At 47.2% G+C, this 123,991-nt stretch overlaps 1 protein-coding gene across 1 annotated transcript; it reads right to left on the bottom strand.

Annotated features, from left to right (window-relative positions):
• Positions 1-1,454: 1,454 nt before the first annotated feature.
• LOC139269232 (solute carrier family 2, facilitated glucose transporter member 11-like) lies at positions 1,455-96,417 on the bottom strand. The gene is made up of 13 exons (XM_070888322.1): positions 96,224-96,417; positions 93,645-93,720; positions 85,811-85,909; positions 79,717-79,877; positions 76,591-76,715; positions 55,893-56,022; positions 43,938-44,086; positions 39,476-39,663; positions 36,485-36,595; positions 34,797-34,898; positions 26,417-26,492; positions 19,967-20,094; positions 1,455-1,854 (listed from the first exon to the last, which is right to left on the bottom strand). Exons 1-13 carry the CDS (start codon positions 96,415-96,417, stop codon positions 1,636-1,638), a joined length of 1,758 nt encoding a protein of 585 aa, XP_070744423.1. The 3' UTR covers positions 1,455-1,635.
• Positions 96,418-123,991: the final 27,574 nt, after the last annotated feature.

The raw sequence follows: 123,991 nt of genomic DNA on the forward strand, positions 1-123,991 counted from the left end.
TCCCGATCACTGCCCCTCCCTCTCCCGATCACTGCCCCCTCTCTCTCTCGATCACTGCCCCCTCCCTCTCACGATCACTGCCCCTCCCTCTCCCGATCACTGCCCCCTCCCTCTCCCGAACTCTGCCAGCTCCCTCTCCCGATCACTGCCCCCTCCCTCTCCCGATCACTGCCCCCTCCCTCTCACGATCACTGCCCCTTCCCTCTCCCGATCACTGCCCCCTCTCTCTCCCGATCACTGCCCCCTCCCTCTCACGATCACTGCCCCCTCCCTCTCACGATCACTGCCCCTCCCTCTCCCGATCACTGCCCCCTCTCTCTCCCGATCACTGCCCCCTGCCTCTCCCGATTACTGCAATTCTCCGTCCCGATCACTGCCCACTCTCTCTCCCGATCACTGCCCCCTCCCTCTCCCGATCACTGCCCCCTCCCTCTCCCGATCACTGCCCCCTCCCTCTCCCGATCACTGCCCCCTCCCTCTCCCGATCACTGCCCCTCCCTCTCCCGATCACTGCCCCCTCCCTCTCCCGATCACTGCCCCCTCCCTCTCCCGATCACTGCCCCCTCCCTCTCCCGATCACTGCCCCCTCCCTCTCCCGATCACTGCCCCCTCCCTCTCCCGATCACTGCCCCTCCCTCTCCCGATCACTGCCCCCTCCCTCTCCCGATCACTGCCCCCTCCCTCTCCCGATCACTGCCCCCTCCCTCTCCCGATCACTGCCCCCTCCCTCTCACGATCACTGCCCCCTCCCTCTCCCGATCACTGCCCCTCCCTCTCCCGATCACTGCCCCCTCCCTCTCACGATCACTGCCCCTCCCTCGATTGACCCACCCTTCACCCAGTTGCTCCTACCTTCTTGATCGCTGTCTCCTTTTCTGGATGCCACCTGTTTGCTCACCCTCGCCCTCCCTGAGGAATTAAATCCTCTGACTGTGAGCTGCCTGGGGACACCCAGCAGGGGGCTGAAGCTTCCTGGTCTCAGGCATCATCCCCTGCCCCTAGTTTGCACTGGCAGGCCAATTTCTAGGCCATTGAGTATGGCAGTGTGGAGGTGCTGTATTAACAACAGCAGAGATCTGAATTGTGGGACATCAGCTCCCTCTGTCCTCTCTCCAAACACAACTCACTATCCTATTAATCCCATTGGCAGGAATTATGTCAAATTCATGCATCCTGTCTTCAGTCCTGTGAATTTATCCTCTTTTATCGGTGATTCAAGATGCAGAGAAACATGCTTTGCTACAGGATTCCATCAAGAGACAAGCTAACATTTTAATTGTTGGCTCAATTCCCTCCAGTCAGGTCTTGTCAATATGGTGAGTCAGGGAGGGAACAGGTCCTCTAGTCGCAATGTCATCATGTTATGTCATAAATGTGGGTCACACTGGATTGGAGAGTTTTTATATTTAATGTTTTTGATGAAGACAGTTGTGAAAGTGTTTTATTTATGCTGACATTTCATTTGTAATATTTAACAGGACAGGGGGTAGCCTCTGACAGGAAACATAAAACATGTTGTAAAAGGTTTAGGTTTTCTGGTGAGTAGTGTGTGGATTACCCTGTGTGACAGCAGAGTATCAGGAAATTGTAGAGACAGCCCTGGCTGGCATTGTTCAGAAGTCACCTCTTGTTTGGTCACAGTCTGGTGGATAGAACCACCGTCTGATTTGGGACAACGAGCCTCTTCCTGAAGATGGAGCACATTCCCCTTTTCGCGTTGCGCAGATTGTTAAAGTCTTCATTGATTTGAAGTAGTGTTTTCCCCTTTGTTTCTGGGAGGACGTAAAACATGAACAACGCAGCAAAACAGCAGCTTCCGAAAAACAGAAAGAAGGAGAATGGACCCAATACATCCTGTAATGGATAAAGTGAGTTAGCGAGAAGTTAGTGCACGTTTCAAATACATTCCTGTTGCTGACTCCCATCCTTGTGCATTAGAGTGAGATTAAAGAGACACTGTTGAAAAGAAGTGCCTGTATTTAAGAAACAGCTGGTTGTTGTGATGGGGCTGGGACTGCAGGCTCCCTCTGGGTGCGGTGAATGGCCTTTACCATTCTTAAGAAGAAGCAGATACCAGCAACTTAATCACCATGAAATGCACCTACTCAGGGATTATCCATTAGTCCACATATTTCTGCAAATTTCACAAATTTAATGTAATAAATCAAAGCTGAGCACGTTCACAAATGCACACCACAGTAGGCTGAACTGACTGCACCTTCTCCCCCTCCCTGTCACATTTGAGCTGGAGAAAATATCTTGCAGGTTGGAGTGGCCGGTCCCTATTTTCCAGTTCTGGACACAGTGCAATATAAATATTGTGCCTTCTTATTGTCCACATTCTTGGGACAGCCTGCTGAGATTGGCAACTCATCACATGCAAATCCTGGACTTGAATCTGAGTCCCAGCACTGTATGGCACAGAATATTGGTGTAACATAAACTATAATACCCGTCCACCCAACAAGTCATAATCTTATTTGGCGTTCCTTTCACTGAGTAACATTAACCAATACTACAATTGAATTTTACAAATAGTTTGTGCACAGAGAATTCTCCTCCTGGAGCCAATTTACCAGAGAATATGATTAATATTCTGGTAACAAGAAGGACACATTTATAGTTCATCCACAAATGATGGGTGCCGACAGCTGGAGCCTGCGAGAATGAACCCTGGTACCATGTTAAACTGCACTGTTCACCTGTGTCATGGAAAAGGCAGGCAGTGTATCCATATTATGAAGGGAATGGTTTGACCCCCCAGACCTAACGTTCTAGTTGTAGCCGATGCTTAGATGGGGAGTGGGAGAAGGTAAAGTGATAATGGGACACAGGTAGCTGAACAGTTCTGGTTACATTCACCCCCAAGCTTCTTCAATAAAAATGAAAGATGGTAAGATAATTAATTAGCTGGGTTTAAGCTGGCAGACAGGGTTTGTGTATGGATAGCAGAAATGTCAAGTATAAGGCTAATTAGAAGAACAAGGATTTATTACCAGCCTGGCCGGTAAGGGGATGAGAAACTATTCGGAATAAGTCCACCAATGTGGTCATGTCCCTTGTTCGCCATTAATATTTGTGGCTGGTTTTGAAGGGGCGCTGGATGGTCGAGGTTGGTCGAGGTGAAGCATTGGAGTGTGTTAGTCCTCGATTAGCAAATCCACTTGCAGGCGTAAATGTGAAGAGGTTTGTCAGATGGAGTCACTGAGCTTATCTCGCCACCACCCGACCTCCCCCACACACCACACCCACCTCCCCCACACACCACCTCCCCCCACCCACCACACCCACCTCCCCCACACACCACCTCCCCCCCCCACCACCACCCCCCCCCCACACACCACCACCCACCCCTAACCCCCAACACCCCCTTCCCCCACCCTTCACACCACCACTCCCCCCCCCACACACCACCATTCCCCCCCCACCCATCACCACCCACCCTAACCCCCAACCCCCCCTTCCCCCACCACTCCCACCCCACCCATCACCACCCACCCCTAACCCCCCCCCCTATACACCACCATTTCCCCCCCACCCATCACCACCCACCCCTAACCCCCAATCCTAATGGACTCCCGGTGTCAATGGAGCTGGCCACGGGCATGAGCCAGTCCATCATGGGCAAAAAGATTTTCGAAAGTTTGTGGTGCAACAAGACCTCAAGGTCAGTCTTAACTCCAGTTCGCACGAAACTAAGAACTTACACGAAATAACTGATTCCTGTAATCGGCAGTGCTACCGTAAAGGTCTCCTACAATGGAGTGGTGCACAAGCTACCACTCTGGATGGTACCAGGTGATGGTCCCATGCTGCTCGGCAGGAGCTAGCTGAGAAAGATACGCTGGAACTGGGATGACATCCGAGCATTATTGCCCGCTGACGACACTTCGTGTGCCCAGGTCTTAAACAAATTTCCTTCGCTGTTCGAACCAGGCATTGGGAAATTCCAAGGAACAGAAGTGCAGATCCACCTAATTCCAGGGGCGCGACCCATCCATCACAAGGCGAGAGCAGTACCGTACATGATAAGAGAAAGGGTAGAGATCGAGCTAGACCGGCTGCAAAGAGAGGGCACCATTTCACTGATAGAGTTCAGCGAGTGGGCCAGTCCTATTGTCCCAGTCCTCAGGGGAGATGTCACCGTCAGAATCTGTGGCTATCACAAAGTAACTATCAATTGCTTCTCCCTGCAGGACCAATATACACTACCAAAAGCTGGCGACCTCTTTGCAACACTGGCGAGAGGAAAGACGTTCACGAAGCTGGATCTGACTTCAGCCTACATGACGCAGGAACTGGAGGAATCATCAAAGACCCTCACCTGCATCAACACGCACAAGGGTCTTTTTGTTTATAACAAATGCCCGTTTGGAATCCAATCGGTGGCGGCGATATTCCAGAGAAACATGGAAAGTTTACTGAAGTCGGTCCCGCACACCGTGGTCTTCCAGGACAACATTTTGGTCACAGGTTGGAACACAGTCGAGCACCTGCAGAACCTGGAGGAGGTTCTTAGTCGACTCAATTGCGTGGGGCTCAGGTTAAAATGCTCGAAGTGCATTTTCCTGGCGCCTGAAGTGGAATTCTTGGGAAGGAGGATTGCAGCGGACGGCATCAGGCCCACCAACGCGAAGACAGAGGCAATCGAGAACGCACCGAGGCCACAGAACGTGACGGAACTGCGGTCATTCCTGGGACTCTTGAACTACTTTGGTAACTTCTTACTGGGTCTCCGCACCCTGCTAGAACCACTACATATCTTACTATGGAAAGGGGGTGAATGGGTTTGGGGCAAAAGCCAAGAAAATGCCTTTGTAAAAGCGAGAAAATTGTTATGCTCAAACAAATTGCTTGTGTTGTATGATCCATGTAAGCGTTTGGTACTAGCATGTGATGCGTCGTCACATGGTTTCGGGTGTGTATTGCAACAAGCTAATGATTTCGGAAAACTGCAACTGGTTGCTTATGCATCTAGGAGTCTGACTAAGGCTGAGAGAGCTTACAGCATGATTGAAAAAGAAGCATTAGCGTGTGTCTATGGGGTAAAGAAATGCATCAATACCTGTTTGGGCTAAAATTCGAATTGCAAAACTGACCATAAGCCACTCATATCCCTGTTTTCCGAGAGTATAGGGATAAATACCAACGAATCGGCCCGCATCCAGAGATGGGCGCTCACGTTGTCCGCATACAACTATGCCATCCGCCACAGGCCAGGCACAGAAAACTGCACCGATGCCCTCGGTAGGCTGCCATTGCCCAGCACGGGGGGTGGAAATGGCGCAGCCTGCAGATCTAGCCATGGTTATGGAAGCATTTGAGAGGGAGCAATCACCCGTCACTACCCGGCAGATCAAAACTTGGACAAACCAGGACCCCTTATTATCTCTAGTCAAAAGCTGTGTGCTTCACAGGAGCTGGTCCAATGTCCCAGTGGAAATGCAGGAAGAGATAAAGCCGTTCCAGCGGCGCAAAGATGAAATATCTATACAGGTAGACTGCCTTCTGTGGGGCAATCGAGTAGTGGTCCCCAAGAAGGGCAGAGACACCTTCATCAATGACCTCCACAGTACCCACCCAGGCATCGTAATGATGAAAGCGATAGCCAGATCCCACGTGTGGTGGCCCGGTATCGATGCGGACTTAGAGTCTTGCGTTCACAGATGTAATACATGCTCGCAGTTAAGCAATGTAACATAGAAATATAGAAAATAGTTGCAGGAGTAGGCCATTCGGCCCTTCGAGCCTGCACCGCCATTCAATAAGATCATGGCTGATCATTCCCTCCATACCCCTTTCCTTCTTTCTCTCCATACCCCTTGATCCCCTTAGCCATAAGGGCCATATCTAACTCCCTCCTGAATATATCCAATGATACCCAGGGAGGCGTCGCTAAGTTTATGGTCTTGGCCCTCCAAACCGTAGTCAAGGGTACACGTTGACTATGCAGGCCCGTTCTTGGGTAAAATGATCCTCGTGGTTGTAGACGCGTACTCCAAGTGGATTGAATGTGAGATAATGTCGGCTAGCACGGCCGTTGCCACCACTGAAAGCCTGCGGGCCATGTTTGCCACACACGACTTACCCGATGTCCTGGTGAGTGACAACGGGCCATGTTTTACCAGTGCTGAGTTCAAAGAATTCATGACCCGTAACAGGATCAAACATGTCACATCTGCCCCGTTTAAACCAGCGTCCAATGGTCAGGCAGAGAGAGCAGTGCAAACCATCAAGCAAGGCTTGAAGAGGGTAACTGAAGGCTCACTGCAGACTCGCCGATCCCGAGTCCTGCTTAGCTACCGCACGAGACCCCACTCACTCACTGGGATCCCACCTGCTGAACTGCTCATGAAAAGAGCACTTAAGACAAGGCTCTCGTTAGTTCACCCTGATCTACATGAACAGGTAGAGGGTAGGCGGCTTCAACAAAGTGCATACCATGATAGTGCAAATGTGTCACGCGAGATTGTAATCAATGATTCTATATTTGTATTAAATTATGGACAAGGTCCCAAGTGGCTTTCTGGCACTGTCGTGGCCAAAGAGGGAAGCAGGGTATTTTGGGTCAAACTCTCAAATGGACTCATTCACCGGAAACACTTGGACCAAATCAAACTCAGAGTCACAGACTATCCTGAGCAACCCACCTTGGACCCTACCTTTTTTGATCCCCCAACATACACACCAGTGGCAACCGGCACCATGGTTGACCACGAAGCAGAACCCATTATCCACAGCAGCCCTGCAGTGCACAACACACCAGGCAGCCCAGCAAGGCCAGCTGCACAGCAGCCCAGCGAAGGCCCAACAAATGATTCAACAATGCCAGCTTTCACACCGAAACGATCAACCAGGCCCAGGGCAAGAGGGCCCCAGATCGACTCACATAGTAAATAGTTGCACTATTGACTTTGGGGGGAGTGGGGGGGAGTGCTGTCATATCCATGCACCCTCCGGTGTGTCAGACTACAAACACTCTTGCACTGTCACTGGTGATCGCATCTGCTGTGTTTGGTGCTGTCACGGATAATAGAAAGTTCTGGTGTAAGAATACACTATTTTAAAATGGCCAAACTTTAAAATTGACCAAATACTGTAACCAGCAGACCTTGCGAAGCCAAGAAGCTATTGTGGGAACTGTTAGTTAGGCAAAAGCTGTACTTTCTCACAGATAGTAGGAGTATCCGACCTTGGACAGACAGTGGAGATATCCCAAGGTATTGATAAGACCATCTGTGGACAATGATGTCTTGAAGGAACACTTTTAATGAACGGATTATTGATTAGTGTTATGTATGTAAACTTTGTAACTGTATAAGACTTGCCACCAGAGGGCACAACTGTTGGGAGGCCCAAGGGTCACCTGCACACCTCGTGCAAAGGAGTATAAAAGGTTGTCTGCCATGCTGCTTTGGTACTCTGGAGCTGTATTAAAGAGACTAAGGTCACATCAGTTTTAGCTCACAGCACTCAGTCTTGTGGAGTTTTTCCATACTTAACAATTGGCGACGAGTAACAGATTACGAACTTTCATGCGGTCGTTGGTATTTTATAGAGACTTGTAGAGGGTGATGATTGGGAAGCCTTCGTTGAGCGTCTCGACCAATACTTCTTGGCCAATGAGCTGGATGGGGACGATAAAGCAATCAAGCGCAGGGCGATTCTCCTCACCATGTGTGGGTCCACAATATACGGCCTCATCAAGAATCTGCTAGCACCGGAGAAACCAGTGGAGAAGACATATACAGAGTTGTGTGCGCTGGTTCGGAACCACCTCAAGCCGAAAGAGAGTGTCTTAATGGCGAGGTATCGCTTCTACACACACCACTGCTCCGAGGGCCAGGACATGGCGAGTTATGTCGTCGACCTGAGACGCCTTGCGGGAACTTGCGAATTTGTTGGATTTTTGGGGGAAATGCTGCAGGACTTTTTTGTGCTTGGCATTGGTCATTCTTCGCAAGCTGCTGTCCGCTGAATCCCCAGACCTGAGCAAGGCCATCATGATAGCCCAGGCATTCATATTTACGAGCGATAATACCAGACAGATATCTTCCCAGCATCGAAGCTCACCGGCAAGTACTGTGCATAAAATAACATTGTTAACAGGCAGAACTGCATATGGCAGGGCCTACACGTCTAAAACTGCAAGACCTAGGATGACTCAGAGTCCGCCATTGAGCATGAATGCAAATCTATTAGCATCATGTTGGCGCTGCGGGGGTAATCATCGAGCCCATCAATGTCGATTCAAGCACTACGTGTGCAAAGGCTGAGAAATAATGGGGCACCTCCAGTGAATGTGCAAGAGTGCTGTGACTCACCACGTGGCAGAGTCAGCAGAGGATGATCGATCCGGCGCGGATCATGCAGAACAAACAAGAGAGGCAACTCAACCCAAGGAAGAAGTGTATGGGGTACACACCTTTACCACCAGGAGCCCTCCTATCATGCTGAAAGTCAAATTGAAAGGCATTCCGGTATCAATGGAGTTGGACACAGGGGCGAGTCAGTCAATTATGAGCCAGAAGGCTTTTGAGAAACTGTGGGGCAACAAGGCACGAAGGCCCAAACTGAGACCGATTCAGACAAAGCTGCGCACCTACACCAAAGAGCTCATACCAGTCATTGGCAGTGTGGCAGTTAAGTTATCATACGATGGAGCTGTGCGTGATTTATCACTGTGGATCGTACCAGGCGATGGCCCAACGCTATTCGGCAGAAGCTGGCTGGGAAAGATTTGATGGAACTGGGACGATATCAAAGCACTATCTTCAGTGGATGATGCCTCGTGCGTCCAAGTGCTGAGCAAGTTTCCGTCGCTTTTTGAACCAGGCATCGGCAACTTCACAGGTGCCAAGGTGCAGATCCATCTAGTCCCCGATACAAGGCCCATTCATCACAAGGCTTGAGCGGTTCCATATATGATGACGGAGAAAGTCGAGATCGAACTGGACAGACTTCAATGAGGGAATCATATTGCCAGTCGAGTTCAACGAGTGGGCCAGTCCAATTGTCCGGTGTTGAAAGCAATGGCACGGTCAGAATCTGCGGAGACTACAAAGTCATCATCATCATCATAGGCAGTCCCTCAGAATCGAGGAAGACTTGCTTCCACTCCTAAAGTGAGTTCTTTTGTGGCTGAACAGTCCAATATGAGAGCCCCACAGACTCTGTCACAGGTGGGACAGATAGTCATTGAGGGAAGGGGAGGGTGGGACTGGTTTGCCGCACGCTCTTTCCGCTGTCTGCGCTTGATTTCTGTATGTTCTCGGTGTTGAGACTTGAGGTGCTTAGCGTCCTCTCGGATGCACTTCCTCCACATAGGGCGGTCTTGGGCCAGGGACTCCCAGGTGTCAGTGGGGATGTTGCACTTTATCAGTTAGGCTTTGAGGGTGTCCTTGCAGCATTTCCGCTGCCCACCTTTGGCTCGTTTGCCGTGAAGGAGCTCCGAATAGAGCACTTGCTTTGGGAGTCTCGTATCTGGCATGCGAACTATGTGGCCTGCCCAGCGGAGCTGATCAAGTGTGGTCAGTGCTTCAATGCTGGGGATGTTGGCCTGAATGAGGACGCTGATGTTGGTGCACCTGTCTTCCATGGGGATTTGTAGGATCTTGCGGAGACATCTTTGGTGATATTTCTCAGCAATTTGAAGTGTCTACTGTACATGGTCCATGCCTCTGAGCCATACAGGAAGGCAGGTCTTACTACAGCCCTGTAGACCATGAGCTTGGTGGCAGTTTGAAGGCCTGGTCTTCAAACACTCTTTTCCTCAGGCGGCTGAAGGCTGCACTGGCGCACTGGAGGCAGTGTTGGATCTCGTCATCGATGCCTGCTATTGTTGATGGGAGGCTCCCGAGATATGGGAAGTGGTCCACAGTGTCCAGGGCCGCGCCGTGGATCTTGATGACTGGGGGCCAGTGCTGTGCGGTGTATTGCTGTGCGATGCCTTGTATTGTGCTGTATGCTATCACAGCTATGGTTGCCGGGATGATAGGTCCCTAGGGAGCTCCCTGCTCCAAACAACTCCCACCAGCTCTCGGCAACTTTCCACCCCCAAACCTCCCCTCTCCCGCTGTCTAAACCTCTCTAACTAAATAGACCCTAATAGGAGGTCTAAGCACATAAACCGAAACCCTTACCCCTTACCCTAGTCCCAACCCTGCGAGCCCCATGAGTTTGGGACATTCAGGCCTACCTCAGACTTCCCACCACATCACTCATCGGCGACCTCCGACGACCTCCGGTGACCACCGACTACCTCCGGCGAGCCCCACGAGTTCAGGCCATCTGGGCCTACCGCAGGCTTCCCACCACATCAGCCATTGGCGACTTCCAACGTACATCAATGACCCCCGGCGACCTCCGGCAACCTCCAGCGACCTGCGACGTCCCCGACGACCTCCGGAGGCAGCGCCCTTAACCTGGACCTGGCTATCGGGCCTCCACCCCCACTCCAGTGACGATCGGAACACCTCCAATGGCAGCGGATGGGCCTCTCCGCCACGACAGAGTCGAGGCCTGCTTGACGACGGCTGGACTCCCGTGGTGAGAGATGATCTCCTCCTCAACGACGATCGGATCCCCCTCTCCCACGTCGGCGACTGGCCTCCCCATCTCTTTCAGCGACGACTGGAGCTCTCCTTCCCCACCAGTGGCCTGGCCTCTTGCCATCCCACCCTGAATCCCGGTGGGCCACTGACCCTCCCAATGCCTGCCCCCAACCAAGCCTTGGATCACCTACCACCAAGGGCGCTACCCAGCGGCCAACATTTTGCCGTAGGCAACTAGGCCCATATAGCAGTGCCTAGTCTCCACTACAAGGTAACGATCAACCGAGTCTCTTTACAAGACCAGTACCCGCTACCCAAGGTGGATGACCTGTTCGCAACGTTGGGGGGTGTGGGGGAAGTCGTTCACCAAGTTGGAACTAACCTCCGCCACATGACACAGGAGCTGGCTGAATCTTCGAAAAGATTGCTAGCATCAACACGCACAAAGGACTGTTTATATGCCACAGGTGCCCTTTTGGGATACACTCAGCTGCTACCATCTTCCAGTGGAACATGAAGAGTCTGCTGAAATCGGTTCCATGCATTGTTGTGTTTCAACACGACATCCTGATCACCGATCATGACACCACCGAACACCTGCACAACCTGGAAGAGGTTCTAAGTCGACTAGACAGAGTGGAACTCAGGCTGAAATGCTCCAAGTGTGCTTTCCTGGCGCCAGAGGTTGAATTTTTGGGGAGAAAGATTGCGGTAGACGACATCAGATCCACGGACTCAAAGAAAGAGGCCATCAAGAATGCACCCAGACCACAGAATGTGATGGAGCTGCGTTCATTCCTGGAACTCAACTATTTTGGTAACTTTCTACCCGGGTTAAGCACTTTGCTGGAACCGTTGCACATGTTGCTACGTAAGGGTGATGACTGGGTTTGGGGTAAATCTCAAGAGACAGCCTTTGAGAAGGCCAGAAACCTACTTTGTTCTAATAGGTTACTTGTACTGTATGACCCGTGTAAACCATTAGTGCTAGCTTGTGATGCATCTTCGTACGGGGTCGGCTATGTGTTATAGCAAACCAATGAATCGGGCAAACTTCAACCGGTTGCATATGCGTCTAGAAGTCTGTCGAAGGTTGAAAGAGCCTGCTATATGGTCGAGAACGAGGCGTTAGCATGTGTATATAGGATTAAGAAAACGCACCAATACCTAATTGGACTTCAGTTTGAGCTTGAAACCGACCACAAACCACTCATTTTGCTGTTTTCTGAAAGCAAAGGTATAAACACCAAAACTTCGTCCCACATCCAAAAGATGGGCACTAACATTGATGTCATGTATTCAACCAGCATTGTAACCCATGTATAATCTGACCTAAGTTGTACACTGTGAGAACACTGACCACTAGGTGGTGAACTTGTGGGAGACACTCCTAACCTAGACCTTCAGATATAAAAGGGGAAGCTCCACCCATTTCCATCACTTGTGTGCTATGAAATAAAGGACAGGTCATAGACTGACCTTCTCTCAAGCATGGGCCTCGTGTGCATTTATACTGTCTAGTAAGGACGTATCAATGGCGACGAGGATGGGATTTAAGCCACGCGAGCATGGCCACTAGCAGAACAGACGAGAGGTACTGTGTTAAGGAATGGTTGGGACAGAGATTCAACATTGTTAAAGCAGCACACAGTTTTCCAGGCAGACAAGGGCAGTCGGGCATGCCCCAACATGCAGTCGAACCCAGAGGGGGAGTTCGACAGAGACAATGGCAAGCTGAACGGCGATTCACATCATTGCAAGGGACAATGCGGCCAGTAATGGGGCCATCAACACCTGTTAATGGCGCACTCAAGGGCAATAACAGGGGCAGTCAGGGAAGGGCTTTTAATAGAGCACACAATTTGTTATGTTCCAACAATCTGTTAACGCTATATGACCCATGTAAGAAACTTGTGTTAACGTGCGATGCATCGTCCTATGGTGTCGGGTGTGAGTTGCAGCATGTCAATGCCAAGGGTCAGTTACAGCCAGTAGCTTATGCCTCCAGAAGTCTGTCCCAGGCAGAAAGGGGCTATGGGATGGTAGAAAAGGAGGCGCTCGCATGTGTATATGCGGTAAAGAAAATGCACCAGTACCTGTTTGGCAGGAAATTTGAGCTGGAGACAGATCACAAACTCTTAACGTCCCTTTTGGCTGACAACAAGGCCATAAATGCAAACGCATCAGCCCGCATACAGAGGTGGGCACTCACGTTAGCCGCCTATGACTACACAATTCGGCACAGACCGGGCATCGAAAACTGCGCCGATGCACTCAGCAGGCTCCCACTAGCCACCACTGAGGGGGCTACCGAGATGGTCATGGCTGTTGAAGCTTTCGGAAGTGAAGGCTCACCCGTGACAGCCCGTCAGATTAAAGTCTGGACAAATAGAGACCCGCTATTGTCTCTCGTCAAGAAATGTGTCCTGAATGGGGACTGAGCAGCCACGTACAGGGCATACCCTGAGAAATTTAAACCATTTCACAGGCGCAAGGATGAACTCTCGATTCAGGCCGATGCCTACTGTGGGGAAACCGCGTAGTCATGCCCCAGATGGGCAGAGAGGTATTCATCAGAGAACTCCACAATGAGCACCCGGGCATTGTCACGATGAAGGCAATTGCCAGGTCACACGTTTGGTGGCCAGGGATAGACGCAGATCTGGAACTTTGTGTTCGCAGGTGCAACACGTGTGCCCAGCTGGGCCATGCGCCCAGGGAAGCCTCCCTTAGCCCCTGGCCATGGCCCGCCAAGCCTTGGTCACGCATCCATGTGGACTACGCAGGTCCTTTCATGAGAAAAATGTTTTTGGTTGTAGTAGATGCCTACTCCAAATGGATCGAGTGTGACATTTTAAATTCAAGCACATCCTCTGCCACGGTAGAAAGTCTACGGGCAATGTTCGCCGCCCACGGTCTACCGGATATCTTGGTCAGCAACAATGGCCTGTGCTTCACAAGCACTGAATTCCAGGACTTCATGGCAGGCAATGGAATTAACCATGTCAGAATGGCACCGTTCAAGCCGGCCTCAAACGGCCAGGCAGAACGAGCAGTGCAGATAATCAAACAGGGGATGCTCAGAATCCAAGGGGGTTCCCTACAATACCGCTTATCATGCCTCCTGTTGGCCTACAGATCCCGACCACACTCGCTCATAGGAGTTCCACCCGCAGAGCTGCTAATGAAAAGGACGCTCAAAACCCGGTTATCCCTTATACACCCCACCATGAAAGAAATTGTCGAGAGCAGGCGCCAGTCATAATATGACTATCATGACAGGAATGCGAGGGCGCGATGTACTGATGTAAATGACCCTGTTTTTGTCCTCAATTACGCAGCTGGGCCCAAATGGTTCGCAGGCATTGTGGTTGCCAAAGAGGGAACTAGGATTCTGGTAGTTAAACTTACCAATGGACAAATCTGCCGCAAACATGTGTATCAAACAAAAAGGAGGTTCAGCAACCCCATAGAAGAAGCAGAGGAAGAACACGATGTAGAGTTCACTCCACCACAGGTGACCGAACACAGGAACCAAAGGGAGGAGAGCCCAGTCACTGTGCGCAGTCCGGACAGGCCTGAGGCACCGCAAGCAGCAGACACTCAGGCCAGCGCCCAACAACCGGAGCCCCAACTCAGGCGCTCTACAAGGGAGCGTAAACCACCAGAGAGACTCAACCTGTGATCCCAATAAGACTTTGGGGAGGGAGGTGATGTCATGTATTCAACCAGCATTGTAACTCATGTATAATCTGACCTAAGTTGTACACTGTGAGAACACTGACCACTAGGTGGTGAACTTGTGGGAGACACTCCTAACCTAGACCTTCAGATATAAAAGGGCAAGCTTCTCCCACTTCCATCACTTGAGTGCTGTGAAATAAAGGACAGGTCACAGACTGACCTTTTCCCAAGCATGGGCCTCGTGTGCATTTATACTGTATAGTAAGGACTTATCAGTTAAGAAAATGCATCAATACCTAATTGGACTTCAGTTTGAGCTTGAAACTGACCACAAACCGCTCATTTCGCTGTTTTCAGAAAGCAAAGGTATAAACACCAAAATTTTGTCCCACATCCAAAGATGGGCACTAACATTGTCCGCCTATGACTATGTTATCTGCCACAGACCAGGCACGGAGAACTGTGCCGATGCCATCAGTCGGCTACCATTGCCCACTACCGGGGTGGAAATGGCGCAGCCCGCAGACTTGCTTCTGGTCATGAATGCTTTTGAGAGCGAGAGGTCACCCGTCACTGCTTGCCAGATCAGGACCTGGACCAGCCGGGATCCTGTGCTATCACTTGTAAAAAGTTGCATCCTCAATGGGAGCTGGTCGGCCATTCCCGGGGAAATGCAAGATGAAATTAACCCGTTTCACCGACGCAAAGCTGAAATGTCCATCCAGTCGGATTGTCTCTTATGGGGTAATCGCGTGGTTTTGCCAAAAAAAGGCAGGGAAGTGTTTATATGTGACCTACACAATACCCACCCAGGCATAGTCATGATGAAGGCGATAGCCAGATCACATGTTTGGTGGCCCGGCATTGACTCAGACTTAGAGTCATGCGTACACCAATGCAACACGTGCTCACAATAGAGCAATGCACCAAGGGAGGCTCCATTGAGTCTGTGGTCATGGCCCTCCAAACCATGGTCCAGGATCCACTTGGATTTTGCTGGCCCCTTTCTCGGAAAGATGTTTTTAGTTGTGGTCGACACTTACTCTAAATGAATTGAATGCATATCCACTGCCATCATTGAAAGCCTCCGGGCTATGTTCGCCACCCATAGTTTGCCCAACATTCTTGTCAGTGACAATGGACCGCGTTTCACCAGCTCGGAATTCAACGAGTTTATGACCCGCAATGGCATCAAGCATATCAGGTCTGCCCTGTTTAAGCCCGCATCCAACGGTCAAGTGGAACGGGCAGTCCAAACTATCAAGGCAGAGCTTGAAACGCGTGACGGAAGGCTCTTTGCAGACCCGCTTATCTCGGGTTCTGCTCAGCTACCGGACGCAACCCCACTTACTCACTGGGGATCCCCCTGCAGAATTGTTAATGAAGAGAGCACTCAAAACCAGGATCTCCCTAGTCCACCCGGATCTAAATGATTATGTGGAAACCCGGCGTCACCGGCAAAACATGTACCACGATCGCGCAGCTGTATCGCATGGCATAGATGTTAACGATCCTGTTTTAATTACGGTCATGGTCCTAAATGGGTCGCTGGCACTGTCTTGGCCAAGGAGGGGAATAGAGTGTTTATAGTCAAACTATTGAATGGACAAACATGCAGAAAGCATTTGGATCAGACCAAATAGCGGTTCACCAACAACCAGGAACAACCTGAAGAGGATATCATCATCATCGATCCACCAACACGCACCCGACCAGCAATCGACCCCACTGTCAATCACGAGGATGAACTCACCATTCCCAACAGTCCTGTCAGACCAGCCGCGCCGCAGTGCAGCAATGGTCCAACCAGCTCACCCATGCCAGAGTTTGAACTCAGACAATCAGCCAGGGAGCGTAGGGCCCCGGATCGTCTCAATTTGTAAATAGTTTGTATCAAAGACTTTGGGGGGGGGGGGGAAGTGATGTTATGTATGTAAGCATTGTAACTGTGTAAGACTTGCCACCAGAGGGCGCAACTGTTAGAGGCCCAAGGGTCACCTGCACACCTCGTGCAAGGGAGTATAAAAGGTTGTCTGCCATTTTGCTTAGGCACTCTAGAGTTGTATTAAAGAGACTAAGGTCACATCAGTTTTAGCTCACAGTACTCAGTCTTGTGGAGTTCTTCCATACTCAACAATAAAGACATTGAAAAAAACATCACACATTTAATTAACTGTCTGCTGAAGAGGAAAAAGCAACTCTGGCCTTACAGAGTGGGGAAGTTGCCAACTTTTTAGGTATAAACAGTGCTGAGAGAGGACACTGTAGACTGCAGTCAAGAGATTGGTAACCTGGTCAATTACAAAAGGAATCAGGGAGTTAATTTCCGATCATTGACCATGGCTGGAATTAACCCTGTGTGAATGGCTTGCTTTGTATTAATCACTTCGGTAATAGGCAATTTTAACTGATATGAGGTACCTTAATGGGAAAGGTTGGTGCAGGCTGATAATTAGAAATTATTATGAATTTGATGCTTTCGTAAATTGCAGAGGAAATGTTTGAAGGACACCCTCAAAGCCTCCATGATAAAGTGCAACATCTCCACCGACTCCTGGGAATCCCTGGCCCATGACCAGCCAAAATGGAGGAAGAGCATCCGGGAGGGTGCTAAGCACCTAGAGTCTCATTGCCGAGAACAAGCAGAAACCAAGCGTAGACAGCAGAAGGAGCGTGCGTCAACCCAGACTCCTCACCCACCCTTTCCTTCAACCACTGCCTGCCACACCTGTGACAGAGATTGTAGATCCCGCATTGGACTCCTCAGTCACCTGAGAACTCACTTTTAGAGTGGAAGCAAGTCATCCTCGACTCCGAGGGACTGCCTATGATGATGATGAAATTGCTTGTATTTCTTTTGATTATTCTAAGTAAATATAACCCCTGGATAGGGGTGAGTGAAGAGACATCCTGTGTCTGTATTGTTCATGGGAGTTGTGTACAGACCTCCAAACAGTAGTAGTGATGTTGGGGAGGGCATCAAACAGGAAATTAGGGGTGCATGCAATAAAGGTGCAGCAGTTATAATGGGTGACTTTAATATGCACATAGATTGGGTTAGCCAAACTGGAAGCAATACGGTGGAGCAGGATTTCCTGGAGTGCATAAGGGATGGTTTTCTAGACCAATATGTCGAGGAAACAACTAGGGGGGAGGCCATCTTAGACTGGGTGTTGTGTAATGAGAGAGGATTAATCAACAATCTCATTGTGCGAGGCCCCTTGGGGAAGAGTGACCATAATATGGTGGAATTCTGCATTAGGATGGAGAATGAAACAGTTAATTCAGAGACCATGGTCCAGAACTTAAAAAAGGGTAACTTTGAAGGTATGAGGCGTGAATTGGCTAAGATAGATTGGCGAATGATACTTAAGGGGTTGACTGTGGATGGGCAATGGCAGACATTTAGAGACCGCATGGATGAATTACAACAATTGTACATTCCTGTCTGGCGTAAAAATAAAAAAGGGAAGGTGGCTCAACCGTGGCTATCTAGGGAAATCAGGGATAGTATTAAAGCCAAGGAAGTGGCATACAAATTGGCCAGAAATAGCAGCGAACCTGGGGACTGGGAGAAATTTAGAACTCAGCAGAGGAGGACAAAGGGTTTGATTAGGGCAGGGAAAATAGAGTACGAGAAGAAGCTTGCAGGGAACATTAAGGCGGATTGCAAAAGTTTCTATAGGTATGTAAAGAGAAAAAGGTTAGTAAAGACAAACGTAGGTCCCCTGCAGTCAGAATCAGGGGAAGTCATAACGGGGAACAAAGAAATGGCAGACCAATTGAACAAGTACTTTGGTTCAGTATTCACTAAGGAGGACACAAACAACCTTCCGGATATAAAAGGGGTCAGAGGGTCTAGTAAGGAGGAGGAACTGAGGGAAATCTTTATTAGTCGGGAAATTGTGTTGGGGAAATTGATGGGATTGAAGGCCGATAAATCCCCAGGGCCTGATGGACTGCATCCCAGAGTACTTAAGGAGGTGGCCTTGGAAATAGCGGATGCATTGACAGTCATTTTCCAACATTTCATTGACTCTGGATCAGTTCCTATCGAGTGGAGGGTAGCCAATGTAACCCCACTTTTTAAAAAAGGAGGGAGAGAGAAAGCAGGGAATTATAGACTGGTCAGCCTGACCTCAGTAGTGGGTAAAATGATGGAATCAATTATTAAGGATATCATAGCAGCGCATTTGGAAAATGGTGACATGATAGGTCCAAGTCAGCATGGATTTGTGAAAGGGAGATCATGCTTGACAAATCTTCTGGAATTTTTTGAGGATGTTTCCAGTAAAGTGGACAAAGGAGAACCAGTTGATGTGGTATATTTGGACTTTCAGAAGGCTTTCGACAAGGTCCCACACAGGAGATTAATGTGCAAAGTTAAAGCACATGGGATTGGGGGTAGTGTGCTGACGTGGATTGAGAACTGGTTGTCAGACAGGAAGCAAAGAGTAGGAGTAAATGGGTACTTTTCAGAATGGCAGGCAGTGACTAGTGGGGTTCCGCAAGGTTCTGTGCTGGGGCCCCAGCTGTTTACATTGTACATTAATGATTTAGACGAGGGGATTAAATGTAGTATCTCCAAATTTGCGGATGACACTAAGTTGGGTGGCAGTGTGAGCTGCGAGGAGGATGCTATGAGGCTGCAGAGTGACTTGGATAGGTTAGGTGAGTGGGCAAATGCGTGGCAGATGAAGTATAATGTGGATAAATGTGAGGTTATCCACTTTGGTCGTAAAAACAGAGAGACAGACTATTATCTGAATGGTGACAGATTAGGAAGGGGGAAGGTGCAGCGAGACCTGGGTGTCATGGTACATCAGTCATTGAAGGTTGGCATGCAGGTACAGCAGGCGGTTAAGAAAGCAAATGGCATGTTGGCCTTCATAGCGAGGGGATTTGAGTACAGGGGCAGGGAAGTGTTGCTACAGTTGTATAGGGCATTGGTGAGGCCACACCTGGAGTATTGTGTACAGTTTTGGTCTCCTAACTTGAGGAAGGACGTTCTTGCTATTGAGGGAGTGCAGCGAAGATTCACCAGACTGATTCCCGGGATGGTGGGACTGACCTATCAAGAAAGACTGGATCAACTGGGCTTGTATTCACTGGAGTTCAGAAGAATGAGAGGGGACCTCATAGAAACGTTTAAAATTCTGACGGGTTTGGACAGGTTGGATGCAGGAAGAATGTTCCCAATGTTGGGGAAGTCCAGAACCAGGGGTCACAGTCTAAGGATAAGGGGTAAGCCATTTAGGACCAAGATGAGGAGAAACTGCTTCACCCAGAGAGTGGTGAACCTGTGGAATTCTCTACCACAGAAAGTAGTTGAGGCCAATTCACTAAATATATTCAAAAGGGAGTTAGATGAAGTCCTTACTACTCGGGGGATCAAGGGGTATGGCGAGAAAGCAGGAAGGGGGTACTGAAGTTTCATGTTCAGCCATGAACTCATTGAATGGCGGTGCAGGCTAGAAGGGCTGAATGGCCTGCTCCTGCACCTATTTTCTATGTTTCTATGTTTCTATGTTTCATCTCACAAGTCCGAACTCTGTAAAGTGTAGAGTCAAGACAAGATCTGACAGGCTAAAACCTGTTCTTATAAAAGATAAGTCTTACACTAGCCTACAACTTTCTCCAGTACAGTCAGACTTTCACACTCACACACAGTCGTTACCCTCCTGCCGGATAATTACGTGGTTGTTTTAAAAAATTCAAACTGTACTTACAACAACAAAGGGGAAAACCAATCCCAGGACAAAGAGAGACATCCACTGCAGGGTGTTCGCCGTCACTAAAGCAATAGGTCGATTAGACTGAGTGAATATTTCCAAAGGCAAGACTCCACTGACACTACCTGCATGAGGAACAAAGGACCATTAATCATCTCTTTGTGTAACTCAGGACAGACGGCCAACCATGGGAAAAGCTAACAGAAGCCAGCACCATTAAATTAGGTGCTACTACTGTCCCGAAGGCTCTGAAGAAAGGTCATGGACCTGAAAGGTTAACTGTGTTCCTCTCTCCACACATGCTGTCTGACCTGGAGAGTTTTCCAGCATTTTCTGTTTGTGTTTCAGATTTTCAGCATCTGCAGTAGTTTGCTTACATCTCCAGAGGTACTTGGTACTTACCTGGAGAGGTGGCTTTATTTTGCCAGCACCCATTGTCAAATATAAACACTGCCCCCACAGCAAGAGACTTCCTTTGATCCCAAAGGAGTCTGAGAGGCTCACTGACAGTGGGAAAAGTCTGGCGGTCATAAATAAAGCTGCGAATTGCAACCTCCAAGTAAATGCGGACACACAAGTTCCCCCAAATAGACTTATTAAACAGTAAGTGGATAGGTGAATAGTAGCAATGGCACACTGTAGATTTTGCTGTCATGCGAGGTTTAACTATTTTGCTTCCAATTGGTAGCAACTAACAAGCAGCCATATTTGCTGCCCTAAGCTATAAGGTAGATATGAATCTTACGTGACAGTTCTTTATGCTGAGCATCGACAGAATCTCTCTGGCTTATCCATCTCTCTTTCTGATGACTACAGTCAGACTATTCAATTTTATAAGACAGTGTTTGAACTCAGTGGCTTGGCTCCTCCCTCAGGTCCCAGAAACAGACCATAACATCTGGTTCTCTTTCAAAATAAGATGGACCATTTTCATTGAACGATCATTGTTTTTATCCCTATCATAGACAAAAAAAATGCTTAATTATTTGTCAGAGGTTTTACAGTGAAAGTTTTCATGGACTAGGGAATGGTTTTATTCAGTATTAATACAGCACGTGGGAATGGAACGGTGGATGAGCTGGGTGATTCAGATGCTTTACATATCAAATAACGAACACTCAGGTCTCCGCTGTCTCAGTTACCAGGTGCAGTGCAGTGAGTTGGCCAACACTACTTTCTGATTAGCTTCAGCCACTGTACCCTCGCGTGGGAGAATTAGAATTTTATGACGAGAGCAAAATGAAGCGCTGAAATAAAATCATCATTACAAACAGGACAGAAACGTGAAGCGGCAATTGTGCCTTGCAGTTGAATCATGGACGGCCACCAGCGGAGAACCCAACTGGATGCTCAGAGTTTGGCCTGAGCGGGACTGAGGGATAGATTGTGAAAGCAAGAGGCAGACAAGTTCCAAGAGGCCAGAAAACACCAAAGGTAGTGAGTGAATAGTGTGAAGGCATGCGCACTAAATTATAATTTTTGACTAGTTAACTGTTAACTGGGTGGTTTTTTTGCAAGTAATGTCTGAGCTGTGGTGACTGACAAGGAAGTTATTAATTTTGAATCTTTGACTGTTTTAAACAACAGCAAAGAATGACTAAAAAAGCAATAAAGAAAGGAAAGATAGATTACGAAAGTAAACTTGCGCAAAACATAAAAACAGATAGTAAAAGCTTTTACAGATATATAAAATGGAAAAGAGTGACTAAAGTCAATGTTGGTCCCTTCAAAGATGAGAAGGAGGATTTAATAATGGGAAATGTGGAAATGGCTGAGACCTTAAACAATTATTTTGCTTCGGTCTTCACAGCGGAAGACACAAAAACCATGCCAAAAATTGCTGGTCACGGGAATGTGGGAAGGGAGGACCTTGAGACAATCACTATCACTAGGGGGGTAGTGCTGGACAGGCTAATGGGACTCAAGGTAGACAAGTCCCCTGGTCCTGATGAAATGCATCCCAGGGTATTAAAAGAGATGGCGGAAGTTATAACAGATGTAATCTACCAAAATTCTCTGAACTCTGGGGAGGTACCAGCGGATTGGAAAGCAGCTAATGTAACGCCTCTGTTTAAAAAAGGGGGCAGACAAAAGGCCGGTTAGTTTAACATCTGTGTGGGGAAAATGCTTCAAACTATCATTAAGGAAGAAATAGCGGGACATCTAGATAGGAATAGTACAATCAAGCAGGCGCAGCATGGATTCATGAAGGGGAAATCATGTTTGACTAATTTACTGGAATTCTTTGAGGATATAACGAGCATGGTGGATAGAGGTGTACCGATGGATGTGGTGTATTTAGATTTCCAAAAGGCATTCGATAAGGTGCCACACAAAAGGTTACTGCAGAAGATAAAGGTACACGGAGTCAGAGGAAATGTATTAGCATGGATAGAGAATTGGCTGGCGAACAGAAAGCAGAGAGTCGGGATAAATGGGTCCTTTTCGGGTTGGAAATCGTTGGTTAGTGGTGTGCCACAGGGATCGGTGCTGGGACCACAACTGTTTACAATATACATAGATGACCTGGAAGAGGGGACAGAGTGTAGTGTAACAAAATTTGCAGACGACACAAAGATTAGTGGGAAAGCGGGTTGTGTAGAGGACACAGAGAGGCTGCAAAGAGATTTGGATAGGTTGGGCCAATGGGCTAAGGTTTGGCAGATGGAATACAATGTCGGAAAGTGTGAGGTCATCCACCTTGGGAAAAAAACAGTAAAAGGGAATATTATTTGAATGGGGAGAAATTACAACATGCTGAGGTGCAGAGGGACCTGGGGGTCCTTGTGCATGAAACTCTTTTGGAGTTTACCTGTAAAACATAAACATTAATCGATGCCACCCGATCTGGATGACACACCAGATATTTACAAGGCCCATTTCCTTGTGCATGAATCCCAAAAAGTTAGTTTGCAGGTGCAACAGGTAATCAGGAAGGCGAATGGAATGTTGGCCTTCATTGCGAGAGGGATGGAGTAAAAAAGCAGGGAGGTCCTGCTGCAACTATATAGGGTATTGGTGAGGCCACACCTGGAGTACTGCGTGCAGTTTTGGTCGCCTTACTAAAGGAAGGATATACTGGCTTTGGAGGGGGTACAGAGACGATTCACTAGGCTGATTCCGGAGATGAGGGGGTTACCTTATGATGATAGATTGAGTAGACTGGGTCTTTACTCATTGGAGTTCAGAAGGATGAGAGGTGATCTTATAGAAACATTTAAAATAATGAAAGGGATAGACAAGATAGAGGCAGAGAGGTTGTTTCCACTGGTCGGGGAGACTTGAACTAGGGGGCACAGCCTCAAAATACGGGGGAGCCAATTTAAAACCGAGTTGAGAAGGAATTTCTTCTCCCAGAGGGTTGTGAATCTGTGGAATTCTCTGCCCAAGGAAGCAGTTGAGGCTAGCTCATTGAATGTATTCAAGTCACAGATAGATAGATTTTTAACCAATAAGGGAATTAAGGGTTACGCGGAGCTGGCGGGTAAGTGGAGCTGAGTCCACGGCCAGATCAGCCGTGATCTTGTTGAATGGCGGAGCAGGCTCAAGGGGCTAGATGGCCTACTCCTGTTCCTAATTCTTATGTTCTGATATGTTCCACCTTTTTATTTAAATGTGGAATTTGCGGAGAAGGAGGAGCTTTATTTGCTTATTTTAAATAAATCAAATGAGGCTGACATGATTGCCCCAGCGTCGTTATCGGGAAAACAAATGTACAAGTGCCCATGTGTGAGGAGGCACAAGTAGTAAAACAATTTAAACATAAAGATTATTTTTTTTAAATCGAAAAAAAACCTTATATTCTAAATCATATTATTACATGTATCTATCAGACACTGGAATCGGGGTGTCGTTGGCCTGTAACTATTTTCCGTTATCTGAGTTTCCAACTCCATTTAGCACGTTAGGACACTGGAAATCAATTACTAAGGATGTCATAGCAGTGCATTTGGAAAGAGGTGACATGATAGGTCCAAGTCAGCATGGATTTGTGAAAGGGAAATAATGCTTGACAAATCTTCTAGAATTTTTTGAGGATGTTTCCAGTAGAGTGGACAAGGGAGAACCAGTTGATGTGGTATATTTGGACTTTCAGAAGGCTTTCGACAAGGTCCCACACAAAAGATTAATGTGCAAAGTTAAAGCACATGGGATTGGGGGTATTGTGCTGACGTGGATTGAGAACTGGTTGTCAGACAGTAAGCAAAGAGTAGGAGTAAATGGGGACTTTTCAGAATGGCAGGCGGTGACTAGTGGGGTTCTGCAAGGTTCTGTGCTGGGGCCCCAGCTGTTTACACTGTACATTAATGATTTAGACGAGGGGATTAAATGTAGTATCTCCAAATTTGCGGATGACACGAAGTTAGGTGGCAGTGTGAGCTGTGAGGAGGATGCTATGAGGCTGCAGAGTGACTTGGATAGGTTAGGTGAGTGGGCAAATGCATGGCAGATGAAGTATAATGTGGATAAATGTGAGGTTATCCACTTTGGTGGTAAAAACAGAGAGACAGACTATTATCTGAATGGTGACAGATTAGGAAAAGGGGAGGTGCAACGAGACCTGGGTGTCATGGTACATCAGTCATTGAAGGTTGGCATGCAGGTGCAGCAGGCGGTTAAGAAAGCAAATGGCATGTTGGCCTTCGTAGCGAGGGGATTTGAATACAGGGGCAGGGAGGTATTGCTACAGTTGTACAGGGCATTGGTGAGGCCACACCTGGAGTATTGTGTACAGTTTTGGTCTCCTAACCTGAGGAAGGACATTCTTGCTATTGAGGGAGTGCAGTGAAGGTTCACCAGACTGATTCCCGGGATGGAGGGACTGACCTATCAAGAAAGACTGGATCAACTGGGCTTGTATTCACTGGAGTTCAGAAGAATGAGAGGGGACCTCATAGAAATGTTTAAAATTCTGATGGGTTTAGACAGGTGAGATGCAGGAAGAATGTTCCCAATGTTGGGGAAGTCCAGAACCAGGGGTCACAGTCAAAGGATAAGGGGTAAGCCATTTAGGACCGAGATGAGGAGGAACTTCTTCACCCAGAGAGTGGTGAACCTGTGGAATTCTCTACCACAGAAAGTTGTTGAGGCCAATTCACTAAATATATTCAAAAAGGAGTTAGATGAAGTCCTTACTACTAGGGGGATCAAGGGGTATGGTGAGAAAGCAGGAATGGGGTACTGAAGTTGCATGTTCAGCCATGAACTCATTGAATGGCGGTGCAGGCTAGAAGGGCCGAATGGCCTACTCCTGCACCTATTTTCTATGTTTCTATGAAATCAGTGTGGTGTGAGAGTTTCTGGAAAGCATGAGTATCCAGGACAACCACACAGGTCTCCAGGTGGATTTGCTCAAACTCAAAATTACTGTGGTTTGAGAAACAGTTGGAGAAACCTCAGATTATACAGGAGGCCGAAGGGTTCCACAAACACCCGTTGTAAGGCGGTAGGACACTGGGAAGTGTAGAGGAACAAAGGGAGCTTGGAGTGCATGTCCACAGATCCCTGAAGGTAGGAGGCCAGGTAGATAAGGTGGTTAAGAAGACACACGGAATACTTGCCTTTATTAGCTGAGGCATAGAATATAAGAGCAGGGAGGTTATGCTTGAACTGTATAAAACACTAGTTAGGTCACAGCTGGAGTAAATCTCCAACACTAATTCACTTCTGAAGGAATGAAACGCCACACTTGTAAAGTTAAATTTTTAGGGCCAGAGAGGGTGTTTGGCAATAATATCAATTATCCCGCCATTAACTTACTGCTGAATGTACCAACCTCAACTTTTTATGGCGTATTTAGTGGAGAACTAGTGAGCATGTACCCCAAGTACACGTCATTGCATGTCTTTCAATGCAGAGTCCATCGTTGAGGGCTGCTTCAGCACACCCTGTGGAGGAGTAGGACATCTCCGACAGCAACCTCCGGATACCTGTGATTAAATGTACATGTGCGGATGCTAGAAGTTGCTGTCCAATTTATTTCATAATAATGGTGAGCGCTGTTAGCCTCACTGTTAGTATTAACATAAAATCCTGGCTTGTGTTTCCACTCTGTGCACTGACACTTTATCATTTGTGAGTTAACAACACTCGCAGAGACGGTGGGGCAGATTGTCCTGGATGCATTGGATTACCTGGGCCCAGCGCACAGAGGAAAATGAGGTGGGCAATTACCAATGCGCAAGCCTCCCTGCCTGATTTTCCTCTATCTCCTGTGCCCAGGTGATCCAATAAACCCAGGTACAATGTCAGGAAACTCTGCTCCAGTATATCATGGGGAAAATTTACCTTGCGGTTCTCAGTGTGAGTGAAAATGTTAGTGCAAGTACAAAATGGGTTTCACATCTCACCACCCCATATCTCAACGATGGATAGGATATTTACTGCCGAAGTCAAACCTCAGCAAGGTGCAACAGTTTAAAAGTGATCGGCAGAGCTTGTACCCACCTGGGCCCATTCCAAAAGTGAAAATGTAAGCAAAGATGAAGGCCAGGCTACAATATGGAATCCAGAAATAACGTTCCTGCAAGGAATGACACATCAGAGGCGTGAACATTGTGAGATTATCAGTCAGGTACCACAAGTCTGAGGCATTGACTTGAGCCAAATACAATGTGACGGGTACAACAAGTTGCACCCATCACATGAGAGATGGCCTGTCCAGGTTTTATTGAGGTTATTTTCCTGTTGCTGCTGATGCTGTGGCCATCAGAGTCACTGATTTGCTTTTGTTACTTTTAAAGCGACCAAAACTCATTTCCTGGCAAGAAGCACTTTCAACCAATCAGAAATCTGTGGTTTTAGTCAATGGCTTTTCACTGGTGGTGTGATATCCTCCAGGGCTCTGGGCAACGGGCAGAGGAGTGGGACTAACTGGATAGCATTTTAAAAGAGTTGGCACAGGCTCAATGGACTGAATGGTGTCCCTCTGTGCTGTATGATTCTATGAGAGAAAGCAAGATGAACAAGCACTGACTGAGTCTTGTGTGAAACCTGAATCTTGGTTCTAGTGGGGCTACAGGATAAGACTATTTGGGGACAAAATTGCCCTCCACCCGAAACGAAGCACACCTAATGTTCACCCCAATGCATGAGGCGAACAATCCAGAGAAATTCAGCTCTTTGGGGATTTTTCAGAGTGGGGCGGATGTGATATCATCAGCGGGGCGGAAGTGCAGGCGGGTCAGAGCTTATGTCGATCCGAGTCATCAGCGCCATGCTGATGCGTCACAACATCCCTCCCCTTCAGTTAAAGGGGAGGGCCGCTGCGAACTCTGCAGCCACTTTAGTGGCAAACACTGGGCCACCAGGGTGGGTTTCGGCCGGGCCAATGTCCCAGTACCCAAGAACAGAGGCCAGGCTGCCGAACCCGTGGTCGCCATTGTCAAGCCGACCTGGTAGTCGGCCGTGGCAGTGCGTCCTCCCCTTTAAGGGCAGACGCGCCACCCAGCCACAAGAAGATTCCCGCCGGGAAAAGCTGTCAGTGGCACCGACCGGTGGTCGATCTGCTCTCGCGGAACGGAAAGGTCGTTACTGGTCAGTAAGGCGTTGATGGGGCGGCAACTCTGCCAGGAAAATCCACAAGGACAATTTTCAAAATGGCAGCCTTTCCGCGCCAACCAAGCGGTGAGCGCTTACTGACCTGTGGCCGCCGTTTGTTGAAAGGGACAATCTCGGCCTCGCTGTGTTTTTGGATGATGTCGCCAAGGGGCAACATGTAGATGAGAAATAGGAGGGGGCCAAGGATAGATCCTTGGGGGAGACCAGAGGTAACGATGCGGGGGCGGGAAGAGAAGCCGTTGCAGGTGATTCTCTGACTACAATTAGATAAGAATGGAACCAGGCGAGTGCAGTCCCACCCAGCTGGACGACAGTGGAGAGGCGTTGGAGAAGGATAGAGTGGTCAACCATGTCAAAGGCTGCAGATAAGTCAAGAAGGACGAGGAGTTTACCTTTGTCACAGTCACAAAGGATATAATTTGGGACTTTGATGAGAGCCGTTTTAGTGCTGTTGCAGTGGCGGAAAACTGATTGGAGGGTCTCAAACATGGAATTGCGGGAAAGATGGTCATGGGTTTGGGAGGCGATAACACGTTCAAGGACTTTGGAGAGGAAAGGGAGGTTGGAGATGGGGTGGTAGTTTGCAAGGACGGAGGGATCGAGGGTTGTTTTTTGAGGAGAGGTGTGATTACAGCAGATTTGAGGGAGAGGGGGACAGGCGAGAGAACCGTTCACAATGTCAGCTACATAGCATATACATAGAAATTACAATACAGAAACAGGCCATTCAGCCCAACCAGTCCATGTCAGCATTGTCCCTCCACATGAGCAAATGGTCCTAACCCATTTATACATCCTGTTTCTATATCACTTCAACCCCTTTCCTTCATTCACCTAGCCAATCACATCTTGAAATTTGACATAGTTCCCAGCCTCAAGCACTAACCCTGGAGGTGAATTTCACAGCCTCTCAACTCTCCTCCTGCCCTCTGTTCAAAATCTGACATTTAATCTGGTATCTATGCCCCCTTGTTCTAGACCCCTCAACTACTGGAAACAGCTTGTTGCTATCTAATCTTTTAAACACTACTATTATATCGCCCTGTAATCTGCATTGTTTTATTGAAAGAAGACCCGATTTTCCAAGTCTTTGTGTTTGTATTTTTTCATACCAGGCAGCATCCTAGTGAGTTTGAAGCCTCACTATTCTTACTATAATGGAGAGCCCAATACTGCACACAGTACCCTAAATGAGGTCTTATTAAGGTGTCCTAACTGAGGCCTTTAAAAGCAGGTAGCTGGAATCTCTGCAGAACTTCTCCCGATCTCCTGCTGTAGCTTTGGCAAAAAGTCAGCAGAACTCCTGTAGAACTGGCTGTTTACACCGAGGTTCCCACTGATCTCCTGGAGTTGCAACGGGAGATCGGGAGAACCCAGCACAAATCCCCACCCCCCAGAGTATTGGAGAAATATGAGATGGAGTGTGACAGTGACTTGAAGAATTGTGTTTTTGAGCAACATTGTGGCCGAATGGAGCAAGGAGGAAGAGAGAATGACGAGAGGCAGGTATATCACACGAATAGTCGGGATAGGCAGCCTTTTACACAGTTGTGACTGGGAGTCCAAAATGGTACAATGCCAACCCTAGTGTTGGGGTGAAGGACATCTCAGAACAAGTGGAAAGACTTCTGAGAAGGGAGAAAGAGCAGCCAAAATTCATGGTCCATAGCGGAACCAATGATGTTGATGGAAGTACAGTTGAGGGGTTGCAGAGAGAATTTGAGGAGTTAGGCAGTAGATTGAAAAACAAGACTTTTAGGGAAATGATCTCCAGATCGTTTCCTGTGCTGCGTGCTAGACAGCTTAAGGAGAGGAAGGTTAGCAAGGTCAAAGTGTGGCTGCAGCTGATGCAGGAGGAAACAGCCATAGGCCATTCAGCCCCTCGAGCTTGTTCCACCATTCAGTTAGATCATGGCTGATTTGTATCTTAACTCCATTTACCCACCTTGTTCCGTAACCCTTTGTTATGTATGTAATAACTCGATAGACTGAATACTGTAAACTCACTCAGGTGCAATCCTGGCTCAACTTTATTCGGGCCCAAATTGCCCACATTACATGATGGCTTGCTTTATAAACCAGGCCCGTACACACGTGCATACAGGCCAATGACCTCCGACAGTGGCGCTCCCTGGTGGCTAGTAACCCCAAGCATACATACATGACAACATCCCCCTTCAAGATCTTTTTACAAGTTAAGACGGTCTGGAGCTTTCTGCTCACGAATTGATCGTTTCAGTTCAACTCCAGTTTTGGGCAAGCATTCTGAGTCAGTTATGACTGGAGGCTGGGTATCTGATCTGATGGGAGTGGCAAAGACCATGTCAGAGATTGAAAGTCCAGATTCATTGATGACAGCGGAGTCCTCTGATGAATGAATATATGTTGGTTGGTCAATGATCGTATCTTCCTCAACATGTTCCAGTTCATCTGTGTGCCACAGCTTTATCTGATCAACATGTTTCCTGCATGTTTGCCTATTCTTGAGCATGACAATAAGCACACTGTTACTTTCCTTGGCGGTAACAGTACTGGGACCTTGACCATAATTTAGCACGTACACAGGATCGTTAACAGAGATGTCGCGTGACACAGCAGCATGATCATGATACCACTGCTGATTTTGACGTCTGTTTTCAACATGATCGTTCAAGTCAGGGTGGATGAGAGAGAGCTTGGTTTTGAGACCTCTCTTCATCAATAGTTCAGCAGGAGGGACCTCGGTAAATGTGTGGGATCTTGTCCTGTAACTAAGCAATATGCATGACAAGCGAGTCTGCAGTGAACCCTGTGTTACACATTTTATACTCTGCTTGATTGTTTGGACAGCACGCTCTGCTTGACCATTAGAAGCAGGTTTGAATGGTGCTGACCTCACATGTTTAATACCATTGAGTTTCATGAACTCTTGAAACTCCAGACTTGTGAAGCAAGATCCATTGTCGCTCACAACGATGTCAGGCAGACCATGAGTAGCAAACATGACACGAAGGCTCTCAATGGTAGCTGTGGATGTACTGGATGACATGATTATACACTCTATCCACTTGGAATATGCATCCACAATAACAAAAAACATCTTTCCCAGGAAAGGATCCGCAAAGCCGATGTGGATCCTCAACCATGGTTTGGACGGCCACGACCACAGACTCAGTAGAGACTCCACTGGTACTTTGCTTAGCTGCATGCAAGTGTTGCACTGATGCACACGATTCCAGATCAGAGTCAATTCCAGGCCACCATACGTGAGATCTGGAGATGGCTTTCATCATGACAATACCGGGATGAGTGCTGTATAGATCACGTACAAATATCTCTCTGCCTTTCTTAGGTATAACAACACGATTACCCCACAGTAAACAATCTGACTGAATGGATAGTTCGTCTTTGAGACGGTTGTAAGGTTTGGTCTCATCACACATTTCCATAGATATAGCAGATCAATCACCACTAAGGACACAATGTTTTACAACCGATAAAATCAGGTCCTGTCTGATCCAGGTCCTAACTTGTTGAGCAGTGACAGGGGTTCCTTCACTCTCAAAAGCATCCATAACTAACAGTAGGTCTGCAGGTTGTGGTGTCTCCACCTCCGGTGTGGGTAACGGCAGACGGCTCAGTGCATCGGCACAATTCTCGGTGCCAGGTCTATGGCGAATGACATAATCATAGGCAGATAATGTCGATGCCCACCTCTGGATGCGGGACGATACATTGGTATTTATACCTTTGTTTTCCGAAAACAATGAAATGAGTGACCTGTGATCCGTTTTGAGTTCAAAACGAAGACCAAACAGGTACTGATGCATCTTTTTAACCCCATACATGCAGGCTAAAGCTTCTTTTTCTACCATGCTGCAGGCTCTTTCCACCTTTGACAAACTTTTCGAAGCAAACGCAACAGGTTGTAGTTTACCCGACTCATTAGTTTGTTGGAGCATGCAGCTAACTCCATATGATGAAGCATCACTGGCCAATACTAGGCGCTTACATGGATCATAATGTAGCAGCAACTTGTTGGAGCAAAGCAGATTTGTAGCTTTCTCGAAAGCGCTATCTTGAAACACCCCCCAAACCTAGTTGTCGCCTTTTCTGAGCAGCATGTGCAGTGGCTCTAATAAAGTGCTCAATCTAGGTAAGAAATTACCAAAGTAGTTGAGTAGACCAAGGAATGAACGCAGCTCCATCACATTCTGAGGCTTGGGTGCAATTTTGATGGCTTTGGTTTTCGAGTCCGTAGGCCTGATGCCATCAGCAGCAATCTTCCTCCCCCGAAATTCGACTTCCGGTGCCATGAAAATGCACTTCGAACGTTTCAGCCTGAGTACCACATGTCCAGATGATGTAGAACCTCTTCAAGATTGTTCAGGTGTTCGGCAGTGTCACGACCTGTGACCAGAATGTCATCTTGGAACACAACAGTTCTCGGGACAGACTTCAGTAGACTCTCCATGTTCCTCTGAAATATGGCTGCAGCCGAGCGAATTCCAAAAGGACACCTGTTGTGGATAAACAGTCCTTTATGAGTGTTGATGTACGTAAGTTTCTTCTATGTGTCAATGTGCTCCTGTGTTATATAGGCCGACGTCAGATCCAATTTAGTGAATGACTTCCCACCGGCTAACGTTGCAAACAGGTTATCAGTCTTCGGGTACTGATCCTGTTTCGAAATCGGTTGATCGTAACCTTGTAGTAGCCACAAATCCTGACGGTGCCATCACTCTTCAACACAGGAACAATGGGATTGGCCCATTCGTTAAATTCGACTGGAGTCTGTCCAGCTCAATTTCTACCTTCTCCCTCATCACGTTCGGAACAGCCCAAGCTTTGTGATGGACGGGTCTTGCACCCGAGTCCAGGTGAATCTGCACCTTGGCTCCCGTGAAATTGCCGATGCTCGGTTCAAACAGCGAGGAAAACTTGCTCAGCACTTGAGCACACGAAATATTATCCACCGATGACAAAGCTTTGATATCGTTCCAATTTCATTTGATTTTTTCGAGCCATTTCCTGCCGAGCAGCGTTGGACCATTTTCTGAAACGATCCATAACGGTAGATCATGAACCACACCATCATACGACACCTTGACTACTGCACTGCCAATCACTGATATAAGTTCTTTGGTGTAAGTACGCAACTTGGCATTGACTGGACTCAACTTAGGCTTCACAGCCTTAGTGTCCCACAGCTTGTCGAATGTCCTTTGGCTCATTATCGACTGACTCGCACCCTTGTCCAATTCTATCGATACCAGCACACCATTTAGTTTCACACTAACCATTATCGGTTGGCTCTTTGTCAGGAATGAATACAGTCCATAGACTTCCTCCTCGGGTATCTCGGGTTGCATATTCAGGTCCGTGCTGGACTGGTCGTCATCATCCATGTGGCGAGTTGCAGCACGCTTGCTCTGTTGTGAACACATTCGCTGAAGATGCCCCACTTTCGAACAGCCTTTACAGATGTACTGTTTAAAATGACAATGATGATGCCGGTGATTGCCCCCACAACGCCAACAGGGTGAAATCGGATTCATACCTGTTGGCGGACTTTGAGCAGCTACAGGTTTCACATACGCAGTCGAGTAGGCCCTGCCATAAGCAGCTCTGCCATATGACGATACAATCTTGTTTACAATACTTGCTTTGGAGCTCCAAATCTTTGATGATATCTGCCATAAATTATCATCCATCGTCATGCATGCCTGGGCAATCGCAATGGCCTTGCTTAAATCCAGCGTCTCCACAGCCAATAACTTTCGGAGGATCACCTCGTGGTTGATTCCTATTATGAAGAAATCTCGCAGCATGTCTCCCAACACGTCTTCGAACTTACGTGGCCCAGCAAGACGTCTTAGGTCGGTGATGAATTCCGACACATTCTGGTCCTCAGAACGAACATATGTGTGGAATTGATAGCATGAGATGATGATGCCTTCTTTTGGTTTCAGATAGTCACGTACCAGAGCACATAATTTCTCATAGTCCTTGTCCGTTGGACGTGCAGGCGAGAGGAGATTCTTTATGAGGCCATAGATTTTTGGACCGCAAACATTGAGGAAAACCGCCCTGCGCCTAACTGCGTCAGTAGCTTCCTCCATTTTGTTGGCCACGAAGTACTGGTCCAGGCGATCGATAAAATCCAACCAGTCCTCTCCCTCCACGAATCTCTCCAGAATTCCAATGGTGCTCATTTTGCATGCAAAGGTTCTTGAGTTACCTCATCACCAAATGTTATATATGTAATAACTCGATAGATTGAATACTGTAAACTAACACAGGTACAAACCTGGCTCAACTTTATTCAGGCCCAAAGTGCCCACATTACATGGTGGCTTGCTTTATATACCTGGCCCGCACACACGTGTGTACAGCCCAATGACATCCGACAGTGGCACCCCCTGGTAGCTAGTAACCCCAAGCATACATACATGACACCCTTAATATCTTTACCTAACAAAAAGCTATAAATCTTAGTTTTGACATTTTTAATTGACCCAGCCATTCTTAGAGCGCTGGTGTGGATTCTGGAACAAGGGGCTGCTATATACAAGGGACAACCTTCACCTGAACCAAAATGGCACCAATGTCCTTGCAAAGAATAGAATATAGAATCATAGAAGTTTACAGCACAGAAAGAGTGTCTGTGCCGGCCGAAAAAGCTATCCAGCCTGATTCCACTTTCCAGCTCTTGGTCCGTAGCCTTGTAGGTTACAACACTCTAAGTGCATATCGAAGTACTTTTTAAATGCAGAAAAGGTAAATCTGTGTCCTCTGGTTACCAATGCTGTTGCCAGTGGAAACACTTTCTCCCTATCCATATCAAAGCCCCCCATCATTTTAAACACCTCTATTAAATCTCCCCTTATCTTTCTCTGCTCTAATGAGAACAATCCTAGCTTCTTTAGTCTCTCCAGATAACTCAAACTCTTCATCCCTGGTACCATTCTAATAAATCTCCTCTGGATCCTGTCCAAGGCCTTGACATCCTTTCTAAAGTGTGGTGTCCAGAATTGGATGCAATACTCTAACTGAGGTCTATTTATAAAGGTTTAGAATAACCTTGTAAGAATTACCGCACTTGAGAGCTAAAGATTCAACTACAACTCCCACTAGGCTGGGAGCACGGACCCGAATATTGGCCACCCACAGCCCAAGGTTTTGCACCTATTATTTCCTGATATGGGCTCCTGACACCCACCAGGAATAGAACAGTGGAATTTTGTGATCATATTTACAGATGTTGTACCCACACTCTATAACTTACCTTGAGAGAGAGTGTAATGATCAGTAGTAGTATCCACAATGCCATGAAGCAGTATCCTCTCCACAGCAGAACCTTCCTTCCAGCTCGTTCAATAACAAATCCCTGTTCAACAGAATTTTTTAAGATATTAAGCTTCAATCCAAGATCCACTAAACCAGAGCAATTGATTTCAGAATCTCATCAAAACGTGCACAAAGGTCTATTAACCTCTTCCGGTGCATGAATTCTAAGCAATTCATGAGCTGCTCATTATAGAATCATAGAATCTCACAGCACGGAAGGAGGCCATTCGACCCACCATGCCAGTGCTGGCTCTTTTAAAGAGCTATCCAAGTTTGTCCCACATCCCAGATTTTTTCCCAGAACCTTGCAAATTATTTCTCTTTACATACAATCTGATTCCTCCAGCCTATTCTCTTCACATAACTGGTATCATCCTGGTGTTAGCCTGGTAAACCTCCTCTGCACCCTCTCCAAAACCTTGACACCCTTCCTAAAGTGTGGTGCCTAGAATTGCATACAATACTCCAGCTGGGACCTAACCACTGATTTGTAAAGGTGACTTCCTTGTTTTTGTATTCAATGCCTCTATTTACAAAGCCAAGTATCCATACACATTCTTAACTGATTTATCAACTTCCCCTGCCACCTTCAAGGATTTGTGATTATGCATCCCCAGGTCTATCTGCTCTTGCATCTCCCTCAAAATAGCCCTTCATTAAAACACCTGTGAACTCATCTCTTTTTGGCGTGGAAGCAAGTCATCCTCGATACAAGGGACTGCCTATGATGATGATGATAATGAACAGTCCTATTAGGCAGCAGTGGTATTGCTAATACTGATGAAACCTGTTTGATATGCTTTTGTTGATGAAACATATTATTCGTCATTTTATAATGTATTAACATCTACTCCCATGCACATTATTGTAGTTTTAACCAGACACTAAGATTCTATTTTTGCATATTTGGTCCGATAATCCAAATTGCCTATCGCACAAGGTCAAAACAGACAAAAGTCAGCCCCAGATACGCTGCCCCATGCCCCTCTCCATTGCTCTTATCTGAGGGGTGGAGTCACAAAGTTCGGCCTTAAACAGGCAAAAGCATTCAGATTCCATGCTAATAAGGTGGGCGTGATGTCGATATACTTCCCACCTCATTTGCTGTGACTCCGCTTGGCTATGGTCCAGACTCAACAGTTTGTGCATGTGAGCTTTTATGGTTACACAAGCCTCTCAGATTGAAGAATCCAGCAACCAGCTCTTGTCTCTATAAAGGTAAATTATATGTTTTTCCCCTAGGTCCAGCCAGGGGGATTCATTGGGCTTTGAGCCATTTTGGCTGCTGTATTCAGACTGTAGCCAGAGGGCTCCAAGCCCTGCTGCCACAACCCCTGCTGCAGGTCTGGTCTCCCTTTCGTGCTACTGGGTGCATTGCTGCATCAGCAAAACTAGAGGTAATGACCTCAACCCACAAATGCGATGTGTACAGGTCCCTTTGGGTGGAGCCCACTTTGGGTGCTCGATGCCCAACTTGTGCTCAAGCGGAGGAGATGGAAAGAAATCTTCCCTCATAGAAAACATTGTATTTGGAATTCCCTCTTATTGTGGAGTCCAGGGATATAAAAGGTATCTCTTTGGCCTTCATTCCTCAGTGAGCTGTGATCTGTTCCAAGCTGTACTTACGCACATCACTGAAGTTAACATTTCAATTCCACTTGCTCCTATTCCCACATATGGAATCATATCCTTGGCGATTCCCAACTGCTGATATACATCAGAAGCATAAAAATAGATCTGGAAAACAGCAAGATCAATGAGCAAATTTTGTACAGAAACCTTGGGGGCGAAATTGCCCTGCGCCCCGATTGTAGGGCGGTAACCTTCCGGGGCCGGGACATTTAGCCCCCGCCGCAGAATGTCCTGCCACTGCCGCTGAATTGTGCTTACTGCCCCTCAAAGGACGTGGACGCAATCTCCAGCGCTCTGCTTCCTTTGGCGACAGCAACCGGGGCGCTACCGGGACATGGAGTCTAACGCTATGCGGTTCAGTGCCCCTCTCCTTCGCTTAAAGGGGAGGGCCTCTGCGCACACTGTACGACCTCTGATGGCCTCCATTGGGCCATCAGGTCAGCGTGCGATCAGGCCAACAGCCCGGCACCCTAGTAGGAGTGCCGGGCTGCATGATGATGGCCCAGACCATGCTACAACCAGAGAGTCAGCTGACCAAAAAAGATGGCGGCTCAGGGCTCTGGTGCCCTCCCATTTAAGTACTACCCTAAGAGCGGATGTCGGCCAGCTTTGTGACTCATGGACAAAAACTGTCTTGCTGCCCAGAGGCGCTAATGGGGCTATAAAAAGGGGCAATTTCACCCCCCTTACCGTTTAAATAACATTTAGCTTTAGTGGTTCTTTATAATCCTCTCTTTAAACAAAAAATATACATGTTGGTTAGTTTTTCAACTTGCTGCCTGGGTGTAAAACTGCCGATGCGATCGACCGCCTGCTACTGAAACTAATCAATTTTCACCTCCATTGAAATCCACATCTCCAATTTTAGCCCAGGCGAAAAGTTGAAAATCTACCCCATTATCTCTAAAGGTCCTGTGGGTTAACAGTGGCTGCTTTCAGTGTCCGATTGTCTGGTGGTCTTGTGCTGGATCTAAGATGACCACTTCCTTCGTGAACTATCCAAAAGTCCGGACTTGATTCTCCGGGGGCCAAATGGGGAGGTCAGTATCCAATTCCCTGCAGGCCCAGAGATTTTTCTCATTCAGTGTAAGTGGGATAACTGGCCCAGGATTACACCTGATTCCAGGTGGGGGTTTAGTGTCTGCATTTAATCCCTCGTACTGTGCAGGCTGGGTGTGTGCCCACATTTCCTGGCAGTTGGGTGCATCCACTATCCTTGGCACTCCATGCTGCCCCATGGTAATAAGAGCTTCAAGAATACTAAATATCTCAGTCCTGATCCATGATTCCCTCTGGTCCTGGTCCAATCGGAATCGAAAATGACAGCGGATTAACTTGTCTCCTGGATCGATAAGTGGACATGGAGTTCCATATCAATGAAAATAAGTTTTCTTTAAGCATCAGTGTAATTTTAGATTATCTTTAAGAGAATGATTATTTTGTAGTCAGTCACACAAAGGAGGGCTATTTTTCCAACTGATGTGGCAAATAATAATAGAAGGGGTCAGGAGGGGGAGCTGCTCCAGCAGCTGTGAATTGATACCACCTCCCAAACATGTACACATGGCCCTTTGTGCCATGATTGATAAGCCCATGTTAAGCTTGGTTTAGGATTAATGTAAAACTTCATTGTTGATTTGATGCTTAATGCAATCAAAGCTGGTGGGTATCACAGCTTCCCACATTACAACACTGACTACACTCCAAAAGTACTTCATTGGCTGTAAAGTGCTTTGAGACATTCGGTGGTCTTTTCTTTCTTCAAGGAACACGCTTGAACCACAAAGGAAAATATCCTTATAATCCACGGACCAGCCTCTGGTTTCACCACGGGGATGGGGGTGGGGGGTCGAGGTGCGACCCCCTGTGAGCCCAATCCATTTTCTTAGGTCAGGTCTAATTATAGAAGCAAAGTGCGACACAAAGGGAGCTCCTCACTCCTGGGCAAGAGTTACAATAGGGCACCCATTGCAGCAGTGTAAGGAGGGGGAGGCACAATTAAAGTGGGCAGAAGGACCTAAATGGTTTTAGTAAGTTTAACAGAAGGCTCTGAATGAGCCGTGGCCACAGTTGAAGCAGATATGGGGACAGAAGAGAGGATGAGGTGGCCACTAGCAGACCCTCCCCTCCCATCAGTGGTCTTCTTGTATCGGTCCCAGCAGGTACTGCCTCCTCTCCTCTGGCGAAGAAAATCGGTGGGTTTCTCCAGCTCCACAATCATTTAAATGCAGTGTTGCATTCAAGGGACAAGCGACCAATTTCCCTGCTGGGAGAGGGGCGAGGAATCCTTCTGGCACTGGATTCAGGGAAGGAGTTCTGGCTGTAGTCCTCGCCATCCCATTTTTCCTCCTCCTCGGCCTCTACACCCCACTCCATTGCATACTTCTTTCTTCTGTATATTATTTGTTCCATAAATCAATGTCAGCAGTAGTTTTAACCTGTACACAGAAGTCAGGTAACCTGTATGGCATTTTCTGCCTTTTGAGAATGTGATAAGCATCTCATGTATTCTCCAGTGAACGACTTGCCAGATCTGGGGTTAATTGTTGGACCTGGGCTACAATGATCTACACTTGGCAGAAAATGACAACACAGGTTTCAGTTCGTATTCTGCTTTTGAAGGCTGCTATCAAGCTGTAAACACCAGAAATGATATCAGAAAAGATATCCAAGCCCCTACCAGTGTCATGCTGATATATTTCCAATTCAGGATAGTATGTGACTTGGAGGTGGTGGTGTTCCCATGCGCCTGCTGCCCTTGTCCATCTAGGGGTTAAAGGTCGCAGGTTTGAGGTGGTGCTGAAGAAGCCTTGGCAAGTTGCTGCAGTGCATCCTGTAGATGGTACACACTGCAGCCATATTGTGCGAGTGGGAAAGGGAGTGAATATGTAAGGTAGTGGATAGGGTGCCAATCAAATGGGCTGCCTTGGTGTGAGAATGGAACTGTTGCATACGGAAAGCACTTGAAACTGACATGATACTTACAATATTGATGCCACTTAGTTGCATGCCTGAACTGATGGCCACAGCTGTTAAGAGCTGACATCGTACTGTTTTATCTCTGAGCAGCTCTAAAATATTTCTTTTGGTTTCTCCCTGCGTTTGAGCCCGTTCTGCCATCATCTCCTCAACCTCCTCAGTGAAATCACCTGAACCCCACAATCTTTGTAGAGCTTTGAGAAAGAAAAATCATGAAGGCAATGAACTGGAATGAATGCTTATCAACAAGGCAGTTGTACATTGAATAATGAGCTGGCTAAGTAAGTGGAAGAAAAGTAGGAATACAACCAGGGAGTGGAGTCCACATGCACTGTCCTTCAGCATTTACTATAGTTATTAATGGCCTTGGTGTTTATGCAATTTGGGCAGAGACATGACAAATACAGTTTAGCACTGGTAAATGTAAAGTAATACACACAGATAAAAAAAATGTGGGAAATAATTTTACAATGAATGGAATTGAATTAGTACAGAGAGATTTGCAAAGGCACTGGAGGTAAGGAAAGACACATCACTTTCAATACAGTGGATGCTGGAATCTGAAATAAAAACAGAAAATGCTGGAAATCTCAGCGGGTCAGGCAGCATCTGCAGAGAGAGAAACAGAGTTAATGTTTCAGGTCGATGACCCTTTGTCAGAACTGGCGAATGTTTAAAATGAACAGGTTCTTAAGGAGCACTGTAGTATTTTGCTTTTGTATTAGTGTTTAAATCACTGCCACTTCTTTTCTAGGAGTGCCCACCTTGAACTGGTTCTGCTCTTCCCTCAGACGGGATTTCCATTTGTCTCTTTTACCTTGTTCATCTTCTTTGCTTTCTGTTTCCCTTCTCGTGTTTGATCAAGTATCTAACAAGACTCACTTTCACAGCCACATCTCTTTCCTTAGTAACTGTCTCCGCCTTCGCCTTGATCTACATAGATTCCACTCTTCGTGTTTTGAATCCACCCAGGATTAAGATATAGAATCATAGAATCATGGAAATTTACAGCATGGAAGGAGGACACTTCAGCCCATTGTGTCCGCGCCGGCCGACCAAGAGCTACCCAGCCTAATCCCACTTTCCAGCTCTTGGTCCATAGCCCTGTAGGTTACAGCACTTTAAGTGCACATCCAAGTATTTTTTAAATGTGGTGAGGGTTTCTGCCTCTACCACCCTTTCAGGCAGTGCATTCCAGACCCCCACTACCCTCTGGGTGATGAAATTTCCCCTCATATCTCCTCTAAATCTCCCCCCAATTAATGTAAATCTATGTCCCCTGGTTGTTGACCCCTCTGCCAAGGGAAACAGGTCCTTCCTATCCACACAATACAGGCCCTTCACAATTTTATGAGGTCTCCCCTCAGCCTCCTCTGTTCCAAAGAAAACAGACTCAGCATCTCCAATCTTTCCTCATAGCCAAAATTCTCCAGTCCAGGCAACATTCTTGTAAATCTCCTCTGCACCATTTCCAGTGCAATCACATCTTTCCTGTAATGTGGTGACCAGAACTGCACGCAGTACTCCAGCTGTGGCCTAACCAGTGTTTTATACAGTTCAAGCATATCTCTTTGCTCTTGTATTCCATGCCTCGACTAATAAAGGCAAGAATTCCATATCTACCTGGCCTGCTACCTTTAGGAATCTGTGGACCTGCGCTCCAAGTCCCTTTGTTCCTCTACACTTTTCAGTGTCGTACCATTTATTTTGTATTCCCTTGCTTTGTTAGACCTCCCCAAATGAATTATCACACACTTATCTGGATTGAATTCCATTTGCCACTGTTCCGCCCACCTGACCAGTACACTGATATCTTCCTGCAATCCGCAGCTATCTTCTTCATTATCAACCACACAGCCTATTTTAGTATCATCTGCAAACTTCCTAATCATAGCCCCAACATTCAAGTCCAAGTCATTGATATATACCACAAAAAGCAAAGGACCCAGCACTGAGCCCTGTGGAACCCCATTGGATACAGTCTTCCAGTCACAAAAACACTCATCAACCTTTGCTTCCTGCCTCTGAGCCAATTTTGGATCCAACTTGCCACTTTGCTCTGGATCCCATGGGCTTTTACTTTTGTGACCAGTCTGCCATCTGGGACCTTATCAAAAGCTTTACTAAAATCCATATACATTACATCATACGCACTGCCCTCATCGACCCTCCTGGTTACCTCCTCGAAAAATTCAATCAAGTTAGTCAGACACAACCTTCCCTTAACAAATCCATGCTGTCTGTCCTTGATTAATCCATCTCTCTCCAAATGAAGATTTATCCTGTCCCTCAGGTTTTTTTCCAATAATTTTCCCACCACCAAGGTTAGGCTGACTGGCCTGTAATTACTCGGTCTATCCCTTTCTCCCTTTTTAAACAAAGGTACAACATTAGCAGTCCTCCAGTCCTCTGGCACCCCACCAACAGCCAGAGAGGACTGGACAATGATGGTCAGAGCCTCTGCTATTTCCTCTTTTGCTTCTCTTAACAACCTGGGATACATTTCATCCGCTGGGGATTTATCCACTTTCAAAGCTGCTAAGCCCCTTAATACTTCCTCTCTCACTATGTTTATCTTGTCTAATATTTCACACTCCTCCTCCCTCATTGCAAAGTCTGCATCGCCCCTCTCTTTTGTGAAAACAGATGCAAAGTATTCATTAAGAATCATACCCACATCTACTACTCCATACACAAATTTCCTTTGTGGTCTATAATAGGCCCCACTCTTTCTCTAGTTATCCTCACTCTTAATATATTTTTACATTAAGAGCGAGGGTTTTGCTTGATTTTACTTGCCAACCTTCTTTCATGCTCTCTCTTTGCTTTCCTGATATCTTTTTAATTGCACTCTTGCACTTCTTATACTCCTCTAGAGTCTCTGCAGTATTGAGTTCTCATTATTCTCATCATAAGTTTCCCTTTTTTTCTTTATCTTACCCTATGTGTCCCTTGTCATCCAGGGGGATCTAGATTTGTTAGCCCCACCCTTTTTTTTTAAGGGAACATACTTGCTCTGTACCCTCAGGATCTCTTCCTTGAATGCCTCCCACTGCTCTGACACTGATTTATCATCACAGCCATTTCCAGTCTACCTTGGCGAAGTCCCACCTCAGTTCAGAAAAATTGTCTATATCTCCGAGATATTCAACGTTCCTCAAACACTGCTCCCGCCACATTCTGGGATCCACATTCAATGCTATGCGCTGCCACACGCACACTCTCAACCGCTCTCTTCAGCAGCACTGACTCACTCTGTCTCTAAGCTGTCCTGGTCCACAGCTCCATTTCATCCTTTGCCCCATCCGATGCTTTAACAAAAAACCTTTTTCATTTCTTTCAGGTATCAAGGAGAGTAAGCTCCAACAACTCTTGGACATCAACTCCCTTCCAGAACCTTTTTCCCCCATAATTCCTTCTGATCCCATCCCTTCTTCCAATCTCACCCCCTGCCGTGTTTTCACTATTCCCTCTGATCTTCCCCTCTCTGACCCCGAACGATCAGTCCTCAGCAAAGGCCTGAGCTTCATCCCCTTATGCCCCCACCTCAATGAATTTCGAGCTCGGCACGAGGCTGAGCTCTTTTTCCACCGCCTTCGCCTCCGTGCCCACTTCTTCGGCCAGGAGTCTTCCCCCTGCACAGCTGACCCTTTCTCCCATTTTAAAAAGTCTAGCTCTACCTGGACCCCTTCCTCTGGCCTCTTACCCTCTCTAGATTTCCTCATTGCATTTTCCGACGGGATATCAGCCGTCTCAATTTCTCTGCTCCCCTCACTTACTCCAACCTCCCTCCCTCTGAACTTGCAACACTCCGCTCGCTCAGATCCAACCCCAATATTGTCATTAAACCTGTTCACAAAGATGACGCTGTTGTTGTTTGGTGAAGCGACCTCTACCTTGCAGAGGCTGATCACCAACTCTCTGACACCTCCTCCTATCTCCCCATGGACCATGACCCCACTACTGAACATCAAGCCATTATGTCACAGACCATTACTGACCTCATCTCCTCTGGAGACATTTCCAATCTGCTGGGACCTCCCCAGAATCCAGGAAATTTTGGTAAGGGGCGTTATTGGACCAGCCGTCCATTATACATCCCTCTCGATTTATTTTTGCATGGAGTTCAGTGGGCGAGATGTAGAACAGGCGCTCAATCCCTGGTATCGCCCATTTTACACTATCACCAGAAGTCAAAATTACTCCCTCTTTGTATAAATGACCCAGAGCTTCAGTCTGAGAAATTTATACAGCAAATAAACCCAGCCCATGCATTACTCCTTTGATCTTATCTGAACATTAGCCTACATTGGTAGCTACCAAATATTCTCCATTTGTAAAATAACTTCAGCACATGTAATAAAGTCAAACACAGGTGAGGTTGAGTGCATCGCACATATAACAACAATCTGCTGGTGTATTTGAATAGAATGCATCCAATCATAAAGTGACTTGCGTGTTCACTTACCATCTATGCACAGAGCTGTGTTTCCTTTCTCCATCAGTAGATATCTGGGGCTCTCTGGAAACCAGGGCAGGGTAACGAGCTGAATCAGGGCAGGCAGGCCACTAAAGGCCAGCAGTAAATGCCAGGTACTTTCACCACCTAGAATTTGCCTGGGAAAGAATAAACAACAAGATTAGGCAACATAAGAACAAAAGAAATAGGAGCAGAAGTAGGCCATTCGGCCCATTGAGCCTTCTCAGCCATTCAATAAGATTATGGCTAATCTTCTACCTCAACTTCACCTGCCTGCCCTAGCCCCTTATCCCTTGATTCCCTTGAATCTAAAAATCTATCGATCACTTTCTTGGCAGCCCTGAGATAGAAAATTTCAAAGATTCACAACCCTTTGAGTGAAAACCCTTTGTGACCCCTAGTTCTAGATCCCAGACAGGAAAAACATTTTCCCAGCATCTACCCTATCAAGCCCATTAAGAAATGTATAGATTTCAATGACATTACCTCTCATTCTTCTAAACTGATAATGATCTGACTCTATAGTGATCCATAGTCACTTCCTAAAAAACAACTATTTATACAGTGTCTTTCATGACCTCAAGATGTCACAAAGTACTCTACAACCAAAAGTACTTTTCACGTGAAGGCACTGTTGTAATGTAGGAAATGCAGTAGCCAATTTGCACACAGCAAAATCTCACAGACAGCAATGAGATAATGACCAGATAATCTGCTTTAGTGATGTTGGTAGAGGGATTAATATTGGCCAGGAAATCAGGGATAACTCCTCTGCTCTTCTTCACATAGTGCCATGGAGACTTTTACATCCACTTGAGAGAGCAGATAGGGCCTTAGTTTAATGTCTTATCTGAAAGACGCCATCTCCGACAGTGCAGCGCTCCCTCAGTTTAGCACAGAAATGCCAGCCTAGATTTTGTACACAAGTCTCTGGAGTGAGACTTGAACCCACAACCTTCTGACCCAAAGGCAAGAGTGCTGCCACTGAGCCAAAGCTGACACCTGTCACATACAGAACAGAGCTACAGATATGCATGGTCCATAAAATGTGATCTTATGGATTCCTTTACGAGATTTCTATTTGACAGTTGAATTTCAGGAATGACTAGTTTGTGCAATTGGTTTTGATACAACGGAGGCCAGAGTTGGAGGAACGGCGAGTTCTGGAGCTGGTGGCGGGGGGAGGGGGTTACAGAGATAGAGAGCATGAAGGATTTAAATATGAGGATGACAATTTTAAATTGGAGGCATTGAGGGTCCAGGATCAAATGTGAGGACATGGGTGATGGGTAAGCAGAACTTGGTGCAGCAGTGCTTTGAAAAACCTGAACTTTATAAAGCATAGAGGATGTGAGGCCAGCCAGAAGAGATTGGAATAGCTGGGTTTGGAGGTGACAAAGGTTGGGTAAGACTTTCAGTAGCAGAAGGACCGAGGTAGAGGTGGAGACAGGCGATGTTACAGAAGTGGAAGTAGGCAGTCTTTATGATGTAGAGGCTATAGGTGTTGCAAGCTCAATTTAGGCTTCAAAGCTGAGGTCGCAAAGGTTTAGCTGGGGACGGGGGGGTGGAATCAATGGCAAGCATATGGAGATGGTGGCAGGGACCAATGTTTAACTGGAGGAAATTGTGGCTCATCCAATATTGGATATCAGACAAATAGCCTGACAGCACAGACATGGGTATGGTTCTTAATGAACACTTTGCATCTGGTTTCACATGAGAGGGGCGATACAGACACTGTTATCAGGGTGGAGGATTATGAAATATTAGATGAAAATAAACATAGTGAGAGGGGCGGTATTAAGGGGTTTAGCAGCTTTCAAAGTGGATAAATCCCCAGGACCGGATGAAATGTATCCCAGGCTGTTAAGTTTAGCAAAAGAAGAAATAGCAGAGGCTCTGACCATCATTTTCCAATCCTCTCTGGCTTCAGGTGTGGTGCCAGAGGACTGGAGCACTATTAATGTGGTTCTTTTGTGTAAGAAGGGAGAAAGGGATAGACCAAGTAATTACAGGCCAGTCAGCCTAACCTTGGTGGTGGGAAAATTATTGGAAAAAATTCTGAAGGACAGGATAAATCTTCAGTTAGAAATACACGGATTAATCAAGGACCGTCAGCACGGATTTGTTAAGGGAAGGTCGTGTCTGACTAACTTGTTTGAATTTTTCGAGAAGATAACCAGGAGGGTCAATGAAGGTAGTGCGTTTGGTGTAGTGTATATGGATTTTAGCAAGACTTTTGATAAGGTCCCACATGGCAGACTAGTCACAAAAGTAAAATCCCATGGGATCCAGGGCAAAGTGGCAAGTTGGATCTAAAATTGGCTCAAAGGCAGGAAGCAAAGGGTAATGATTGATGGGTGTTTTTGTGACCAGACGGCTGTTTCCAGTGGGGTTCTGCAGGGCTCAGTACTAGGTCCCTTGCTTTTTGTGGTATATATCAATGATCTAGACCTGAATATAGAGAGTATGATTAAGAAGTTTGCAGATGATACTAAAATCGGCTGTGTGGTTGATAATGAAGAAGAAAGCTGCAGACTGTAGGATGATATCAATGAACTGGTCAGGTGGATATAACAGTGGCAAATGGAATTTAATCCCGAGAAGTGTGAGGTAATGCATTTGGGAAGGGCTAACAAGGAAAGGGAATACATATTAAACAATAGGACACTGAAGTGTAGAGGAACAAAGGAACCTTGGAATGGATGTCCACAGTTCCCTGAAGGTAGCAGGCCAGGTAGATAAGGTGGTTAAGACGGCATACGGAATGCTTGCCTTTATTAGCTGAGGCATAGATTATAAGAGCAGGGGGGTTATGCTTGAACTGTATAAAACACTAATTAGGCCACAGCTGGAGTACTGCGTGCAGTTCTGGTCACGGTATTACAGGAAGGATGTGATTGCACTGGAGAGGGAACAGAGGAGATTTACGAGACTGTTGCCGGGAGTCGAGAATCTTAGCTATGAGGACAGATTGAATAGGCTACGTTGGTTTTCCTTGAAACAGAGGAAGCTGAGGGGAGACCTCATGGAGGTATCTAAAATTAAGATGGGCCTAGATATAATGGATAGAAAGGGTCTATTTCCCTTAACAGAGGGGTCAACAACCAGCAGGCATAAATTCAAAGTAATTGGTAGAAGGTTTAGAGGGGATTTAAGGGGAAATTTCTTCAAGCAGATGGTTGTGGGGGTCTGGAACTCATTGCTGAAAGGGTGGTAGAGGCAGAAACCCTCACCACATTTAAAAAGTACTTGGATGTGCACTTAAAGTGCTGCAGGGCTACGGACCGAGAGCTGGAAAGTGGGATTAGATTGGATAGCCTCTTGTTGATCGGCATGGACAAGGTGGGCTGAAATGGCCTCCTTCCATGCTGTAAATTTCTATGATTCTATGAGCACACAGGCAGTGGTGGGGTTAAGAGAGATGGTTGTGAGGTAGAGCTGGCTGTAGTCAGCGTGCATGTGGAAGCTGACCCCATGCATTTGGATGATGTCACCAAAGGTCAGCACATAGATGAGGAAGAGGAGGGCATCAAGGATAGATCTGTGGGCATCCCCAGGAGTGTGGGGGCACGAAAAGAAGCCATTGCCGGAGATGCTGTATACTATTGGTGAAGTGTGTGGAACCGAGCGACAGGCGTACCACTGAACTGCACAACAGAGGAACGCCGTTCGAGAAGGATAGTGTGGTTCACCGATACAAAGGGTGAAGAGGTCGAGGAGAACTAGACCAGGTAATGGATCATAGTCACAGAATATATTATTCCGACTTTGATTAGGGCCATTTCAGTGCTGTGGCAGGGACAGAAATCTGATTGGAGAGATTCTACCCAGCAGTGTGGGAAAGATGGGCACAGATTTGGGAGGCGAAAACCTGTTCAAGGACTTTGGAGAAAAATGGGAGGTTGGAGATGGGGCGGTAGTTTGCAGCAACAAGAGTGTTCAAGGGTAGATTTTTTGAGGAGAAGGCTGATGATGGCAGTTTTAAAAGGGAGGAGAACAGTATCTGAGGAGAGGGAACCATTTACAATCTCAGTTGGCATGGTGACTGAGGTGGGGCTTTTGAACTCTGCTATAATTAAAGGGTTAAGAATGGAGCTCGGAACTAAAAAGGGCTTTTGTAGTGGTCAACTTTACAAGCTGTGTAACCTGAGGACAATTATAAATAGACAAACCATTGAACCACAGGAGGCCCAGAGGGGCAGTTAAACGGGGCAAGGGGTCAGAGGTGACATTTGGAGAAACTCCATCTGGTATGAGACATAGGTGAATGATTGTGTGACGCAAAAGGGAATTAGTCAATCAACAATTGTGCACGCAGGCTTTGGGCCAATTAAACAGCATAGAGGGGCCATGCACGTGGCTGACATGTGTCATTGAGTGTATAAAAGGTTGCTTGGAACTTTGTATCATTGGAGAACCCTGGCTATAGACAAACCAGTAGGCAGGTTCCCCACCCATGCAAAATAAAGACGACTTGAATCTTGGAACCCAGACTGGTATTGAGTGTTTATTTGAAATACTCCACTACAGAGACTAGGAAAGGAAGTTGGGTGTTCAGCAGTTTAGTGTGAATGGGATCTCTGGAGCAGGAGCTTGGTCTCAAAGACAAGATAAGCTTGTTGAAGGAATGAGAGGAGATATGAGAAAAACTGGACAATGGCTTGAGATCAAATCTAGGGCAGAGGGAAACAAGGTGGGAGGTTTGGGTTGGTGGGCAACAGGAAGAGGAGGAAACACCAGAGGCAGCTGAATAGATGATCCCAGAGTAGTGAACAGTTTTGAGAGAGGAGAATGAAATCCGATAGTGCTTGATGTGGTCCAGCCAGATCTGATTGTGGATGGCTAAAGCAGTTCTGCACCAGATATGCTCAACTCTGCATCCCTTGGATTTGAGGGAGGGAAGCTGGAGGCCATTCCAGGGGGCATGATGAGGTGGATGAGAATATAGGTTTTACTGGGCGAAGTCATCGACAGCCACAGAAGTCTCATGGAATGGAAGACCAAAGGCTTGAGGGAAAGTTTTTTTCCAGGCTGGATGCAGAAGGAAGTGGGGTTGGAAGGAGATAAGGGGATGTGGATGGTAAGGGATATATGGAGGTGGTCAGAGATTGCCTCTTCTGTGACAGTGACCATGGGTGGAGAGAGGACCATGTGAGGTAGTGCGGTCGAGGGGTGGGCCGTGAATATGGGTCAAAGAGTTTATATGGAGGAAGAGCTTTAGGAATGACAGAAGGACAGTGAAATCAGAAGAGAGAATACAAGCTGAGTTGACACGGAGATAGAAATCACCGAGGTTGAGGGAAGAAATGAGGAAGGATATCTCAGGGAGAGACTCGGGATGGGACTTCGGGGTCCAATGGTTCAGGATAGTAGACACAGGTGTTAGGGGTGAGCTCCAACGGATCCGTTGGACCAGCAGAGGAGTGTGGAGCAGTGGGAGTGAAACCTAAGGATCAGGAGCAGTGAGGATAAGGGAGCCAGGGAATGTGAAAATTAAATCCTGGAGATCAGTGCAGATGAGGGAGCTGGCTCAAGGAAAAGCTGTAGCGAGACGAGGATCATGCACAAGATTGGGAGCAGAAGTGGGAGCTTGAGGAACTGGACGATCCAGTGCAGTGAACAGTGGCGGTTGGGTTACATCGAATTTACAGTGCAGAAATAGACCACTTGGCCTAAACTGGTCTATGCTGGTGTTTATACTCTGCACGAGCCTCCTCCCACCCCTGTTCATCTCACCCTATCAACATATCCTTCTATTCCTTTTTCCCTCATGTGTTTATCTAGCTTCCCCTTAAATGCATCTATGCTATTCGCCTCAACCTGTGGTGAGTTCCACATTCTAACCACTCTCTGGGTAAAGAAGTTTCTCCTGAATTTCCCATTGGATTTATTGTGACTATCTTCTATTTATGGCCGCCAGCTGTGCTCTCCCCCACAAGTGGAAACATCTTCTCTATGTCTACACGATCAAACCCTTTCGTAATTTTAAAAACTTCCATCAGGTCACACCTCAGTCTTCTCGTTTGTAGAGACAAGAGCCCCACAGTCTGTTCTGCCTCTCCTGATAAGTATAACCCTGAGTTCTGAAGGATGACTGGAATCAGCAGCCACAGGAAGCAAGCAGAGATCACGGAGTGTGATGGGAGCATAATCCAGATAGAAACCAGCTGGAAGAGATCAAAGTTAGCTCAGCAGTGAGTGAAATTGCCCAGTGGAAGAGCAGCAAACTGAGCCTGCAGAAACTGACCAAGTTCTAGAGTGGGGGCAGTCCAGCAGTGAATACAGTCTCAGTAGAAAGCAGCGGTGGTTAGATTGTTGCTTGAAAAAGAAGAATATTAAAGGGATTTGGAACAGAGGAACAGGAGGTGGCCATTCAGCCCCTTGAGCCTGTTTCACTATTCAATTAGATCATGGCTGATCTGGCCGTGGACTCAGTTCCACTTACCCGCCCGCTCCCCGTAACCCTTAATTCCCTTATTGGTTAAAAATCTATCTATCTGTGATTTGAATACATTCAATGAGCTAGCCTCAACTGCTTCCTTGGGCAGAGAATTCCACAGATTCACAACCCTCTGGGAGAAGAAATTCCTTCTCAACTCGGTTTTAAATTGGCTCCCCCGTATTTTGAGACTGTGCCCCCTAGTTCTAGTCTCCCCGACCAGTGGAAACAACCTCTCTGCCTCTATCTTGTCTATTCCTTTCATTATTTTAAATGTTTCTATATAGAAACATAGAAAATAGGTGCAGGAGTAGGCCATTTGGCCCTTCTAGCCTGCACCGCCATTCAATGAGTTCATGGCTGAACATGCAATTTCAGTACCCCATTCCTGCTTTCTCACCATACCCCTTGATCCCCCTAGTAGTAAGGACTTCATCTAACTCCTTTTTGAATATATTTAGTGAATTGGCCTCAACAACTTTCTGTGGTAGAGAATTCCACAGGTTCACCACTCTCTGGGTGAAGAAATTCCTCCTCATCTCGGTCCTAAATGGTTTATCCCTTATCCTTAGACTGTGTCCCCTGGTTCTGGACTTCCCCAACATTGGGAACATTCTTCCTGCATCTAACCTGTCTAACCCCGTCAGAATTTTAAACGTTTCTATGAGGTCCCCTCTCATTCTTCTGAACTCCAGTGAATACAAGCCCAGTTGATCCAGTCTTTCTTGATAGGTCAGCCCCGCCATCCCGGGAATCAGTCTGGTGAACCTTCGCTGCACTCCCTCAATAGCAAGAATGTCCTTCCTCAGGTTAGGAGACCAAAACTGGACACAATACTCCAGGTGTGGCCTCACCAAGGCCCTGTACAACTGTAGCAACACCTCCCTGCCCCTGTACTCAAATCCCCTCGCTATGAAGGCCAACATGCCATTTGCTTTCTTAACCGCCTGCTGTACCTGCATTCCAACCTTCAATGACTGATGTACCATGACACCCAGGTCTCTTTGCACCTCCCCTTTTCCTAATCTGTCACCATTCAGATAATAGTCTGTCTCTCTGTTTTTACGACCAAAGTGGATAACCTCACATTTATCCACATTATACTTCATCTGCCATGCATTTACCCACTCACCTAACCTATCCAAGTCGCTCTGCAGCCTCATTGCATCCTCCTCGCAGCTCACACTGCCACCCAACTTAGTGTCATCCGCAAATTTAGAGATACTACATTTAATCCCCTCGTCTAAATCATTAATGTACAATGTAAACAGCTGGGGCCCCAGCACAGAACCTTGCGGTATCCCACTAGCCACTGCCTGCCATTCTGAAAAGTCCCCATTTACTCCTACTCTTTGCTTCCTGTCTGACAACCAGTTCTCAATCCATGTCAGCACACTACCCCCAATCCCATGTGCTTTAACTTTGCACATTAATCTCTTGTGTGGGACCTTGTCGAAAGCCTTCTGAAAGTCCAAATATACCACATCAACTGGTTCTCCCTTGTCCACTCTACTGGAAACATCCTCAAAAAATTCCAGAAGATTTGTCAAGCATGATTTCCCTTTCACAAATCCATGCTGACTTGGACCTATCATATCACCTCTTTCCAAATGCACTGCTATGACATCCTTAATAATTGATTCCATCATTTTACCCACTACCGATGTCAGGCTGACCGGTCTATAATTCCCTGTTTTCTCTCTCCCTCCTTTTTTAAAAAGTGGGGTTACATTGGCTACCCTCCACTCCATAGGAACTGATCCAGAGTCAATGGAATGTTGGAAAATGACTGTCAATGCATCCACTATTTCCAAGGCCACCTCCTTAAGTACTCTGGGATGCAGTCCATCAGGCCCTGGGGATTTATCGGCCTTCAATCCCATCAATTTCCCCAACACAATTTCCCGACTAATAAGGATTTCCCTCAGTTCCTCCTCCTTACTAGACCCTCCGACCCCTTTTATATCCGGAAGGTTGTTTGTGTCCTCCTCAGTGAATACCGAACCAAAGTACTTGTTCAATTGGTCCGCCATTTCTTTGTTCCCCGTTATGACTTCCCCTGATCCTGACTGCAGGGGACCTACGTTTGTCTTTACTAACCTTTTTCTCTTTACATATCTATAGAAACTTTTGCAATCCGTCTTAAGATCACCCCTCATCCTTCTGAACTCCACGAGTAAAGACCCAGTCTACTCAATCTATCATCATAAGGTAAACCCCTCATCTCTGGAATCAGCCCAGTGAATCGTCTCTGTACCCCCTCCAAAGCTAGTATATCCTTCCTTAAGTAAGGTGACCAAAACTGCACACAGTACTCCAGGTGCGGCCTCACCAATACCCTATACAGTTGCAGTAGGACCTCCCTGCTTTTGTATTCCATCCCTCTCGCAATGAAGGCCAACATTCCATTCGCCTTCCTGATTACCTGCTGCACCTGCAAACTAACTTTTTGGGATTCATGCACAAGGACGAGGTTTTATGTGGCGGTCGGAAGAGAGGGCTGTGGCTGGTGAGGTGACCAAGGTCAGGGACCTGCTCGATGGCGGAGGAGCGGGCTGGATGGCGCCAGACACGCTGGCGCGGCGCCTAAATTCTGCCAACGTCCGCCACACGGCCGATGCCATCGAGTCGCTAAAAACAGCTCTGGGCCCTGACTCTGTTAGGTGCATCGAGGAGGCTCAAGCACGTGGGGAGATCCCGTCCGAACTGACCCCCGTCCGGACGGAATTCCTCATCGGCGCCAAACCCCGGAACCTCCCTCGGGGGCCGGCGCCTCACAACTTGAGCCGCCTCGGGGAAATCCCCTCCGTGCCTTTCAGTTCCGCGCGGAGGGGTTTCCTGTACGGGCTGCTCCTGCACACCCTCAACTTTGCCATCCTCGCCAGCCGTCCGGACACGCCATGGCGTACCATCTTGCCGTCCGGAGGAGGCGGGGGTCCCCGATGGAGGGCACTCTACGCAGGGGTCCTCCCACTATTCATCGGGGACTTGGCCTGGAGGGTGGTGCACGGAGCAGTGCCGTGCAACAAATTTTTAAGCCGGTTCACGGACTTCCAGGCCGCCTGCAATTTCTGCGGTCTGGAAGGGTCCGTGTTCCATGTTTTTATGGAATGCACAAGGTTGCAGCCCCTGTTTTATTATTTGAAGGGGCTGCTCCTGAAATTCTGGCTGCACTTCAGTCCCACTCTTCTGATCTTTGGGCACCCTGTGCGGAGGGGAGCGGGTAGGTCCGAAGGCCTCCTCGTAGGACTGCTCCTGGGCACGGCCAAGGGTGCCATCAGCCGGTCCAGGCAGCGGGCGGTCGAGGGGGTCGTTCAACCTGACTGCCTGCCTCTCTTCCGCTCTTACATCCGGTCCAGGGTGTCCTTGGAGATGGAGCACGCGGTGTCCACCGGTACGCTCGCGGCCTTCCGCGAGAGGTGGGCACCGGAGGGACTGGAGTGCATCATCACGCCCGGCAACCAAATTTTAATTTGATTTTACATTTTAAAGTTTAATTTGTTTTAATTGCCGGTGATTTTAGTGTCCCCTTCCCTTTTATAGGGGGCACTGGAAAAATTTGATTTTAGCGCCCCAAAAAAAAAACACAAAAAAAAACAAAAAAAAGGAAAATAGGGCCTTGTAAATGTCTGGTGTGTCACCCAGGTAGGGTGGCACGGTTTAATGTTTTTTTGTTTTGCAGGTGAACTCCAAAAAGAGTTTCATGCACAAGGACGAGGTTTTATGTGGCGTTCGGAAGAGAGGGCTGTGGCTGGTGAGGTGACCAGGATCAGGGACCTGCTCGATGGCGGAGGAGCGGGCTGGATGGCGCCAGACACGCTGGCGCGGCGCCTAAATTCTGCCAACGTCCGCCACGCGGCCGATGCCATCGAGTCGCTAAAAACAGCTCTGGGCCCTGACTCCGTTAGGTGCATCGAGGAGGCTCAAGCACGTGGGGAGATCCCGTCCGAACTGACCCCCGTCCGGACGGAATTCCTCATCGGCGCCAAACCCCGGAACCTCCCTCGGGGGCCGGCGCCTCACAACTTGAGCCGCCTCGGGGAAATCCCCTCCGTGCCTTTCAGTTCCGCGCGGAGGGGTTTCCTGTACGGGCTGCTCCTGCACACCCTCAACTTTGCCATCCTCGCCGGCCGTCCGGACACGCCATGGCATACCATCTTGCCGTCCGGAGGAGGCGGGGGTCCCCGATGGAGGGCACTCTACGCAGGGTTCCTCCCACTATTCATCGGGGACTTGGCCTGGAGGGTGGTGCACGGAGCAGTGCCGTGCAACAAATTTTTAAGCCGGTTCACGGACTCCCAGGCCGCCTGCAATTTCTGCGGTCTGGAAGAGTCCGTGTTCCATGTTTTTATGGAATGCACAAGGTTGCAGCCCCTGTTTTATTATTTGAAGGGGCTGCTCCTGAAATTCTGGCTGCACCTCAGTCCCACTCTCCTGATCTTTGGGCACCCTGTGCGGAGGGGAGCAGGTAGGTCCGAAGGCCTCCTCGTAGGACTGCTCCTGGGCACGGCCAAGGGTGCCATCAGCCGGTCCAGGCAGCGGGCGGTCGAGGGGGTCGTTCAACCTGACTGCCTGCCTCTCTTCCGCTCTTACATCCGGTCCAGGGTGTCCTTGGAGATGGAGCACGCGGTGTCCACCGGTACGCTCGCGGCCTTCCGCGAGAGGTGGGCACCGGAGGGACTGGAGTGCATCATCACGCCCGGCAACCAAATTTTAATTTGATTTTACGTTTTAAAGTTTAATTTGTTTTCATTGCCGGTACTTTTAGTGTCCCCCTCCCCTTTTATAGGGGGCACTGGAAAAATTTGATTTTAGCGCAAAAAAAAAGGGGGCCTTGAAAATGTCTGCTGTGTCACCCAGGCGGGTGGCATGGTTTTAATGTTTATGTTTTGCAGGTAAACTCCAAAAAGAGTTTCATGCACAAGGACCCCCAGGTCCCTCTGCACTGCAGCATGTTGTAATTTCTCCCCATTCAAATAATATTCCCTTTTTTTGTCCCAAGGTGGATGACCTCACATTTTCCGACATTGTATTGCATCTGCCAAACCTTAGCCCATTCGCTTAACCTATCTAAATCTCTTTGCAGCCTCTCTGTGTCCTCTACACAATCCGCTTTCCCACTAAGGAGTCCGAGAAATTTCTATTTAGGAATGTCGAGGCGTGAATTCCCCTAGCTGTCATGTGTGGCAGCATCATAAATCTGTCTGTAATTGTTTCCTGTGAAACTGTAAACACGTTCTTCCACGAGATAAAGCTGAATGATTGTGGTTTGCGGACACTGCTGCAACAACAGTTACCCATAGCAGCCAGAGACAGTCTTACTCTGCTCTTTATGAGCTAAATATGTACCGTGGTAAGGAGCCACATATAAAGTTCAATCCCGATCAATGGTGAGTATTACAGATGTCCAGTCTATGATCCGGGTCTCGCATTGCCTGAACCGCAAAATGAACAAATCGTTGGTTGGTTAGTTTAAACTATGCTCACGGTTTAAGGTTTACCTGAGTCCAACTACCAGCCCCATCCATTTCCCAAAGGCAGCAAATACAGCACGGGTCAGACACACAGCACCTCGCAGCTCCTTCGGTGCTATTTCCCCGAGGTACAAACCGTGAGCGACCAGTCCAATGCCTTTTAAATAGAAACAGGATAGAGAATGTGCATCAGCAACAATGATAAGAGTTGGTGCAGTGGTACAGTTTAGCTCCAGTTCTTGCAGGCAGCAGCTAGAGCTATTTGCCACGAGCTCACTCGTGTTTAAAGCTTGAAGATAAATTAAATATGGTTAAGCTTCGTTTGTGAGTTGGGGCAGATATTCAACTAGTCACCCGGGAGTAAAACTGGGCTTTGTGGATCGAGCGCCTGTTGGAGAGACTGCCCGATCACTGGACATTTTCATGCCCACAGTAGCAATGAAAATCGAGCAGTTTCTATAATGGACAGCTGATCCACCATGTCAAGTAAGTTTGTGATTTTGTGAGCGGGTTCCTTTTTAAAAAGCAAAGGGGAGAAAATGGCGGTCGGAGGCTTCCTTCAGACAAATGCCTCCAACCCGAAAAAAAAAATTATGAAAATAACTGATGGTCCCGGAGGAAAGTAGGATTGCAGTCGGAGGCCTCGATTCGCTGTGCAGCGTACAGGAACATGTCCTCCAGGTACGTATTCGTATCCTGGAATCACTATGCAGTATTCTCATTGATAATAATGGGAGCTCCGGTTTTATGAGCTCCCAGTACTATCAATGAGAATACCCCCTTAAAACAAGAAACACAGCACAATAAATAAAACAAACACTTCACATATTTAACATTCATTGAAATTGAATGTACACAAAGTTTTTAGAAAAAAAATTATTAAAAGCATTTTTTTTATGTGTTTTAATAGGGTTAAAAATAAACTTACCTTAATGGACAAGGTTTTTAATATAAAAATGAGTGATTAAATTTAACTTTTGTATGTTTTAAAACTCTTACACTGGTAAAAGTAAGCCATATGCCTGCTTTTAATAGGATTTGAAGGACATTTGCTGGGCAGGAGTTGGGCAAATACACAATCTCTGCCGCACGGATGTCCTTCCTGCAGGGAAATGTTGGAAAAGCCGGTTCTCCGTGTATTGCGCGGTGAGAACCGACATTAGCGAGGCCTCTTCAGGTGTATGCGCACATGGTACGCACGTCGTATGCACCTGGCAAGGACACAATTTTCTGTCCAGTGATACGGACATGATTCACCAGCATCCCTGGGATCACATGGGCCAGGCCAACCAATCAAAAAGGGGGATTCCTATGATGCTTATGCGGATTCTATTTACAAAGGGAATCCCCACAAGCATTTGAGAAATCCTCAATAAATAACATTTAACAGCACTTGAATAAAAATAAATGATCACAGGTTCAAAATGAATTAAAAGACCCTTGAAGTCAGCATTTTAAATAAAAAATTTATTTTTTGAAAAATAAATTTGAACGTTTTAAAACGGGCCAAAATGACCAATTTAAATGTATGTGCATGTTTAAATCATTTAAAATTTTTATTTTAACATTTATTTTTACCCTTACACTGGTAAAAGAAAGCCTTATACCTGTTTTGACCAGGTGTAAGGGTTTCGTGGGCATTCGCTGGGCAGTAGTTGAGCAAATATCCCAACTCTGCACCAGTGGAAGTGATTTTGTAGCAGATGTGGTGGATCTGTCCAAGTGAAACTTAACAGATCGCAAGTTCAGGGTTTTCGGTTTTTTTTGTGCTTGCCGGGCCATTCTGGAGGCTTGCGACAGCTGCCACTGGAACATGGGGAAGGCAGACAGGGTGACTCTCCCTCCTTCACCGCAAAGCAGTGCCTACCCTCCACTGAGCATCTCCTCATGGCAGCACAGTCACCATACAGAGTATCAACAATATAAAGCTGCAACTGACCACCCCATGGGAGGGTTGCCATCAAGGGAGAGCAACGCATGGTCCCAGCCATATAATTAAGCAGTTTCTTTTAAGCGCGGTATACATGACATATATACACATATGTGTGTGATTTGCTTCAGTATTAATGCAGTGTGTAAACATTCTATAGGCCTATTGCTTCATGCATTTAACAACACATTTGTGTTTTGATGGATCAGTGAGGAGGATGTTATGCGAGGGATGAGGAGAGGCTCCGAATCTTCTTGATCAGTCTCTGGTTGGCACCCAATCAGGTTTTAAACCAGATAGCTCCATTTTTAAGTCTCACGGTTTTTTTCCCACTGACATCAGTGCTTAAAATCCTACAGCACTGAAGGAGGTCATTCGGCCCATCGTGCCTGTGCCGGCTCTTTGAGCGAGCTGTCCAATTTAGTTCCACTCGCCAGGATTTTCCCCGTAACGCTGCAAATTAGTTGTCTCAAGTACATGTCTAATTCCCTTTCAAAGGTTCCTGTGGATTCTGATTCCACACACTTTCAGAGAATGCGTTCCAGATCTTAGCAACCTTCTGTGTGAAACACTTCTCCTCATTTATCCTCGAGTTCTTTTGCCAATTATTTCAATTTTATGACATCCGGTTACCGACCCACTTGCCAGAGAAAACAGTGGGGCTGAAATTCCGGCACGCCAGAAAGCTGCACACCGACGATTTCTGAACTGTTTTTACTGCCAGGAGCGTGGAGGTGGCCGTCCGATCCATTTTCAGGACTCCGACGTTTTTTTTACGTTGGACCGGAAGCCGGTCATAAAGGGAGCGGAAGTGCGGCGGTAAGTGAAGCTGAGGGGCGGAAGTTGGGGTGGGATCGAGTCCCCGCCGCTGTCAATCAGCGGCAGAGCGTTGGTAACATCACAGTGCGTGTGCGTCCCCTCCATTAAAGGGGAGAGAGAGTGGGGCATTTTTTAACTTCGGCCAATGGAACACCAGGGAGGGTTTCGGCCGGGCCAGCGGCCTGGAACCCAAGAGGGGGTGTCAGGCTGCCTGTTGGGGGCCCGGCCGAACCCGGGGGGGAACAATTGTCCGGCCGACATGGAAGTCGGCGGGCAAGAAAAATTGTATGAAGGTCGCGGCATTCAGCTCTCCCCTTTAATTTCTGCCGCAATGCCAGGGCCGAGAGAGAGGAGACAAGGTGCACCGACAGAAAAAGCTGATGGGGGCACCGCACGGTGGGGCATTGATTTTATATACTGAATTTGGGTCGGGAAAAATGGAGGTGAGGGATAGCGGCGGGGCGAGCTTTTTTGCGGCGGTCGGCAGCAGCGAGGCGGAAGTGGGTGAAGGCCAAAAAATTGCCGAGCTGAATTTGGGTCGGGGCGGCCAGTTGACCACAATCGGCCGTAGGATTCCACCACATGGCCGCTGCAAACAGACATTAACGGTTCTTTCCGAGACCCTGAATTTCAGCCTCAGTGTCTCCCGACTAGCTCTATCAAAACTGATATGTCCTTATTATACAGTATAAATGCACACAAGGCCCATACTTGAGAGAAGGTCACTCTGTGACCAGTTACCTTTATTACCAAGACCTCAAGTTATACCTGAAAGTCCAGGTTAGGAGTGTCTCCCACAAGTTCACCCCCTTGTGGTCAATGTTCTCAAGGTGTACAACTTAGGTCAGCTTATACATGGGTTACAATGATAGTTGAATACATGACATCACCTGCCCCCCCCACCCCAAAGTCTTATTGGGATCACAGGTTAAGTCACTCTGGTGGTTTATGCTCCCTTGTAGAGCGCCTGAGTTGGGGCTCCGGTTGTTGGGCACTGGCCCGAGTGTCTGCTGTTTGCGGTGCCTCAGGCCTGTCCGGACTGCCCACAGTGACTGGGCTCTCCTCCACTTGGTTCCGGTGTTCGGTCACCTGTGGTGGAGTAAACTCTACGTCATGTTCTTCCTCTGCTTCTTCTATGGGGTTGCTGAACCTCCTTTTAGTTTGATCCACGTGTTTGCGGCAGATTTGTCTATTGGTAAATTTAACTACCAAAACCCTATTCCCCTCTTTGGCAATCACACTGCCTGAAAGCCATTTGGGCCCTGCAGCGTAATTAAGGACAAAAACAGGATCATTGACATCAATACATCGCGCCCTCGCATTCCTGTCATGGTAGTCACATTGTGACTGACACCTGCTCTCAACAATTTCTTTCATAGCAGGGTGTATAAGGGATAACCTGGTTTTGAGCATCCTTTTCATTAGCAGCTCTGCGGGTGGAACCTCTGTGAGCGAGTGTGGTCGGGATCTATTGGCCAACAGGAGGCGTGATAAGCGGCTTTGTAGGGAACCCCCTTGGATTCTGAGCATCCCCTGTTTGATTATCTGCACTGCTTGTTCCGCCTGGCCGTTTGAAGGCGGCTTGAACGGTGCCGTTCTGACATGGTTGAGTCCATTGCCTGCCATGAAGTCCTGGAATTCAGTGCTTGTGAAGCATGGGCCATTGTTGCTGACCAAGACATCCGGTAGACCATGGGCGGCGAACATTGCCTGTAGACTTTCTACCGTGGCAGAGGATGTGCTTGAATTTAAAATGCACACTCAATCCATTTGGAGTAGGCGTCTACAACAACCAAAAACATTTTTCCCATGAAAGGATCTGCGTAGTCCACATGGATGCGTGACCATGGCTTGGCGGGCCAGGACCAGGGGCTTCCCTGGGTGTGTTGCCCAGCTGAGCACACGTGTTGCACCTGCGAACACAAAGTTCCAGGTCTGCATCTATCCCTGGCCACCAAACGTGTGACCTGGCAATTGCCTTCATCATGACAATGCCCGGGTGCTCATTGTGAAGTTCTCTGATAAACACCTCTCTGCTCCTCTGGGGCATGACTACTCGGTTTTCCCACAGTAGGCAATCGGCCTGAATCGGGAGTTCATCCTCACGCCTATGAAATGGTTTAAATTCCTCAGGACATGCCCCGTACGTGGCTGCCCAGTCCCCATTCAGGACACATTTCTTAACTAAAGAAGTAGCGGGACTTTATTTGTCCAGACTTTAATCTGACGGGCTGTCACAGGTGAGCCTTCGCTTTCGAAAGCTTCAACAGCCTTGACCATCTCAGCATCATGCTCAGTTGCCCCCTGAGTGGTGGCTAGTGGGAGCCTGCTGAGTGCATCGTGCAGTTTTCAGTGCCCGGTCTGTGCCGAATTGTGTAGTCATAGGCGGCTAACGTAAGTGCCCACCTCTGTATGCGGGCCGATGCATTCGCATTGATGGCCTTGTTGTCAACTAAAAGGGACGTTTGGGGTTTGTGATCTGTCTCCAGCTCAAATTTCCTGCCAAGCATTTTTTTTTACTGCATATACACATGGTAGCACTTCCTTTTCTACCATCCCGTAGCCCCTTTCTGCCTGGAACAGACTTCTGGAGGCATAAGCTACCGGCTGTAACTGACCATTGGCATTCACATGTTGCAACACACACCCGACCCCATAGGACGACGCATTGCACGTTAGAACAAGTTTCTTACACGGGTCATATAACGTTAACAGTTTGTTGGAGCATAACAAATTGCGTGCTCTATCAAAAGCCCTTTCCTGGCTGTCCCCCCAGACCCAATCGCGACCTTTGCGTAGGAGCACGTGTAGCGGCTCTAACAGCGTGCTCAATTTGGGAAGAAAGTTACCAATATAGTTCAGGAGCCCCAGGAACGAACACAGCTCCATCGGTTACGGGGTCTGGGTGCTCTCTGGATCGCTTCCGTTTTGGAAGTGGTGGGTCTGATCCCGTCTGCTGCTACCCTCCTCCCCAGAAATTCTACCTCTGGAGCTAAGAAGGCCTTTTTCAGTCGCAGCCCTACCCGGTCCAGTCTGCGTAGCACCTCCTCCAGGTTGTGGAAGTGTTCTTCAGCATCGTGACCCGTGATGAGGATGTCGTCTTGAAAAACCACCGTCCTTGGAATCGACTTGAGGAGGCTTTCCATATTTCACTGAAAGATCGCGGCGGCCGAACGAATCCCAAACAGACATCTGTTGTACTCAAACAACCCCTTGTGTGTCGTGATGGTGGTCAGCTTCTTCGACTCACTTGCCAGCTCCTGGGTCATGTAAGCTGAGGACAGGTCCAATTTTGAAAAAAGTTTGCCACCGGATAGCGTCGCAAAGAGGTCCTCCGCTCTCGGTAGCGGGTACTGGTCTTGGAGTGACACCCGATTGATGGTGGCCTTGTAATCGTCACATATCCTGACCGACCCATCCGCCTTGAGCACCGGCACAATCGGGCTCGCCCAGTCATTGAATTCGACTGGCGAGATGATGCCTTCCCTCAGCAGGCGTCCAATTCGCATTCTATCTTTTCCCGCATCACATACGGCACCGCTCTGGCCTTGTGGTGTACTAGCCTGGCATCCGGGTTTATGTGAATCACTACCTTGGCCCCCATGAAAGTGCCGATGCCAGATGGAAATAGTGAGTCAAATTTGTCCAGGACCTGTGAGCATGATACTCGCTCCACAGAAGAAATTGCATTGACATCGCCCCATTTCCAGTTCATGACAGCAAGCTAACTCCTCCCCAGTAGTGCAGGACCATCCCCCACGACAATCCAGAGTGACAACCTGTTCTCCGAATCTTTGTGGGACATGACTACCGTGGCGCTGCCTAGCACCGGAATGATCTCCTTTGTAGATGTCCGTAGCTGTGCGTCAATCGGCAATAATTTTGGTCTCCTGGCCTTGGACACCCACAACCTTTCGAACTGTTTGATACTCATCAGGGACTGGCTGGCCCCCGTGTCTAGCTCCATTAATACTGGGATGCCATTGAGGAGCACTTTCATCATTATCGGTGGGGTCCTGGTATATGAACTGTATACATGCTCCACATGAACTCGCTGAACTTCACCTTCCAGCGATTTCCCCCAGTATTCATTTGGCCTCATAGGGCTTACATCGGGCCCGTCCTCCTCGTACATCAACCTGGCTGCAGGCTTCCTGCACATACGCGCCAAGTGACCGCTGACCTTGCAGTTTCTGCAGATATATTGCTGATACCTGCAAGCTCTGGCTGGGTGTTTGCCTCCACACCTCCAGCATGAGCTGGAGGCCCCGTTGTTGGAAACTAAAGGTCCATTACCAGTCGATCGTCTCTGACTGTCTCTGTAACTGTCCTTAAGTGCACCATTAACAGGTGTTGATGGCCCCATTACTGGCCGCATTGTCCATTGCGATGGCATGAATCGGCGTTCAGCTAGCCATTGTCTCTGTTGAATTCCCCCTTTGGGTTCGACTACATGCTGGGGCATGTCCGATTGCCCTTGTCTGCCCAAAGAACCGTGTGCCGCGTTAACAATGTTGACTCCCTGGTCGTTTGCCGCATTTGAGCCAAGATTTTTGTCATACATAATTCTGGTCTCTTCCTCTCCTGAGATAAATGTCTGGGCTATCAGAGCTGCCGCTTCCAAGGTCAAGTCCTTGGTCTCAATCAGTTTCCTGAAAACCCCAGCATGCCCGATGCCCTCAATAAAAAAGTCTCGCAGCATCTCCGCTCTGCATGCATCTGGGAACTTACATAGGCTCGCCAGTCGCCGGAGGTCTGCCATGAAGTCTGGAACACTTTGCCCTTCTCGCCACCGGTGCGTGTAAAACCGGTGTCTCGCCATGTGCATGCTGCTTGCCGGTTTAAGGTGTTCCCCGATCAACTTACTGAACTCTTCGAATGTCTTGTCTGCTGGCTTCTCTGGCGCTAGAAGGTCCTTCATCAGGGAGTAAGTTCTGGATCCACAAACCGTCAGGAGATGAGCCCTGCGTTTGTCGGCCGAAACCTGTCCCAACCATTCCTTAGTGACAAAACTTTGCTGTAGTCTCTCAATAAAGTCATCCCAATCATCACCAACACATCCCTCTCTTCTGTGCTGCTAGTGGCCATGCTCGCGTGGTTTAAATCCCAGTTTCTCGTCGCCAATGATATATCCTTACTATACAGTATAAATGCACATGAGGCCCATACTTGAGAGAAGGTCACTCTGTGACCAGTTACCTTTATTACCAAGGCCTCAAGTGATGAAGGTGGGTGGAACTTCCCCTTTTATATCTGAAAGTCCAGGTTAGGAGTGTCTCCCACATGTTCACCCCCTTGTGGTTAATGTTCTCAAGGTGTACAATTTAGGTCAGCTTATACATGGCTTACAATGATAGTTGAATACATGTCAAAAGCTTTGTGAAGTCATTAATAATTAAAGTTTTTCACAGCAAAGAAAAGGTAAAAACTCAGCCTAGATGCCTCCCTCCGCTTCTCATATTTTGTACCTGCCTGGTTTAGGATTTGGGAATCAGTGACAACCCCATTGAGGTGGTACAATGTGGCTCCAACACACTGCAACCCAAATGATTGCTGTGAAATGTTAATGTTTAAGGACCCATTTGGTCAGTGTTTGTATTTATGATCTAACCTGAGAGCTGAGTGGCTCAGAGTTCAGATTTCAAGAACGTTGAGACTCAAATGTTTAAGTTTGATGGGAGTGCCCACTGGTGCAGATTTGAATCAATGCATTTCAGTTGGGACATGAGTGCATAAGCTTGTCTGACACATCAGTGCAGTGCTGAGGTAGTGCAGTATTGCCAGAAGTGCTGTCCAATGGATTGGGTGGATGTTCGAGATCCCATGATATTTCTTAAAGAAGCGCAGAGAGTTCTGCCAGTGTCTTGGCTAATATTCCTCCCTCACCTAGTACATTCCCCACCGCTTGTAGTCGCGCACTACACGGGTCAAACCTGAGTTGTAATTAAAGTTGCTCGAGATTTAATAGACGTGGTCAAAATTATAAAGGATTTTGATAGCATAAATAAGGAGAAACCGTTTTCACTGGCGATAACCAGAGGACACAGATTTAAGATAAATAGCAAAAAAACAAGGGAGGAGGTGAGAATTTTTTCAATGAGTTGTGAGCTGGAATGCACTGCCTGAAAGGGTGGTGGAAGCAGATTCTGTTATGTATTTAACCCTTGGCAACCTGTATCACACCACCACCAGAGGGCCTACCTGTTGGAGTCCCAAGGGATCCCAGCATCATAGAAACATAGAAAATAGGTGCAGGAGTAGGCCATTCGGCCCTGCAAGCCTGCACCATTCAATGAGTTCATGGCTGAACATGCGACTTCAGTACCCTATTCCTGTTTTCTCGCCATACCCCTTGATCCCCCTCGTAGTAAGGACTACATCTAACTCCTTTTTGAATATATTTAGTGAATTGGCCTCAACAACTTTCTGTGGTAGAGAATTCCACAGGTTCACCACTCTCTGGGTGAAGAAGTTTCTCCTCATCTCAGTTCTAAATGGCTTACCCCTTATCCTTAGACTGTGACCCCTGGTTCTGGACTTCCCCAACATTGGGAACATTCAACCTGCATCTAACCTGTCTAAACCCGTCAGAATTTTAAACGTTTCTATGAGATCCCCTCTCATTCTTCTGAACTCCAGTGAATACAAGCCCAGTTGATCCAGTCTTTGGGAGCACGGTATATAAGCAGGCCACCCACGAGGTACCTGCACTCTCGAGTATTATTAAAGGAGCTAAGGTCACATTTACTCATTGTTCACAGTACTCAGTTTCATCCTTTATTATGAGCGTATCAATTGGCGACAAGATAATGAACAACCGCGCGAAAATGCAAAGAACAGTTGGTATGCTGGAGAAGTTCTCAGAAGGGGATGATTGGGGGGCCTTCATGGAGAGACTTGACCAATATTTCGTGCCAACGAGCTGGAAGGGGACGAGGACCCTGCCAAATGAAGGGTGATCCTCCTTGCTCTCTGTGGGGCAACAACCTATGACCTCATGAAGACTCTTCTAGCTCCGGTAAAACCAACACCTAAATCCTATGAAGAATCGTGTACGCTGGTCTGGATGCACCTAAATCCTAAAGAAAGCAATCTGATGGCGAGGTATCGGTTCGACATGTATCAACGGTTGGAGGACCAGGAAGTGGCGAGCTATGTCGTCGAACTAAGGCGCCTCGCAGGACATTGCGAATTTGAGGGATTCCTAGAACAAATGCTGAGAGACTTTTTTCTGCTTGGCATTGGCCATGAGGTAATCCTTCGCAAACTGTTGGCTGTTGAAACTCCAAATCTGAGCAAAGCCATAATGATAGCCCAGGCATTTATGTCCACCAATGGCAACACCAAACAAATTTCGCAGCACAAAGAGCTTTCGGCCAGTACTGTGCACAAAGTAAAGTCGTTTTCGAGCAGAAATATACACGCCGGCTGCTGCACGACCTCAGATGACCCAGAGTCTGCCATCAATTGTTAATGTGAGGCAGTTAACACCTCGTTGGTGTTGTGGAGGTGATCATCGGGCCCATCAATGCCGCTTCAAGCACTATGTGTGCAACGGCTGCAGAACAATGGGACACCTCCAGCAAATGTGCAGGTGAGCTGCAAACCCTGCAAACAACCACGTTGCAGAGGAAGATCGATCCACTGTGGATCAGGCTGAATTGGAGATTCGAACCGATGAGGCAGAAGTGTACGGGGTACACACTTTCACCACGAAATGTCCACCAATAATGTTGAAAGTTGAACTGAACGGAATTCCAGTATCCATGGAACTGGACACAGGTGCAAGTCAGTCCATTATGAGCAAAAAGGCCTTCGACAGGCTGTGGTGCAACAAGGCACATAGGCCCAAGCTCAGCCCCATTCACACCAAGCTAAGAACTTACACCAAGGAACTGATCCCTGTAATTGTCAGTGCAGAAGTCAAATTCTTCTATGATGGAGCAGTGCACGAACTCCCGCTGTGGATCGTGCCAGGGGATGGCCCCACGTTGTTTGGCAGAAGCTGGCTGGGAAAAATCCACTGGAACTGGGACGACATCCGAGCGCTTTCGTCTGTTGACGACGCTTCATGTGCCCAGGTTCTGAGCAGATTTCCATCATTATTCAAGCCAGGCATTGGAAGCTTCTCGGGGGTGAAAGTGCAGATCCATTTGGTTCCCGGTACGCGACCCATCCACCACAAGGCACGGGCGGTGCCATATATGATGCATGAGAAAGTAGAAATTGAGCTGGACAGGCTGCAGTGAGAAGGCATCATCGCTCCGGTGGAATTCAACGAGTGGGCAGTTCGATTGTCCCAGTACTTAAAGGTGATGGCACAGTCAGAATTTGTGGGGACTATAAAGTAACGATTATCCGTTTTTCGCTACAGGACCAGTACCCACTACCCAAAGCAGACGACCTATTTGCGACCCTGGCTGGAGGGAAGACATTCACCAAGTTGGACCCGACCTCGGCCTACATGATGCAGGAGCTGGCGGAATCTTCGAAAGGCCTCACCTGCATCAACACACACAAAGATCTGTTCATCTATAACAGATGCCCATTCGGGATTCAGTCGGCCGCGGCAATTTTCCAACAGAACATGGAGAGCCTGCTAAAGTCGGTCCCTCGCACCGTGGTTTTCCAGGACGACATACTGGTTACAGGTCGGGACACCATTGAGCACTTGAAGAATCTGGAAGAAGTTCTTAGTCGGTTGGATCGCGTGGGACTCAGGTTGAAACGCTCGAAGTGTGTTTTCCTGGGGCCGGAGGTCAAGTTCTTGGGAAGAAGAATCGCAGCAGACAGCATCAGACCCACTGACGCCAAGACGGAGGCCATCAAGAAAACGTTGAGACCACAGAACGTGACGGAGCCGCGGTCGTTCCTGGGACTCCTCAACTATTTCGGTAATTTCCTACCCGGGTTAAGCACCTTGCTAGAACCCCTACATGTGCTACTGCACAAGGGAGACGACTGGGTATGGGGGAATTCACAAGAGACTGCCTTTGAGAAAGCCAGAAATCTGTTGTGTTCAAACAACCTGCTTGTCCTGTATAACCCATGTAAACGATTAGTGCTAGCTTGCGAACGAATCAGGGATTTTGCAACCAGTCGCTTTGCATCCAGGAGACTGTCCAAGGCCGAAAGGTCCTACAGCATGATTGAAAAAGAGGCTCTGGCATTTACGGGGTGAAAAAAATGCATCAGTATCTGTTTGAGCTTAAGTTCGAGTTAGAAACTGACCGTAAGCCGCTCATATCGCTATTCTCAGAGAGCAAAGGTATCAATACCAATGCCTTTGCTCGCATCCAAAGATGAGCGCTCACACTGTCTGCATATAACTATGTAATCCGCCACAGACCAGGCACAGAGAACTGCACTGATGCTCTCAGTCGGCTACCATTGCCCACCACCGGGGTGGAAATGGCACAGCCTGCGGACTTGCTCATGGTAAGGGATGCATTTGAAAACGAAAAGTCACCCGTTACGGCCCGCCAGATCAGGACCTGGACCAGCCAGGATCCTTTACTGCCCTTGGTAAAAAACTGTGTCCTCCATGGGAGCTGGTCCAGCGTCCCAGCGGAGATGCAAGAGGCGATCAAGCCATTCCACAGGCACAAAGACGAAATGTCCTTGCAGGCGGATTGTCTGTTGTGGGGTAATCGCGTGGTCTTGCCCAAGAAAGGCAGAGAAACATTCATTTGTGACCTACACAGCACCCACCCAGGCACTGTAATGATGAAAGTCATAACCAGATCCCATGTGTGGTGGCCCGGCATCGACTCAGATTTAGAGTCATGCGTGCGCCAGTGCAACACTTGCTCCCAGCTAAGCAATGCACCCTGAGAGGCACTGCTAAGTTTGTGGTCGAGGTCCTCCAAACCGTGGTCGAGGATCCACGTGGACTATGTGGGCCCATTTCTAAGCAAAATGTTCTTGGTTGTTGTGGATGCTTATTCAAAATGAATTGAATGTGTAATAATGTCTGTAAGCACGTCCATGGCTACCATCGAAAGCCTATGAGCCATGTTTGCCACACATGGCCTGCCTGATGTCCTAGTCAACGACAATGGGCCGTGTTTCACCAGTGCTAAATTCAAGGAATTCATGACCCGCAATGGGATCAAGCACGTCACATCTGCCCCGTTCAAGCCCACGTCCAACGGCCAGGCAGAACGGACAGTTCAGGCCATCAAGCAAAGCTTGAAACGCGTGTCGGAAGGCTCCCGACAGACCCGGCTGTCCCGAGTGCTGCTCAGCTACCGCACCAGACCCCATTCACTCACCGGGGTTCCCTCAGCCGAGCTGCTCATGAAAAGGGCGCTCAAAACAAGGCTCTCTTATGTCCATTTTGATTTCCATGATCATGTGGAGGGCAGGCGGCATCAACAAAGTGTGTACCATGACCGCGCAAATTTGTCACGCGATATTGAGGTCAATGATCCTGTGTTTGTGCTCAATTATGGACATGGTCCCAAGTGGCTCGCTGGCACGGTCATAGGCAAAGAGGGGAGTAGGGTGTTTCAGTTCAAATTGGCAAATGGACTGATAGAGTATTCAAACAGGCTCATTTAGACAGACTGTGAAAATTCACAGACCCCCAAGTCAAGGCTGCTACGTGCTGCTCAGCATGTTGCATTAACTCATCAATCAACTTGACATTTTCAGACCTTGGGTAGCGAGCCAATAAAACGTTAAAAGACTTTCAATTGAGCCAATAAGGTCAAAGAAGGCGAGTTCTTTTCTGTAAATTGATCCAGGTATAAAGTACAGCCATTTTGACCATGTGTCTCAGTAAGAACAAAGACCTGGCTTGAAGCCAAGCAGTTTGTTGCTCTCTGCCAGTATTAAAAAGTTAAAACTACCATCGGAGTTCGTATTTCATTGGAAATTAAGAAATCTAACAATTTTGGCGCTGCGAACAGGATCGCTGAGAAAAGAAACTGAATTTTGGACATCGGACCTACATATTGAGGTGAGGACTCCTCTTTATAAAAGTCCTCGGTCAAAAGTCTAAATTCGCCCCTCCTTCGACGCGATTCCGAAAGCCTCCGGTTTGCGAACCCTCCGGTTGGTAGTCGGCTCGAGGTCCCATAGACGTCTAAACTTCGGCGGTGTGTTAGTTAATTAATCACCGACCTATTGATCGGCTAGCAGGCCTACGACTCGAGACCCCAGTAAAGAACCCTAGTAAAGAAATGGCAGCAGGAGATAAGGGCAAAGAATTGCCGACAACTGTTAAAGGTGGGCAGGCACCACCTCAAGTTTCGCTAGATTTAATTCTCGAACAGTTGAAAGAATACATAGAGCAACAATTCAACTTATCTAAAACCTGTATTAAGATCGAACAAAAGTACGGAACCTCCAAAGGACAATGGTCCTTAGACGAGATTAAAAGGGTCTGGGGAAAAACGACCCGTATGAAAAATAAAGAGCGAACTAGATGGTCCCTAGCGGTTATGGGCCAGATCCGAAACTGGAATGAAATTATAATGCGTTCCCAACATGATCGAGAACTGACCAGTACAAAGGACCAATTGCAAGCTGTTTGTGCACAGCTGCGACAGAAAAAGCTTGAACTTGAAAAGCTGGAAGCGGAAGTTAAAGATCTTAAAGGTGAAATTAAAGAATGGAAAAAATCATGTATTGATCAATTCCCAGGGTACCCATGTTTGGATAAATTAAAAGCGCAAACCCGAAGACACGACCGAGGAATAGATACGGTTTCTGAATCCTCCGACAATACAGTGTCGGAGGATGATGAAGAATTAGGGGTGCGATTTGCCCCATTTAAAAAAAGACGAGTTGTAGTCAAATCAGAAGAGACTGCGGATGAGGGCGGAACCAAAAAAACAAAGAGAAGGGTGTATGGAGAATACTTAGTTCATGATCCAGCAGACCCAGAGAAAATTGATAAATGGTCCAAGGAATTGCCCAATCCAAAGAAAGGGGGAGTAAAAACGTGGGACCAATTGGACCGCTTAAGAAATATATATCAACTTCATCCCTGGGACGGAGTGCAAATTTTGACCATAATGGTGCCAAAAACACAAGGAAGAAAATTGCACGACAAGGTAGATGAAGCTTTGGGGCAGAATGAGCAAGAACTAGGCGCAGGATGGGAGGCGATTAAACACTGGCTGCAAGCCTTCAGTCCAGCTAAGACAGACTGAGGAAAAATTGCAGCCTGCCAACAGAAAGGAACAGAGGAGGTCCTGGAGTATGACGAGCGGTTTAGATGCACGTGGCTAGAACATTCGGGTATGAATAATACGGATGAGGAAATGGATGAACAAGTGTTTGGACCCCTGAAAGCAACTTTCGTGGCAGGTCTAAAGCCAGAACTGTCCAAAATGCTTAAGGTAGTGTTACCGGACTGGGAAGGTAGAGGAACTACCTTTGCAGCATTGGTGGATCGATGTAACCAATTAGATTGGGATATGGGAGCTAAAGTCCGAGCTGTACAGGCTATGGGATGGAAATCCCAGGATTACGATAAACAGTCATTCGGAAAATTACCTGGAAAATGTCATTATTGTGGGAAAGAAGGTCACTGGGCCAAGACGTGCAGGGCAAAACAGAAAGGTCATGGCTGGGGAAGAGGACACAGCCAGGGATACAATTCAGCCAACAAGCCAGGCTTGTCACGAGATAACGACCTCATTGAAGCATTTAAGCGACTGACAATACAACAACAGAAGGAGTTACTTGGGATAGCAAAAGACGATTAGAGCCCACCCTGGCCCCCCTCCTCGCACTAATACAACAAAGGGGAGATGGGCTATATATAACTGTGAGGGTGGGCGATAAGGATGTGGACTGTCTTTTAGACACAGGGACGGAATTAACATGCTTACCCCTACAATATGGAGACTTTTTGACGTTGGATGGTAGGGCACGTACAGTCTATGGAGTTGGGGGCCATAAAATGGAAATTAAAAGGACAACACCGGTACTTATAGGGCTGGGTCCACATGAACTAATCACGCCGGTCTGGATAGGCCCAGTAGATCAACCCCTTTTGGGAATGGACGTTCTAATCCAAATAGATTCATCGTTGCATTTCGAGGATGGTCGGGTGACATGGTCAATTGGAACTTTGAAGAAAGAAGAATTGAAGGAACACCCGATATGGGCTAAAGATAAGAACGATTGTGGCCTACTCCAGATGGAGCCTGCGTCATTTACGGGGACCAAGCCTCCATGCACTAAACAGTATCCCATCAGTCCAACTGCCATCGCGGGAATCTTACCGGTTATTCAGCAATTGGAGAAAGAAGGGGTGCTTATTAAAACGCATAGCTCCTTCAATAGCCCCGTGTGGCCGGTACAGAAATCTAATGAGACTTGGCGTTTGACTGTCGATTATAGGAAAGCTAACCAGTGTATTGATCAAAAAGCTCCTTTGGTCGCAGATCCCTCCACCATTTTTAATGCCCTCAAACCGGAACATAAATATTTCTTGGTTATAAATATGGCCAACGGATTTTGGTCGGTGCCTCTGGCACCGGAGGTTCGACAGTGGTTTGCTTTCACGGTCCAAGGACAACAGTATACTTGGACCCGGTTACCGCAGGGTTTCCACAACAGCCCTACGGTATTCCACATGGCTTTACAAAGCCATTTGCGAGAATTACCTCCCCCGTCATCCACAGTCATCCAATATGTAGACGATATCCTGCTAGCTTCAAACACGGAAGAACAGCATGAACAAGATTTACGAGCTTTGCTGGATCACCTTCGGCTGAAAGGACATAAAGCCAGCATCGACAAAGCACAAATATCCCAAGAAGAGGTTGTATACCTGGGACAAAAGATTTCACAAGGAAAGAGAGAACTTACCCAGGATAGAACTGCAGCCATTCGGGCTGCTAAAAAACCCACCACTATTCAGAAACTAAGGTCTTTTTTGGGATTGTGTAATTTTAACAGAAATTGGATTGACTCCTTCACACAGCTTGCTCAGCCACTGAATGATATCTTAAAGGGGAAACGTGCCTCTAAAGAAGCCATCACTCTCGCTAAAGAACAGCAAGAGGCCTTCCTGAGTTTGAAAAAGATTTTGTGTTCAGCACCGGCTCTGGGAATCTCCGACAGTGGTAAGCCATTTACCCTGTTTGTCCATGAGAAAGAAGGATATATGACAGCTATACTGACACAAGAACATGGGGATCGGCAAAGACCTATTGGCTATTATTCGGCAAAACTGGATGCGGTAGCCCTCGGATGGGGAAGTTGCCTAAGGGCCATGGAAGATACATGTCGAGCGGTAATGATCACTGCGGGTCTAGTCCTCGACCAAAAGCTGATTGTCAAGTGTCCCCACACCGTATACGCTTTGCCTGTCTATGAATAGAATGTCTCAGGTGACAGCAGCTAGATGGACCCGCTGGACAGCAGTTTTGGAAGCTCCTAATCTCCATATCGTCCGGGCCAGCCCGGTTAATCCCGCAACTATGCTCCCGATGTCAGAATCGAGGGAGCAAGAGGGGGGAGAATGTGAAAAGCATGACTGCGTGGAGATTTATAAAAGAAACAGAAGAAGCAGCCTTAGCAGCAGAGGAGCCTCTGCACAACCCAGACCTCATCCTGTTTACAGATGGTTTCTCCTTTGTTGACAATGGTACCAGAAAAGCAGGATGGGCAGTTACAACCTTATATGAGGTAGTGGCAAAAGGATGTTTACCCTCAGGAACGTCAGCACAACAGGCTAAGTTACGGGCCCTGTCAGAAGCATGTTGAATAGCAGAAGGACAGACAGCTAATGTCTACACAGATTCGCGTTATGCTTTTGGAGTCGCTCACGACTTTGGTATGTTATGGCGGAAAAGAGGATTCCTCACTGCTGCTGGTACACCTATCCGAAATGGAAAAGAAGTCCGAGACTTACTGGAGGCCATACAATTACCTCAGGAAGTGTCCATCCTGAAGTGTAAGGCCCATACCAAGGAAAATACCACAGAGCACAGGGAAATGCCCTAGCCGACCAGGCAGCTAAAGATGCCGCCTCACAGGGCATTCCTCCAGAAGAACCAACACAGATGTGCAGATTGAAAGCACTCAGGACTCTGACACGAGACCTTCAAACAATGCAAGGCGAGTGCTCCCGAGAGGAAAAATGGACATGGATTGAGGCAGGAATTAAGCTATGCGAAGATGGTGTCTGGAGACAAAGAGTTACCGACAAGCCAGTCGCGCCACAAGCGCTTATGCCTTTTTTAGCCCAACAGATCCACTCGTGGGGACACTTGGCCTCACAACAGATGACGGCACGGTTCCAGAAAAGCTGGTGGGGTCGGGGATTTAAAAAACATGCCCAGCTGGTAACAGACCGTTGTGTGGTCTGCCAGAAAAATAATTCTGGACCTATCACGGTAATGCCCCAACTGAGGCCCCCTGCCCCTGTCGGACCATTCCAGCATCTGCAGGTTGATTATATATCTCTTCCTTCATGCCAAGGATACACTAACATTCTTGTCATGGTCGACAGATTCTCTAGATGGGTAGAAGCTGTCCCAACTAAAAGAGCCACAGCCAATCACACTGCAAAGGTCTTGTGTAAGGATTACATTCCCCGATGGGGAGTCCCGAGTAGCATTGACTCAGATCAGGGAACACACTTCACAGGTGCTGTCTGCCAAGAAGTCTGTAGGTTACTGAACATTACGTGGGATTTACACTGTCCTTATCATCCACAATCATCAGGACAAGTAGAACCAATGAATCGAACTCTGAAACAATGGCTTGCCAAATATCACCAAGAAGGAACACCATGACCCCAGGCACTACCAATAGTGATATGTAGCATTAGGGCAACCCCAAACAGAACTACAGGTCTAAGCCCATTTGAAATTATAACAGGAAGACCCATGTCGCTGCCAGGAACTATCGACTTACGGAAAGCTGATGTTCACTTAATGAGTGACACTTTGTTATCATACTGTCAGAACTTAACCAATGCTATTAGTTCTGTTTCCCGACAGTTATCGGCAGCTTGGGGTAATCCACCCGAAGGAGGACACGACATCATCCAGGGAGTCTGGGTCTATGTGAAAAAGTTGCATAAAGAACCTTTGGGTGCCAAGTGGGAGGGACCTTATCAAGTGTTATTGACCACCCAGGCAGCTGTTAAAGTCCAAGGAAAGAAAGCCTGGATCCATGCTTCACACGTTAAATGAGCACCCGTAACTGAAGCTGAAATCTAATAAGGACAATTACATTTTGCGAAAATGTATAAATTTACTGTAGTATTGATTGTAGGTATTCTAGACATAGGCCTACTTCTTACTAGCCGACCCTCTGCACCAAAGGGAAATAGTAGGGTAGCAAGGGAATTACATGTAAATACCTTTTACTTTTATATTGCTTGTTTATGTTATGCTTAAGGAAAGGTGGTTTACTGGTTGAATTAAGATAATGATTTGGATTCAATTGGAATAAGGTTAATTAACCTACTAAAACCAGACTTCCATCGTGGCCACGATGGAACTCGGGTTGGTGTAAATTTGTGTGGAAGCTACTAGTCCGGACATGTGGCGAAACACATCAACAAATTTTAGAAGGAAACTCTATTAACATGTATGAAATTATTTTGTAGAATGTTTAACCAGTGATACCTGAAGTTTTATGATTCAGTTTGTGAAAGAATCAAAGGGGGGATTGATAGAGTATTCAAACAGGCTCATTTAGACAGACTGTGAAAATTCACAGACCCCCAAGTCAAAGCTACTACGTGCTGCTCAGCATGTTGCATTAACTCATCAATCAATGACATTTTCAGACCTTGGGTAGCGAGCCAATAAAACGTTAAAAGACTTTCAATTGAGCCAATAAGGTCAAAGAAGGCGAGTTCTTTTCTGTAAATTGATCCAGGTATAAAGTACAGCTATTTTGACCATGTGTCTCAGTAAGAACAAAGACCTGGCTTGAAGCCAAGCAGTTTGTTGCTCTCTGCCAGTATTAAAAAGTTAAAACTACCATCGGAGTTCGTATTTCATTGGAAATTAAGAGATCTAACAGGGCTAACATGCAGAGAACATTTGAACCAAATCAAATTGAGGTTCACCAACAGCCACGAACAACCCGAAGAAGACACCACCAGCTTTGACCCTCCAACACACACACAAGTGGCAACCGACATCATGATTGACCATGAAGACGAACTCACCATCCCCAGCAGCCCGGCAAGGCCGGCTGCCCAGCAGCCCAGCGAAGAACCAACCAACTCACCCATTTGTACCGAGACAATTGACAAAGGAGCAAAAAGCCCAGATCATCTCACCCTGTAAATAAGTATACTATGAACTTTACGAGGGAGTGATGTTATGCATTTAACCCTTTGCAACCTGTATCACACCACCACCAGAGGGTCTACCTGTTGGAGTCCCAAGGGATCCCAGCTTCTCTTGGGAGCACTGTATATAAACAGGTCACCCACGAGGTACCTGCACTCTGGAGTCTTATTTAAGGAGCTAAGGTCACACTTACTCATTGCTCACAGTACTCAGTTTCTTCCTTTATTATGAGCATATCAGATTCAATAGTAACTTTCAAAAGGGAATTGGATAAATACTTTATGGGGAAAGATTTGCAGGGCTGTGGGGAAAAAGCAGGGGTTGGAACGGAATTGGATAGCTTTTTCAGAAAGGCAAGATGGGCCGAATGGCCTCCTGTGCTGTATGAGTCTATTCATTGAAATCCAACCATTTAGGGTCCACGATAGCCTGCCCCTTTTAATAATTAATAGCCTACACAACATCCATGCGAGCTGCCCTTTGAGTTCAAGATCAGAGTTTTCTGTAGGCAGCAAGATTGAAGTGCCGTTGAAGTCCATGTCATGAGGCAGACTTGTGTTTCAGATGTGACTCTCGGTACTTTCAGGTGATGGTTGAACATGGATTTTCTGTCTCTATTCCCAACATTCAAAAGTTTTTCTTTTGATCCCTGCAAACAATGCACACTAGCTCCTTGAATAAAATATTCCATTACCTATGCTAATTCCATACAGGAATCGTCCCCCCACGATCATCTCGAATGAGCCAGCCATCTTGCTGAACCCCATTATTAGTGCGGCCATAATTGCCACGATGTTATTACACAGCAGAGATTTCTTTCTGAAACACAAACACGTGTGTTTAGTTGGATGTATTCTGAACAATTACAACTTTACTAAGTAATATTTAATGGTAATTAATTTTCTGCACATAGCAGAATAGAATATCTAAGCTGTAAGCACCCTTCATTGAAGCTTCGAGAAGCAATCAAGACATTGGGCAAAAGTGGTTCAGAATTAGCTTCAGCTTTCTTGCGCGAGTCACCTCTTTAATGGACATACTCAAAATGAATACTGTTTAATTTTAAAGAACCTAATCCAACTTTAGTTTCATCTTTGTATCATGTTTATTATTAGACTCCACGGATTAATTAAAATCATCTTCATTTGTTATGCACATTCACTGGAAATTCAGACATATTTGGTTAACCAGAGGCTGCAATATTCTACTCAACCACTAACCTCCGAATAAGTTACTGTCCAGCTCTGGTCAGATTGGAACTCAAACTAGACTGATCATATAGCGATTCTCAATTTAGATTTCCTCACACTGTGCCACCATCTCGACATCTTCAATCCCTCAGAGTGTTTATGTCTACATCTCCAATCCCTCAGTGACTCTCCCTCCACCTCCAATCCCTCAGTGTGTCTCCCTCAAGGTAGCCTTGAGGAAGAGTTCATAGAGTGTATTCGGAGTGGTTTCCTAGAACAATACATTGTGGAACCAATCAGGGAGAAGACTATTATAGATCTGGTAATGTGTAATGAGACTGGATTAATTAATGATCTCATAGTAAAGGATCCTCTTGAGAAGAGTGATCATAGCATGGTAGAATTTCAAATTCAGTTTGAGGGTGAGAAAGCTAGGTCTCAAACTAGTGTCCTCAACTTAAATCAAGGCAATTACAAAGGTATGAAGGCAGAGTGGGCGAAAGTGGACTGGGAAAATAGATTAAAGGGTAAGACGGTCGATGAGCAGTAGCAAACATTTAAGGGGATATTTTATAACTCTCAACAAAGATATATTCCAGTGAGACAGAAAGACTCTAAGAGAAGGATGAACCATCCGTGGCTAACTAAGGAAGTAAAGGACGGTTTCAAATTGAAAACAAAGGCGTACAATGTTGCGAAGAATAGTGGAAGGCTAGAGGATTGGGAATTTTTTAGAAACCAACAAAGGACGACTAAAAAAATAATGAGAGAGAAGATAATTTATGAGAATAAACTAGCAAGAAATATAAAAACAGACAGTAAGTGTATAAAAAGGAAGAGAGTAGTTAAAGTAAATATTGGTCCCCTAGAAGATGTGACTAGGGAATTAATAATGGGTAACGGAAATAGCAGAGACTTTGAACAAATATTTTGTATCGGTCTTCAAGGTTTATTATTTTTTTAATCGTCCATTGCTGGTTTCTAAAAAATTCCCAATCCTCTGGCCTTCCACTATTCTTCGCAATATTGTATGCCTTTGTTTTCAATTTGAAACCATCCTTTACTTTCTTAGTTAGCCCCGATGGTTCATCCTTCTCTTAGAGTCTTTCTGTCTCACTGGAATATATCTTTGTTGAGAGTTATAAAAGAGGATTGGCTAAGAGAAAACAGAGTCGGAATAAATGGGTAATTTTCCGGTTGGCAAACTGTAATTAGTGGGGTGCCGCAGGGATCAATGCTGGGGCCTCAACTATTTAAAATCTATAATAATGACTTGGATGACGGGACTGAGTGTAATGTAGCCAAATTTGTTGATGATACAAAGGTAGGTGGAAAAGCAAGTTGTGAGGAGCACGCAAATAATCTTCAAAGGGATATTGACAGGCTATGTGAGTGGGCACAATTTGACAGATGGATTATAATGTGGGAAAATGTGAGGTTATCTACTTTGGTAGGAAACATAAAAAAGCAAATTATTATTTTAATGGGGAGACATTACAAAATGCTACAGTACAGAGGGACCTGGGGGAACTTGTACATGAAACTCAAAAAGTTAGCATGCAGGTGCAGCAAGTAATTAGGAAGTCAAATGGAATGTTGGCCTTTATTGCAAGGGGGATAGAGTATAAAAACAGGGAAGTCCTGCTACAACTGTACAGGGTATTAGTGAGGCCACACCTAGAGTATTGCGTAGTTTTGGTCTCCTTATTTAAGAAGGCATATACTTGCATTGGAGGCAATTCAGAGAAGATTCACGAAGTTGATTCCTGAGATGAGGGGGTTGTCTTATGAAAAAGATTAAGAAGGTTGGGCTTATACTCACTGGAGTTTAGAAGAATGAGAGGTGATCTTATTGAAACATATAAGATTCTGAAGGTGCTTGACAGAGTAGATGCAGAGAGGATATATCCCCTCGTGGGAAATCTAGAACTAGGTGGCATAGTTTCAGAATAAAGGGTCGCCCATTTAAAATGGAAATGAGGAGGAATTTCTTCTCTCAGAGGGTCATGAACCTTTGGCATTCTCTACCCCAGAGTGCTGTGGTGGCTGGGTCATTGGATATATTTAAGGTGGAGATAGACAGATTTTTGAATAATAAGGGAATCAAGGGTTATGGGGAGTGGGCAGGAAAGTGGAGCTGTGGCCAGGATCAGATCAGCTATGATATTATTGAATGGCGGAGCAGGCTTGAGGGACCAAATAGCCTACTCCTATTTCTTATGTTCTTATTCTCCAATCCCTCAGTTTGTCTCTCCCTCTTTCTCCAATCCCTCAATGTCTCTCCCTCCTTCTCTAATCCAACACTGTTTCTCTCTCTCTCCATCTCCAATCCATCTGTGTGTCTCTCCCTCCATCTCCAATCCCTCTGTGTGTCTCGCCATCAATCTTTCAGTCTGTTTATCCCATGACCTCTAATCCCCAGATCTCCAATTCTTCTTAATTTCTCTTTATGAATTCATGCTGTCTGACGTTCTATGCTGCTGTTTTCTTCCCTAATGATGGCAAATATGTATAACATTCCTTTTTTTTGGCTTAACTCCTTGTTAAATTTAAGCAGTTTATAAAATGGAACAAATTCATAGCCTGCAGTATTGTGATTTGGTGCACAGGCAGATTCCTGGTGTTCCTACCTTCCATACTTTGCTGTTAAAACTGCAGCAAATTGTGCTCCTACCAGTCCGCCAACAGGGTACACTGATACAATGAAGGACCACAAGAGCATTAATGAGTATTCCTGCAGTGGGGTTCCATGTCGCTCATACCAAGTTGCATTGATAAAGTTCTTAATATACTGGAAGAATTAATTAAAACAACAGATTACATTCAATGTCAAATTGAAATATAATTTCTGATCAGTATAAGCAAGACTGTGAATATTAGTCAGAATGTCAGTAAGAGTAGGAGTGTGAGTATCAGTAGGAGTGTGAGTATCGGTAGGAGTGTGAGTATCAGGAGTATGAGTATCAGTAGTGTATCAGTAGGAGTATGAGCATCAGTGTGAGTGTGAGGATTTTGAGATGGGCGACTGGGTGACGTCATCAAAACCCTGGTCGCCGTTGTGGAGTGTGGGTAGGAACAGCGGCAGGGCCCAGGTACAGAGGAGGGAGAAGGTCGGGGCGGAGGAGCGGCAAGTGTTTATGGTGGAGGTGTGACAGATGAGGGTACGGGGCCCAGAAGAACCGAGGGCCCAGGGGCAGCATGGGTCAGCTCACACTGCGATATGTGTGCGTGCTAGGTCCGTGCAGCAGAGCGGGTCTCCAGTCGTCTTGGATAACCCTTGCCACTGGCGCAAGACCTCGCTCTGTCAAGCCCATGTGGCGGCTGGTGTGCAATGGCCACCCCACGTTAAAAAAAACACTCACCGGCATCTTCCACCTCCTCAATTGGATTTCAGGGCTGGAAGATCGGGTCCTTCATCAAAACATCTGTGAACTCGTGGAAGCAAGTCACCCTCGTTCGAGGGACCGCCTATGATGATGATGATGATGATGAGTATCAGTGGGAGTGGGAGTATCAGTGGGAGTGTGAGTATCAGTGGGAGTATCAGTAGGAATGGGTGAATCAGTAGGCGTGTGAGTATCAATAGAGGTGTGAGTATGTGTGCATCAGTAGGAATGTGAATATCAGTAGGAGTATGACAACCAGTGGGAGTGTAAGTACCACTGGGAGTAGAAACATAGAAACATAGAAAATAGATGCAGGAGTCGGCCATTCGGCCCTTCGAGCCTGCACCGCCATTCAATGAGTTCATGGCTGAACATGCAACTTCAGTACCCCATTCCTGCTTTCTCGCCATGCCCCTTGATCCCCCTAGTAGTAAGGACTACATCTAACTCCTTTTTGAATATATTTAGTGAATTGGCCTCAACAACTTTCTGTGGTAGAGAATTCCACAGGTTCACCACTCTCTGGGTGAAGAATTTTCTCCTCATCTCGGTCCTAAATGGCTTACCTCTTATCTTTAGACTGTGACCCCTGGTTCTGGACTTTCCCAACATTGGGAACATTCTTCCTGCATCTAACCTGTCTAAACCCGTCAGAATTTTAAACGTTTCTATGAGATCCCCTCTCATTCTTCTGAACTCCAGTGAAAACAAGCCCAGTTGATCCAATCTTTCTTGATATGTCAGTCCCGCCATCCCGGGAATCAGTCTGGTGAACCTTCACTGCACTCCCTCAATAGCAAGAATGTCCTTCCTCACGTTAGGAGACCAAAACTGTACACAATACTCCAGGTGTGGCCTCACCAAGACCCTGTACAACTGTAGTAACACCTCCTTGCCCCTGTTCTCAAATCCCCTTGCTATGAAGGCCAACATGCCATTTGCTTTCTTAACCGCCTGCTGTAGCTGCATGCCAACCTTCAATGACTGATGTACCATGACACCCAAGTCTCGTTGCACCTTCCCTTTTCCTAATCTGTCACCATTCAGATAATAGTCTGTCTCTCTGTTTTTACCACCAAAGTGGATAACCTCACATTTATCCACATTATACTTCATCTGCCATGCATTTGCCCACTCACCTAACCTATCCAAGTCACTCTGCAGCCTTATAGCATCCTCCTCGCAGTTCAAACTGCCACCCAACTTAGTGTCATCCGCAAATTTGGAGATAATACATTTAATCCCCTTGTCTAAATCATTAATGTACAATGTAAACAGCTGGGCCCCCAGACAGAACCTTGCGGTACCCCACTAGTCACTGCCTGCCATTCTGAAAAGTACCCATTTACTCCTACTCTTTGCTTCCTGTCTGCCAACCAGTTCTCAATCCACATCAGCACACTACCCCCATCCCATGTGCTTTAACTTTGCACATTAATCTCTTGTGTGGGACCTTGTCGAAAGCCTTCTGAAAGTCCAAATACATCACATCATCTGGTTCTCCCTTGTCCACTCTACTGGAAACATCCTCAAAAAATTCCAGAAGATTTGTCAAACATGATTTCCCTCTCACAAATCTATGCTGACTTGGACTTATCATGTCACCTCTTTCCAAATGCGCTGCTATGGCATCCTTAATAATTGATTCCATCAATGTGAGTATCAGTAGGAGTGTGATTATCAGTAGGAGTGTATCAGTATGAGTGTGAGTATCAGTGCGAGTGTATCAGTGCAAGTGTGAGGATCAGTGTGAGTGTGAGTATCAGTGTGAGCGTGAGTATCAATAGAGGTGTGAATATGTGAGTATCAGTAGGAATGTGAATATCAGTAGGAGTGTGAATATCAGTGGCAGTGTGAGTAACAGTGGGAGTGGGAGTATCAGTAGGAATGTGAGTATCAGTGGGAGTGGGAGTATCAGTAGGAATGTGAGTATAGTAGAGGTGTGAGTATCAGTGGGAGTGGGAGTATCAGTGGGAGTGTGAGTATCAGTGGGAGTGGGAGTATCAATGGGAGTGGGAGTATCAGTAGCAGTGTGAGTATCAGTAGGAGTGTGATTATCAGTAGGAGTGTGATTATCAGTGGGAGTGGGAGTATCAATGGGAGTGTGAGTATCAATGGGAGTGAGAGTATCAGTAGGAGTGTGAGTATCAATGGAAGTGTGAGTGACAAATGTAGGTCCCCTGCAGTCAGAATCAGGGAAAGTCATAACGGGGAACAAAGAAATGGCAGGCCAATTGAACAAGTACTTTGGTTCAGTATTCACTAAGGAGGACACAAACAACCTTCCGGATATAAAAGGGGTCAGAGGGTCTAGTAAGAAGGAGGAACTGAGGGAAATCCTTATTAGTCGATAAATTGTGTTGGGGAAATTGATGGGATTGAAGGCCGATAAATCCCCAGGGCCTGATGGACTGCATCCCAGAGTACGTAAGGAGGTGGCCTTGGAAATAGCGGATGCATTGACAGTCATTTTCCAACATTCCATATTGGATCAGTTCCTATGGAGTGGAGGGTAGCCAATGTAACCCCACTTTTTAAAAAAGGAGGGAGAGAGAAAACAGAGAATTATAGACCGGTCAGCCTGACATCGGTAGTGGGTAAAATGATGGAATCAATTATTAAGGATGTCATAGCAGCGCATTTGGAAAGAGGTAACATGATAGGTCCAAGTCGGCATGGATTTGTGAAAGGGAAATCATGTTTGACAAATCTTCTGGAATTTTTTGAGGATATTTCCAGTAGAGTGGACAAGGGAGAACCAGTTGATGTGGTGTATTTGGACTTTCAGAAGGCTTTCGACAAGGTCCCACACAAGAGATTAATGTGCAAAGTTAAAGCACATGGGATTGGGGGTAGTGTGCTGACGTGGATTGAGAACTGGTTGGCAGACAGGATGCAAAGAGTAGGAGTAAATGGGTACTTTTCAGAATGGCAGGCAGTGACTAGTGGGGTACCGCAAGGTTCTGTGCTGGGGCCCCAGCTGTTTACATTGTACATTAATGATTTAGACAAGGGGATTATCTCCAAATTTGCGGATGACACTAAGTTGGGTGGCAGTTTGAACTGCGAGGAGGATGCTATAAGGCTGCAGAGTGACTTGGATAGGTTAGGTGAGTGGGCAAATGCATGGCAGATGAAGTATAATGTGGATAAATGTAAGGTTATTCACTTTGGTGGTAAAAACAGAGAGACAGACTATTATCTGATTGGTGACAGATTAGGAAAAGGGGAGGTGCAACGAGACTTGGGTGTCATGGTACATCAGTCATTGAAGGTTGGCATGCAGCTACAGCAGGCGGTTAAGAAAGCAAATGGCATGTTGGCCTTCATAGCAAGGGGATTTGAGAACAGGGGCAAGGAGGTGTTACTACAGTTGTACAGGGTCTTGGTGAGGCCACACCTGGAGTATTGTGTACAGTTTTGGTCTCCTAACGTGAGGAAGGACATTCTTGCTATTGAGGGAGTGCAGTGGAGGTTCACCAGACTGATTCCCGGGATGGCGGGACTGACATATCAAGAAAGATTGGATCAACTGGGCTTGTTTTCACTGGAGTTCAGAAGAATGAGAGGAGATCTCATAGAAACGTTTAAAATTCTGACGGGTTTAGACAGGTTAGATGCAGGATGAATGTTCCCAATGTTGGGGAAGAACCAGGGGTCACAGTCTAAGGATAAGGGGTATGCCATTTAGGACCGAGATGAGGAGAAACTTCTTCACCCAGAGAGTGGTGAACCTGTGGAATTCTCTACCACAGAAAGTTGTTGAGGCTAATTCACTAAATATATTCAAAAAGGAGTTAGATGTAGTCCTTACTACTAGGGGGATCAAGGGGTATGGTGAGAAAGTAGGAATGGGGTACCGAAGTTGCATGTTCAGCCATGAACTCATTGAATGGTGGTGCAGGCTCGAAAGGCCAAATGGCCTACTCCTGCACCTATTTTCTATGTTTCTATCAGTGGGAGTGGGAGTATCAGTGGGAGTGGGAGTATCAGTGGGAGTGGGAGTATCAGTAGAAGTGTAAGTATCAGTAGGAGTGTGAGTATCAGTAGGAGTATATCAGTAGCAGTGGGAGTATCAGTAGGAGTGGGAGTATCAGTGGGAGTGGGAGTATCAGTGGGAGTGGGAGTATCAGTAGAAGTGTAAGTATCAGTAGGAGTGTGAGTATCAGTAGGAGTATATCAGTAGCAGGGTGAGTATCAGTAGCAGGGTGAGTATCAGTGGGAGTGGGAGTATCAGTAGGAGTGTGATTATCAATGGGAGTGGGAGTATCAGTAGGAATGTGAGTATCAGTAGGAATTGAGTATCAGTAGGAGTGTGAGTATCAGTAGAGGTGTGAGTATCAGTAGAGGTGTGAGTATCAGTGGGAGAGGGAGTATCAATAGGAGTGTGAGTATCAGTCGGAGTGTGAGTATCAGTAGAGGTGTGAGTATCAGTAGAGGTGTGAGTATCAGTGGGAGAGGGAGTATCAGTAGGAGTGTGAGTATCAGTAGGAGTGTATCAGTAGGAGTGTGAGTTTCAGTAGGAGTGTGAGTTTCAGTAGGAGTGTGAGTTTCAGAAGCATGTGAGCTGGTCTCCAATCGTCCTGGTTAGTACTTGATACTGGACCAAGACCTAGCTCTGTCAAGCCCATGTGGCGGCTGGTGTGCAACGGCCACCCCACGTTAAAAAAATCCACGCACAGGCAGCTTCCACCTTTTAAGATGTGCTTCAGGACCTGGAAAATTAGGTCCTTCATTGAAATGCCTGTAAACTCATCCCTTTTCGGCATGGAAGCAAGTCATCCTCATTTCGAGGAACCGCCAATGATGATGTTGATGAGTATCAATGGGAGCGTGATTATCAGTAGGAATGTGAGTATCAGTAGGAGTGTGAGTATCAGTGGGAGTGTGAGTATCAATAGGAGTGTGAGTATCAGTGGGAGTGTGAGTATCAATAGGAGTGTGAGTATCAATAGGAGTGCAAGTATCAGTAGGAGTGTGAGTATCAGTAGGAGTGTGAGTATCAGTGGGAGTGTGAGTATCAGTGGGAGTGCAAGTATCAGTAGGAGTGTTAGTATCCGTAAGCGAGTGAGTATCAGTAGGAGTGTGAATATCAGTAGGAGTGTGAGTATCAGTAGGAATGTGAGTATCAGTAAGAGTGTGAGTATCCATAAGCGAGTGAATCAGCAGGAGTGTGAGTATCAGTGGGAGTGGGAGTATCATTAGGCGTGTGAGTATCAAGTAGGAGTGTGAGTATCAATAGCATTGTGAGTATCAGTAGAAGTCTATCAGTAGGGTGTGTGTATCAGTGGGAGTATGAGTATCAATGGAAGTGGGAGTGATTGTAGTATGTTCTTACCTCTGACGGCGGATTGATGGCAGCTATATTGAACCCAAATTGGAAACTCCCACCGATTCCTACCACGAAGATGAATAAGAAAAATTTCCTTCTATGAAGCTGCAAAATGAAAAATAGAGCAACACAATAGTTGTGATTTTTGCTGATAACAAAATAACCTTGTCTGATATCCCACAGCCTCAGGTATAATAAGTATGATTCTCCAGGCTCAGCATCCAAATGAGATGGGTCCCCTGGGCATAGTGAAGATCAGACAATCGGGAGGTCAGAGTGCACTCCTTTTAAAGGAACCTGACTGATTCTTCTCCATTAGTTTAGTATAAGGCACAGCCCAGCATTTATCTACATATCCTTCTCACAAATGTGCTGAATCCGATTAACCATCATTTCTCCATCCTATGTCACCTGATATCGTGGGGGAAGAAATTTGCGTCGTTTGTGCCTTGCGTTAGCAAGTGACTTCTCGCCCGAGGCGCGGGCCGCTACTGCCTCCGGCAAAATTCCGCGTGGATTAGTGAAGGCACAAGCCGGTGGCGCCCTGCTCCAGCTGGTAGCACCCCGGGCTGCTTCGCCGGTGATGGTGCCGTCATCGCAGTGCGCCGTGACCCATTGTCACCCCGGAGCAAAACTTCAGCAGTGCCCCGTGAGACCGCCGCGGATGATGCCTTCGCAGGTCACGAACCGGGCCGCACTCCACTCGCCGGGCAACTTAAAGGGAGGTGTGATGTGCAATTTGTTTACAATGGCCTTCTTACCGGTCGCAGCAGTGCATTGTTGAATTGGCAGGGTCCGTGCCACGATATTGCAGCCCGGCACTCCGCTTCTGTGCCAGACTGCTGCCACGGCACTCCACGCCCCCCCCCCCCCCCCGGTTGGCCCCTTCTCCCCAATGCAGAGTCCACAGCATGCCTTCCCTTTTAACGGAAGGGGAAGCCCTGTGCTCCCGCCAGCGCTGCGCGGCTCTCCGTGTAGTGTTAGAAAATTCCCGCGGTTAGCACCCCGGTCCTGCCCCCGAGAGGAAGTTGAGCGTGCAACATTGCCACTTCCGATCTCACTGCCGGGCAGCGCTTCCGTGCCTGGCATAGGAAGTCCCACCTCATCTCAGTTACCGCCTCCACGGGGCACAGGAAGCTTGCTGATTTCTGTCCTGCCAATATTTATTCTTATTTGAGATGTTCAAAATTATGAAGGGTGTTGATACAGTAGATAGGGAGAAACAGTTTCCAGTGGCAGAAGGATTGGTAACCAGAGGACAGAGATATAAGATCATTGACAAAAGAGCCAGAGGGGTGGATGGGGAGAATTTTTTTCATGCAGTGGGTTGCTATGACCTGGAATACACTACCTGAAAGGGCAGTGGAAGCAGATTTAATGGCAAATTTCAAAAAGGGATTGTATATATACTAATTGGATAGCTCTTTCAAAGAGCTGGCACAGGCACGGTGGGCCAAATGGGCTCCATCTGTGCTGCATGATTCTATGATTATTAAATCTTAACAGAATGAATTATCTGACAGCATCTGTTACACATAAATATGCTACACTAAAGTGCTATCGGCCCAAAGTGTTCTCATTCTAACACATGGGAAGTCTAAAGATTGCACTGATTACCAATATGGATCACCACCAGGACCCCTTTTAGAGAGTGATGAACAGGGACGCCCCAAATTTCCTTAAGGCAATGGGTGCACTGATGGAGATATCTGGGCGAGTGAGGTCAGGCTCAGTAATGACAGGTCTTCACATCACAGATAACGGCCTGGGAATTCCCTCTTGCATTCGGGTTGAGCTGTCGTTATGTCCAACCCATTAGAGGCACAACTGATGCTCCACCAGCACTCCTGCCTCCTCTGCCCCAAAACGCACTAGACTCCAGCAAGACGGCAGTAATGTGGAGCGGCGGAAAGTGGGGCTCGCAGGAGTTTCCCAGGTGAGGCTCATGGCCTTGGAACACTCATAAAAGAGACATTTTGGTGGTTGAGCAACTAATCTTTTTATAAAGTGGGCCAGATGCCATTGTTTGAAGGCGCTCCTGTCAGCACATCCTCATTTTGCTGCTCATGGTCACCTGAGATGCGCCAATTCTGACCCCATTTTTAGACGAATGAAACTCCAACGGGGTCAGACCCCGACGTCATTGGCAGGAGACAGTTCCCACTCCACTATACTTACTGGGGGGGGGGAGGGGGGCCAGGAGAAGGGGGAATGATGGTTAAGCATATTTGGCCCCCGAATACCACTGCTATCATTCATTTTAAAAGGTGGAATGAATGGTGGACCCCTTTAGAGAAGGTGCTTCTTGCCATCTAATAAAATTAAACATCAAACAGTTGCAAAAACAAATTAAGATCAGCATTAACAGCCTCTTGTTAATAGTTCTGTCAATAGTTCACTGCTTTTTGTTTAAACAGTGATTGCTAATGCCATCCTGGCGAGTTCTGGTCTGAATGAGTGACTGAACCTGAGGCTTCACTGGAGCATGCTGATTATTTCAGCTTACTTACACTGACTCTGGGAGACTGGGTTGAGGTTTGTAACCCTTCAAGGCTACTTCTGTTGGCCTTGTTGGATTAGGTGTAACTGGGGTTTTAACAGCATATTGGCTGCTAAACAAACTATGTCCCTGAAAAACTCAGTTTTAATTTTGGAGAATGTCAAATTTCTTCATTATGGTAAAAATTACAATTTAAAAAATACTTTACAAAAGTTTATTCACGATACTACGCGATAGGGAATCCCCACTATACGGCGCTGAAAAAGGCAAACTTCTTGCCACAGTTATTGTGAGATCACTGTGGGCAGCCTTTTTCGGGGCCAGCGGTGAGGGCTTTTGCTTCGCCGCTGAGCGCAAATTCTGGGCTATTGTCTCACCTAGTGATTGCATTCAGTTTACCAAGCCTTTTGTCTCTGTGTATGAGTAGATACCATGGAGCCACGCATAAATTAAATCAATATTCCCATTAATTTTCATGTATCTCAAGGTACTGATACTAACAGATCCTGGTGTTCTGATTTAGGATTTATCCACCAATGAGACAACAATGTTACAAACAGCCTTTTCCAAATCTCCAGGCCCACAAAATTTAAAAAGACTAATAACTACAAAAGAAATATATACACAAATATGAACTGAGATGCCTGGGTTTCAAGCGCTGGATTTTCAGCCCATGGGCTGCTGATCTCCCGTTTACTCCTTCTCTCTGAGGTTTTCACCGATCTTCCTCCAGAGTTACAGAGAAATATTAGGGAACCCCTGCGGAAATTCTACCCAATCATCATGACAGAACTTGGCATGTTTCAAAATCAAGTTCCTCGAAGGGATTGCCAATCGTGAAGATCATAAAATCTTCTACCGTCAGGTCATTATGTTAAAGGGATAATTATTAACAACTAGGTCTGTCGCCGCTTTTCCAGACCAAAAGCAAGACGGAGCTGGAACAGGAACAGGGCAGGGGACCTAGTTCACTAAACTTGCCTTGGATGGTAGGGCATCAAATTAATCAATATTCATTGTGCCTTGATGTCTTCTCTTCTACAAGATATGCTCAAGTGCGAAATAGTTACTCCTGGAGATATATTTAGCCCTTTGCATTCTTTACCTATGCTCCTTGCATTCTTACAACCCACGCACAACAAAAACTTGCATTTATATAGCACCTGTAATATGATCAAAAACATTCAATAACGTTTCACAGGAGCACCACCAAAACAGATTTACTGTTTGTTCACCTCATTGCTGTTTGTGGGACCTCGTTGTGCACAAATGGCCTACAGAACAACAGTGATCAAACGTCAAAATAATTCACTGATTGGGAAGCACTTTGGGACGTCAATGAGAATCATGGGGCTAACTCTTCACTGGCTGGAGTCATACCTAGTGTTATATCTGTAATGCACTTATGAATGACTCCACGAGGCAATGTGTTGTACTCAAACTGTAGTGACCTTGGTCCTTTATTCCAAACACTAGAGTGCGGCGCAAGCGTGGTGTACAGCCTTATATACTGGGCCCTGCCACTAGGGCAGGAAACCCCCGGTTGCACTCTCGAGTGGTGCCAGCATGTATACACAGTGTAAACCTTATTGATAGTACATCAGGTAAACAAGTCTCCATCTTATGTAACCACACAGTGACTACACAGAGAGTATATCTATAGTCTGCATATACATCACTCTCCCCAGAGTCCTTTGTGCCAATTACCTTTGCACTATGTGCTCTGGCTTAGCTCTCCCCAGACTTAAGTGCCAATAGCCCTTGCACCTTGGCTGTGCTTTGGCTTAGCTCTCTCCCTGTTAACCCCCAAGTCCTTTTGCCACAACGTTGGGTGGTGGTTACCAGATTGGGTGGTTCAAAGATGCAGTGGAGGTTCCAGTGGGTTCTGGGTGTGATCCACGTGTGTCCATGGCTACATACATCCATTCCCCGCCCCCCCAGCGAGATCAGGACACAGAGCATGTACAAAGAAAAGAAGAAAAACATTTTTTTTTACAGTTTGTATCGTGACACCTTGGTTCAGTGACTTACATTCATTACGTTTTACAGTTGTGCCCAGGATTGGGTACATTGCATTCATGGTCAGTACTGAGGTAGCAGTACAGGTATGCGAGGATGCTGGTTCCAGAGCAACCGGACGTGGTCCTAGTCGTCTGATGGCAGTGCTGCGCCCCCTGCTAGCGGGGTGGGCTTGGTTCGCTCACCTAGCCAGGACTCGGGGCCTTTGCCGTTGCCTAGTGGTGGGCAGAGCCACAGATGTGTGTGGCCTCCCTGTCCTCCTTTGAGGGCTGCAGAGTCTTCTGCCTGCTCTCTAATGGTGTTGGGAACCTGACTGTTCCAGGTTCTGTTTGGGGAACTCGTTGGTTCTGACCTTTCGCTCCTGGACATGGCCGAGGTAGTGACTGGGTCTGGGGGCTGCACAGTCTCCACCCGGGTGGTGGGCAACGGCGGCCGACTGCGTGTATTGGCGCCGTTTTCGTTTCCGGGTCCGTGGCGAATATTGCCATCGGGTGCCTGCAGCGTGGGATAGACCTAGGGCAGGGTATCAGGATCAGTGCCTTCACCCTCCTGAGGTTGCTCACTTGCTACTTTTGGGGACACTCTATTACTGACAAATTGCAACAACATTTTGTTCACAATCTTAGTCGGTTCGTTACATTGATTGCCATGCATACAATGTCTCTTTAAGTTCAGTTGGTTGCAGGTCTCCTTTAAGAGAACCCTGCTGGCTTTACCCCAGTCAAATCCTTTGTTAGACACCACGTGTTGGTCCCTCAGCGTTACACATCGTGATATTGCCGCGGCCATCTTTTTTTTCAGCCACGCTGCACCTCGCTGCAGTAGGGACGCCATCTTGCCTCTGTCCTCGGTTGACTGCCTTGATCCTGCTCGCCCGCAATTCTGCCACAAAAGCTGGAAGAGTGCCTGTGAATTCGATCTTCCTCCCCAGGAGTCCTGCCTTTGGAACCGGGAAGGTACTTTTAGGTTGTTCTGGTCGGATCATTGCCACGCAGTTGTGATGGACGGTCTGTGCCCCAGGTGCTGCGCTGGTCTGTTCTCTGGTACCTGGTCCAAGCAAAGGTGAGGTTTTGCTCTGCCTCTGAGCTCAGGGGACATCGATTGCTGGAGTGAAGAGGTCTTCCCATTTCCCATCCACCCGAGTAGCATTGGACCATTACCTGCAACAATCCAGAGGTAACTTGTGCACCACGCCATTATGGATTACACTTACATCTGCACTACCAAGGACTGAGATCAGCTCCTTGGTGTCGGTGTGCAACTTTTCCTGTACTGAACCAGCTCGGGTCGTTTTTCGTTCCATAGCCTATCGAAGGCATCCTGGCTCATCACTGACTGGTTCACTCCCGTGTCCACTTCCATGAAGACTGGAACGCCAATTATCTCGACTTCCATCTTCACTGGAGGACAATCGGTGGTGCAGGTATACACTTCTTGGGGCTGAGCTGTCTCTCTGACCTAATCATCATACTCCCCGCTGGATTCAAAGTCATCTACCGACTCCTCTGCTAGGCGGTGAGTCGTATTTCTTTTACACATACGCCGGAAGTGGCCCTTCGTGTTACATGCTTTGCATATTTACTCAACAAACCGACACTGGTGAGCCCTATGGTTTCCTCTGTAATGTCAGCATAGTGCTACTCAATTAGCACACCTCAGTAGACTCCGAGTTCTGGAACCCTGAGGTCTGTGCTCTCTGCCCTGGGCAGAGCCACGTTCTGCAGTCTTGCTTGTGAAAGGCACCATTCTGTGTACAGTACTTGCTGGGTTTGAGTTCACAGGATGAATGATTTACTTGGTGCTGCAGGTCAAGGTCATGAACGCCTGACTGATGCTGATGGCCTTCTGCAGGTTGACTGTGGTGTTGGCAGATAATAGCTTGTGAAGGAGGCCCTTGTGGCCAATTCTCATAACGAAGATGTCTCGCAATGCTTCATTGAGGTGCATGTCAAAATCACACGGAGCCGCAAGTCTCCTGAACATATTTTGCAATCTCCTGGCCCTCAGGTCTGCGGTGAGTGTAGAATCTGTACCTGGCCGTGAGGATGCTCTCTTTTGGTTTTAGTTGGTCGCAAATTAGTTCAGTCAGCTCATTGTATGTCTTGTCCTTGGCTTCATGGGTGTCAGCAAGTCCCTGTCGAGGCGGTAGACCTCGGGCTCACAAATGGTCAGCAGTATAGCCTTGCACTTCTCCACCAATGTGTCCGTCTCTCCTGCCAGATCATTTGCCACAAAATATAGCTTGAGCCTTTCCATGAAAGCATTCCAATCATCACCCTCTGTAAAGTCTTTTAGTGTGCCAAGGTAGCCATAGTCACGTGAAAGTCCGTATTCTCGTCGCCAGCTGTTATGTCTGTGATGTACTTATGAATGACTCCAAGAGGCAATGTGTTGTATTGAAACTGTAGTGAACTTGGTCCTTTATTCCAAGCTCCAGAGTGATGTGCAAGCGTGGTGTGTAGCCTTTTATACTGGGCCCTGCCACCAGGGCAGGAAACCTCCAGTCTCCACCATTGCACCCTTGAGTGGTGCCAGCATGTATACACACAGCGTAAACCTTATTGATAGTACATCAGGTAAATAAGTCTCCATCTTATCAACCACACAGTGACTACAGAGAGTACATCCATAGTCTGCATATACAACACCTAGCACAGAGGAAGATGGTTGTGGTTGTTGGAGGCCAATCATTTCAGCCCCAGGACATCGCTGCAGGAGTTCCTCAGGGCAGTGTCCTAGGCCCAACCATCTTCAGCTGCTTCATCAATAACCTTCCTCCATCATAAGGTCAGAAGTGGGGATGTTTGCTGATGACTGCAGTGTTCAGTTCCATTCACAACTCCTCAGATAATGAAGCAGTCCATGCCCACATGCTGCAAGACCTGGACGAGATTCAGGTTTGGGCTGATAAGTGGCAAGTAATATTCACTCCACACAAGTGCAAGGCAATGACCATCTCCAACAAGAGAGAGTCTAACCACTGCCTTATGACATTCAATGGCATTACCGTTGCCGAATCCACCACCATCAACATCCTGGGGAGGTCACCATTGACCAGAAACTTAACTGGACCAGCCACATAAATACTGTGGCACCAAGAGCAGGTCAGAGGCTGGGTATTCTGCGGCGAGTGACTCACCTCCTGACTCCCAAAAGCCTTTCTACCATCTACAAGTCACAAGTAGGAGTGTGATGGAATGCTTTTCAGTTGCCTGGATGAGTGCAGCTCCAACAACACTCAAGAAACTTGACACCATCCGGGACAAAGCAGCCCGCTGGATTGGCACCCCATCTACCACCTTTAACATTCATTCCCTTCACCATGTCTGCAGTGTGCACTGCAGCAACTCGCCAAGGCTTCTTCAACAGCACCTTGCAAACCTGTAACCTCTGCCACCTAGAAGGACAAGGGCAGCAGGCACATGGGAACACCACTACCTGCAAGTTCCCCTCCAAGTCACACACCATCCTGACTTGGAACAGCGCTATATTTCCTTCATCGTCACTGGGTCAAAATCCTGGAATTCCCTCCCTCATCATCACCATAGGCAGTCCCTCAAAATCAAGGAAGACTTGCTTCCACTTTAAAAGTGAGTTCTCAGATGACTGTACAATCCAATGCGGGAATTACAGTCTCTGTCACAGGTGGGACATACAGTCGTTGAAGGAAAGGGTGGGTGGGGAGTCTGGTTTGCCGCACGCTCCTTCCACTGTCTGCGCTTGCATTCTGCATGCTCTCGGCTACGAGACTCGGGGTGCTCAGCGCCCTCACGGATGTTCCTCTTCCACTTAGGGCGGTCTTTGGCCAAGGATTCCCAGGTGTCATTGGGGATGTTGCATTTTATCGAGGAGGCTTTGAGTGTCTTTGAAACATTTTCTCTGCCCACCTGGGGCTCGCTTGCCGTGTAGGAGTTCCGAGTAGAGCACTTGCTTTGGGAGTCTAGTGTCAGGCATGCAAACAATGTGGCCCGCCCAACGGAGCTGGTTGAGCGTGGCCAGTGCTTCGATGCTGGGGATGTTGGCCTGATCAAGAACACTGACGTTGGTGCGTCTGTCCTCCCAGGAGATTTGCAGGATCCTGCAGAGACATCGTTGGTGGTATTTCTCCAGCGATTTGAGGTGTCTACTGTATATGGTACATGTCTCTGAGCCATACAGGAGGGTGGGTATCACTACAGCTCTGTAGACCATAAGCTTGGTGCCAGATTTGAGGGTCTGATCTTCGAACACTCTCTTCGTCAGGCGATCGAAGACTGCGCTGGCGCCCTGGAGGCGGTGTTGGACCTCGTCCTCAATGTCTGCCCTTGCTGATAGTAGGCTCCCGAGGTATGGAAAGTGGTCCACGTTGTCCAAGGCCGCGCCGTGGATTTTGATGACCGGGGGGGGCCAGTGCTGTGTGGCGGGATCAGGTTAGTGGAGGACCTTTGTCTTACGGATGCTTAGCGTAAGGCCCATGCTTTCGTACGCCTCGGTGAAGGTGTTGACGATGCACTAACAGCACTGTGGGAGTACCCTCACCATACGGACTGCAGCAGTTCAAGAAGATGGCTCACTATCAGCTTCTAAAGGGCAATTAGGGATGGGCAATAAATGCTGGCCACGCCAGCGACGCCCACATCCCCTGAATTAATTTTTAAAAGGTCATGTAGATGCAGCTTTTTGCTTTCTTTGTGATATTCACCTTCCTTGCAGTAGTCAGTGTTTATATAATGGCTAGATGAGCTTGATGTGGGCTGTAGCTTTTATTGTTGGATTCTTGACATTTGATGGTTAAGAAGCTCAGTTGGCAAATAGTTGTTTATTTTAAGCCCGGATAATTCTTATTTATCAAACGACACTCGTAGGAGTAGATTCTAACTGTCGACTGTGGCAGGAACCGGACGATAAGGGATCTGTCACGCATTGTATAGCCCGCCCAATTTTCCGTTCCCGTTTTCCATCCCCGCCAAAAGTGTAAGTTATCCCCCCTCCCCAATCTCTGCCCCAGCGCAACTTGACTCATCCGCCCAGGACTGAGTCAGACCCGCACAACGGTCTGATCTTTCACCTGATGGCGCGGATCCCATCTGCTCTTAAAAATGTTAATAGTTAATGAAACATAACAATTAAAAAAAAAACATCAACGGTTTAGAGTTGAGAAAGTATCGAGCGTGCACGGATTCAGTAACGCAAGCTTTCAGTAGACCTCTCAAAGGACAGCCCAGCACAGGAAACTCGCCGCTGACCTGCTCACATGATCTGACCAGCGAACCCAGGGTGACAGACAGGAACCACACCCACATTTTAGCCAATCACACACAGGCTTTGGGCACATGTGGCTGGCATTTGCTACATTACACAACGGCTCTTGTGGAAAAGACACTTTGCCCTAAGCCAGTATTAATGTTTAAAAACTCAGTGACCGGCCCCTGGTAAATGTTTATAACTTAACCTACAAGTGAATGGAGTTTGAATTTGAACCCAATTTGTCACAGGGGGAGACAATCCACTAAGAACATAGGTGATTTACATCTGAAGAAGCTTTGTGATTTCGGCTCAAAGTTGTCTGAGTTTAGTCCTCCATGGGCTAGGCATTTTGCTCCTACATGGCCATGCCAATAATCTCCTGAGTGAGGATGTCAGCACCAAATAATTGTACCAGTTCAGTTTGACTCTAACCTCCATCAATAACAAAACACTATAGTGTCATCGCACATTCCATGTTATTACAGTGAATTCCAAAGTGGACACAAGACCGTGCATCCCTTGGATGTCTTTCTTCCATGTTCCACCTGGGCCAGGATTGGGAGAGGTGTTTGGTTGTATAAAAGGCTCATGGGACTGCGGTGGCCCTTGTCCCATGGCAAGGAGTAACTGCTGGCCTCATATCTGGAGCTTGCATCCGGGTAGCTTGATATCACCTCTCACGTTCCACTGGCATGAGACTCTGAGGGGGCAAGGCTGGCGTCCTGGCATGTGCTGTTCTCCTGAGACACGGCAGGATTAGGCAGGTAGAGTCCGGCCACTGCCGTTTCACTGCCAACAGGATCAATGAGATGGCTGGTCTGATGGCAGATATCAGATGCTGAAAGCCCTGAGAGGCAGTGGTCACCATGGTCTGGAAGCTGCTGTACAGGTTGCACTCTAGTGTGTGCAAGTGTTTATGAGTGATTGCGTGTGGCTGTGTGTGATTGTGAGTGTTTGCTGGAGTTCTTTGAGGACGTAACGAGCAGGGTGGATGAGGGAACCATTGGATGTGGTGTATTTGGATTTCCAGAAGGCATTTGATAAGGTGTCACAGAAAAGGTTACTGCACAAGATAAAAGTTCACGGGGTTGGGGGTAATATATTAGCATGAATAGAGCATTGGCTAACTAACAGAAAACAGAGAGTCGGGATAAATGAGTCATTTTCCATTTGGCAAACAGTGACTAGTGGGGTGCTGCAGGGATCGGTAGGTGCTCGGGCTTCAACTATTTACAATCTATATTAATGACTTGGATGAAGGGACCGTGTGTAATGTAGCCAAGTTTGCTGATGATACAAAGATGGGTGAGAAAGCAAATTGTGAGGAGGACACTTAAAATCTGCAAAAGGGATATAGACAGACTAAGTGAGTGGGCAGAAAATTGGCAGATGGAGTATAATGTGGGAAAATGTGAGGTTATCCACTTTGGCAGAAAAAATAGAAAAGCAAATTATAATTTAAAGTGCTGCAGTACAGAGGGACCTATGAAACACAAAAAGTTAGTGTGCAGGTGCAGCAAGTAATCAGGAAGGCAAATGGAATGTTGGCCTTTATTGCAAGGGGGATAGAGTATAAAAGCAGAGAAGTCCTGCTACAACTGTACAGGGTATTGGTGAGGCCACACCTAGAGTACTGCGTACAGTTTTGGTCGTATTTAAGGAAGGATATACTTACATTGGAGGCTGTTCAGAGGAGGTTCACAGGGTTGAATCTGGAGATGAGGGGGTTGACTTATGAAGATAGGTTGAGTAGTTTGGGCCTATACACATTGGAGTTCAGAAGAATGAGAGGTGATCTTATCGAAACATATAAGATAATGAGGGGGCTCAACAAGGTTAGATGCAGAGAGGATATTTCCACTCATAGGGGAAACTAAAACTAGGGGACATCGTCTTAGAATAAAGGGCCGCCCATTTAAAACTGAGATGAGGAGAAATTTCTTCTCTCAGAGGGTTGTAAATCTATGGAATTCTCTGCCCCAGAGAGTGTGGAGGCTGGGTCATTGGATATATTTAAGCCGGAGATAGACAGATTTTTGAGCAATAAGTGAATAAGGGGTTATGGGGAGCGGGCAGGGAAGTGGAGCTGAGTCCATGATCAGATCAGCCATGACATTATTAAATGGCGGAGCAGGCTCGAGGGGCCAGGTGTATGTACTCGTTGCCTTGTGGTCCACACTCCAGGAATAATGATACTTTACTATTTGACATCTCCTGTTTCTGATTGCCTTCTTTGTTCCTTATTCCCCCCTCCCCAACCCTTCACATTTCTGATTTCCTAACACTGTCCTCATCCCATACCAGGCTCCTTGATGACATCCCTTTAAAACTGAGGGTAGTGGAAATCTGGAATTCTCTCCCCACAAGATTGTGGATGATAGGTCAATTTAAATTTTCAAGGGATATGGATCAAAGGCGGGTAAATGGATTTGATGTAGAAGGTTAGCCATGATCTAATTGAATGGCGGAACAAGCTCGAGGGGCCAAATGGCCTACACCTGTTCCTATGGCCCTTCTGCAACACAACGTACATTAAGCCCAACCTCATTCTGTACCAGGATCACATTTCCATTACTCACACCAGCCATTCTTGTGTGATTAACCCTGAGTTGTGGGCAATTCCAAGACAGTAGAAACTGTGTTGGGAATGTTCCAAAGCCCATCAAATTACGGGCTTACCCTTGAAGAAATAGACAAATAACTTGCATTGATATAGTGCCCTTTATGTCCTCAGAATGTCCAAAGCACTTTACAGCCAATTCAGTACGTGTTTGAAGTTTAGTCGCTGCCATAATGTAGGGAAATGCATCAGCCAATTTGTGCACAGCAAGATCCACAACTATTTGAATGAGGTGACCTTCATTCCAACCGATGGGGAACTCTGCTGTCAGTGACAAGGCACAAATTATTAGCAAAACAGCCTTTATGCAACTTATACAAAGCACACAAAGTGAAGTAACAGGTCCGCAAACAGAACCTGAAGACTTAGAGTATTCCCACAGCAGCCATATCGCCAGTGAGGCGGAGCAGTTTTTCATTTGTACTTTTGTATTAAATACCTGGTTTACATTTCCCTTTAATTTACGTTCCACAATTCAGCTGTTTCATTCCAAGAAAACAATCCAGTAACAGACATCACTGGAGCTCACTCACGTAATTCTGGAAACTGGAATATGTAATCATAGCACCTCTTCATTTCCTTCAGTTCAAGCTCAGAGTTTCTATTCCCAAGATCCTTTCAGCACATTATACTGTACCTGGCACACTCACACTCACACACTCATTCAGTCACACACACATACATACATACACACGCACACTCAGTCACACAACACTTGCACACACTCGCACACACACTTGCACACACTCACACATACATACACATTCACACACACATACACTCACACACATACATACCTATACATACACAAACACACATACCATCATCATAGGCAGTCCCTCGAAGCGAGGATGACTTGCTTCCACGCCAAAAGAAGGATGAGTTCACAGGTGTTTCAATGAAGGACCTAATACTCCAAGTCCTGAACTCCATCCTAAAGGGTGGAAGATGCCTGTGAGTGGATTTTTTTAACGTGCGGTGGCCGTTGCACACCAGCCACCACATGGGCTTGATAGAGCTAGGTCTTGGTCCAGTGGCAAGGGTTATCCAAGACAATTGGAGACTTGCTCTGCTGCACAGACCTAGTGCACGCACATATCACAGTGTGAGCTGGCTCGTGCTGCCTCTGGGCCCCTGGCCCCGAACTCACGCCTCTCCTAGGCCCCAATCACGTCCCTCTACAATCTCTCGCCGCTCCTTCGCCCCAACCTCGCCGCTCCTGCTGTGTCTGCCCACGCTCCAATCAGCAACCTGGGCCTTGATGACGTCACTCTTCACTCGCCCTCCTGCACCAGCTCGCACTGCTCCCTGAAGTGGCATGGTTCCACGCCGCTCCTTTTATGGCCTCGACCTGCCGCTGGTGTTCTCACGCAGGTCGGGGCCTCCACGCTGATCATGGCCGCCGCTCGCTGCTCCTTTTATGGCCCCGACCACATACACACACACTTACACACATACATGCACACACATATGCACACACAGACAGGCACACATACGTACACACACACACACATGCACATACTAACACGCACATACAAACATGCACACATAAATACATGTACAAACAGATGTGTACATGCGCATATACATGCACACACATACATGCCCACAGGTACACATAAAGACATGCACACACAGGCACACATGTATATGCAAACGCACACATGCGCATACATGTACACGGGGACACACCTGAACATGCATACAAAAATGCGCATTGATTTACATATGCACACAAACACATGAACACACGCACGCATGAACACGTACACATGCACATACATGTCAACAAATGGGATACAGAGCCATTAGAATTGCACCAAGGGAACACTATGGAAAGCTGTGCTAGATGGACCGAAGATCTTCTATTGCCTGAAACTGTTACTATGACAAGGTTATTATGTTTTACACACACACACACAGACACACGCACACACACTGAGCAGCACATTACAACAGTGACTACATGCCAAAGGTATTTCATTGGCTGTAAAGCGCTTTGAGACGTCCGGTGGTCGTGAAAGGCGCTATATAAAAGCAAGACTTTCTTCCTTACTACAATGTGAGAGCTTCTGAGATGTGTCCGATGTACACTAGCAGTTATCAGCTAGCAATTGGAAACTGCATTAACTCTTCTGACCAGCACTCAAAAATAACTAGCTTTAATTGGACCGGGTTCGGTTTATGGTTTGAAGTCTTGCTGGTCAGAAACACAAATTAAAGAATCAGGCCTTTGTGTAAAAGCCCTATCTCTAACCCTGCTCTCAGCGACCAAAGCTCTGTATATACTCGGAACCTCACATTACAGTTTCTGTTCTGATTACTCAGAGCATTTTCAATGTTCTCGCTTCCTCTCCTGAAGGCACTGATTCGTACTGGAGCCCAGATTCATAGGCACCCGGCGCCCTCCATATTTGAGCTGAAACTATGAGTGCCCACCCAGTGCTTGATCCCAAGTAGCATTGGAGCCAAGCCTGGTCCGGTCCAGACCAGGCATCTACATTGTCTGGTTATCCCGGGATAGCAATCAGGAACAGAAAACCTGGCTGACTGTCACTGTCCTCATCATAAGAACATAAGAACATAAGAATTAGGAACAGGAGTAGGCCATCTAGCCCCTCGAGCCTGCTCCGCCATTCAACAAGATCATGGCTGATCTGGCCGTGGACTCAGCTCCACTTACCCACCCGCTCCCCATAACCCTTAATTCCCTTATTGGTTAAAAATCTATCTATCTGTGACTTGAATACATTCAATGAGCTAGCCTCAGCTGCTTCCTTGGACAGAGAATTCCACAGATTCACAACCCTCTGGGAGAAGAAATTCCTTCTCAACTCGGTTTTAAATTGGCTCCCCCCTATTTTGAGGCTGTGCCCCCTAGTTCTAGTCTCCCCGACCAGTGGAAACAACCTCTCTGCCTCTATCTTGTCTATCCCTTTCATTATTTTAAATGTTTCTATAAGATCACCCCTCATCCTTCTGAACTCCAACGAGTAAAGACCCAGTCTACTCAATCTATCATCATAAGGTAACCCCCTCATCTCCGGAATCACAGGGGCACTGTCCCGAGTGAGACCAGGGAAATCAACAGCTGTGCTGTTGCGAAGATATCAGGATGGACATTGTAGCTGGTAATATCCTCGCTGCCGTAACTTCCGTGGAGATATGGTGGAAACCCCTTCACACGGGTTTCAGCCGCAATTGCGCCAAAGTTAAGGCGGCGAAGCGGGAGAAACTCCGAGGACATTCCCTAAGTTTGCTGTTGTTCCCGAACGAACGTTTAACGTGTCCCTGCCAACCTGCTCGCTGCACGGTTTAAGGCAGACGTTAACTTGTTCATTGTACAACAGTGCGGCAGGAATTTGACACAACTACGTTAAGCATTCCCGTGACAACCGCCTGATCGTTTCTACTTTGTAGAGTAGACCTTTAATGCAACAACCTGTGTGACTCGAAGGTCCTCATTCTGATAAACTTTCACTTTATAATTAAAGAAATCAAGTTTCACCCACACACCAAATGTAGCCATTCCCTTGCAATCGGTAAAGATATCAAACCTTGCTGGAACAGATCCCCAGACACAGGAACTGCTCGCCAGATCCCCACTAGTTTGTAGTAATGATGTGTGATTAGCTTTTCCACCTCAGCGTTGAAAATGTTGAGACTGTCCAATGACTGTGAGCTGTATCAGAGCTGAGATTCCCCCTGTACTGTGCCCACAGCATGTTAAATATAATCGCATTGCAGTCAACACCATAATTACATCGTACCAGCTCCTTCAGCATGCTGTGTTCTGCTTCCCAAGCTCAGTCGCCTGGCACCGTGTGTGACAGCAGAGGGCTGCAAAACTCGCCCTTTAATATTTAAACTGCTTTGAAAGTCCCGAGTGCCTTGCAGTGCGGTCTGGCCTAAGTCTAATATGTTACCTATATAAAGGCAATTATCTTTCGCTCTGCTGCCTTCATTAAAGATTGAGTAGCTGTTTCTTCAGATGTAGAGTCTGAACTTAGAAAGGAGACCAAGTTTTTCACAGACGGAGCTCTCCAGCTGACCATTCTCATCAACCAATGTGCTGGTCACAATTTCTCAAGCCGCAGTGAAGATGAGGGACAGACCCTGATTTTAATTCGGGGGATGGCGGGGGGGTCATGGGGTGAGGGAGGTGGATGGCAAACCATCTGCATAGACCCTGTCAGTCTCCCGCCCAAACACTGGCGGGAAGTGGCAGCTGACCAGCGAGTGGGTTGGCAGGTGGCAGGAGGCCCTGAAGGAACGGGCCCCAGGCACTCAGGCAAGTGGTTGGGACGGGGTTCGGGAAAGGCTTGCCCTAGGGGAATGGTGGGAGGGGAGACCCGGGGCAGGGGAGACCAGGGGCAGGAGAGGCCTGGGGCAGCGGAGATCCAGGGCAGGGGAGGCCTGAGGCAGGGGAGGCCTGGGGCAGGGGAGGCCTGGGGCAGGGGAGACCAGGGGCAGGGGAGGCCTGGGGCAGGGGAGACCAGGGGCAGGAGAGGCCTGGGGCAGCGGAGACCCAGGGCAGGGGAGGCCTGAGGCAGGGGAGGCCTGGGGCAGGGGAGGCCTGGGGCAGGGGAGACCAGGGGCAGGGGAGGCCTAGGGCAGGGGAGGCCTGGGGCAGCGAAGACCCAGGGCAGGGGAGACCAGGGTCAGGGGAGGCCTGGGGCAGGGGAGACCCAGGGCAGGGGAGGGAGACCCAGGGGAGGGAGACCCGGGTCAGGGGAGTGAGACCCGTGGCAGGGGAGGCCTGGGGCAGGGGAGACCCAGGGCAGGGGAGGCCTTAAACCTCTCTTGTGGGCACAGAGGGGCTCTTCTGTTCCTCCTGACCTCACAAGGAAAGTAAAAAAAGAAGATGCACATACGTTTGGGTCTCTTCTGCCCCCGGTTCCTCTCCTGGCTGGGTTGGAAACCACAACGGCTTCCCTGCGTGTCCTCGGAGACTGAACTGCTTATTTAAAGAAGGACCAACAACAACACTCAAGAAGTTCAACACCATCCAGGACAAAGCAGCCCGTTTGATTGCCACTCTATCCACCACCTTCAACATTCACTCCCTCCACCACCAGCGCACTGTGGCTGCACTGCAGCAACTTGCCAAATCTTCTTCTGCAGCAGCTCCCAAACCCGTGACCTCTACCCCCTAGTAGAACAAGGGCAGCAGGCGCATGGGAACACTATCACCTGGAAATTCCCCTCCAAGTTACACACCATCCTGATATGGAAATACATTCACTGTTCATTCATTGTCGTTGGGTCAAAATCCTGGAACTCCCTCCCTAACAGCACTGTGGGAGTACCGTCACCACATGGACTGCAGCGGTTCAAGAAGGCAGCTCACCTTCTCCAGGGCAGTTATGGACGGGCAATAAATGCTGGCCTTACCAGCAACGCCCACATCTCAGGAACGAATAAAAATAACCCCGTTGGCTTCTCCCATTGCATCCTTGTAACTACATACCCGTACAGAAACGGGGCTTTCCAGCAAACGTCCACCAAAACTCAACAGCGCAGTGGTCAAGGCCCTGAGGAAATTCACCCTCCATTATTGGCCAGAACTTGGAAAATCATAGACAGGATGTAAGTATGACCACTGGTTGAAATTTCACCAGATTTCTATCAACCAATTTTCAAACACTTCTTTCCATATCGCATATTATGGACCAACAGCCATGTGACTAAAACAATACTACTGACTATCATACAGCACCGAAGGAGGCCATTTGGCCCATCATGCCTGTGCCAGCTGTTTGAGACACCTATCAAGCAGTCCCACTCCCGTGTTCTTTCCCCATAGCCCTGCAATTTTATTCTCTTCAAGTATTTATCCAATTCCTTTGAAAGTTACTATTGAATCTGCTTCCACCCTTTAAGGCAGTGCTTTCCAGATCACAACAACTCGCTGCGTAAAATATATTCTCCTCATCTCACCTCTGGCTCTTTTGCTAAGTACTTTAAATCTGTGTCCTCTGATTACCAACCCTACTGCCACTGGAAATTGTTTCTCCTTATTTACTCTACCAACCCCTTCATGATTTTGAACAGCTCTATTAAATCTTCTCTTAGCCTTCTGTGCTCTAAGCAGAACAATCACAGCTTATTTAATCTCTCCAATATAGCAGGTCCATCCATCTATTGATCTAATATCTGCATGGTAAGTGGCAGTAAATGTGGTTTTCCAAGGTTGCACTGGCAAGAGGGATTCTTTCAACTGGTGTGTTTCTTTTGCCAATGCCGATTCACCATCACCAGGCACAAGTTGCCGGATTCCCTCCTCATCCACAACCAAGATCCAGGTCTTTGTCTTGCTCAGGCCAAGGTAGAGCCTGTGTGAAGGGCGAGGTTGCACATCACGTACCGCACCACAAGAATCCTACACTGGCTCACACTACATGGCACCCTTAGAATGATAAAAGTCCACGTAACACTGTTTGAGCAAAATCAAACCTTTGCTCGATAACGAATTGTACAACTGTGTTTGTACCTATGGTTGCGAGAGGTGGGCACTGGAGGGACTGGAGTGCATTATCACCCCCGGCAACCAAATTTTAATTTGACTGTTTAAAGTTTAAAGTTTAATTTGTTTAAATTGTCGGTTTTAGTGCCCCTTTAATAAGGGGGCATTTGATTTACATTTGATTTACAGGTACAACGAAAATAGTTCTACCTATGCTTGGCTGGCATTTGGAAGTATCATAGAGGGGGTCACGAGTTGTGGTTTCAAGCCAACTAGCCTTGCAGCTTCCAGTTCAAATGTAAGACTGGCTATGGATGACAGAGTCACTCGTGGACTCTGATGTTCAGCAGCTGGCGAGAGGACTTTCTGCACCTGCTAATCCACTTGCCTATTGAAGGAGCAAAGGTCATTACAGTGAGGCATGTCATCCGACTAACTTGTGCCACCCAAGTGAGTGCAGTTAACCATCGGTTGTGCACTCTGGGAAAGCCACCGAGGGCAGAGAAATGTTGCTGATTGGCAAACGGTTTCATGAAATGAACGAACATACCAGCCTTCCAGAATAGTTTGTTGGGGCAAAGCTGGCAGCAGCTTACAAACATAGGGCTAGAACCTCCACTCTTTTTGCATGCTTTAACACCCACTTAATACCCATTTTACCGCTGAAATGACATATAACACCCATATATCGCCCATTTTGGCACAAAATGGAAACTGATGGACTTTTTTAGGAGACTTATCACTGTGCGTTATTTTCCCAATGGGCTTAACGCCGGGAAAATATATTACCGCCCGCCCACTTTTTTGGGGCAGAATCAACAGAATGGGCGAAATCAACACCCATAATATCGCCCAGCGTTACTTTCCGCACGGAATTAACGCTGAGATTCAATATGAACGCCCGGTCACTGTGTTTTGTTGCAAAGAGCATATTTACCCAAACTAGTGGCCATGGAGATCGCCCATCATCAATTTCACTACCTCGCACACATATCACCCACAATATCGCTCGCTCAATAAACCACACACAAAAAGTAGAACTAACTGGAACGAACGCCAGCGGTTTGGCTGGCATTTGTTAAATTCCACTCTTACGTGAGGAGCTGATATCAGAAAGATTTGTCTGAAAGAGCGCTGATGTGAGTGACAACGCTGACACACTGCTGTGTGTGTGCAGCTCAGACATCAATGGAGCCCATCACCTTGGTGCCAGTTAAAGTTTACGTTGATTGATGTTAAGTTGTATTTAACCCTTTCATGGTAAGGAATCACCAGTGTAACGGTCCAGCTATCTGAGACAATGCGCAACAAGGTTATGTTCAATAACAATAATTTAATACCAACATTGGTCTGAAATCATAAGTATCACAGCCAATAACACCCAACCCCCGCCCACTCCCCACATTTTCCATCATTGACATAAATCACATGTTCAACATGTCCACCAACACAGAATACAAAGGCAAAACAGGAGCGTGGTCCCCAGCCCCCATACATTGCAACAAATTGCATACACCCAGATGGAGATATAACACAGCCATCACCTGTGCACATGCACCTCACCTTCCTTCCCCCCTCTCCTTCTCCTCCCTACCTCTACCCCTTCCCCTCCTCGCTCCATGGCACCTGGCCGAGGAGCTCCTCAGGCGGTACCTCATTGGGGGGGATGAAGGTAGATGCGGTGGTTGCACGGATACGGGAGCGGGGGGTGCCGAGGGGGCCACATTCTCTGATGCAGAAGCAGGATCTTGGTCCTTGCTCTCATCTGTCGTTCGCAGTGGTGGTGCGGAACCTAGGGGTGGAGTGCCGCGCTCGGGGACCACAGGGAACCCTCTGCCACCAGTGTTCCTGGCTGCCAGCTCCAGAGCCTCCTCCATCCCTTCCATGTTATATCTTATTTGTTGGACAAAAACTCAGTGCCAACTATGCTCTTGGTGCTTAGTAGGCTTTTTGCTACTGGTGAATCTCCATCGTGCCTCCCACAACAGCCAGACAAGCACACACCACAGCCACACACGCTTTCAGTGCCTCTGAGCTCCCTCTCTCTCTGTCTCCTCTTATGACCCTTGACCTCCTGAATCGCGGGAATCGAGCATTGCCATGTCGTTGCTAAAGACGGCCACATTTTACGGCAGAAGGTCAAAAAAATTTAACGCTACCGCCCATTTGATATCGCTCGTGGTAACGGCCATTTTCAAAAATGTAAACTAGGTGTTTTGAGAATGGGTGAGAAGGCAGCGATCTGAAAACCCTTTTTTACCACCCACGCTGGAAATAACGCCCATTTTTGGGCAATAAGCACAAAAGTGGAGGTTCTAGCCCCATAGAAACATAGAAATTTACAGCGCAGAAGGAGGCCATTTGGGCCCATCGTGTCCGTGCCGGCCGACAAAGAGCCGCATGGCCCTTGGTCAGCAGCCCTAAAGGTTACATATAAACCTATGAACAATGATGGAAAGGCAAAAAACACCCAGTCCAACCAGTCCACCTCACACAACTGCGACATCCCTTATACTGAAACATTCTACACTCAACCCCAACCGATGAGAGCCGGTGTAATCTCTATTACGGCCTGGAATGACACTATCGCAAAAAAAACACAGAATGACTTTAACAGCGATGGTTAGTGCAATTGTAGTCACTGAGGATCCCACCAAAGCTATACCCAACATTTCATAGAGATCTGCTATTGTCTTTCGCATAAGCCTCAGGATCTACTGTCTTTCATAGAGTATGATCAGATGGGACATTAAACTGAGGCTCCATCTGCCTGCTCAGATGGATGTTAGTGATCCCATGCATTATTTAAAGAAGAGCAGAGAGCTGTCCCAGTGTCCTGGCCAACACTCATCCCTCAGCCAACATGCTGATGGGAAGTGCAGACCTCATGTTGGTATACTGAGGAGAATGGAGGAGCTGTTTCTCACCTTCCAGCTCAATCTCCTGAAGTTATGACCAAAAGGGGTTCAGACACTAGGGAACCCACAGAACTGACAGTGAGAATTTCACCAGGACCGTGCACAGATCAGAGGATTTGACTGAGCCTAGCACTGAGATAAAGAGGAGCCCCAAGGCAAGAAGCACTCTTTTATTATCAACTCCTACCAAATTTTCAGATCTTGGGGCCTTCTGACCATCAGCCAGGCCCACAGATACGCTCCTGTTTTCACCCCGTTTCTGACCTTAACAAGGATGGGCCTGGGCCAGGAGCCATGTTAATCGCCTGGGTCACCGAAATGAGGTTCAGCTCAGCACTGGGACAGAGGAACCCTTTTAAATCTGGGAAACTTTTATAATCTATTATTGATTTACATCTTAGATCTTTTTTAACAACTCTTAGAAACTTCTTAAAATGTTTTAACAACTCTTAGAAATAAATTGGGAACCTTTATCAACTTTTAATCTTTTAACATAACTTTGGAAGTCACCTTCCTAATGCTTGTTTCACAACCAAGCCTCGGGCCATCTACCATCAATGGCCTGAGGCTTGGTTGGGGAGTCGAGCTTGCGGCCAACACTTCGCCGTAGGCAATTATGCTTATCGAGCTGTAGCCTGGTCTCCAGTTGTCGTGGACCCCCTTGCCACTGGACCAAGACTTTGTCCAGCTAAGCCCGTGTGATTTCCGGTGTGCAGCGGCCACCCCACGTTAAAATAACTCACGCACAGGCATCTTCCACTCCGTCAGGATAAAGTTTGGGACCTGGAATGTCAGGACCCTCATGGACAATCCCAACTCAACAGGCCGGAACGGCGCACTGCCATAGTTGCCCGGGAACTCAGACGTTTTGACATCGACATCGTCGCCCTAAGCGAGACCCAGTGGGCAGGGGAAGGCCAGTTGAAGGAACATGGCGGAGGTTACACCTTCTTCTGGAAAGGGAAACTAGAGGCAGAACGCCGCCTTCATGGAGTTGGCTTTGCCGTCAAGAATGAGCTGGTCGACCGCCTCAAAGACTCCCCCTTTGGGGTCAACGAACGCCTCATGACTCTCCGTATCACCCTATCTCGGAACCAATGTGCCACAGTCATCAGTGCGTACGCCCCCACACTCGATGTAACGGATGAGGCTAAAGAGGGTTTTTATTCCAACCTCGAGACAGCCTTGTCCCGTGTCCCCACGGGCGACAAGTTGATCATCCTGGGTGATTTTAATGCCAAATTTTAATGGCAAAGACACAGCCCTCTGGGGAGGCGTGATTGGCAGAGAGGGGGTAGGGAAAGTCAATTCCAGTGGTACCCTACTCCTGACAAAATGTCTAGAACATGAACTCCTCATTACCAACACCCTGTTCCGCCAGAGGGACAAATACAAGGCATCGTGGCAACACCCTCGCTCCAAACACTGGCACCTGCTTGACATGTCATTGTCCGAACCAGGGATTGCAAGGATGTGCGCATCACCCGCGCTATGACAGGAGCTGACGACTGCTGGATGGACCACCGGCTAATCCGATCCATCATCAACATTAACATTGCCCCAAAGCAGAGGGGACAGCAGAAGCAGTTCCACAAAAAAGTTAATGCCGGGGCACTTAGAGACCCAGCTAAGAGAGCCCTATACAGCCAGCGCATCACAACCAATCTGGCGTGCCTTGATGACCCTGAGATGCTGAATCCCCATAGCACTTGGTCTGCCCTCCAGGCCTCTATAACCAGTGCCTGCGAAGAGACACTTGGTCACTCAACCAGAAAACATCAGGACTGGTTTGATAAAAATGATCAGGAGATCGAAGAACTAATAGATCACAAGCGCAAAGCATTTCTGAGCCTCAAGCAACAGCCCAACTCGGGAGCTGCAAAACAACATTACAGATGGCTCAAGGCTCAGGTCCAACTAAAAACTCGGGACCTAAAGAACAGGTGGTGGATGGAGAAAGCACAGGAATACAACAACTGGCCGACAGCCATGATATGCGAGGATTCTTCATTGCAGTCAAGGCCACTTACGGTCCAAACTCCCAAGGCCCCACCCCACTCCTGGCCAAGAACAGGGAAACACTCATCAAGGACACCGAGGCTGTCAGGGCCCACTGGAAGGAGCACTTTGAAGATCTCCTCAATCAAGACTCTGGCTTTGACTCGAGTGTCCTCGATTCCATCCTGCAGCATGCGATCCGCCACCAACTCAGTGAAACTCCAACGCTGCACGAGGTTGGCAAAGCCATAAAACAGCTTAAGAATAACAAGGCTACGGGTGCGGATGGAATCCCTGCTGAGGTGCTAAAATATGGCGGAGAGGCGATGTTGGCGCGGATTCATGACCTCATCTCTCTCATCTAGAGGGAGGAGAGCATGCCGGGAAATCTCAGAGATGCAGTGATTGTGACCATTTTTAAAAAGGAGGACAAGTTCGACTGCGGCAACTACAGGGGAATCTCCCTGCTATCAGCCACTGGGAAAGTTGTCGCTCGAGTTCTCCTCAATCGTCTTCTCCCTGTGGCCGAGGAGCTCCTCCTGGAATCACAATGCGGATTTTGTCCCCTACGGAGCACAAAAGACATGATCTTTGCAGCGCTCCAGTTGCAGGAATAATGCAGGGAGCAGCACCAGCCCTTATACATGGCCTTTTTCGATCTTACAAAGGCCTTCGACACTGTCAACCGTGAGGGTCTATGGAGCGTCCTCCTCCGTTTCGGATGCCCCCAAAAGTTTGTCAACATCCTTCACCTGCTTCACGATGACATGCAGGTCATGATCCTTACCAACGGATCCATTACAGACCCAATCCACGTCCGGACTGGGGTCAAATAGGGCTGCATTATCGCTCCAATCCTCTTCTCAATCTTCCTCACTGCCATGCTCCACCTCACAATCAACAAGCTCCCCGCTGGAGTGGAACTAAACTACAGAACCAGTGGGAAGCTGTTTAACCTACGCCGCCTCCAGGCCAGGCCCAAGATCACCCCAACCTCTGTCATTGAGCTGCAGTATGCGAACGACGCCTGCGTCTGTGCACATTCAGAGGCTGAACTCCAGGATATAGTCAATGTATTCACTGAGGCATATGAAAGCACGGGCCTTACGCTTAACATCCGTAAGACAAAGGTCCTTCATCAGCCTGTCAGCGCCGCACAGCACTGCCCTCCAATCATCAAGATCCATGGCGCGGCCCTGGACAACGTGGACCATTTCCCATATCTCGGGAGACTCTTATCAACAAAGGCAGACATTGATGCGGAGATTCAGCATCGCCTCCAGTGCGCCAGCGCAGCCTTCGGCCGCCTGAGGAAAAGAGTGTTTGAAGACCAGGCCCTCAAATCTACCACCAAACTCATGGTCTACAGGGCTGTAGTAATACCCGCCCTCCTGTATGGGTCTGAGACATTGACGAATTACAGAAGGCACCTCAAGTTGCTGGAGATATATCACCAACGATGTCTCCGCAAGATCCTGCAAATCGCCTGGGAGGACAGATGCACCAACATCATTGTCCTTGACCAGGCTAACACCCCCAGTATTGAAGCACTGACCACACTCGATCAGCTTAGCTGGGCAGGCCACAAAGTACGCATGCCAGATACGAGACTCCCTAAGCAAATGCTTTATGCGGAGCTCCTCCATGGTAAACAAGCCAAAGGAGGACAGTGGAAACGTTATAAGGACACCCTTAAAGCCTCCCTGGTAAAGTGCGACATCACCACTGACACCTGGGAGACCCTGGCCGCAGACCGCCCGAGGTGGAGAAAGTCTATCCGGGACGGCGTTGAGCTCTTTGAGTCTCGACGCAAGGAGCATGAAGAGGCCAGGCACAGGCAACGGAAGGAGCGCGCGGTAAACCAGCCCTACCGACCCCTTCCCCCAACGAATGTCTGTCCCACCTGTCACAGGGTCTGTGGCTCTCGTATCGGACTGTTCAGCCATCAAATAACTCACTTTGGGAGTGGAAGCAAGTCCTCCTCGATTCCGAGGGACTGCCTATGATGATGATGGGACAGAGAAGAGCCAGGGATATCGACCCCAATATATTTTCCCCAAACCCATAAGACTGTGGCCAGGGATGACCCGTTTCTACACTTGGCAAGGCATTTACACAATGTGACAGACAACATCTTCAACAGTGCAGCCTGGAGTCAGGGGCGATCAGCAGGGTCAATAAGAACAAGTCTGCATTCCGGTGAAGTCAATGGGCAGATCGCTTAATCTCAACAATTCAATAAAAAGAAATACTAGAGAAACAACATTAAAAGAGAAATTAACTTTATTTGGTGCAGTTTACATTTTTTTTAATTTCATTTTTATCCTGAAGGGTTGGATATCCTGCCTCTGTTGAGATTTTCTTGGAGGTGCAAGGTGGTGCGGACTGCCTGCACTAGGAGTTTGTGATGTTACCCTGCTCTATGGGGCGCTGCAGGGTGCCTGCATAGGGGGCTCTAAATTTCCTGTTCTGTAATTTCCTCAGCAGTGGACCCTGTCTTGCCAAGTGTGGGAAACGCTGACCTACAAGGTGCATTCAATGAGTTACTTTTGACGAAACAGCAACTCTTAGCATTAACTGCACATTAAATCCTCATGCACCCTCAGCAAGAAATCACAGCCAAATACTCTCATAGATCAAAGTCATAAATTAACCCTTACCTCACCTTCAAAGCAGTGAAGATTTAACATGGCAGATTTTGTCTAACTGACGAGCTACTTTATTAACGACACCTGCAGCACGATATGACAACACAGTGACCAATTTCATCAGCATAAGTATGAGACTGGAAACCAAACTATTCAGGATTACAGTGATAGATCTTTGGCCATGATCAACTTAACATGACATGATGGCAGGGCCCAACTCGTTCTGTCAAAGCACACGGGAATATTCAGTCTGAAACTTAAAGGATAGAACAGCAAATATAAGAACATAAGAAATAGGAGCAGGAGTAGGCCATACGGCCCCTCAAGCCTGCTCTGCCATCTAATACGATCATGGCTGATCCGATCATGGACTCAGGTCCACTTCCCTGCCACTCCCCATAACCCCTTATTCCCTTATCAATTAAGAAACTGTCTATCTCTGTGACCTCTAAAATGAGAGGCCAGTAGTTATGTAGAGTCACTCAATAGAGTTCCGATCTCTTCTACAGCAGACTGTAGTCAATCAGACCTTTGGTTTGGTGCCTATTCAGTTCTGATTTCCTGTTATTCAGACCAGTGTCTGCCAATGATATTCTGATTGTAGCTACAAGTCTTTGGTGATGTTCCAATGTGTGCTGGAGGCTTCCCTTTGGCTCTGGAAATGATCCCCTTAATGTATAATCATTTGAAGAAACGTGCTATGAGATTTTCCTGAATCTGTGTCCCTCCACACTGGATCACCTGGGAATAACGAATATTAGAAAATCGGATGGGTCTGAGCGCATGGTCTGAAAAGAAGTCGCGCAATTTCGTTCTTAAATGGAGCTTAAAACAGACAGCTACCCCTAGGGTGTTAATTACGTTGTAAAGAAAATGTTATAATGCTTTTACTGAGAGAAATTCCACTACGATAGGTAGTGTTGGTCAGTCAGTGTCAATCCCTGTAATGGGAGATTTGGTCAGTCAGTGTCAATGTCCTGTAATGGGAGATTTGATCAATCAGTGTCAATGTCCTGTAATGGGAGATTTGGTCAGTCAGTGTCAATGTCCTGTAATGGGAGATTTGGTCAGTCAGTGTCAATCCCTGTAATGGGAGATTTGGTCAGTCAGTGTCAATGTCCTGTAATGGGAGATTTGATCAATCAGTGTCAATGTCCTGTAATGGGAGATTTGGTCAGTCAGTGTCAATCTCTGTAATGGGAGATTTGGTCAGTCAGTGTCAATCCCTGTAATGGGAGATTTGGTCAGTCAGTGTCAATGTCCTGTAATGGGAGATTTGATCAATCAGTGTCAATGTCCTGTAATGGGAGATTTGGTCAGTCAGTGTCAATGTCCTGTAATGGGAGATTTGGTCAGTCAGTGTCAATGTCCTGTAGTGGAAGATTTGGTCAGTCAGTGTCAATGTCCTGTAATGAGAGATTTGGTCAGTCAGTGTCAATGTCCTGTAATGGGAGGTGCATAGCATTGTGTTACAATCCTCAGTAGTAAAAAATCGTCAGGCTGGGAGGTGGTATCAAAGTAAAATGTTTTATTGATCCTTGAGATGTGAGGAAGTATTTATTACTCATTCTTAGTTGCACTGCGGGCATTAGGAATCATCCCTACGATGCTGGACTGGAGTCATATGTCGACAAGACAATAGTAAAGCACTTAGGTTTTTATAACAATGATTCAATTTTCATGCTCATCTTTTATTGTGCGAACCTATAAGTTACCATGTGTTATGTGGCATGGTGGGATTTGAACTCATGACCTGTGGACTCCTCGTCAGGCTCCATACCCAGTTGCACATATTGCAGCTACAGTGACCAGTGATAGAGGGGATGGAGATTTTGTGCAGTAGCATAGACACTGATCAATGGAATACTCTGTTCTAGATGATGTCGGTCATCTTGAGTGTTGTTACAGTTACACCCATCTGATGAATGATGTGTATTCCACCGCACTCCTGACTTGAACCTTATAGATGGTGGAAAGGCTTTGAGGCATCACGTGGTGAGCCACTCATTGCAGAGAACCCAGCTTCTGCCCTGCTCTTGTAAACACAGTGCAGATATGGCTGGTGCAGTTTTGTTTCTGGCCACTGGTAATAGAAACATAGAAACATAGAAAATAGGTGCAGGAGTAGGCCATTCGGCCCTTCGAGCCTGCACTGCCATTCAATGAGTTCATGGCTGAACATGCAACTTCGGTACCCCATTCCTGCTTTCTCACCATACCCCTTGATCCCCCTAGTAGTAAGGACTTCATCTAACTCCTTTTTGAATATATTTAGTGAATTGGCCTCAACAACTTTCTGTGGTAGAGAATTCCACAGGTTCACCACTCTCTGGGTGAAGAAGTTTCTCCTCATCTCGGTCCTAAATGGCTTACCCCTTATCCTTAGACTGTGACCCCTGGTTCTGGACTTCCCCAACATTGGGAACATTCTTCCTGCATCTAACCTGTCTAAACCCGTCAGAATTTTAAACGTTTCTCTGAGATCCCCTCTCATTCTTCTGAACTCCAGTGAATACAAGCCCAGTTGATCCAGTCTTTCTTGATATGTCAGTCCCACCATCCCGGGAATCAGTCTGGTGAACCTTCGCTGCACTCCCTCAATAGCAAGATGGTCGTTCCTCAAGTTAGGAGACCAAAACTGTACACAATACTCCAGGTGTGGCCTCACCAAGGCCCTGTACAACTGTAGTAACACCTCCCTGCCCCTGTACTCAAATCCCCTCGCTATGAAGGCCAACATGTCATTTGCTTTCTTAACTGCCTGCTGTACATGCATGCCAACCTTCAATGACTGATGTACCATGACACCCAGGTCTCGTTGCACCTCCCCTTTTCCTAATCTGTCACCATTCAGATAATAGTCTGTCTCTCTGTTTTTACCACCAAAGTGGATAACCTCACATTTATCCACATTATACTTCATCTGCCATGCATTTGCCCACTCACCAAACCTATCCAAGTCAGTTTGCAGCCTCATAGCATCCTCCTCGCAGCTCCCACTGCCACCCAACTTAGTGTCATCCGCAAATTTGGAGATACTACATTGAATCCCCTCATCTAAATCATTAATGTACAATGTAAACAGCTGGGGCCCCAGCACAGAACCTTGCGGTACCCCACTAGTCACTGCCTGCCATTCTGAAAAGTACCCATTTACTCCTACTCTTTGCTTCCTATCTGCCAACCAGTTCTCAATCCACATCAGCACACTATCCCCAATCCCATGTGCTTTAACTTTGCACATTAATCTCTTGTGTGGGACCTTGTCGAAAGCCTTCTGAAAGTCCAAACTGGTGTTGATGGTGTGGGGAAATCAGTGACAGGGGTACCATTGGGCGTTTTCTTGTTTGGACTGGTGATTACTTGATACTTATTGGTGTGAATGTTAATTTTTAAAAATTTATTCTAGGAATGTGGGCATCGCTGGCATGGCCAACATTTATTGCTCATCCATAGTTGCCCTTAGTAGATGGTAGTGGGACTTATTCTTTAACCGTTGCCATCTGTGTGATGAAAGTACTCCCAAAATGCTGTGAGAGAGGGAGTCGAAGGATTTTGACCCAACAACGATGAAGGAACAGCGATATATTTCCAAGTCAGGATGATGTGTGAATTGGAGGTGATCGTGTTCTAATGCGCCTGCTGCCCTTGTCCTTCTACATAAGAACATAAGAAATAGGAGCAGGGGTAAGCCATTTGGTGCCTCGAGCCTGCTCTGCCATTTAATAAGATCATGGCTGATCTGATCATGGACTCAGCTCCACTTCACTGCCCGCTCCCCATCACCCTTTACTCCCTTATCGCTCAAAAATCTGCCTATCTCCGCCTTAAATATATTCAATGACCCAGCCTCCACAGCTCTCTGGGGCAGAGAATTCCATAGATTTACAACTCTCTGAGAGAAGCAATTCCTCCTCATCTCAGTTTTAAATGAGCAACCCCTTATTTTGAGCCTATGTCCCCTAGTTTTATTTGCCCCGATGAGTGGAAATAGCTTCTCTGCATCCACCTTGTCAAGCTCCCTCATTATCTTATATGTTTCAATAAGATCACCTCCCATTCTTCTGAACTCCAATGTGTACAGGCCCAACCTACTCAACCTATCTTTATAAGTCAACCCCCTCACCTCCAGAATCAACCTAGTGAACCTTCTCTGAACAGCCTCCAATGCAAGTATATCCTTCCTTAAATACGGAGACCAAAACTGTACGCAGTACTCCAGGTGTGGCCTCACCAATATCCTGTACAGTTGTAGCAGGACTTCCTGCTTTTATACTCCATCCCCCTTGCAATAAAGGCCAACATTCCATTCTGATCACTTGCTGTACCTGCATAATAACTTTTTGTGTTTCATGCACAAGGACCCCCAGGTCCCTCTGTACTGCAGCATTTTGCAATTTTTATTCATTTAATTTTAATTTGCTTTTCTATTATTTCTGCCAAAGTGAATAACTTCACTTTTTCCCACATTATACTCCATCTGTCAAATATTTTGCCCACTCACTTAGCCTCTCTGTATCCCTTTGCAGATTTTTTGTGTCCTCCTCACAATTTACTTTCCCACCCATCATTGTATCATCAGCAAACTTAGCTACATTACACTCGGTCCCTTCATCCAAGTCATATAGATTGTAAATAGTTGAGGCCCCAGCACCGATCCCTGCGGCACCACACAAGTCACTGTTTGCCAACCGGAAAATTACCCATTTACCCCGACTCTCTGTTTTCTGCTAGCTAGCCAATCCTCTATCCATGCTAATATATTACCCCGAACCCCGTGAACTTTTATCTTGTGCAGTAATCTTTTATGTGGCATCTTATCGAATGCCTTCTGGAAATCCAAAACCACATCCACTGGTTCCCCCTTATCCACCCTGCTTGTTACACCCTCAAAGAACTCCAGCAAATTTGTCAAACATGATTTTCCTTTCATAAAACCATGCTGACTCTGCTTGATTGAATTATGCTTTTCCAAATGTCCCGCTACTGCTTCCTTAATAATGGACTCAAGCAATTTCCCAAAGACAAATATTAGGCTAACTGGTCTTTAGTTTCCTGCTTTTTGTCTGTCTCCTTTTTTAAATAGGGGCATTTCATTTGGGGTTTCCAATCCGCTGGGACCACCCAAGAATCCAGAGAATTTTGGTAGATTACAACCAATGTATCCACTATCTCTGCAGCCACTTCTTTTAAGACCCTAGGATGTAAGCCATCAGGTCCAGGGGACTTGGCTGCCTCTAGTCCCATTATTTTACCGAGTACTACTTCATTAGAGTTAGTGATTGTATTAAGTTTCACCCTTCCTATAACCCCATTGATTATCCACTATTGGGATGTTTTTAGTGTCTTCTACCGTGAAGACCGATACAAAATATTTGTTCAAAGTCTCTGCCATTTCCCTGTTCTCCGTTATTATTACCCCAGTCTCATCCTCTAGAGAAAGGCAGTGGATCTGTGTGGGAGCAGCAGCGGGAGCAGAGGCAAGGCAGAGCACTTAAAAGCAGCGGCTCAACAAGCAACATTCGAAAGGGACGTCAGAGCTTAAAAGTGATGTCGGCACAAGGGAAGTCGCTGATTGGCGAGTAGTGGGTGAGTGTTTTTGTTTCCTGTTAAATTAGTATTTAGTCTTTAAATAAAGGTTTGTTAAATCAGCTGATCGCTGAATAGTTACTGGGTATGTGTTTTGGTGAGGTTTAGAGTTTATTTTTGCTTGATAGTTCCGAGTCTAGCTAGAGGGATGGCAGGGCAGCTCAGTCCCATGGATTGCACATCCTGTGGCATGTGGGAAGTCCTGGATGCTTTGCGCACCCGGGACAACTATGTGTGCAGGAGGTGCCTCCAGCTGCACCAACTTGAGCTCCACGTTTTGGAGCTTGAACGGCGGCTGGAGTCACTGCGCTGCATCCGTGAGACTGAGAGCTACGTGGAAAGCACGTTTCTAGAGGTGGTCACCCTGCAGCTTAAGAGTGTACAGGCAGAGATGGAGTGGGTGACCAGCAGACAGAAGAGGATGACTAGGCTGTTAGTGCAGGAGTCCCCTGAGTCCATCTCGCTCTCCAACCAGTATTCTCTTCTGAGTACTGGTGAGGGCGATGGTGCCTTTGGGGAGTGCAACCAAAGCTAATTCCACAACACCACGGGTGACTCAGTTGCACAGGGGTGGGAGGAAAAAGAGTGGAAGAGCTATAGTGATAGGGAATTCAATAGTAAGGGCAACAGACAGGCATTTCTGCGGCCGCAGACGTGACTCCAGGATGGTATGCTGCCTCCCTGGTGCCAGGGTCAAGGATGTCACCGAGCGGCTGCAGGGCATTCTGGGGGGAGAAGGTGAACAGCCAGAGATCATGGTCCACATCGGTACCAATGACATAGGTAGGAAGAAGGATGAGGTCCTGCAGGCAGAGTTTAAGGAGCTAGGGGAGAGATTAAAAAGCAGAACCTCAAAGGTAGTAATCTCCAGATTACTCCCGGTGCCACAAGCTAGTGAGAAATGGGAGGATAGAGCAGATGAATGCGTGGCTGGAGAGATGGTGTAGGAGGGAGGGCTTCAGATTCCTGAGGCATTGGGACTGTTTCTGGGGGAGGTGGGACCTGTACAAGCTGCAGGGGTTGCACCTCAATAGGTCCGGGACCAATATCCTGTACTCGCCGTGCTGTTGTTAAACGCTCCGCCATTTTCTAGATGGTAGCGGTCATGGGTTTCGAAGGTGCTGTTTGTTGTGTATGCAATAACTCAATAGACTGAATACTGTAAACACCAAACAGGTACAAACCTGGCTCTACTTTATTAGGGCCCAAAGTGATTACATTTCAAGATGACTGGCCTTTTATACCTGGGCCGCAAACACGTGTGCATAGCCCAATGACCTCCGACAGTGGCGCCATCTCTGGGCTAGTAAACCCAAGCATACATACATGACAGTATCCCCCTTTAAGATATTAGTAATGGTCTTTTTACAAATTGAGATGGTCCGGGGCTTTCCGCTCCCGAGTTGAACGTCTCAGCCGATCCGATGGAAGTGGCAATGACCATGTCAGGAATTGAAAGTCCAGATTCATTGACCATGTCAGTGATTGAAAGTCCAGATTCATTGATGACAGCGGAGTCCTCTGATGACTAAGGGTAGGTTGGTTGGTCACTGTGTCTTCCCCAGACTGTACCGGTTCATCCGTATGTCGCAGCTTTATCTGAGCGACATGTTTTCTGCATGTTTGCCCATTCTTGAGCTTAATGATACCCTCCTTGGCTGTAACAGTACCGGCAATTCATTTGGGACCTTGTCCTAATTCAGTATATACACAGGATCATTGATAGAAATGTCGCGTGACACGGTAGCGCGATCATGATACCCTTGCTGACTTTGATGTCCGTATTCAACACGATTATTCAAGTCAGGTGGACAAGAGAGAGTCTGGTCTTGAGACCTCTCTTCATCAATAGTTCAGTAGGGGAGACCCCAGTAAGTGTATGGGGTCTTGTCCTATAACTAAGCAATATGCGTGACAAGCGAGTTTGCAGTGAACCTTGAGTTAGTTACTCTGCTTGATGGTTTGGACCGCACGCTCTGCTTGTCCATTGGATGCGGGTTTGAATGGTGCTGACCTCACATGTTTGATATCATTGAGTTTCATGAACTCTTGAAACTCCATACTGGTGAAGCAAGATCCATTGTCGCTTACAACGGTGTCAGGCAGACCATACGTAGCAAACACGGCACAAAGGCTCTCAATGGTAGCTGTGGATGTGCTGAATGACATGATTGTACACTCTATCCACTTGGAATAAGCATCCACCACAAGTAAGAACATCTTTCCCAGGAAGGGACTTGCAAAGTCGATGTGGATCCTGGACCATGGTTTAGATGTCCACGACTACAGACTCAGCGGCGATTCTGCTGGTGCTTTACTAAGCTGCATGCAAGTGTTGCACTGATGCACACATGATTCCAGATCAGAGTCAATTCCAGGCCACCATACATGAGACCTGGCAATGGCTTTCATTATGACAATACCGGGATGCGTGCTATGTAGATCGTGCACAAATTTCTCTCTGCCTTTCTTGGGCATAACAACACTATTACCCCACAGTATACAATCTGATTGAATGGATAGTTCGTCTTTGCAATGGATGTAAGGTTTGGTCTCCTCACACATTTGCTTGGGTATGGCAGACCAATCACCACCAAGGATACAACGTTTCACAACCAATAATATCGGGTCCTGGCTGATCCAGGTCTTAACTTGTTGGGCCGTGACAGGGTTCCTTCACTTTCAAAAGCATGCATGACTAATAGTAAGTCTGCCGTTTGTGGCGTTTCCACCTCCGGTGTGGGCAACGGCAGACGGCTCAATGCAGCGGCACAATTCTCAGTGCTAGGTCTATGGTGAATGATATAATCATAGGCAAATAATGTTAGCGCCCACCTCTGGATGGGGACAATGCATTGGTATTGATACCTTTGTTTTCCGAAAACAATGAAATGAGTGGCTTGTGATCTGTTTCCGGTTCAAACCGAAGACCAAACAGGTAGTGATGCATCTTTTCAACTCCATACACACAGGCTAGTGCTTCTTTCTCTACCATGCTGTAGGCTTTTTCCGCCTTTGACAAATGTTTTGAAGCATATGCAACAGGTTGTAATTTGCCCGACTCATTCGCTTGATGGAGCACACAACCAACTCCATATGACGAAGCATCACAGGCCAATACTTGACGCTTACATGAATCATAATGTACCAGCTTAGTAGAGCAAAGCAGATGAGTGGCTTTCTCAAAAGCTCTATCTTGAGATGCACCCCACACCCAGATGTCTCCTTTTAGCGGCATGTGCAGTTGCTCTAATAAGGTGCTCAATCTAGGTAAGAAATTACCGAAGTAGTTGAGTAGACCAAGGAACGAACACAGCTCCGTCACATTCTGAGGCTTGGGTGCATTCTTGATGGCCTTGGTTTTCGAGTCCGCAGGCCTGATACCGTCAGCAGCAATTTTCCTCCCTAGGAATTCAACTTCCGGTGGCATAAAGACGCACTTCGAGTGTTTCAGTCCAGACAATGTAGAACCTCTTCCAGGTTGTTCAGATGTTCGGCAGAGTCACGACCTGTGACCATTATGCCATCTTGGAACATGACGGTTCTGGGGATGGACTTCAGTAGACTCTCCATATTCCTCTGAAATATGGCTACAGCTGAGCGAATTCCAAAAGGGCACCTGTTGTAGATAAACAGTCCTTTATGAGTGTTGATGCACGTAAGTCTCTTCAACGTGTCAACCAGCTCCTGTGCCAACGTCAGATCCAGTTTTGTGAATGACTTCCACCCGGCTAGCGTTGCAACTAGCCTTCGGTAGTGGGTATTGATCCTGTTTCGAAACTCGGTTGATCGTAACCTTGTAGTCTCCACAAATCCTGACAGTGCCATCACTTTTCAACACAGGAACAATGGGGCTGGCCCATTCGTTAAATTAGACCAGTCATTTGATCCCTTCATGCTGAAGTCTGTCCAGTTCAATTTCGACCTTCTCCCTCATCATGTACGGAACTGCCCGATGCATTGGTGATCATTTTCCAACAGTCTATTGACTCTGGATCAGTTCTTATGGACTGGAGGGTAGCTCATGTAACACCACTTTTTAAAAAAGGAGGGAGAGAGAAAATGGGTAATTATCAGTAGTGCAGAAAATGTTGGAATCAATTATTAAAGATGAAATAGCAGCGCATTTGGAAAGCAGTGACAGGATCTGTCCAAGTCAGCATCGATTTATGAAAGGGAAATCATGTTTGACAAATCTTCTAGAATTTTTTGAGGATGTAACTACTAGAGTGGACAAGGGAGAACCAATGGATGTGGTGTATTTGGACTTTCAAAAGGCTTTTGACAAGGTTCCACACAAGAGATTAATGTGCAAAATCAAAGCACATGGTATTGGGGGTAATGTACTGATGTGGATAGAGAACTGGTTGGCAGACAGGAAGCAGAGAGTCGGGATAAACGGGTCCTTTTCAGAATGGCAGGCAGTGACTAGTGGAGTGCCGCAGGACTCAGTGCTGGGACCCCAGCTATTTACAATATACATCTATACATCAATGATTTAGATGAAAGAATTGAGTGTAATATCTCCAAGTTTGCAGATGACACTAAGCTGGGTGGCGGTGTGAGCTGTGAGGAGGATGCTAAGAGGTTGCAGGGTGACTTGGACAGGTTAGGTGAATGGACACATGCATGGCAGGTGCAGTATAATATGGATAAATGTGAGGTTATCCACTTTGGTGGCAAAAACACTAAGGCAGAATATTATCTGAATGCGGCAGATTTGGAAATGGGGAGGTGCAATGAGACCTGGGTGTCATGGTACATCAGTCATTGAAAGTTGGCACGCAGGTATAGCAGGCGGTGAAGGCGGCAAATGGTATGTTAGCCTTCATAGCTAGGGAATTTGAGTATAGGAGCAGGGAGGTCTTACTGCAGTTGTACAGGGCCTTGGTGAGGCCTCACCTGGAATATTGTCTTCAGTTTTGGTCTCCTAATCTGAGGAAGGACATTCTTGCTATTGAGGGAGTGCAGCGAAGGTTCACCAGACTGATTCCCGGGATTGTAGGACTGACATATGAGGAGAGACTGGATTGACTGGGCCTGTATTCACTGGAGTTTAGAAGGATGAGAGGGGATCTCATAGAAACATATAAAATTCTGACAGGACTGGACAGGTTAGATGCAGGAGGAATGTTCCCGATGTTGGGGAAGTCCAGAACCAGGGGACACAGTCTAAGAATAAGGGGTAAGCCATTTAGGACTGAGATGAGGAGAAACTTCTTCACTCAGAGAATTGTGAACCTGTGGAATTCACTACCGCAAAGAGTTGTTGATGCCAATTCATTGGATATATTCAAGAGGGAATTAGATAAGGCCCTTACGGCTAAAGGAATCAAGGGTTATGGAGAGAAAGCAGGAAAGGGGTACTGAGGTGAATGATCAGCCACGATCTTATTGAATGGTGGTGCAGGCTCGAAGGGCCGAATGGCCTACTCCTGCATCTATTTTCTATGTTTCCATGTTTCTATGTTTCTATGTTTCTATGCTTATGATGGACGGGTCTTGCATCCGAGTCCTCGTGGATCTGCACCTTGGCTCCCGTGAAATTGCCGATTCCTGGTTCAAACAACGAGGGGAACTTGCTCAGCACTTGAGCACATGGAGTACCCTCCTCCGACACAACGCTTTGATCTCGTTCCAGTTCCATTTGATTTTTTCTAACCAGTTCCTGCCGAACAGCATTGCCTGGAACAATCCATAATGGTAAATCGTGAATCGCACCATAATATGACACCTTGATTACTGCACTGCCAATCACCGTTATGAGTTCTTTAGTGTACGTACGCAACTTGACATTGACTGGACTCAGCTTAGGCCTCACAGCCTTAGTATCCCACAGCGTGTCAAATGTCCTCTGGCTCATTATTGATTGACTCGCACCTGTATCCAATTCCATCGATACCGGCACACCATTACGTTTTACATTAATCATTATTGGTTGGCTCTTTGTTAGGAACGAATACAGTCCATACACTTCCTCCTCTGGTATCTCAGATTGCATGTCCAAATCCGCGTTATACTGGTCATCACCCTCCATGTGGTGTGTCGCAGCACGCTTGCTCAGTTGCGGACACATGCGCTGGTGATGCCCCACTTTCGAACAGCCTTTACAAATGCACTGTTTAAACTGACAGTGATGATGCCGATGATTTCCTCCACAACGCCAACACTGTGATATCGGATTAATTCCCGTCGGCGGACTT

Source organism: Pristiophorus japonicus, chromosome 8, assembly GCF_044704955.1.
Source record: "Pristiophorus japonicus isolate sPriJap1 chromosome 8, sPriJap1.hap1, whole genome shotgun sequence".
Lineage (NCBI taxonomy): Eukaryota > Metazoa > Chordata > Chondrichthyes > Pristiophoridae > Pristiophorus > Pristiophorus japonicus.

Coding starts and splice junctions, on each gene's coding strand:
- LOC139269232 (XM_070888322.1), bottom strand. CDS start 96,417: ATGGTGACCACTGCCTCTCAGGGCTTTCAGCATCTGATATCTGCCATC. Junction 39,664..43,937: donor CACAGCTCTGTGCATAGATG/GTAAGTGAACAC, acceptor TCTTTCTCAAAG/CTCTACAAAGATTGTGGGGT. Junction 1,855..19,966: donor TGGTTTTCCCCTTTGTTGTT/GTAAGTACAGTT, acceptor TATCCATTACAG/GATGTATTGGGTCCATTCTC.